Source organism: Dromiciops gliroides, chromosome 2 (genome assembly GCF_019393635.1).
Source record: "Dromiciops gliroides isolate mDroGli1 chromosome 2, mDroGli1.pri, whole genome shotgun sequence".
NCBI lineage: Eukaryota > Metazoa > Chordata > Mammalia > Microbiotheria > Microbiotheriidae > Dromiciops > Dromiciops gliroides.
The window spans coordinates 576,192,620-576,324,046 of record NC_057862.1 but is presented as its reverse complement, the minus strand read 5'-3'; the positions used below and the strand labels follow the sequence as shown (position 1 = coordinate 576,324,046).

The window sequence follows — 131,427 nt, the reverse complement described above, 5'->3', positions numbered from 1 at the left end:
AGTTCTTAACCAGGGGTCCATGAACTTGTGGAGTATTTTGATGACTATGTTTAAAGGTAATTGGTTTCCTTTGAAATTATATGCATTTTATGGGGCAGCTAGGTGGCACCCTGGATTCAGGAGGACCTGAGTTCAAATCCAGCCTCAGACACAACACTTACTAGCTGTGTGACCTTGGCCAATTCACTTAACCCTCATTGCCCCACCAAAAAAAAAAAAAAGGAAAGAAATTATATGCATTTTATTTTATGCTTTTAAAAAATATTCTGAGAAGGGGTTCATAGGCTTCATGAGACTACAAAAGTGGTCCATTATGCAAAAAAGGTTAGGAACCCCTGTGCTAGAGAGATAAAGTGATATAAACAGATAAGCAGGATGGAAAAGACAGAGAAGGCAAATATGAAAAGCCAAGACTGCACAAAATTTAAAAAAGCTAGAGCTGGGATTCCTATATTTCTGTATCATGGACCCCACTTTGGCAGTCTTGTGAAACCCATGGACTCCTTCTCAGAATGTTTTCATATAAATGAAATAAATGCTAAAATTTCAGGCAAAAGTTATGATTTGTTTTAAAAGATGTAATTCCCCCCTGTCCCATTTATATTCACAGACCCCTTGAAATCTATCCAGAGATTCCTTGGGGAGTCTGTAGACCTCAAGTCCTTGATCTGGATAAAGAAAGCAGCCCACATTTGAACCTCAGACTGAAAAGTTAGAAAGATCTGAAATAAGTATTTACTGACATTGACAAAACACCTACCTAAAAAGGTATTGAGGAAAAAAATGGTTTAAGGCAACTGAGATGGCATGAAAGGAAAAAATTGAAAGAAGGGTTTCCCTTTGCCTGTCAACTATGTATATCTGTATTAAATGGGGCTTTAACAAGACTTTCTTCCTTTTGACTACAATAAGATTACTTGATAACTATCTTGACTCTTGGTTTACATTAGTGGCATAATAATTTTGTCTATTTCCTCCTTAAATAAGTGATATTTTGACATGTGTCCGAAATATTAATGTTTCAAACAGTCCTAAAAAAAACACCTGGCATGGGACAGCTAGGTGGTACAGTAGATAAAGCACCAGCCCTGGATTAAGGAGGACCTGAGTTCAAATCCTGCCTCAAACACTTGACAGGTATTAACTGGGATTCCCTGGGCAAGTCACTTAACCCTCATTGCCCCACCCCCCAAAAAAAAACACACATAAAAAAACGCCTGACCCACTAAATTGCTTATTTTGGCTTCTTTCGGCCCTAACTCCCTCAGGAAACACAGTAAGAGAAGAAACACAACTATTGTCAATATCTATGGAGCATGAAAACAGAAGACATGTTATTAGACCAGAGATTCTTAAACTTTTCCCACTCGTGACCCCTTTTCACCTGGGAAAATTTTTACACTACCCTGGGTATATAGGTATACATAACATTTTATGGTTGCCAAATTTTTCACAACCCCTACATTGTTATACACCCCCACATGGGGTCAAAACCCACAGTTTAAGAAGTTTTGGTCTAGATACTTGAAGGCTTTACTGATGAGGTTTGGCTTATGTGAACCAGTTCTAGGTGGGAACTATCTTGCCCCCATCAGCTTGGGTGGGGTCTAGAATCTTTCTTTGATAGCATCTTGATCAAGAGTTGAGTGACTTAAATCATGTACCCCCAGACTTCATTTTTTTGGGGGGGTGAGGCAATTGGGGTTGTGACTTGCCCAAGGTCACACAGCTAATAAGTGTCAAGTATCTGAGGCCGGATTTGAACTCAGGTCCTCCTGACTCCAGGGCCAGTGCTTTATCCACTGTGCCACCTAGCTGCCCCCAGACTTCATTTTTTTTTTTTTTTGGTGAGGCAATTGGGGTTAAGTGACTTGCCCAGGGTCACACAGCTAGTAAGTGTCAAGTGTCTGAGGCCAGATTTGAACTCAGGTCCTCCTGAATCCAGGGCCAGTGCTGTATCCACTGAGCCACCTAGCTGCCCCCAGACTTCATTTTAATATAACACATTTCCAAATCATGTTAACCAATTAGATTTGATTGCTATGTGATGGCCCTCCTACAATTAGATGGGTATATAAACTGAGACCCCACCACCAGTAGGGGTCTTTGTCCTGAGAGATGTCCAAATGACCATCTTTTTATTAATAATCTGCCAGCTTATTAATAAAACTATTTAATTACCCAGAAACTATATCTCATACTTTTTAAAAGTCACAGAAACAATAAGAAAGTTGCTACATACACCGAATTCAGCAATTTTTGTTTTAGCAAAGAATTTGAAACAAAGTAGATGCCCATCAACTGGGAAGTGACTAACCAAGAGCATAATGGAACATTAAGTCTGCTGTAAGAAATGATGAATATGATGAATACAGAGAAGCATAAAAAGATCTATATAAATTGATGCAGTGAAGTTGCGCAGAGCCAAGAAAACAACATATACAATGACCACAACCATGTAAATGGAAAGAACCATGAAAAAATCAAATGTGAATGCTACAAAATTACAAACACCATTATATAAAATGGCTCTATAAGAAGGTAAGACAGAGAAACACTGCGTTAAATTGTTATGCAGTCATTTCAGTTGTGTCCTGTTCTTTGTAACCCCATTTGGGGTTTTCTTGGTAAAGGTATTAGAATGGTTTGCTATTTCCTTCTCCAGCTTATTTTACAGATGAGGAAACTGAGACAAACAGGATTAAGTTACTTGCCCAGGGTTACACAGCTGGTGTCTAAGGCTTGAACTCTGGTCTTCCAGACTCTATCCACTGTAATACCTAGCTGCCTAAAAGTAATTGCAGAGACCTCATGGAAGGATCTAACTCACACCCTTCAGATTATGAGACTAATGTTCTACTTACTGTGCCAACTAGGCTCCTTAGGGTGAAATTATGGTGAAGTTAAAAAAAAATACAAACTTTTTTTTAATGAACTTACAATGTGTGAAGCTCTGTGCTAAATGCTGAAAAGAGCATGTATATATGTGTATGTGTCTGTACACATATATACACATATAATGATGTAGGAGGCAAAAAAGGGTTAATAGAAAAATATAAGACCCAAGCTCTAGTACAGATTATTAGCTCTAAAAGGGAGTGAGATCGCAGTTAATGGATAACTTATGTTAGGTTCTCATACCCATAATGATCAACATCCATAATGGACCAGAATGGGTCAGGTCAAAATAACAATAAAGGAAAAAGACAACCTATAGAAATTCTAATAAAAAAATGGAGATGTTTTGAAAATAGGAATCAGAAAGAGACATGCACAGAAAAAGCCAAATTTGTCCCCAGATTCACCTCCACTGAAAAAGGTACCCACCTCAGGGGTTGGCTTAAGAACCCCAGGAACTCCCAATTAGGATAAACCCTCCCTTGTAACACCCGTAGGTGGAGAATATTATAATGAAACTGATAATTAATTTGTCCATACTATAAATATAACTGTCTTTTCTTTCACTATTCGAGAGATACCTTTCCAATATTCTGGTTCTCTCCCAGTGGTCACCCATAGTATTGCAATAAAATTTGGGAAACTGAGTCACTGAGTATTGTAATTCTTTTGGGATGACTCACAATCAGTTTGACCCCAAATTCTAGCCCACATCAATAATATATAGAGACTTCCAGATGAGGAAATTCCTTCTACCAATGTAGGAAGGCACCCTCTCTGCAACTTAGATTACTGAAACATTGAATGACTTGCCCAGGATCAGTCAGGGATGGCTCAGGATGGAACTATAATTTAGTTGTGTTTAAGGCCAGTTCTCTATCCCAAAGCTGTCTCGGGGTAGACAACAAGATAAAGGGGGAGGTGGAAGGTAAACTTAAGAGAGCTTAGCTGGGACAGGGAAAGGCCTGCAGGAGGTGACATTTGTGACAAGTCTTAAAGCCAGAGATTTTAAAGAGTGTCATGGGCAAAATGGGGTGGGGGAGTTTGGGGTCCTTAGGAATTCCTCTTTAAAGAATTACACCCTCTTGCACACAAAAGCAGTTAGAATAAGATAGTAATTTATTTCGGGCAGGAAGGGAAGGGAAACCATGAAAAATCCAAGGCATGGCACAGAGAGAGTGGCTCTGAGATACCAATCTCCTCGAGCAGGAGACAGGCAGGTACTTTTTATAGAGGACTGATGGGGGTGACCATCTGACTGTGGAAAGTTCCTTTAGTGAGGAAGGACCATCCCCCACTGGTGGTGCCTGGAGGAATTGGATGAGAGGTGGCTGCAGATCTCTCAAGTCACCACTTCAGGACACAAAGGAAGCAGCCACACCTAATCTTATCGCCCCAGGGTTGAGGGAGACTAGAATGAAGGGTGGGGGTCCCCGGAGGTAGCTCAGTCTGATTTGGTTCCACTTATCTCTCTAGGCATGTCTGTCCTTTGGTTTAGTTTCTCAAGTAGAAGGTTCTTTGATGTGCACTAGAGAACTTCTGGGATGCTATGGGCCCATAACAAGAGGATATAAAGAGACAGCATTGCAGATTTGGGGGACAGCCAGAACAGAAAGGCAAAGAGAGGAGAAATGGAGTATTGTAAGAAATCGCAAAAGAGTTTAAAAGGAAATGACTGTGCCCTTGCCCTCAAAGGAGTTTGTGATAAGAGGGGGGTTGAGAGAGAGTAGGGAAGAAATGAAACATGCAGAAATTAGAATATAAATACTATTTTGAGAGAGGTCAATGGTGGCATGAGAAATTTGAGGAGAGAAGGAATATGAAGAAAATAGCACAAACTAGGCCTTAAAAGATGAATATTTATTTCACAGGAAATGTGAGGAGGTCCATTCCAGCCCCGAGGGCTGGCTCATGCAAATGTATGGAAACCAAACATCGGTATGAGATAATGACGGACTGGTTCAGTCTGGCTGGAGCAAAGAGGATATGAATAATGCAAAATAGGCATAGCATAAAGAAAAATCCACTGGTTAAATAAGGTTCTTGGCAGTAGCAAAGAGTGGATAGATACAAGGATAAATCCTTGATTAAAGAAGTTGATTTGTGTTACCTGAGATTTTGAACCTAGTTAACTCAGAAAATAGTTATCATTAACACAAACAAGGAAGGGAGATCAAAGCTTCTTAAACTGGATTGAGACCCCATATGGGGTCAAGTAACTGAATTGGGGGGGGGTCATGAAAAATTTGGCAGTAAATGTTTGATTTGCATACCTATTTTATATACATATGTACCCAGGATTATGTAAATATCTCAGGCAAAAAGAGGTCACAAGTGGGAAAAGTTTATGCCCTGAGACAGGTGACTGTGGGAAAAACATCAGTACACTTTTTGATAGGTTCAGTTTTAGGTGTCAGATGTCATGTGGGCAATTGGAAGGTAAAGAGAGAAATTAAGACTTGAGATACAGATTTTTGGAATCATTACATGGAGGCAGTATTGAAATCTGGGAGCAGATATGAGGCAAAGCAATCAATCCCATTGTTTGGGGCAAACTGCCTCAGTTTACCCAAATAACTCGAGGAGACCACCAAGTCAAGCAGAGACAGATTTATTACATTCCTGCAGGAATGGGCAAACTCAATGCCTGAGTCGCGATAGCTAATACATGTCTTGACCTTTTATAGGAATGTTGGTCAGAAGGGAAGTTCCCACGCACACTAGGGCGAGCTCCCAATCTAACATCCAAGCCTGTCTCACCCAGGGTGCGTGTTTAGCTCCTGATCAATGTATGGAGACATGCATACGTGTTCCAAGAACAAGGGGGAAAGGGGGAGAGGGAACAAGGTCAAACCGAAGGAAGAGAGAACAGGGGAGTGACAGTCAGATGTTTCAGATCTCACAGTTCCCACTGACTCCCCTCTCCTGGCCCCTATCTCTAAAGATATTCAATTTGAATAACAGGAAGAGTCACTCAGGTGTTTCAGCATTGTTTTGTAGTCGTGTTAATTTTAGAAGGATGACAGGGTTAAAATTTATCTTCGGCTATGTTGGGAAATCAAAGAAATAGAATAAAGAATAAAAGAATAATCCATTATTGGGACCCTAGGGTCAAGGGGATTCTGCTCTGAGAAAAAGAGACATGTCACTTAACATCTGGTCTCAACTTAATTGCTGCATCCTGTGCCGAACCCTGTCCTTTCTTCTTCAGTCCCGAGTATTGAATTGGTGGGCAAACTCCCCGACCCACTCAACAGGGACTGGGGTTCTGACACATGATGGATTCCAGATAAAACTAATATGTAGCTGACAAATGGGGAGACTGAGCAGAAGTAAAAATACTGTTAATTGGCAATAAAACTTAAAGGAGACGGTGAGAATTTGACAAGCAATAAACTTTAAAACTAACTATACTGGGGCAGGGCTGGGTATATTCCAGACCCCATCCTCAGAGTTTAATCTGACTCAAATCCATAATTATCTCATAGGCCATTGAAAAGACTAAAAGATCGCAGCTAGGTAGTGCAGTGGATAAGCACTGGCCCCTGGATTCAGGAGAACCCGAATTCGAATCAGGCTTCAGACACTTGACACTTACTAGCTGTGTGATCCTGGGCAAGTCACTTAACCCTCATTGCCCTGCAAAAAAAGGGGGAAAAAAGACTAAAAGATCACAGAAACCACAGGAGATGCAAAACACCTGATCTCTTTACCAGCTAGAACCCAATCTAATTATTTTGCATGAAATTGTAAATCTTTTACTCAAAGTGCCAAAACTTAAAGTACTATGTAAATGCTAGCAAATAATGGACAGCTGGCTTCTCTTTTTAAGAATATAATTAACATGTTATTTTCAAAGCTGTCCTATTTATGTGATTTTTTTCTGGCCTTGTTTCCATCTATTTCAAAAAAACATGTTCAAATGACCCTTTTTGGATTCTTTTTGCAATCCTAGCTTCCTCCCCTTGTTCACTCTCTCCCCGATTGGGGGGGTGATGAGGGGGAATGGGGGGAAGAAATACATTTCTAATTTAACCTCTGCCTCAAAGCCGATCAATATGGGATTCTCCTTATTGGTGGAGATGAATGCCCAGCCCTCTCCAGAAGCAACAGAGCTTCTGTCTTCATTAGTATCCCCTCGGGAGTCATTGAGTTTTAGTCTTCAGAGTTGAGTCGCTTTGGGCATTTCTGGCTTCCAGCTTCAAGAGAAAAGATGGAAGAGACCAACCTTACTTCCAGTTACTGAAAGAAAAGATTCTGGGAAGGCACGAGTAGAGCTCGAAGTCTCCATCATATACCTATTCCCAACTTGTAAGACTCAGGGAGTTTCCCCATGGGTGAGATTATGACACTCTCTTGGTTGAGCAGAGTTATCATGCTCCCAATAGGAGAGATCCTTCACTGTATATTGTCTGGTATACATTCTCTTATGCATACCTTCTCTGATTTCTGTTTTGCTGTCATTTGGATAAATGAGATTCTTTGCTATTCACTGTGTGTGTGAACTGCGGAACTAGTATTTGGTAGTAGAGGTTAAAGCCTTGGATATAGAACTTGGGGAAGGAGTCCCTCTTCTCCTTAGAAATGACAAAGCTATCAGAAGTTAAGGTGAACTTAATCATATCCCCTAGATTAACAATATAGATAATACTTTTACCACCCCCCACCCCTCTCTGAGAAGAGCAGCCTCCAGCTTCTCAGGACAAGAATTAAAGTCTCCCTTGGAGAAGGGGGTAGGAGGAGGTCCCTTCTGGCTATACAAATAAGAGGCTTCACACATGTAGGCCTCAATACATATGGGGTTCTCCTTCCCATTACTAACAAATATGCAGTCAAGCAAAATAAATTAGGACAAAAACTATGTCCTAAAGAGACTAAAAAACACACTGAAGACATAGTTTGGGGCATGCTTAAAAGCTAAAGGAGAATAAATTATCAAGGACGGGGTGATTAGCAATGACAGTTCAAAGGATGTGGGTTGACAAAGGGCCACTGACTTTGGCAATTAGGAGATAAACAGTAATTTATGGAGAAAGCAGTTTTAATAAAATAGTGAAAGATGTCCTTTACAGCACCTTGTGGAGTAAGGAAGGAGAGGTATCATGGTATGTGATATACTTAACTAGAGAATAATATTCTGGTGTGACAAGTTTAGTGAAGGTATGTAAGGTCTAAGAGAATGCCTCTAAATTCTGAATCTCCATTAGTCGTTCACTTTAATGTCCTTGAAGATTTGACTGACTTTTGTCTTAGGTGGTATCTATTATATAAGAGGGCGATACCCTTAATTACAATAAGGCTATATTCCAAATTACTATCACCTTCTCAATCTTATACTGGTTCATTTTAAATTGAAGGATTTATTTTGTTGAATCACTTTTCGTCTAAGAAATTAATGTGCTACAGGATAAACTTTCAGATGGTTAATTCTACTTGAAACAGAACATATCTCTGATTGACTTGCCCAAGGTGATTGGAGCAGCAAAACAAGAATTCAAAACTGGCGCCAACCGTATTCACTGCCTAGTTTCCCCGCTGTTAACTGTTTTACTCTGCTCCCTATTTGTCGGTAGTTCTGGCATAAACAAGACAAATTCCTCCCCGTTATAATCGGATGCTGCCTAACGAGCCCGTTTCTGTTGCCAGTTTAATCTGATAAAGTCCTAACACCCAACACCAAAAGGGCTCCAAACAAGCCAACACGCATTTAATAAGCACCTACTATGTGGCTGGCACTGTGCTAAGCAAACATCCCCTTTCCCTACCTCTAGTCCCACAGTAGAAATAAGTCCGCCTTCACATCCTTCCCCTCAAATGAAGGGCATCTACTTTCTAATGCCTTCTCCTTCCTGAGCTCCATCTCATAGACCTGGCTCAAAGCTCCACGAGTCCCGAGCTGCGGGACGCTCCGCTTCTCTAGTCAATGAGGGGAGGCTGCAGCCTAATCCAGCCCACAACGTGGGACCTCGGGCCGCCTCCAACCGTTCTCACCAGGTGGGAGCTCCGTTCTGGTCCTGGGAGGACCGCTTGTTCCCACGGGAGGCAGCCAAGGAAGGGGCGTCCGTGACCGTCGGCGCTGCCCCGTGATGCCAAGACCAGGCAGCCTGCCCGCTCCGAAGAGGAAAAGCCCAGCAACGCAGCTGGGGGGCGAACTCTGTCGTCTCCCTTCCCAAGCCGTGGGTCCACACCGTGTCCCTCCCCCTGCTCCCCAGTGGGATGTGGTCACCCCTTGCCCCAACCACGGTCCCCTCTTCTCTCGTCTCTGGGGCTCCGCACGTGCCCCGGCTCCCGGTGTCAGGGGCCTCGCGCCCGCTCCTCGCCCCGCCCCTTCCCTCAGTGCCTCCGGAGTCCGCGCGGAGCGGTGGTTGGTAGCACTGTAACGGCCCCCGCGGCCCCAACTAACGGACCCGGTCGGGGTAAGTGGCAGGGAAGGCACCGGGCTGTCGTAAAAGTGTCGTGAAAGCGCCCGCCCCTGGCCACTGTCGGGGCCACCTGGACGGCGGCGGAGGCTGCTGGTCGTTCGAAGAAGAACATGCAGGTGTCCGCGCCCGGGGACGCGGCCATGCCGTGGGGTTAGTGGGTCCTGAGGGCGACCAAGGACTCGCCTTCATGGAGAGGCGACTCTCCTGCGTTTATTCCCGCTCCTGCTGCTGCTTCTCCTTCTCAGGCCGCTGAAGCGACTTCCGCGCTCTCTCCCCGGCCCGGTCGCTGTGGCTGCCGCGGCCGCCCGGACCATGCTGCCAGCCTGGCTGAGCCGGGGATCCCGGGGGGTGCTCCAGGGCGCCGGCCGCAGCCTCTCGCTGGCCCCCCGGGCCCGTAGCCCCGTGTCTTTGGAGCGGGGGGCCTCCCTGGGGGCGGGAGCGAAGTTCGAGCTGGAGCCCGCCGAGGAGCCGGGGGCGGCTGCCCGGCGGTGGTCTAGGGCGGGCGGACTCAAGGAGCTCCTGGCGGACGCTGGGAGGCGGCCCCGACCCACCTTGAACCCGGGCCCCGCCACCTCCTGCGGCTGCTGGGGCCTCCTGCCCACCCACTGGGGGCTGCTCCCGCCCGCGCCAGGCAGCCCTCGTCCCAGGACCGGGGTCGCGGCCGGCCTGCGCTTGGCAGGGTCCGGCCGAAGGGGACACAGCTCTGGAGGGGGGAAGGGGGCCCCGGAACAAACGCCAGAAGCCGCAGATGCGAAAGGAGTCTTGAACTCGGCGTGGAACCGGCACCCCTCCAGCCTGGTAGGTAACCCCCCCGGAGGGGCGCCACCTGCGCGCCTCGCCTCTTCTCACCTGATCTGGATCTACCTGCAGCTCCGCGTGGGTGGAGAGCGCGCAGACCGCGGACCGCGGGGACGGGCTCCCTCGGGCCGATGCGAGGCTGCCTCTGCCGCTGAACTGCTTCACATCTGCGCTGACGTGAGCCCACCTGCCACATGTGGAGTGGTCTTAAATTTCGGAGGTGACAGGCGTTCGGCCTCCAGCTTCGGCCATTTAGAGTGTCACCGGCAAAATAAGCCAACCACCTTTCCCCCTGAGGTTTCTGTGGAGACCTGTGCTTTTTGGGAACTGCCAGATTTGAAAAGTGGTTTGAGTCCTTGTCGTTAGATGAAAAATATTTTTAAGTGAACTCTCTTTGTTAAGGAATCAATAAAAGGAACCATAATTTTAGGGAGGAAACAAAGCTTAGTTTTAAGCATATGATTATTTGTTTTTCAGTTTTATCCCCAAAAGACTAATTGTTTTTAGTTCTAATTAAAGCATTTATATCTTTGATTTTTAGGATAAAAATGAAACTTATTTGTCAATATTTTGCAACTTTTTTTTTCATGTGTTACCTGGTATCTGTTAAATAATTGATCAAACATTAAGTCAGTCAACCGGGTTTTAAGTGTAGGAGAACTTCTGTCGTCATGATAGGAGTCTCTCTTCAATTGTTATGTCTTCAATGGCCCTCTATTAGGCCATTCCATCAGATGTGCAGCATGAGTTGAGGTAACCACATCAAGTCAGAAGTATCAGCTTCCTTAATAGCTAAAGCATGTTGGCATTTGCGTGCTGTATGGTTTGAGGTTGCCATATCCTGGCAGAAGTTCCTTCATAAACTTCACTCCTTTCTTGAGCATGACACAGGTTGAGTGTCATCTGGTTGGGTAATCTGAGATTAGCTTCTTTAACTTTTTGAGAGTTTTGCGAATTTAGCTTAATGATTGTGAATTAATTTGATAAAATATTCGAACTGACCTGAACTTTATGGCAGAAACAAACTAACTCCTTTCACCATTAACTTGGAATACAATGTAGCTTCTTCAGTCAGAATTATCAAATTAATTTACCTAGATGTACAAGATTGTTTATCCTTGTTTATTTTATCTCATTGGTTCCCCAAGAGTAATTCTTAATGTTTTCATTCTGTTTTGGTTTTTTGCTTTTTATTTCCTTCCCCTCAGCCATGAAGTGATTTATCACATTTTTCTTCATTATGTCATTGGATAGGTTTAGCTTGCTCTATACCAGACTGTGCCTGGAAATATATGTCTTTGTTCTTTGGACTGTGGCAATGGAAAAGAGAGTGTGACCTTTTAACTTTAATTTGAACACACTCCTAGTGGGGTTCAGTTAAATTATGTAGGGGGGCCCACTCAACAAAATCCATTCCACAGTTATTTATGAATGCATATCATGTGACAGGTGTATTATGCTAGATATTGTAGGGTAAGTAGCTGGAGGAGGGGAGGATACAGAAAGAACAATAATGTGGCCTAAGTAAATGTCTGGAGATTTGTATTCCAATTGGATTACTGAATGACACAATGTTATAACCTGTGAATTTCACTGTACTGTACTTTTCAGACATTGTGTTTAAAAAAAAAAACCACGTTAGGTTTTTTGGTTTTTGGTTTTTTTTTTTTTTTTAGTGAGGCAATTGGGGTTAAGCCCAGGGTCACACAGCTAGTAAGTGCTAAGTGTCTGAGGTCGGATTTGAATTCAGGGTACTCATCTGATTCCAAGGCTGGTGCTCTATCCACTGCGCCACCTAGCTGCCCTCATGTTAGGTTTAAAAACATTTGTTGCCAGATTCTGTTAGAAAAATGTAGTACCTTTTTCTTAGAATCTTTCAGTTAAGATTTGATTTTTCAAATGTATCTACCAAGTTTCTATCAGGCACTAAATAACAAGGCAATAATGGGTCTCTGGGTGAATGAGAAGAAAATCCCATTTAGGAAGTTGAGTAGCGATTCAGAACTGGATTTCAGGGAAAGCACATTATCAGAGGATTATTTCCGCTCTATCATTTACAACTGAAACTTTCAATAATTGAAATGCTGTCACTAGAAAAATTTCTTGTTGAAAATATGGGAGCTTCTTGAAGGTAGCTGTAAGTCAGCTATTGTCACCAACAAGTTCAAATAGCTGTTTGTAGCTTTCAAATCAGTTTCAAGATGAAGCCTAAATGCCAACATACTGCATAAAGATCTGCTAAGAGAAGAAATTAGTTTCCAGACCTGGTTTATAAATTCTTTAAAATTGTTCTGGATTCTCTTTAACTGTCAGCAGGGTATCTGGGTAGAGAGATTCCTTAGGCCAGCATAATGGTATCAAGGCTTTGCATAATGGTATCTACATTTGTAGCTTTATTTTATGTCCTTTCTTATACCATGTCTAAACTGGACTAATGATCGTTCCACAAACAAAAGCCATGCATTATTGCTTCTTGTACCATTTGCTCATGCTACTGAAATGCCCTCCTCTTGAAACCTTCACCTTTTAAAATCCCATCTTCAGCAAAAACTCAAAAAAACCTTCTGAAACCTCTGAAAGCAGAAACTATTTCTGTTTTGTGTTTTAGTCATTTGTGTTTGCATCTTTTTCTCTTTCTGCCATTCTCTAATTGACCCACTTGTACTTAGGAGGCTGCTTATAGAAGCAGCCAGATGCTCTTTTGTTTATATTTCCTGTTAACACTTATCATACTGTAACCCAATCGATATCTAGTAGGAGTTCAATAAATTTTGGTAGACACAAAACTAAATTAATAGCTCAGGTTAAAGCACTTAGTCTGTGTGATTCTGGTCATTGGTGGAAAGGGAAGATGCCACATTATTGGTTTTCCTGTTAAACCACTCCCTTAATCTTTTTAGGATGTGATGGTACTATTTTGAAGTTGCAAATAATCAAAGTATATATTAATTTTTAACTTAAGATCTTGTTTTTTCTGTTCCAGTATGAAAACCCATGGACAATCCCAAATTTATTGTCAATGACAAGAATTGCCTTGGCCCCAGTTTTGGGCTATTTGATTATTGAAGAAGATTTTAATGTTGCACTAGGAGTTTTTGCTTTAGCTGGGCTAACTGATTTGGTAAGTTGTAGTGTGTGTCTACAAAAATCATAAATGTATTGAACCACTGTAGTCATTTATTAAAAGGGCCAGTGAATGTTGCTGTAATCAGAAAAAAATTGATCAAATTTGAGGATAGTACTGTTAATAATCTCTTAGATGCATCTCTTCTCAGATGGTAGCAATTCTCAGGTATTCCTCTATATTTAAAAGTTTCAATAACAATACTCTACATTTGTACAGCTCTTGGGCATTTTTGAGGTGTTTTCCTGTCTAAATAGTTCATTTTACCTTTGCAAAATATTATCTATATTTTACAAATGAAGAAATTGAGGTACAAAAAAGTTAAGTAAATTACCTAAGATTGCATAGTTAGCAGCAGATATGGAACTAGAACTCAAGTCTTCCAGCGCTCACCCCTATGCTCTTTCTGTGAGACTACTGGTCCACTCATTGGCCAGATTGTTGTGGTGTGGTGGGGGTGGGGTGTTTATGAAGAAGTTGTCTTGGATTAGTTTGTCTTTCTACTTAACCTCATCATATATAACATTCTAGCCACTAAATAATTATTGACTAAATGAAACCATTTCTTTTAGTTTTGTGAAATATTTTTAAATTGACTAGCTTAATTTTGGGGGGCTAATCTGACTGGAGGACTAATCTGGGACTTGTGACTATTTGGCTATCTGACTGCGTTTAATTTAATGTAGGTCGTTGATAAAGTTCCACCACACTGCTCCCAAACTGATAGACTAAAGATTAAGAAGCCTCTAACTAAATAATCAAAGCAGAGTTTATTTATGAGATACTATTTCAAATTAGGAATACAGGGAAATAAAGTGTACAACCTGACTGCTTTCCTGGGGTCTCTTTCGAACCTGCTGCGCCTTGAACTTCTTGAATACAATAAGGGCCTTGGCCACCTCCGGCCTCAGGGCACGTTACACTTTCCCTGGTTTGTATTAAGGCCCATAACCTTGTCAGCCCGGTCTCTCCTTTTCTGAACCGAACTCTCTTCCGTCCTTGTCCGGGCTCCCCTCTAGTCAGCCTCTCTCCTAGTCCTTCCTCGAGTCTCCTTCCTCTAGTCTGTCTCTCCTAGTCAGCTTCCCTTGCTCTAGTCAGCCTTACTCCTCTTAATCTTGTCTCTCTATCTAGTCTGTCCTCGCTCCTTCTTTTTCTAGTCCATCTCCCCCTAGTCTGTCTCCGAGTCTCCCTCCTTCTTCTAGTCAGCCTTCCTCTAGTCTCCTTCCTCCTCTAGTCAGCCCAAACTCTCCAGCCCCCCCCCCCCCCAGGTCTATATATACCTTTTCTCTCCACTCAAATCTTGGGGCTTCCTTCGCCCCCACAGACCAAGCTAATCCGCCAGCCAGAGCTGCGGCTGGTGGGGGGGGGGGGTGCGCTCCAAGTTTCACGTGCCTTGGCACAAGCTATCCGGGATCTGCTCAGGTCAGAGGGAGCTGGGGGCTTTTTTTTTCCTCCCAGCTGTCTGACCTGGCATCTTGTATAGCCCACGGGGCTTTTTCACTCAGCTGAAGCTGAGGAGGAGGGGGGAGACCCTGAGGGCCTAAGGCTTTCTAATCTCAGCCTAAAGGTAGGGTCCCCAAATCAAAATAAATTTCCACAGTTTATAAGTGCATTTGAATACTCTTATACCTTTGTAGTTTACTGGATTTTTTTCCTAGTGGATGACCCATTATTCATTCATATATTTGTATATATCTGTCTCTATATATTTTTACATGTGTGTGTGTATATATATGTACACATACATATATACATATATTTCCACAGTGTACACTTTTTACTAAGGTGATGATAGTCTACTGTTACTTTGCTAACAGTCCAATAGTTAGTTAGCATGTTCAATGAAAATACAAAACATTAAAAGACCCCCAAAATAAAGATTCTAGTGGTTTAAAACCCCATAGTAATTTTATCATACACTGTTTAAAACATGTATTAAGATATCCTTTTTCTTTTCTTTCTTTTTTTTTTTTAGTGAGGCAATTGGTTAAGTGACTTGCCCAGGGTCACACAGCTAGTAAGTGTTAAGTATCTGAGGCTGGATTTGAACTCAGGTCCTCCTGAATCCAGGGCCGGTGTTCTATCCACTTCGCCACCTAGATACTAAGATACCCTAAGCTACCCTTTTTCTTAATGTGAATCTATACCACCAATCAAGTATTTGCTTCAAATTTTACTTTGCCTAACTTCTTTTACAATAGTAAACAAGGAAATAATTTTCAGTATCAAAGTTTTAAGTCAGAAAGCATTTATCTAGCAAATTTTTACCTAACGTGTTAAACAGAGATCAGATTGTCAGTCAGTACACTTTAAACATTATTAAGCAACCTACCCTATGCCAGGGCTTCTTAAACATTTTCCATTCATGACCCCTTTTCACCTGAGAAATTTTTATTCAATACCAGGTATATAGTTATATAAAATAGATATACAAATCAAACATTTACTACCATATTTTTCACAGCCCCCACGTTCAGTTACACAACCCCATGTGGGGTTGTGATCCACAGTTTAAGAAGCTTTGCTCTATACCAGGCAGTATGCTGAGCACTGAGGATATAAAAAGAGGCAAAAGACAGTCCTTTCCTCAAGGAGCTCATAATCTAAAGGGGGCAGGAGAACAACAATCTATTAAAAGAAGAAAGGATTAAAATTAAGAGAAGTTGGGGAAAGCTTCCTGTAGAAAATGAGATTTTAGTAGGGACTTAAAGGAAGGCAGGGATGCTAGCAGGCGGAGATGAGAACATTCCAGACATGGGGGACAGTAAGAGAAAATACTTGGTAGGGAGTAAGGTATGAGATTGGAAAGATTCAAGGGGATAAGGGCTTTGAACGCTGAGCAATGGATTTTGTTTTTAATCTTGGAGGTGATAGGGAACCACTGGAGTTTATTGATTAGAGGAGGTGGGATGGTTGGACCTTCGCCTTAGGAAAATCACTTTATTGACTCAGTGGAGCATGTATTGGAGTATAGAGAGACTTGAGGCAGGTAGACCCATCAGCAGACTATTTCATTAGTGCAGGCATGAAGTGATAAGGCCATGCACCAGAGTTGTGGCAGTGTCAGAGGACAAATGAAAACACATTTTATTTACAAGAAAAAAATCTGTACACTGTGCATACTTAAAATACACAAAACAAAAATAGAAAATATCACAGAGTTAAAATGTATACAAACACTGTTAAAATGTGACTCCTAGAAAACCTCAAGCTTTAGTTTGGAGAGTATACATTTCATTTAAAATATCATCATATAGGGGGCAGCTACGTGGCACAGTGGATAAAGCACTGGCTTTGGATTCAGGAGGACCTGAGTTCAAATACAGCCTCAGACATTTGACACTTACTAGTTGTGTGACCCCGGGCAAGTCACTTAACCCCCATTGCCCTGCCCCCCCTTCCCCCGCCAAATTCATCATACAAAAAACTCCTCAAAGATTTTTTTAAAAAGTACACTGGTGGGGCAGCTAGATGGTGCAGTGGTTAAAGTGCTGGCTCTGGATTCAGGAGGACCTGAGTTCAAATCCAGCCTCAGACACTTGACACTTACTAGCTGTGTGACCCTAGGCAAGTCACTTAACCCCCATTGCCCCGCCCCCCAAAAAATTAAAAAATAAAAAATAAATATTTAAAAAAAAAAGTACACTGGCTTCTATATGAAGAATTGAATAACTATGTGCCACCTAGAACAAAACAGGACATGAGATTAGGTTTTTACACAACTAACCTATCAGGAACTTTTTTTTTGGTTTGAAGTGACATCAGTAAAGATAACTATTTTTGTGTGTGTGTGTAACCGATATATATTCCCTCCTATAAGCCTACCAAAAGACATGGGTTACACATGGACACTTCTTCAAAAGATTAAAATAGGGTACCCTGATGTCTAACAAGGCATTTAAACACTAATTATACTGGTTAGCATTTAAACACTATATTTTAAAGCTGCTGTTGAAATGTTTCTATCAAGATGGCTCTACCATCACCAAAATTCATATTACTTGCCCCCCCCTCCAAAAAAAACCACCAACAACGTAACTTTGAAGGGGATTATTTCAGTGGAATGAAGAGGCTAGAAGCCTCAAGTCTTTTTTGGGGGGGGGGGGGGTGAGGCAATTGGTTAAGTGACTTGCCCAGGGTCACACAGCTAGTAAGTCTTAAGTGTCTGAGGCTGGATTTGAATTCAGGTCCTCCAGAATCCAGGGCTGGTGCTCTATCCACTGTGCCACCTAACTGCCCCTGCCTTAAGCCTTCTTGAAGGTTGTGCCTCAAAGACACAGGTTGTTGATGCCATAGAATATGGAAATTACCAAACAGGTACTAAAAATAGTATATATAAGTAATCAATGTATCACCAGTATTAATAAGCCAAGCTGCACATCTAGATTGTTGACATAGTAGGGAAGTGATGAAAATTGCAGGTTCATAATTGAGCAATTTTCAGAAGTGAAATTTATAATAATGAGTTGAAGAAGCATGGGAGGTATATAACATCAAATTTTTATAATACTTCAATTGATTGTATATGTTTTGTAAATAACTTTTCATTTGTTTAGCAATCCGGGAATATTGCTTTATTTTTCATATAGAATTAACAGATTGCCATTACTGATTTTTTTTTGTATATATACTGGATCTTGTAGCTATAAAGTATCTCTTATAGATTAACAATGACATTTGTTTAAAAAACAAACTCTTTTTATTTTCAGTTGGATGGATTTATTGCTAGAAACTGGGCCAACCAGAAATCAGCATTGGGAAGTGCTCTTGATCCACTTGCTGATAAAATACTCATCAGTGTCCTATATATTAGCTTGACATGTGCAGATCTTATTCCAGGTAAGAGGTCAAAAATAATATTCAGTATTTTGGTAAGTTTCTTACAAAATTACATAGTCATAATCATACATAATATTTTTTAACCGGACCTGTGATTTCTTGGGTTTAAGTGTGAGAAAATAATTATTGATAATTGATTTCTTGGGGGGGACCCAGAGATGAGTTCCTCAGTCCTTTCTACCTGTTTCCCTCCAGAAAGTCCTGTTCTCCTTGATCTGGGACAAACCCAAGGGAACAAAATAAATATATAATTCTGTGAAGTACTATTAAGATCAAGCCATACCTAGATAATGGACTTTGCCTCTGTGCTTCAGTGAGGGTCTTTTACATTCTTCTCCCTAATGTCATCTAGAGTTCATTTTAATGTAGACCACACTGCCAACATGGGCAGCTAGGTAGTGCAGTGGATAAAGCACCAGCCCTGGATTCAGGAGGACCTGAGTTCAAATCTGGCCTCAGATACTTAACACTAGCTGTGTGACACTGGGCAAGTCACTTAACCCTCATTGTCCTGCAAAAACAAAACAAAACCATAAGAAACTCAGTGACAGAAGATACCCACTACCAAAATATATCAGCAACTGGCCTGCAACTTAAAGTCTTAATAATTGTTTGGGGGGCAGCTAGGTGGCACAGTGGATAGAGCACCGGCCCTGGATTCAGAAGTATCTGAGTTCAAATCCGGCCTCAGACACTTAACATTTACTAGCTGTGTGACCCTGGGCAAGTCACTTAAACCCAATTGCCTCACTTAAAAGAAAAAAAATTGTTTGGGCTACAGAGGTTAAAACAATTTACCCAATCACATAGAACCCCTATGTGTCAGAAGCATGATTTAAACACAGATCTTGATTCAAAGACTCTTATCAGATGTTATGTTCTTTCTATCATAATATTGTAATAATTCTAATAATAAACCATGGATTTTCTTAGAAGCAAACATGGTAGCAATAAATAATAGCTGAAGACCTGAGAAATGAAGGGGAAGACATTTAAAAATTTTTAAATAGTAGCCTCTGGGGTCTTTTAATCCTGCACACATCACTTGTCCTTGACAGCATCATGATATTATAACACAGAGCTTCACAAGGAAGCCCTGAGTGGGGCAGCTAGATGGCCCAGTGGTTAAAGCACCGGCCCTGGAGTCAAGAGTACCTGAGTTCAAACCCGGCCTCAGACACTTAACACTTACTAGCTGTGTGACCCTGGGCAAGTCACTTAACCCCTATTGCCCCGCAAAAACAAAACAAAACAAAACAAAACAAAACAAGGAAGCCCTGAGGTCATCAAGAAAAAGTTATCTTTTGTGTACTCTATGAAGATGGAAGAATGGTTAATCCATTCTAGAAAGTTTTCCGTGCATGATGATTAGAATTTTAAAAATTCAGAAAAGTAAACTGCATTTAATTTGAAAATGTATGTGGAACACTTTCCCTGACAATACTGAGTAAATGGGGGTTTATAGATGTATTTATTAATATATATGTTAAAATGATTTCATTTTCACTTTTCAGTTTCACTTACTTACATGATTATTTCAAGAGATATAGTGTTGATTGCTGCTGTTTTTTATGTCAGATACAGAACTCTGCCATCACCAGTAAGTAAATAATACACTTTATTTTAAAGTAAGATTATTTGAAGCCTGTAAAGAGGAAAAAAATTCTGTAAAGGCTTGGAGTCTTGTAGTATTAGTTTGACATACAGTGAGGTCTAGTTATTGAGGTATCTTTGAGTGATAATTTTTCATCCCTCAACTGATTCAAATAGTGGTTTTTTGTTTTTGTTTTTTTAAGCATGCATCATCTTGCTTCATAAAAGAGATTAAAAGTAATTGCTTAATAACATGAAAATACAATTAAATTTAAAAGGCACAGGAACTTATTTTATAAGTGCAAATTTGTTTTTAGTTAATTGATTCATCTGTTTAATTGAATATCACAAGCTTTTTAAAAATTGTCTTTTAAAGGTAAGAGTCAGCATGGTGTTAATTTCTGCTTAGGACTACTCTAAAGCATTTTCCTGCTCTCTAAATCACCAGCTAGATTCTAACTAAATAGAATGGATTTTAAAAAAATGTCATTGACTTGAGGGCAGCTAGGTGGCTCAGTGGATAAAGCACTGGCCTTGGATTCAGGAGAACCTGAGTTCAAATGCAGCCTCAGACACTTGACACTTAATAGCTGTGTGACCCTGGGCAAGTCACTTAACCCCCATTTCCCCACAAACACCCCCCCTCCAAAAAAAAAACCAAAAAAATAAACCAAAAAAATGTCATTGACTTGACTATTTTTAATTCTCCAAACTAAAAGTAGTCATTCTAGTAAGAATTAAAGTACAGTGTTAAACAGATGTTTTGTTATGCATTCAGTTTGATTTATTTATTCAAATGATTCTATTAATCTTTTGATTGTATAAAGCAGGATCCTGGTGTGTAATTATTCTGTTGCAGATATTACTATTTATTTTTTATTCTGTAGATTATAAAAAGTATCAGTATAAAATGTGCAATTTTTTCTTTTCAAAAATAAATTAAGTATCCAAACTTTTGTTATCACTTTCACAGCGAACACTTGCTAGATATTTCAATCCTTGTTATGCCACTGCTAGATTAAAGCCAACATTCATCAGTAAGGTAAGCACAATATAAACTCTTTCAGTGTTTTACACCATTTTTTGTCTCCTTTATTATTATGTTATTCATTCCCGATGACTAAGATGCATTAAAAAAAAATTATACTCAAAGAAACAAAAATCTTTTATTGTAGCTTTTTGTTAAGTGTAGGTCCTTGGATCTGCTGGAACTACCATGAAACATAGCTCTCTTTTAATGAATTAGCTAGCAAATGATATATGTGCTTATGACACCTTATAAGAAAGTAATGTCACCCACATAACTTCTATCTTACCCTCTTTCCTTCTTAAATTCCTAGATCTTTATCAGTCTTGTTAGTTTTATTGGGAAATTAGAAAGTTTAAAGTACTTTCCAAAGTGATTGATATATTTGAATTGGGGAGGGTGAAGAGTGGAAGGGTAATTGCTGCTTAAACAAGCAAAAATCATTTCTGCTGCCTTCCTGCAATGTAAACATTACATATAATCTACTTTTATATGTTGGCAATTACATTCAAAGGAACCAGAGAAAACATTTATTTCTAGTAACCTCTACTTAGTAGTGTTAAGGGCTAAAATTCTAGCTAAACTGTCTAAAATATCTAATGAGTGGTTGCCAATAAATTATAAGCTTTAGCAAGAGTTAGACTTTTAAGCATTTATTAAGGAGAATAAGAATTTGGTAAAGAGAGAGAGAAAGGCCTAGATTCCTATCTATTAAAGGGAGAGCGCATTTCTAGCTCCCTTCTCCGCCAGAGTCCAGAGGAAAGAAAAACGAGCCTGAGCGCCAGTCTCTTCCTTCCTCCTCCCACTAGTCCGCGTCACTTCCTGAAGCCTGGTCTTGCCCTCAAAGACCTTTGCTTCATGGGCAGAACTCTTCTACAGTAAGTATCCAGCAGGTGGCATTATTCCAATCGTTACAGTCCCCCCTGTTGTTCCTCAAGAAACAAAATGTTTTCTTGACGGAACAGTAAAAACAATATAATAACTATTGCTAACTAATAATATGTGAACAACAATATAGAAAAGGAAGAGAGGAAAGTTTTGTCCAGAGGGGCGATTTTTTTTTTTTTTTCTCCTCATGAACCGACGCTTTGACATTGGTCTTGCAAAGGGAGGGCCTCTGCAGAGAATACATGTTACAGATGGTGTATATTATAACAGAAAGAGAAAAAAAAACAACAAAAACAAATCAAAACTGTTCATTTAAAGTCTCTGAAAGTCTTTTCTCAGATGTCCTCTAGGTGTAGTCGTGGAATGGAAGTCTTTTCAGGGGTTGAGGTATGGATGCTGGTAATCAGCCAGGAAATTTCCTACAAAATTGAGCTTAACACAACTTTAAAATAGCTTTGTCAATAATCAAATCAAACAATGAAAGTTCTCAAAAACATGTCTAAGGGAATTCAGAATCTTAGTTGTTACACATGAAACATATAATAAAACAAAAATTGAACCATTCTTTAAAATTATAATATTACTATAGTCCCCCCCTTATGGAGGGTAATTGAGAAGATAATTGCTGCGATATTAATTATTAAAAATAATTTTTTTATCTTTGTTTCATCACTTTTTGCATCATCTGCCTAATTATCCTCATGCCATTATGAGAAATTAAAAAATCTAATATAATTGGTAACAGGTGTCAAGGCCAAATTCAACACTGTATTTATCATGACACCTGAGATAATTATGGGGGTTACCATAAAAGAACAGAGAAATGATGGGATATGAGCATTCCCACACTTGAGCAATATGTACTGCTCATACAGTATGCCAGGCTTAAAATAGGTGGATGGAATATATGTCCAAGCCACCGAACATATTGGAAGAAACTGAGTCAGACTTAATCAGATGCATGGGATTGAGATGTCCATGGCATCAGGCATATAGGAGGGAGCATAGAAGCCAGGTGTAGAAGTGAGATGGGTGGGATGAATACTTCCAGCCATCTGTACAATATTGTGGGGAAAAATAAAATAAATATTAAACCAAGAGAATCCAACCTCAACATTTGTCAAAAGCCGTTCCCTCGGCCATACCTTAACTTCGTGCATGTCTCCCCTCATGTAACAGTTCAATGTCTGCTCTTTGCATGTATTCCTCTTGTGATTGGATGGCATCTTGGCCAACTGGCATCTGATAACTCAGAATAAAGGCAATTAATGTCTTAAATGATAAGTTCCCATAATCCAAGTCTCATATGGATTTAAAAATTGAGGATAATAAATGATTGCAAAAAATGTGAATACATCTTGACTCAGAATATAATATATAATTATGCAACAATTTCAAATAATACCTTTTTTTTACTTAGCATACAATTACTTTTTTGAAAAATCTGAACATATTTAAATACAAGTTAAAGCACAACACAATCTCAAAGACAACTTTTACAAATGTTCCCCTCTTTTTTTTTTTTTTTTTTGGAATATGCTTATCAAAAATAATACTTCTAGAATCAATTTACACTTGCCTTGGCAACCAATTTGCCAAGGAAATGCTTTAAAGAGTTTGATCAAATAATCAGTTGAGAAAAAATAGCAAAAACAAATAACTCAGAATATGGGAGCACAATACTCCTAGAATTAACATTGTATTATGAAATCAAAACCATGTTTCAAAATTAGATAGATGAATGAATAGAAGAAAATACACGTGGAATAATAAAAGACAATGAAATTCAAACTAGGGAAATCTAAATGAATATGAACTTAATATTAATAAGAGTATTATAAAATATAAACTTGATCACATGACTATAAAAAGCTTTTACAAATATTCTCCTTGTTTTAAAAACTAAGTATAAAACACAATCTCAAAAGCATGAAAATCTCTATGAAAATAAACCCATACCATTAATTTCAAAATGTATATATAATAGCATAGAAATCCTATGTAACCTCTGAACTGATACTATTACTCTGAGTGAATTCAAAACACTTTTGATTCCGGTATCTAAAATCCCCAATACTCATATCAATACCTTGCTGCTTACTTCTACATTTCTGTAAAATATATACCCTTCCATGGCAAAAGAAGCAGAGTCTTGAACTATGTTGATTGTCATTCTTATTCAGCTTAAGTTTTTCTTCTTTAACCCCTCTATATTGTCTGTCAGGCTTTTCACCATACAAATGCTTTATAAGATTACTAATTAAAGACAAAAGCAGGTTAGCAAAATTATGAACAAAACGAGCATATCTGGAATTTAAAGAGTTTTCTAAGATTGTCTCAAAAGCACAGCCAGGCTGGGAAAGGGCTGAGCCTGAAGCTGCAAATGTAGTTAGAGAAAGTTGAGCATGTGCATCAGATCTCTGGACTTCCCAGGCAGGGGAAGCTATGGGCTTGGCCATAGGAGTAGAGGGTGGGGTCTGGAGAGGAGGGGAGGGACCAGAGCAATTTGAATCAGACTTGATTTTGAACTCAGGCCTGGATTCCTCTTCCCCCACTTTGCCTCCAGGTGCTAGGGGATTAAAAGCTTCTAGAGGGTGGGTCATTGCCTCCAGGCATGCAAAATTAAAGCAACAATTACTGTTAGAACTGGGAAAAGCTGTGGGAATCTCTTCAGGTTTTTCTGAAAAAGCATGCTTGGGAGAGGGAGAGATATTTCCTTGTGTGAGTAAGTTGCTGGCTCTTTTAACAAAAATAAAAAGAAAAATAGAAAATCCACAAAAACAAAGCATTAACATGATCTTATCTCCCATTTGTCTGGTTAAACAGACTAAAATCAAAAATAGGGTAATTAGGGAGTTTAAAAGGTCCATTCGAAAAAATTTAAAGGGAAAACACAGTCAGTGCGCCAGTACTTAGCAGTTTAAAGGGTAGGAGAAATTTCTTACCCAACCGGAAGATCAGAAGTGAGGTTCAGCTTTCCTCTTCGTGGTCAGCCATCTGTTAAGGGCTAAAATTCTAGCTAAACTGTCTAAAATATCTAATGAGTGGTCGCCAATAAATTATAAGCTTTAGCAAGAGTTAGACTTTTAAGCATTTATTAAGGAGAATAAGAATTTGGTAAAGAGAGAGAGAAAGGCCTAGATTCCTATCTATTAAAGGGAGAGCGCATTTCTAGCTCCCTTCTCCGCCAGAGTCCAGAGGAAAGAAAAACGAGCCTGAGCGCCAGTCTCTTCCTTCCTCCTCCCACTAGTCCGCGTCACTTCCTGAAGCCTGGTCTTGCCCTCAAAGACCTTTGCTTCATGGGCAGAACTCTTCTACAGTAAGTATCCAGCAGGTGGCATTATTCCAATCGTTACAGTAGTAATAGGTTTGTTTGGTTTTTTAACATGAGAATGATATTTCCATAAAGGTATGTATGTGCTTGGAACTGCTTTTCTAATAGTAACAATTTACTTTGATCTATCAATATACTGTTGCCCCATCTCTAGCGGCTTCGATTGGAGTCTGGCCTTGGAACAACTAACTGGTCTACAGGGGGATGGAAACCATATCCTTGTTCTCATAAATACCATGTTGTAACTGACTTAGCTAACCTGCTCTAATGGTATTTTAATTTTATCTATATTGTTTTGGCTTCTAAGTGCTTTATATTCAGCAGCAATTGGAAGGGAGTACCACTAAATGGCAGGTGATTCAAGGAGGTATAAGGACAAATGTTTCAACATCTTATCCCTGTAGGTAGGCCTCCAGGTAATAATATTAATAATAAGAATAAAATAATTCATAGTGTTTGTTATATCTCTCTTTCATGATCACAGCAACCCTGTAAACTTCTTGAGGGCAGGAACCGTGGATTTTCTAAACTTGGTTCTTTCCTCCTCTCCCACTCACCTTTACTCCCATCACTTAGGACAGTGTTCTGCACCATGTACGTGTTGAATACAGTTTTGCTATTTTTAGTAAAAACATCTTTTTGAAGTGGTCCTCTTTTTTATTGTTACGTGGTTGGAAAAATAACATAACACAAATCATAAGGTGTTATGGTCTCCTAATAGTGTTTTTCCCTTGTCTATACCACTTCCTCTTCTTTCATTGTTGTCTTTTCTCTATATTCCAGTGATAGTCAGTATGTTCTTTGTTCCCTTTTCTTAGTCCCTTTTCCAAGCCCATATATCAGGGACATCCTGTCAACTCTAGAAAAGTTTGCTTTGATGAGGGTAAGCAATGAGATGAATGTTTAACACTGTTGGGCCAGGGAATGGGTGGTATAAAGAAAAGATCACTGAATTCAGAAGGCCTAAGTTCTAGTTTTGGTTCTGCAACTAACTTGATGTGTGACTTGAGATAAATTGTTTCATGTCTATTTTACCCCCATTAAAATAGTGGAGATAATAATGCTTGCCCAGTTCACTCCATAGGGCAGAAACTATTTTACTTTTGTTTTGGTATCCCTAGTACCTAGCATAATACATGATATATAGTACGTAGCTTGATAAATGCTTATTGATAGGGTTGTGCAAATAAATTAAGATCATGTGAAATCACTTTGTGATTTGAAATCAATGTGAAATCATTAAAGCAATATGCAATGAAAGATGTTTGTATTATTTCCAAACGAATGCTATTCTTCTCACATCTGTATACAGTAACCTTGCATTCATTTGTAAACCCTCTATAAAATTAAATAGCTAAAATTGCTTTAGAAGAAAAGTTGTACGCATTTGCTATCATTTTTATATCTAAATTTCTATATCAGGAATATATCAGTTCAACATCTGACATCTGGTGGATGCTCTATCTTAAAACAACCGGTTTCGCTGTCTACTTGTCCTTGTGCTACATAGTTGAGAATAGATCTAAGTGGCCTTGATTTATTTTTTCCTAAACATTTGTTTTTCTGTAGGTGAATACAGCAGTTCAGTTAATTTTAGTGGCAGCTTCTTTGGCAGCTCCAGTTTTCAATTATGTTGACAGCATTTATCTTCAAATACTTTGGTAAGGTAAAATTTAAATTCATCACTCAAAAAATATTAATGTGACTCTTGGTAGTTTTAAAAATTATTTCATCTGTAGTGCTACTGTTGGCTGTATCAACAGTATTGATACTAATCTGTAGCATTGAAAATGTACCAACTTAAGGGGCAGCTAGGTGGCGCAGTGGATAAAGCACCAGCCCTAGATTCAGGAGGACTTGAGTTCAAATGTGGCCTCAGACACTTGACACTTACTAGCTGTGTGATGCTGGGCAAGTCTCTTAACCCTCATTGCCCTTCAAAAAAAAACCCCCCAAAAACAGAAAATGTACCAACTTGGGGGCAGCTAGGTGGCACGGTGGATAAAGCACTGGCCCTGGATTCAGGAGGACCTGAGTTCAAATCCGGCCTCAGACACTTGACACTAGCTGTCACTGGGCAAGTCACTTAAAAAAGAAAGAAAGAAAATGTACTAACTTTATGAGTACTAAGTGTTATAGCAGATTATATTTATATATACTTTGCAATTGTGTGAAGTATTTTTAAATAAACACAGCTTGTTTCAACAGATCATTTGCTGCTTTGCAGCAAATAATCTCTATAGTACTTTCCTTGAAAAATAAAAGTTAATCAAAACTGCATGTAGACTGATTGCACATGCCTATTTTGCTTCCTACTATTTGTTTGTTTGTTTTTTTCGGGGTAGTGAGGGTTAAATGACTTGCAAGGCCACACAGCTAGTAAGTGTCTGAGGCTGGATTTGAATTCAGGTCCTCCTGAATCCAGGGCCGGTGCTTTATCCACTGCGCCACCTAGCTGCCCCATATTCTGCATCATTTGTACAAATGGGCAGTTACTATTGGGGCACCTGAGTGGTGTAGTGGATAGAATTCTCAGCCTGGAGTCAGGAAGACCCGAGTTCAAATTCAACCTCAGACACTTTGCTGTGTAATCCTGTTTGCTTCAGTTTTCACATCTGTAAAATGAGCTCAAGAAAGAAATGGCAAACCATTCTAGTATCTCTGCCAAGAAAACCCCAAAAAGGGGTCACAAAGAACTAGACATGACTGAAACCAACAAGAAGTTATTATTAACTGCTATTGAATTCTTAGTCATCTATTCCATCTTTCAAATGTTTGTTTGCTTTTGATATATACAGCACAAATCTTATTTTTTAAAATGCTTTAAAAATCCTTTGATTTCATTGTCTTTTGAAAATTATGCTTACTAAATTTTAGTTAAGAAATTTTCTGTAACTGATGGCAAATCCTAACATTTCATTACCTTATGTCTCATGTAATACTAAAAAGGAAGCTTGGTGTAAGGCAACTATTTTTTATAATTATTTTAACTTGTATTCCTTTTTTTTCCCCACTTCCCCTACAACAAAAGGTGTTTTACAGCTTTCACCACAACTGCATCAGCCTACAGTTATTATCATTATGGCCGGAAAACAGTCCAGGTGATAAAAGGCAAATGAATGTCATCCCTCATTATTAGCTGGGAAGCAGTTAAGACATCTACATCAGAACCAGCTGGTAATCTACAGGAGTCTCCCTTTTTTGTTAGTTTGAAAAAGACTTTATCAAAACATAAACCATGTCAGTGTCATCCCAATTGAAGTCAAGTGCATTGAAATTAAGCTTAAATCATGTACTGTACATATGTGGAATTTTCCAATGTATTTTTAAATAAAAATATAATTTGGAATTTTTTATCTTAGATTTCTTAAAGTAATTTACAATTCACCAATTATTGTTAGTCAATTTTGAATTTTTTAAAAGACATATTTCTTGAAAATGTAGTCTATATCCAGGTTCCCTTGTATATTAAATAGAATTTTCATTGTTAAGAAAACATTATATATTACCACGTCAGTGAAAGGGAGGGGAATTAGATTCAATATGAACTTAGGTAAATAGTTTTATTTTTCAATCTCTGCCCTGTAGCAGTTGATAAGGATGTCATTTGTTAGTTTAGACTGGTGATATGTATGACAAACTAAGTTATAAAGAGGGTTTTAGATGCAATGTGTTTTGAAAATAAAGTGAAACACATACTGGAGGACTGAGGTTCATGTTGAGTTGTCTTCCAAAATCGTTAATGCCTAATAGTTTATTTGTTATTTATGTCAGGATAATGACTAGTAGAATAGTCATAGCTTATTTTAGGGGAGGACATAGCTATTACTGTTTGCTACCCTAAGGATCAATGATTACTTTATGACTTTGCACTATGTTCCTAAAATAGATAAGTTTTAATAATATTAGAAATTGTATTCATGTGATATATAAATGATAATTTAAAGATGTGTATTTTTCCAAGGTTTTTTTTAAACTTAAGGAAATTTTGTTTTCATGAAGATAATAAAGGAATAAAATATTAGAAAATACTATTGTTTCATCAAAAGCCTGCTAATTTCCTTGATGCTGAATTACCAACAAACCAGTAAACTATTTCAAACACTAGGTTTGTTTGTTTTTTTCTTTATGGGGCAATGAAGGTTTAAGTCAAACACTAATTTTTAAAGGTGTGTGGATCACTGGTAAACCCAAACTGAAATCTTCATAAAAATGAACTGGGAAAGTAGAATTTGGCAAATTGTTTTAGTTATTGCTTTCATTGATGTATTAAGAGGCAGGTAGGTGGTATAGTGCCTAGCTTTGTAAAACTATGGGTCACGACCCCATTTGGGGTCACATAACTGAATGTTATAACAAAATAACATAACGAAAATTTTGGCAACAGTAAAAGGTTATGTATACCTATTTTATATACCTATATGTAAAATTTCTTGGATGAAAAGGGGTTGTGGGTGGAAAAGGTTTATTTAAGAAGCCCCAGTATAGTGCATAGAACACAAGACATGGAAGCAGGAAGACCTGAGTTGAAAAATCCAGCCTCAGACACTCATGAGCAAGTCGTTTAACTTCTGCCTTATCTTTAAATGAGTATAATTGCCCCCAAATGAGATAGAATTTGGAAGACATTTTACAAACCTTAAAGTACTATATAAATACTAGCTGTTATTATTATAGAAAGTGATGAACTAAGACATTGTTTAGCAATTAATAGCTTTTGGGGCAGCTGGGTGGCGAAGTGGATAGAGCACTGGCCCTGGGTTCAGAAGGACCTGAGTTCAAATTGTACCTCAGATACTTAACACTTACTAGTTGTGTGACCCTGGGCAAGTCACTTAACACCCATTTCCCCGCCAAAAAAAAAAACACCCCAACAACAACAATTAATAGCTTTCTGGATATTTCCTACATTTCCTTCCCTATACTGGGTTAAGTGGTGAGCTGCAAAATGTTGACCTTTTGACCTTTTTTTAAAGGTTTGTTCTTTATGTAGAGCCAAATTTTATTATTACCTTCTCTATAGTTCTTCCTTACCTTAAAAAACAAAACAAAAACTTACATAAATCCAGACTTCCAAAGGAAAAGAACATAAACTTGGACTTTTGACAGTAGAACTACATAGATGATCTCTCATCATTCTAGCTTCAGACTAGGAGTACTGAGTTTTTCTAACTAGGTTTACATACTGAAGAGGTCCTGAAAAAGTTGTAGTTATCCAGAAAAAGGAACAATTTGGAAGCACTGCAATAAGTTGACTTTAGATGGAAGGTATTAGGAAGGGGAACACTAACACAAATTATACAGTATTACAAGGTTATATATTGATATAAAAAAGATTTTATATACTCAATATGCTGCTTATTGCTGTAGGTAATGTTCACTTCTGATATTTATTAGCTCCTCACTTCCCAGAGTTTCTGACTGACCTTTAGCTGATCTGGCCCAACGTGGAACACAACTGAACCCTTAGACCATAAATATTAACATGACTTTGTGCTGTACTGCTAAATTTTGGTTGATTTTAAATCTAATTCAATTATAGAACTATAGAGCTAAAATGTAAGGTAGCAGAGGGTTAGGGTTAGGTTTGAGAGGCAGACCTTCTCTTGTTTTCATTCCCTCTGCTTATATACCATGTACATTACCTTGCCTGGGTATTTTTTTAAATAGGTGATCATCTACACAACGTGGGATGTGTGAGAGGACTATTTATTAGTCTAAGCACAGATGGTATATGTATATGTTTTGATTATATATTGGGGAGAGGGTTTGGACCAATTTGTAAAATATCTTAAGATCATTTACTGTATTGCCTATGTAACTTGAGTCCCAGTCTTCAGATTATCTTAGGTCTTCATTTAGCTCTTTAAAACTTTTATATCTATAAAAAGACCTTATAATTCAGCTGTTTGCTATGAAAGTGTATTATAGCATTGATTCTTTCATTTTACAAATGTGATTATAGCAGTTTGAAGAAAATTTTTTTTCTATGCAAATAAATCCTAAGGCAATAAACCAAACTCAGAAATTATGGCCACCATTAAGGCTTCATACAGTATTTACTTATTCCCATACTTTTGTGAAAATGAGAAACGTTAATAATAAATCAAAACCACGCGGTTTGTAAGACCAGAAGGGGAATTGTCTTTATCTACAGGTATACTTAAGAGTTCATTTTGTCCATGTTTAATACACTGAAACTCCAAAAGGTATTCTTGTTTCCTTTTTTCACTAGTAGGTTAGATCTTTTTAGAATCTTACAGGCTGAAGATTATAGGAGTAGTTGTTGCTTTTCCCAGTTATTTAAGAACAGAAGAGACAAGTTCCTTGTGTCTCGGGAAAGTGGTTGGTCCTGGTGTTTTGTTTTTTGAAAGTAGGATATTTTAGCTGTGGAAGTGAAACTTGATACACCAGGAATCCTGTTTACCCCCAGCTAATGTAGCCAGAAACTCTGTCTATACTGATATCCATACATTCCAACCTTCAGGGGAAGAATCCACTGAAATCCTTGGACAAATTCCTTGCCCAGTGTCATGTCATCAATTATATCTTACCTGGACTTGATGCTTAAAGAAGGCAAGGCTACAATGTGAAAATCTTTTGCTCACATTAGGACTTCATTTTACGTGTTTCTATTAAATGTTGAGGTGGCACCAGTCTTTGAAATATTCAGAGGCTTTACCAGATAGCACATCAAATTGCATATAGCAGATAGCCAATAAATGTTGAATTGAACTAAATTACTATACCTAGTACTCAAGACAGTATGGAAAGATTCAAGATGGAAACACAGTATGTTGTCTAAGAATGTAGCCGAGTTTGGAGAAGATCCATCAACCATTTGGCAATAGGGTAAAGATTATTTGCTATAACAAGCCTCAAAAACCTATCTACAAAAAGCTACAGTACTTAATTCACATGATTGTTGAGAGGCTTAAAGGAGATAATGCCTATAAAAGACCTTTCCAAGTACTATATGATTGTCAGTTCTTGTAATCTAGACATCATTGAAAGAAGTGCCTATAAACAATGAATTTATGGATTCTTGAAGTATAAGGTGACCTGCAAGTATTTGGGGAGCTCTGGAAGTGATCTAATGTTACACATAAAACTACTTCCCCCCATAGTCTACCTATTCCCTGGAGTGGAGTAGTCAGAAAGGAAGCTTTGGAAACATGCTCACATTCTTTAGCACTCTGGAAGCAGAAGTCAATAGTGTTCATAGTGACAAATCAGAGGATCACAAATTTATTACCAACAGGGACCTTAGAGGCCATCAATCTCCTCTGTTCTCCCTTGACCTAACTTGATCAAAGGTTGCCAGTTGCCTAGACTGAGCCTTTAGGCAAAGGCCTTCTTGTTATTTCTCTTAAAGACTAATTAAAAGTCTGAAGTTTTAATGGATAGTCAAATGCAGGGTTTTTGTAGGAGACAAGATGTGTGTCATATCGTTCTGCATGTCTTGTTTTGCACTTCTTATAAAGACATACAGACAGTACAAAGGTGCTAAGTAGAAGTAGTCCACTTGTGCTGCACAGACCTGCAAAAATGAAGAAGAAACTTGGCTTTGTTGTAAAGGTGGTACATGCTTTTCTCCATTCACTTGTTCTGGTTAGACTCACACCTGCTTTGTTAGATGCCAACACACACACGTTGTACGTTGTACTTGGTGAGAGGCCATGTAAGGGGTGCTCCCTGGCTATGGCATAGATCTCTTTCAGAACTGTCTGTTTCTCTTCCCTGTCTTGAGGGTGGTAGATTAACTGATACATGCGCACCACTGAATTGGGTGCACACCAGTGGATGAGTGTGGATGTATCAGTGGTCTCGGATACCTCCTGGAGTTTTGGTGGGTCTGGGATGGTGTCTTCTCCACTGAGGCCAGGGCATCGGCACCGTGATGATTTCTGTAGTATATCACATGGAGTTTGGAGATGCTTACAAGGGTGATAATCACAGAGGATATCTTGCTTAACCACATCCTTCCTATTCTCTGCCTCCTCCCCCTCCTCCTCACTGTAGTCGTCCAACATGTAGATTGGAATCCCTACAACTGAAGCACTTGACTGATGTCCCTCAGTGGTGATCCTTGCCCTTTGATTGGTCTGAGTTGTTACCATGTGTGGAAGAGAGGGAATCCTGGGATGCTTTCTAGGTGATGGGGTAGAGCCTGAAGTATTTACTGAGATACCTGGTCCAATAGTAGATCGATTAAAGAAGTTTTTCCTAATAGCATTTTCTTCCCTTAGTTTTGTCGGAACTGTTCTTCCAGCTCTGGGTGGAATGGTCAGGTCACCAGGACCTACCATAGGGATCGTGGTAGGGATGATTGTTAACCTTCCAATACTTTGGGTGGGCAGAGGAAGTTTCAGTGTATTTAAGGTAGCTTCCTTGCTCAGGAAGGAATTTTCCTTGGTAATGTTTGGTGTCTCTAAAGCAGGAAATGCTGTGGGTTCTGTTTTGTGGAAACTGGGAGAAGCCAGTGTTGTCACTGGTTGGTTTGATCCATTTAATAGTTTGTTAGAGGAATTAATAGCTTTGCTTTCCAGGGAAGGAGGGTTTGATATTAAGAAGGCTGTGTTTCTTTTAGAACGACACTTGCTGTATAGCTGGGAGAGGGAAAGAGAAGACAAAAACGATGTACTGTTGGGGTCTCCAGCTGGAATACAAATGGTGTCGTTGGACCTAGGAGGGTGAGGCAAACCAGTTAGAGAATACTTGACATCAGTGTTAGCTAGATATTTGGCTGATAGATGCACTAAACAGGTGGCTTTGGTATGGTGTAAGGAGCCCTAAAGGGGTCTCTACATACCCAATCCTGAGCCCTGCCAAAAGGTCTCAGATTCCTACATTAGTCATTCCTTTGGGTATAGGGCCACTGAAATCAAATGTTACTATGAAGAGAAACCTGTACTAAGCTATTATTGGCCATAAATACCTTAAATAAATTTGTTTATCCAATAAGCTTTGGAGCAATGGTAGATTATAGGAGCAGTAAACTTTGTTAGGGGAGTATGTAGTAAATGGAGGAAGGTCAAATAATGAGGTGCTGCCTGGGAGATAAGGCTATTCTGGGGATGGAAGTGGAGCAATAGTCCTTTGAGTATCCAGGAGCTAGTATGGATTCCTTGAAGGCTTAATAGGGGCTAATAAAGAGAAGGGAGTTGAAGGCCAATAAACTTCCCCTACTGCACAGTTATGGAGAGGGATAGTCCTGAGCAACATGCTTGAAAGACAACCAACACCTATAAACTTAACTTTTAACTTGCCTGGCAATTGTAGGAGTAAAGGCAAGATGAAGAAGCAAAAGTTCAACTTTATTACAAGAAATATCAACTTCCCTCACCTGACCTTTACAAGAACTATGAATTAGAACTTCTTAGTTTTGATTACTTTATCATCCATTTTCCAGGAGCTGATGAACAAATCATTAAGTGAACGTAACATCATGAGGGAGGGAATGTTATGAGCAGAGAGTTTCTAAGAGCCCTTTTTATTGTATGATTAAGTTCTGTCCTCCCCTGAAGTCCCACTCTTATGAATCATCATTGAGATATGGAAGTGACCCAGGTTTATAAAGGTTGTGCCATAAAGTGTAAGTCCTGGAAAGTCCTACAAAATTGGAGTGGCCTTCAGTGTGGGATAAGTGATGGGACTCTTGTTCAAAGTTCAGAAGGATTCATCACTGGGATGGCCACAAGGTGATAGATTTTTGGGGGTAACTCTTGAAGACCATCCATGAAATTATACTTTTCCCATTTACCAGATCATCAAGAAACCCTTCCTTTTTTACTTTGTACTTATTTTACATATATTGTGTATATACTTAGATTTGTACGTGTCTCACCTGATTGAATGTAAGCTACTTGAGAGAAGGGGCTTAGATTTTTGGTTTTGTATTTCCACCCTTTAATAGTGCCTCTCTTATGTAGTGCTTAATAAATGCTTGTGGATTGAGAGGTTGAAGAGCTATCAAAAAATTCCAGATCTTTCAAGTAGTGAATGAAGCCCTTTGTAAAATTATTCGTACTTAAATTAGGCTTTTTAGCTACTTTTTTATTCTAACCTTTGCATGCCTCTATCTCAGAATTTCTTGGCAAAACCCAATGGTGATTAAGCTTATTATGCAATTTGGGTGTCCTATATGTCAATTCAGTAATCTCAAATTGTTGCAAGAAATCATAGTATTTGTGTTTGTGGGTTAAGCAGTGCCAGGGTTTGGGACAGTTGAGAAATCATCCTAATAAAGGCATGTCCATCAGAACAAAATCATTTAACATAGACACTGAAGGATTATATGGGCTCTAAGTTTGATGAGGATATATTGATAATGCTGTGAGAAGTCGGAGAGTCCTACTTTCTCATCATAATGGGGCACTAATATCTGACCTTCTTGATGCCTTACTCTAGAGAAATAATCAAAATTCTTATATGCTGTTTATTAAACACTAAAATCCTAGGTGAAACAGCAAAAATAGAGCATAACGTAGCAATAACCATGGGAGAGAGAGATAATTTGTGTAAAGGGAGAGTCAGCCTTCCCTCTAAAACAAAGTCCTTTTTTCCAGTGAAATAGTGGAGCCGCTTACCTGCTTAGGACCATTTTCTCTGTGTTAGAGAGGAGCCAAGACAATTCACAGCTACAAGCTAAAGGGTTGCCATGGAGGTTGATGAAAATGACCTGGGAGGAATCCAGAGTCCATGGTTGGAAGGAACTCAAGTTGCAGCTGAAGTACAAAAAGTAAAGGATTATAGAGAGTCGGGCTAGGCATAAATTATGTCACATAGTTATATTATTGTGGGTATCATTACAATGGTAATAGCAGAAAATTAATTGTATTAGTAGCAAGAGACTTGGATCCTGGCCCACTTCCAACATCAACCAGCTATGATCCTCAAGCCACTTAGGCCCTTTTTGTCCTCCTTTTTACTTTTGCCAAATACCAGCACTTACCTCGGATGCTTCTGGGGAGAATCAAATGAGATCTTTGAAAAGCACTTTAAGAATAATAAAGTATGGGGTAGCTAGGTGGTGCAATGGATAAAGCACTGGTCCTGGAGGCAGGAGGACCTGAGTTTAAATCTGGCCTCAGACACTTGACACTTATTAGCTGTGTGACCCTGGAGAAGTCACTTAACCCTCATTGCTCTGTCTCCCTCCCCCCACCCCGCAAAAAAAAAAAGAATAATAAAGCACAATTTATTAAGGAATGAGCACTCAGAGTTGTGGTTAACAAAACTCATAATGAACGACTAAGAACCTAACACTATCCCAGGTGATAGCCTCCAATACTCTGACATTTCATTGTTATTTTGGAAATGTTACTCCAGACTAACAGTAGTTAGCCTTACTATCCTTTTCTTTTTTAACCCTTTCTTAGGGTCAGTCATCCTACCAATTGCACACACAGAGTGTGTGTGTGTGTGTGTGTGTGTGTGTGTGAGAGAGAGAGAGAGTGTGTGTGTGTGATGGCAAAAATGTAGAGTGGAGGAATTAGGTGTTCTGCCTTGCCTGATGTTAGGAGCTATCCCTAGTTGCATTAATTTTTACTTTGTAGAGTGACAAGCACATTTCCCAATTACTCCAGAGAAAACCTCAAGATCTGTAGTAATTTATTCAGCAAGTGGAAAAGAGAGAACTCTGCCCATGACTTAATCTTGGTCTAATTTTTGATGTTCTTTCACTCAAAATTAGCTTGTTACTATCAGTCTGCTATGAAAGTGGTTTCATATTGACTTCTCAAAGTATCCTTAGCCTCACTCACTTAGTCTCTGGGGTTTTGTTTTTATTGTTTAAATGCTCTAAAGGATCTTCCCCTCCACACACCTTGTAGAGCCCTTTGGAAATAGTATGCTTGCAGACAAGGAAATCCCCAGGTTGGTGTTAGACACAACTCCAGGGTAAATTACATCATCTCACTCCAACATTCTTGTATGTGCTAATCATATCAAATTGAGCTTATAGGACAGTGTTAAAAGGAAAAATGTTACAAAAATGCAACCTCCACCTTGGGGTGGGGGTGGGGGTGTAATATGAAACTAGAAGAGTTCACCTACTTTTCCTCTGACATTAATGGGATGATTGTCATCATTTGAACCTTAGGGTTTGTTTGTTTTTTAGTATCAACTGGAAAACTGCTGTAAGTTAGGATTAAAAGCAGGGTAATGCTTTATAAAGTACACTGGATTTGGAATCAAAGAACCTGATTTTAAATCTCAGCTTTGTCTAGGTCACCTATGACCTTGGACAAGTCTCTTTTTTGTTGGTTTTTTTTTTTTTTTGGTGAGGCAATTGGGGTTAAATGACTTGCCCAGGGTCACACAGCTAGTAAGTGTTAAGTGTCTGAGGCCGGATTTGAACTCAGGTCCTCCTGACTCCAAGGCCGGTGCTCTATCCACTGTGCCATCTAGCCGCCCCTTGGACGAGTCTCTTAACCTCTTCTCCGCCTCAATTTTCTCAGTGGCAAAGGGGTCAGATGAGTTGGGTGAGCTTTGAAATCCCTTTGAGCTCTAAATCCTATGATTATCTTGGAACAGAACATTCGTGAAAAATGAGTTCATTGTTCAAGTTGACAAGGCATCAATGGGAGCAGGCAGGATCTGGGTTAGAAGACCCAGGTTTAAATCCCAATTCTGCCACTCACTAGTACTTCTGTGATCTGAAGATCTCAGTTTTCTCATCTTTAATACGAGGAGGACCTTAAAGGTGTCTTTTAGATCCAAATCTGATCATAGAATACCCAGCCATACTCTTTCAACAAAATTCATTCCCAGGACAATTGCCCCAAAGAGCCATAGCCTTGTGATGACTGCTTATCAACTTGGAAGTTCCAACAGCGGTTTTCTCCTACATTTGGTGAAGCTGCTTAAAATAATGTGGATAAATGGGAACTCTGCTGATAGTCCAACCAATTCAATCCAGTTCATTTTAATAAGTCTTTATTTAGTGCTTCCTATGTACAAAATACCATACATTTTACTGACTAGCAACATGCATTTTTTTCTTTTTCTTTCTTTTTTTTTGGGGGGGGCAGGTCAATGAGGGTTAAGTGACTTGGCCAGGTTCACACAGCTAGTAAGTGTCAAGTGTCTAAGGCCACATTTGAACTCAGGTCCTCCTGAATCCAGGGCTGGTACCTTATCCACTGTGCTACCTAGCTATCCCGCATTTTTTTTTTCTTAAGGAAAAGAATCAATCATCTACTTGTTTTGACTCAAAGCATGCTCTTCCTACTGAAAATCCTTCTCATTTTCAGTAAGGAAGAATAAGTAAACAAGGTCTCTAATCTATTTATCAAATGTCTTGTCAATATATTTGGAGAAGAGGAGGAAAGGGAACAAGCATTTATTAGCGCCTACCAGGCACAAATATCTCATTTGATCCTTAGTCCTGTGAAGTAGGTGCTATTATTATTCCCACTTTAGAATTGAGGAAACTAAGCAGATAGAAGTTTAGTGACTTGCCCAGGGTTACATAGATAGTAAGTATTTGACGCAGGATTTTAACTCTGGTTTTCCTGATGCTAGGCCCAGCACTAACTCAGTTCTTCCTGACTCCAGGACCAGAACCACCCATCTGCCTCAGTTTCAAATTGATTCTCCCAACAGTCTCACAATTCTTAGCCAAGGTTTAGGGTATGTCTGGCCAAGACGAGACCTAAGCAAAATTATAAAATCTTTATTCAACACCTTCTTTTCAGAGTATTTCCCCCCTCCAGTTCCCTAAATGATGCCTCACTGCCTTTCTGCTTTTCTCTGGTTGATAACAAAACTAGTCTTGCTCCCTATGCAAAATATAACCAGTTCCATCCTTCCTACACATCAAAATGGAAACAACTGGTAGAAAGTACACTGAATTTAGTGTTAAAAACAAAGTGGATGAAAAAATGCTTATTGACCTGCATTAGGATAGGAAGCCCAATAAAATAATGCATTAATATGTACAACTATAAGAGGTGCTACAAATGGCCAATTAGGCCTGGAATTTATTAGAACTGGATCGGGCTAGGGGCAGCTAGGTGGCGCAGTGGATAAAGCACTGGCCTTGGATTCAGGAGGACCTGAGTTCAAATCCAGCCTCAGACACTTGACACTTACTAGCTGTGTGACCCTGGGCAAGTCACTTAACCCTCATTGCCCTGCAAAAAGAAAAGAAAAAAAAAAAGAACTGGATCAGGCTAGATCACATTTGGAAAAACTGTATGGTGCTTTCAGTTTTCACCAACTACTGTGTACAATGGAAGCCCTCCTTTTAACACCAATATTCTCCCTGGAATGAGAGATGACTCCCAATAACAGAATGCCTTATCTCAGGAGAAATAAAATTTCAAGCAGCCTACAAGTCAGTGGGAAAATGGTGTACATATGTAGGCTGAAGCAAGTTACTTACAATTATGTGTTTGAGAACAGGCATAAAAGATATTATTAAAGACATGTATGACCAGAAAATGAGGGATGGGGTAAATAATGTCACAAAAATATGTGACAAGAAATGGACAGCTTAAATGTTGCACAGGTTTGGAAGAATGGAGGGGTTGATCAAGGGCACTGTGGGGAATCACAAGTGTAGGAACTCCTTCCATCTACACATCTGTGATTTCATGGCTCAGTCCCAGTACATGGCCCGAGGCACATGAAGGTCAAGTGACTCTCTGGGGACCCTGGAGCTAAGAGTCAAAGGAGAAACTTGAATTTCGATAATCCTGACTTCAAGTCTATTCCTGCTGCCTCATGTACTGACACTCCTGAAATGGAAAAAGAACCAGGGAAAGGCCTGTAGTACATTGGGTTTCTTCCTTTGGAAACAGTGAACAGTCATACAGAGGCTGTGACCTGCATCAGTGGAGGGACTGCCTGTACTGTGAAATGCATCTCACCCATACAACAAAGTAGCAGAAAAACCGCAAGAATCTCTGTTCTTAGTTTTGAAGTTCCCTCAGGATTCTGGAACTGGCTGGTTAGCTAATGGCAGCATATGCTAACAGGTTACTGCGTTGCCCCTACCAAGTAATAGCTAATGAGCCTCCAGAAGACCATACATACCAACACACACAAACAAGTTACTATAATTACTATAATACTGGGCATTTTGACTGGGAAGCATGGGAGCCTTTTTTTTTTTTTTCAGAAGGGAAAGGAAAGTTTGGTTCAGTAGTCTCTTCCTCTATATACAATTATACAGCCCTGATCCTGGCCATTCCTTTTTACCCTTCCTCAGATTCATGGCCCCTTCCCCCCTTCTCTTCCCCGTTGGCATGTGTTCTGCTGCTAGTTTTTCATAGTTTCTGGCCTATGAATTTCCCATACTTTCATTTTCCCTCCCCAAACTACTCCTTACTTAGTCATCATGGATGTGGTGTTCTTAAGTGTGGTACCAGGCACTGCAAGGTTTTGCACCAATACTCCCACTCATTACACAGTAATTCCACCAAAACTATACAATCTCATCCAGAAAAACTGGAAACCTTACCCTGCCCTGCTATTTCTGACACACCAGTATCTCAGGTTATTGTGGCATTCACAAAAAGGAGAGAACTTGGAGTCAAAACCCAACAATGACCCTGAAAGCTTTGCTGTCAGAAGTTAAGATAAACCTCAAAAGAAATCTTTATGTAAGCCAAGGCTAAAGATTTGGGATTCAAGCTGTTGCACATGTATCTGTGCCTTTAGCCTGGTTGTGTTAACAACAAAGATCGATAGCTTGGATTGACTTTGATAGAATATTCCCAGTGTGGCCTGTCTGGATAAAGGGTTGTCACAGTGTGGGAGCTATTCTGGATTTGGTTAACTGCACACTGAGGCAACTGCCTATTTGGCATAATCCGTGGGACCTCTGAAGACTCTCCTGCCCACAAATAATCTCACCAATTCAGGTGTCTGATATTCCTCCCCCCAATAGTGATTTTGTCTTTTGAGTTAATGTCTCTCCAGGTTCTTTTAAAATGAAAAGGTCTCAAGAGTGGACAGGAGAAGTTAATTTTTTCACTCCTTTTTGCAGATGCCATGATAACCTGAGAAACTTATGTGTCCATAAAAATAACTTGGCATGAATCATTAGTGCAGGACTTCATGAGCGCAGATGCACAAACACTAAGTATATTGAGCTGAGAGCACTTCAGGAAACACTTACTTTTGGAGTAGGAGAGACTGCAATTGAGGAGTATCTTTAAATATTTCTGTTTTAACAAAACTCAGTGCTTGAGAGTCTTGACAATCCAGTACTCTCAGGTTAGGTGTGGCCTTAAATATTTCCCCATCAAGGCTTTTCAGTCTTGCCATCTTCTTAAGGTAGAGATACCTGAGGTTTGGTAAATCCCTGATCCATCCTAGCTGGACTGAAACACAGAGGGAAAACTTTTTTACTGACCATACGAAGGGAAACAAAAGGAAAAAGGTGCTAAAAGGGAGTTAGTTTCATCAAAAACAACAACAATACATTTACACATGGTATAATTTCGTGAATGTGGGAGCTAATCAGAACTTTAAAGCAAAAATCAAAAGACTACATTTTAGATTCACTAGTCAGTGATTAGTATAGAATCTCAACTGGAAAATATGGCATGTGAGAAGGACTACATTCCAGAAATTAAAGACTATCCCATCTCATTGATTCATAGAATTGGAATCTAATCCAATATCATTATCAAAATAATAGGCTCATCATAGACCTAAAGCTGAAAGGGATACAGAGGCTTTCCAGTCCAAACCCCTTCATTCTACAGATGAAATTGAGGTCAAGTGACTTGTCCAAAGTCTACCTACCATAAGTAGCAATGCGAGAATTCAAAGCCTTTCTCTCTGATTCCACCATCCAGCCCCATTTCACTTCAGATGAAACTGAGATTCAAAAAGGTTACTTGTTTAATGTAACTCTGCTAATAAAGAAAAGTCAGGACTAAAACTTAGACCTCCTGACCTCCTATACTTAACTTACCTCATCCATAAAGGACAAACTAAGGAAAAATCAAACTCCTCACAGTTCTCTCAAGTAGCTAATAATGTGCAGATATGAAATACAATGCGGTAACTCATGGGGATAAAGGAATGGGGAAGAGCAAAGATTCTGGTTAGGCGAGTTGCTTTTCCTTACCTTTTGATTGATTTTATTTCCTGTTTTCCCTACAAAACCAAAAGCTTTGCTTTCTGAGTCCTAACTCCATTTTCTAAATTATTTTGCTCATCCTAAGTGGGAATTATTGTGGAAAAAAAATCTGCTCTCCTTGAGATGAATTTGTGTCAAAAATGGAAACAACAAGAATGGCCACTTAGGTCATGCCTTAGGGTTTGCAAAATATTTTATGTTATTTCTTTTAGCACTCATAAGAGCCCTGTGTTGTTATTGTTGTGTCCAGCTCTCCGTGACCCCATTTGGGGTTTTCTTGGCAAAGACACTAAAGTAGTTTATCATTTTCTTCTCTAGCTCATTTTATAGATGAGGAAACTGAGGCAAACAGGATTAAATGATTTGCCCAGCACCCAGCTAGGAAGTGTCTGAGGCGCTGAACTCAGGTCTTCCTGACTCCAGGCCTGGTGCTCTATGCACTGCACTACCTTGTAGCCCCAAGGACCCTGCAGGGCACAATTACCTCCATTTAACAGATGAGAAAATCTGAGGCAGAGAAAAGTTAAGTGATTTATCGTCAGACAGTTCGTAAATGTCTAGGGAGATATTTGAGCCCGAGTCTTCCTGATTCCAAGTCCAGCATTCTGCCTTCACTAGACCTACTAAACAAGGAAGTACAGAAAAGCACTGGCACCCCCTCCCCCAGTGGTTGTTCTCCCAGGGACCAACCTAGAATATACAAACCTAGTACTGAGTCTATCCAAGTCCATCACTGAATAATTATTTCCTGAGTACCTACTAAATTTCAAGCAATGACTATGTATATTCCCAGGACTACATCGGGTGCTATTATTCAGCAAAGAATCAATTTTGTCCTAGGCTTTCCTCTTCATCCCCTTGTGACAGCCCCTCCCCAAATATACTTTTATGTTCACATATCCATGTATCCATGTGTGTATGTATATGTATATGTGTGTGTGCACACACACACACACATATGGAATCTTCCTGACTCCTAGGCCAGCCCTCTCCCCATGATGCCACTCTGACCTTGCCGGCTCTCAAGCAGGGAAGATATGAATAGAAAAGTGTGTGTGTGTGTGTGTGTGTGTGTATACATATTCATGTGTATGCATATATGTGTGAGTATATATAAACATATAACCAATATAATTATAAATATATAAATATGTGTATACTTATATATGTACTATAGATACATATATTTGTGTATATGTATAATATGCACATATACTATATAGAAATATATATTTATATATAGCATATATCTATACACTCACATATATACATATAACCAAACACATGATCTATCTATCTCTAGTGTGTGTGTGAGCGTGTGTGTGTATACATATTCATGTGTATGCATATATGTGTGAGTATATATAAACATATAACAAATATAATTATAAATATATAAATATGTGTATACTTATATATGTACTATATATACATATATTTGTGTATATGTATAATATGCACATATACTATATAGAAATATATATTTATATATATAGCATATATCTATACACTTACATATATACATATAACCAAACACATGATATATCTATCTCTAGTGTGTATGTGAGCGTGTGTGTGTGTGTGTGTGTGTGTGTGTATACTTCTGTATTTACATCTTCCTTGACTGAGCATCACAGTGTCATGATGGGAAAAGTGCTGGCCTTGGAGTCTAAAAGACTCCAAGTTAAAGTTCTTCCTTGGACATACACTAGCCATTTGGACATGGACAAAGTCATTTCACTTCTCAATGCTCCCCAAATTTACCCAAGTTGCAGATGAGTAGCATCAGTAAAAAGGGTTTTCATATACCAGAAATTCCCCACAATGATGATTATTATTTAAATCCCAGTCCCAGTCCCATTCCCATAAAAGTCCTCAGACTTACTTTCTGGAAGAAAAGTTCCGCTCAGATCCAATATTTCCATGGTATACATAGGTGTCTTTTTTCCAACGTGGTTTATTATTCTTTGAGCAAAGGCTGACTCTTTAATTCCTTCTTGGTCATTTTTCCCCAACAGGGTAGCAGACAGGTTAAGGAAACGCAGGGATGGAAAGCAGGAGAATGTCCCAGGTTGGATTTCCAGAATAGGATTTCCCACAAGTGAGAGCCATGTCAGGTTCTGCAACATCATAGTTTGGCAGCTGGGCATGGATGAGAGCTTGTTGTAGCTAAGGTCCAGAGTTTCAAGGCTCTCAAAGACTCCTGGAGTTTCCCCCCAGTGAAACTCTTGGATCAGGTTGTTCCTCAGGATAAGAACTTGAAGACTGGAGAGGTCCCTCAGGTCCTGATCTCTCAGTTCCTTGAGCTGGTTGCTGCTCAGGTCTAAGCTCTGTAGTGTCCTTGGCAGACAGGGAGGGAAACTTTCAAGGCTTCTGTTCACTAGAAACAAGGTGGCTGCTGTTGTCTTATTCAACTCCTCACAAGATAAGCTAGAAAAACTGACGTTGTCCTCCCAGGGACCAAGCTGGGCAACTTGTAAAACAGTTGCCATTGCCTTTGGTGCTGCCCAGCCCAGCTCCAGCATGGAAAGCAGCAGCAAGAACATCTTGTGGTTTCCGTAGCCTCCAAATATGAACCTTTTGGGGAGGGGGGAGCAAAGACCATCAGAAAATACGGCAACTGCAACTGCTGTACAGTGTCCAGAAGCAGTTTCTGAATAAAAGACTGGGGTGGTTTTTCCTATTATACCTGGTATGGGTACCTCAAAGCAGGGGATGTCATAGGATTTTTACTAGAATGAAAACCAACTCTTCTAAAAAGCTATTGCTATAACCTTAGGAAAGCTGGGCATATTTTGACATATGGAATGTTAGACCTTAAAGACCACCCCACCCCACCCCACACCAGGTCAACACCCTCACTTTCTAGGTGGAGACCACTTAATAACCCTTATGGACCCAATATATCAAGCTAGAACATTAAGCTGGCTTTCTTGGGTTTGAAAAGTGAGTCTTGAAAACTTGATGAATTCCAGCTGACATCCTTTGGGGGGGGGGGGAAGGAAGGGGAGAAAGGGGTAAGGGGAAAGGAAGGAGGGGAGGGGGAAGAAAGGGAGGGGGGAATCATGAGCTAAATTCCAAGGTTTCTGGGAACAATCTATTATTTAAAATATTTGTTTAAAAATTATAAGCTTGACCAAAATCAACAAACACAAAACATATCCTTATACAAAACAAAACAAAAAGAGGATTCAATATGAAACTGTGAGTTACTATTATGTACAGCTTGTTTTCTGGTTTTTTAAGGTACATAAAACATTTAACATCGTGGCACCAACTCTATCCTGCTTATCTCTGTCTGCTGAGTGTCCTTCTGCTCTCTTCTGGGTGTTTTTTAAAATGTTACACTGCTGTCCTTTTTCGGCATCACCATCTCTCCTCTCTTGTCTCCCCTCCCCCCTTAGGCCCCCTCCCCCCAAAGCTCTTCTTTGTAGAAGTCCACCTATTTTATTGTGGTGCGATTTAATGAGAGCCTTTGGGTCATATTTTAACACAGGGGTTCCTTCCTGCATTATATGTGTCAGGTTTCACTTCTGTAAGGTGAGGAAAGGATCCCAGAATCAACTGACCCCAACACTCCCAGAGAACACAGACACCCCAAGGAAAGTCTTGACTTCCCTGTCTCAGTCTCTGATGGATGGTTTTAGAGCTTCTATGAGAGGAAATCAACACACCAATGTCACAAGTTATCATCACTATAATAATTAACGTGCACAGAACACTCTAGGGTTTGGGAAGGACCTAATAATATGTGTTACTTCATTTGAGTCTCAGAACGCTGGGAGGATAGGTGCTACTATCCCCATTTTGAAGATGAGGTTAAGTGACTAGCTCAGAGTCACACTGGCAAGATTTGAACTCAAGTCTTCCTGACTCCAAGGCTAACACTCCACCATTTAGTTGTCTAACCACGGACAGACCTGGAAATTCACTGACATGCTGAATGCTGGAGAGACAGCAAGATCCAGTCAGGAAGATGGGGGTTCCATTCCTGCCTCCAACACTTCAATCAATGAATCAGTAAACATTTATTAAGCACCTACTATGTGTCAGGGACTATGCTAAGCCCTGGCACTTGAAAGGTAGGTGACCAAGGGCAAACCCCTTAATCTCTGTGAGCTTCTGTTTGCTCTTCTGTTTTTTTTTTTGGGGGGGGGGTTGCAAGGCAATGAGAGTTAAGTGACTTGCCCAGGGTCACAGATCTAGTAAGGTATCTGAGACCAGATTTGAACTCAGGTCCTCCTGAATCCAGGGCCAGTGCCTTATCCACTATGCCACCTAGCTGCCCCCCTGCTCCTCTGTTAAATGGGCATGGACCTCACAAGGTCAATCCAATGAGACAATGCCTCTAAGATGCTTTCCAAATCGTACTGCCCTATACAAACTTGAATAATTATTATTAAGGTGGGGAAGCAAAGAAACCTCTGGCATATGGGGTCTCAAAGTCACTCCTGCCATCAATATCTGCACTGACTTACAATGAATGCTATTAATTGTGCCCCCAGCCATTTTCTTTGTTGCTCACTGGGAATCTTGAGGTGGGAGCTCTCCTAGTCATACTTCTTAACTATGTCTGTCTCTAGGAAAGCCAGTTCCACCATCTGTGCCTCAGTTTCCTCCTCCATAAAATGAAGAAGCTGGGCTGGATGATTTCTAAGGCCCCTTCCAGTTTCTACATAATACAGCCATGATTCTGAGAATCTCTGCTCTTGATAGTAGGGTGAGAAGAGGGGTGGAGGTGAGCTTCAAGAAAGAATTCACTTGGTACTCACCCAGCAGGCACTTTTGGAAGTATGTAGCCCTCCAGTCCTCTTCAGATTCCCTCAGTTCCTTTTTTTTTTTTTAAACAGATTTTAACAAAGGGCTTGTGAGTCAGCCAGCAGCTCGGTGCACAATTCCAGTGGCAGCTCTTCTCTACTCCCCCCCATCCACGTCCTTTCTGCCCCTCCACCCATGGTTACTGGCAGAGTTTACTCCAACCCTCCTGAGCCCCTCCTCCTCCTGCTTCGGGTCCTCCTCCCTCACGGAGCTTTTCTAGTTAATAGCTCCTTTCTCCTTTACCCACTGGCCCCTCCCCACCCTCCTTATGGACAGCTCCTTTCTGAGCCTGTTACAGCTTCCCACTCTCTTTTGCTTTTTACACTGTCTCAACTCTCTGGGAGTGAACTAGGAACGGGCCCTCCTCTCTCAGGATCAGGGTTAACAAGGGTTAATGGAGCTGGGTGGTCAGGCAAGAGTGGCTTCATCATCATTTCTCAGGAATCTGCTCCACCTAGACTTGCCAGGTGGTTGTTATTTCCTTGGGAGAAGTAGAAGTTGAATGGTGAAGAGAGAGAAAACCCTCTCCTTTTTTACCCAAGGCAGGACATCCAAATGTCAATCCTGAATTAATTCTGTGAACATTTATGTTCAGTAGAGTCTGGTGACCAGTGCAGGCCTGAAACAGATACCAAGAAGATAATGAGAGTCCTCCTGGAAGTGTCTTCTTCAAAGTCAGTTCTGGGCATAAAGTTGACACCTCAAAACCTTGTCGATTGATCTGGTTATGTGCAAAGAGGGAGGAAGAAACAGGAAGAAGGAAATATGAAGAGAGTTCTGCTCAGAATGGCCTACTCTCAAAAGCAGAGATAATGAAGAGAGTTGTCAACCAATTGTGTCCTGTTTTCAGCATACATGTTCAGATGTTTTGTATTCATTTTGAAGTGGAAATCTCTTTCTATGTGATATAGCCAAATTTCCTTTGTGTAGATTAATAATTTCATTGTTAATCTACAAGAAATAGAATAAATTTGTGGAATTCCTAAAATCTGAGTCAATAGTGAATAAATATTCATTAAGCACCTACTGTGTGTCAGGCAGTGTACCAAACACTGGAGAGATAAATATGAAAAAAAGAAAGACAGTCTCTGCCCTCAAAGAGTTTACAATCTGATGGATCATGCCTGTCACCCCAACAACAACAAAAAAGCACATTAACTTAAACTGGACTAGATTACATGGGAGATGTTTAACAATGGCATTTGCACACTCTAAGTGTCAAGGAGATGAAACTGATTATTTTTTAAATTTATTGTTTTTTATAACCTATATCAGATTACCTGCTGTCTAGGGAAGGGGAAGGGAGGGGAAGGAGAGAGAAAAATCTGAAATTGGAAAGCTTGTATAAACAAATGTTGAGAACTATTTTTACATGTAACTGGAAAAAATAAAATGCTTTTATCAGAAAAAAATTATTGTTTTTGTTGTTAATTTGTTTTTAAAAACATCAAAATAAATGCTGTTGGTTTTCTGATTTGAGGTTTTTCCTTTGTGCTCTGATCCTTCTCCTATAGCATGACTAATGCAGAAATATGTTTAATGTTATTATATATATATAACCTATATCAGATTGCCGCTGTCTAGGGGAGGGGTGGAGGGAGGGTAGGGAGGGAGAAAAATTTGAAATTGGAAATCTTATATAAACAAATGTTAAAAATTATTTCTACATGTAACTGGAAAATAATAAAATAATTTTATTAAAAAAAAATTTTAAAAATAAAAACATCAAAAAAGAGAGAAGAGTTCAATATAAAAAGCAGAGAAAAGGAGGACTATATGTGAAACTGCTAATCTCTATTATATACAAGTTACTTTTAAAAAGTATAATAGGGGGCAGCCAGGTGGTGCAGTGGATAAAGCACTGGCCCTGGATTCAGGAGGACCTGACTTCAAATCAAGCCTCAGACACTTGACACTTAATATTTGTGTGACCCTGGGCAAGTCACTTAACCCTCATTGCCCCCACCCAAAAGTATAATAGATTCAGTCACTTTGTAATTTTTGCAAGTATTAATCATGCCTCCCTCCCACTGCTCCTCAAATTGAACAATAAAAACTTCTATTAAAGAAATAATAATAGAAAGAAATAATTTATTTATAAAAAATAAAAACAATTATGCAAAGCTGTCTTGCTCATCTGTGTTTCTCTCCATTCTTCCTTTTGTTCACGTCTGTGCACTCTTTTTAAAAAATGCTTTGATGACCCTCTTTTGTTTCTTTTCTTTTTTGTTTTTAGCAACAATATTTCTAGCTTTAAAGGGAGCTGGCTAAACATTAATTATAACTAATTTGAAATGCAATTTAGTGAAATTATCAAGAAAAATCTTGGCCCCACAGATACCTCTCTTGGCTTCTCTGAAGAGGTTGGTGTTTGATGGATATGGAGCATTGCATGTATTGTCAGATTATTTTGATATGTTGATTGGTTTGGGGTGAAGGTTTTCTTTTAGTAATCTTTTAAAAAATTTTTGTTAGAAGAATTAAACAATTCTGGGAAGAAGAGGAGGAGGAATAGAGAGGCAAATGTAAATAATTAAAAACAAAAGATATTAATAAAATATATTTTAAAATAATAAATTGGGGGTAGCTAGGTGGTGCAGTGGATAAAGCACCAGCCCTGGATTCAGGAGGACCTGAATTCAAATCCAGCCTCAGACACTTGACAGTTACTAGCTGTGTGACCCTGGGCAAGTCACTTAACCCTCATTGCTCCACAAAAATAAATAAATTAAATCAATAATAATAGTAGTAGTAGTAGTAATAATAAAATTTTTCTCTGAGTTCTGCTCACTTAACTCTGTATCAGTTCATTCCAGTTTTTCCATGTTTGACTGAAGTCATCTATTTTATTATTTCTTATAGTGCTAAAATATTCCACTACATTCATATACCATTATTTATTCAGTTGTTCCCCAATTAATGAGCAACCCCTTAGCTTCCCATATTTTGCCACAACAAAGAGAGGTGGTATAAATATTTTTTATACATATAGGACATTTTCCCCTCTTTGAGATAGTCTTAGTAGTGGAATCATTAGATCAAAGGATATATACAGTTTAGTGACTTTGGGGGTATGGTTTCCAATTGTTTTTTCTAGAATGGCTGGATCAATTCACAGATCCGCCAACAGTGTAACCAGCTTGCCTGATTTCCCTAAGCCCTTCCGCCAATGAATATTTTCCATTTTTATCATCTACGCCATTGTAATGTGTGCGAGACAGAAGGTCTGGGTTTTCTCTAATTATTACTGATTTGAGGCATTTGAAAAATATTTCTGTTGATAGCTTTGATCTCTTCTTTTCAGAATTACTTTTTCATATCCTTTGCCTACTTATCTATTGGGGAAAGACTGCCATTCCTATATTTGAATCAGTTGCTTATGTATCTTGGAAATGAGACCCTTATCAGAGGAACTTGCTGCAAACCTTTTCCCCTTAGTTAACTGTTTCTCTTCTAATTTTAACTACATTGATTTGTTAGTGCAAAAACTTCGATTTTATGTGATCAAAATTGTCTCTTTTATCTTCCATGATCCTTTCTATCCCTTTTTGGGTCGTGCCTTCCCCTCCCCGCTAACTCCCCTCATAGTTGTGACAGATATTTTCTTCTTCGCTCCCCTAATTTTTAAATGATATGATTCTTTTTTTTTTTTTGGGTGAGGCAATTGGGGTTAAGTGACTTGCCCAGGGTCACACAGCTAGTAAGTGTCTGAGGCCAGATTTGAACTCAGATCCTCCAGACTCCAAGGCCAGTGCTCTATCCACTGTGCCACCTAGCTGCCCCAATGATATGATTCTTTACATCTAGGTCATGAATATCCATTTGGAGCTTACTGTGGTAAAGAAGACTGATTCTTGTGACAACCTCATTAGAATGTTCCCTTGATTTTCTTTTTCCCTCCTTTGATTAAAATCATAGTATTTGAAGGTTGAAAAACTCAGCAGCCATCTAGTCCAATTCATTCCCAAAAGGGGCTCCCGCATCATATATCTGATAAGTGATCATCCTCTGCCTGACAGCCTCCAAGAAAAGGAAATCCACCATATCTCTAAGCAGTTCATCCCATTTTTGGATGGTCTTTTAGAGTACTGAGCTATTTTTTAAAGGCTCCTAACCAGAGACTGATAACTGAGTAGAAGAAATGATATGCCAACAATTACATTTTGTCATCTAATTAGTTCTTTAAAAGTTTTATTAGTGCAGAAAAATGTAATGATCTTGGTCCGTAAATTAACTCATCTTTTGCTTTGCTACTTAGTGGCTGTGTAACCATAAGTTAGTTACTTGACTTCTCTGGACCTGTTTCTTCATCTTCAAAAGGAGGAAACTGGACTAGATGATCTTGAATGAACCTTCTAGCTTCGACTGTTATAACTCTATGGATATAATTTTATGAATATGAATGAATTCTGTATCTCAGATTTGCGAGCGTAAAGCAAAGCCGAGACTGGTGTTTCTTCCTAGCCTTTGATCAAACAGACAGCTTTTTCCTTCCTCCAGTCCCATGAGAACTTGAGACAGTCTGGGGGCAGAAGGTGAGAAGGGGTTAATCATGGAAGATTTCACCAGATTCTCAGATCAGACCAAAACTTATCTCTCTTCCTGTCATTCCTTATCTAGGTGGTGTTGAAAAACACCAGATTGTCTAGGAAAAACCATAGCATTTATCTTAATGGGACATAATCTCCTCCCTCACTCTAAAATCTCAAAAATCTACTGAGAATCAAAATGCCAGATACCAAAAAAAAAAAAAGAAAAAGTTCTTGGGAACCCAAAGATATCTCCCAACTTGCCAAAAGGAAGAGATTTTTGGTTTTCTGATTCTACCAACAACTGGGTCCTGGCAACAAAATCAAGAGCTAAAGTAATAGGCCTTTTCCAGTTCAAAGTCTATGTGCATTTACCAGGCCCTCCAATCCTGAGCCCCAGTCCCTGGTTTACAGGAGTAATAGGAGCCAGCCACTGGTTACACAAACTAGGATCAGACAGTATTTATTGTTTTTTTTTTTGGTTTTGTGGGATAATAAGGGTTAAGTGACTTGCCCAGGGTCACACAGCTAGTAAGTGTTAAGTGTCTGAGGCCAGATTTGAACTCAGGTCCTCCTGAATCCAAGGCCAGTGCTTTATCCACTGTGCCACCTAGCTTCCCCTTAGACAGCATTTATTGTTGTGGGGGCCCATTGTCTGTAATCAAGCTGGGAGAAGGCCTGTAGGAAGTATGTATTTAGAAGAAAGAGGTAGCAAAGGGTAACAAAAAAACCAATGATGTGCATTCAGAAGAGTTGAGTGTGAATCCTATGTCCATCATTTCTGTGTGATTCAGGCCTTAGTTTCTTCATCTGTAAAATAAATATATGTATATTTATAAGAGTATGTGTATACACACATGTATACATGCATGTGTGTGCAGGCAGCTAGGTGGCACAGTGTATAGAGCACTGGGCTTGGAATCATCTTTCTGAGTTCAAATCTGGCCTCATACTTATTAGCTATTTGACATTGGGAAAGTCACTTACCCCTGTTTTTCTCAGTTTCCTCATCTGTAAAATGAGTTGGAGAAGGAAGTGGGGAACTACTCTAGCATCTTTGCCAGGAAAACCCTAAATGGGGTCTTAGAGGGTCAGACACAACTGAAATGATTTAAGAACAAGAACAATGTGCACATAGGTATAAATGTGTGTGTATTTAGAATTTACCTCATAGCATCACTGTGAAAATCACACAGGATAATACATTCAAGATATAATAAACAGGGGCAGCTAGGTGGTGTAGTGGATAGAGCACCGGCCCTGGAGTCAGGAGGACCTGAGTTCAAATCCAGCCTCAGACACTTAACACTTACTAGCTGTGTGACCCTGGGCAAGTCACTTAACCCCAATGGCCTCACAAAAAAAGATATAATAAACCTAAAATGCAGTATAGATATAATGTAACAGAGTCTTGATGTAAGGTAAAATTTCCTAATAAACTAAACTACCCCAAAGTGGATGCATTGCTTCAATGGGTGGTAGATTTCCCTCCCTAAAGGTCTTTGAGCAAGGCCGTCAGTTACTCTTCTCCATAGCTTCACCAAACAATCTTACTACATAAATCCGAAACTATACCCTGGAAGTTTTAAATCTTTCATCCCTAGAATTTCTATCGGAGGGCACCATAAAAGTCTTAATCCCCCCCTCCAACTCTTCCTAAAACCTGGGAATGAGGGTGGAGGCAATTTTGATTACATACAATTAAATTTTTTATTTTTGTGCATACAGAACCCATGAAACTGTAATGAAAAGGGAAACAGGTAATTAGGAAAAAATCTTTGTAGCAAGTTTCTCTGATAATTGTCTTATTCTCAAGATACATAAGGAAATGATTCAAATTTATATGACTACGAGCCATTTCCCAATTGATCAGAGGAATAATTAGAGAAATGCTCTATACACACTCTTTTTATGGTTGCAAAGATTTCCCCTATAAATTGAGGAATGAACAAAATTTATATACTATAAAATTATAGATATGGATATTCTAATATATATATGGAATACTAACAAAAATAGAATACTGTTTTACCATAAAAAATAATAGAGATGGTTTCACAGAAACCTTGGAAAACTCACACAAACTGAAACAGAATGAAATGAGCAGAGCCAGGGGAACACCTTATGAAGTAATAGCAACGTAAAGAAAAACAACTTTGACATACTTAAGAACACTGGTCAATGGAATGGCCAGTCATGATTCAGGAAGACACACAATGATAAAGCATTCTACTGATCTATTGACAGAAGTGATGGACTTACAGAGCCAATTGAGATGTGTGTGTATACATATGCAAATACACACATATATGTATATACATACACACACATGCATATACATATACACACATATGTATATACATATACACACATGTATATACATATACACACATGCATGTATATACACATATACATACACATACACACAATACATGTATATACACATACATACACATATGTATATACATATATACACACATGTATATACACATATACATACACATATGTATATACATATATACATACACACATATGTATATACATATATACCCCTTTTGGACATAATATGGATTTTGTTTTGTTGATTATTTATAATTCTTGTAAGGGTGTTTTTCTTTCTTTTTTTTTTTTTCCAGTGAGAAGGATGAGGGAAAGAGAGAAAATAGATTTTTGTTAATTTTGGGATATGGGGTGAGAGGAAAATGTAAACAGACCACAAGGCAAAAAAAAAAAAATTAAAAAAAATGCACCACCAGGAGAATGACCCAGTGCACTGCAGGAATATGCTCTCTACCTTTCCTTGTTCAGGTTGTCTGACTAAAGTGCTCTGCTAGGGTAGGCTGGGGGCAGGTAAGGCTATTTGTCATTCTTTTCCAGAAAGCTAAATTTAACTTTCTTTGAGTTTTTATGAAGTGGTGCTTTGGGTTTGTGGTTGTTCTAATCCCTGTGACTGCAAGAATTGGAATGTGAAAGATTGAAAGCAGCATACTTCTCTGACACCACATTAGATAAGGAGAAGCAATAGGAGGACGATTATGGGAGGAGATGGTACCAGGTTGTAAAGTCTCCAAGCTGAATCCATTACAGAGGAATTTCAAATGATTGGAATGAAAACATAAAAACATCAAAGTGACATACAGATTAACAAGAAAAGCTAAGTGAAGAAATAAACTTGACGTAATTTAAAATGGTATCAAGTTGAGACACTCATTACTCAGTCAGAATGTTGCTAAAGTTAGGATTTCATCAGGTAAATTGGCAAAAATACCCAGTGTTGGCATAAAAAAGGTTTAGATTTAAAATGTGAAAAAAAAGTAGAATCTAATTTGCATTTTATTTTAAATTTGTGATTATATGAAGTAATAAGGTTAATTTTAAATAAATTTATTTTTAATAAAATAAATTTAAATAAAATAATTTCAAATCAAATCAATAAATAGATGAATTAATAAATTTTATTTTAAAATAAACATATAGGCTGTCTATGTCCAAAAGCAATCTATGCCTCTATTCACACCCCAGTGAGAAGGAATTAGTTTAATCTATTGTTAATCCCCCTTCCCCACTCTTCAGAAAGTAGAAAGAGCTGTTTACTCCACTGACCGCTGAAAAGAAGGAGAACTAGACTAAAATCTAGGCTTTTGTTTCAGCTTTGCTATGAACTAGTTGTATGACGTCACATATTTCTATCTCTGGGCTTTCACTAATGACTTCTCTGGACCTCGCATGAAGAAGCTGCACTGGATGACCTGTAGGGTTCCTTCCCATTCTAACATTCTATGACTCTATGAAATGTGCCATCCTCTTCAAAGCCATTACCTTCGAGTAGAGGCTCTTAACCTCTTGGATCATGAACATTTTTGAAAATTTGGTGAAGCCTATGAACCACTTCTCAGGGGCATCTCGGTGGATGAGTTCAAATTTGGCCTCAGTCGCTTACTAGCTGTTTGACCCTGGGCAAGTCATTTAACCCTGTTTCCTCATCTGTAAAATGATTTGGAGAAGGAAGTGGCAAACCACTCCAGTATCTTTGCTAAGAAAACCCCAGATGGGGTCACAAAGAGTCAGATATGACTGAAATGACTGAAAATAACACGGACCACTTCTCAGATGTCTTTAAATGCATATCATAAAACACATAGGATTACAAGGGAAGTAAATATATTAAAATACAATGCTCAAAACTAAGAAAACAACCCTGTGAGTTCACAGGCCCCAGGTTAAGAGCCCCTTCTTTTGAGATATATATTCTTTTGCATATTATTATTTTTTTCTGTAGGTCTGTCAAATGGCAGCACTATTTATAAAGAAGTTCAGGCAACAAAACTTCACCTTGGGGGGCAGCTAGGTGGCACAGTGGATAAAGCACCAGCCCTGGATTCAAGAGGACCTGAGTTCAAATCCGACTCAGACATTTGACACGAGCTGTGTGACCCTGGGCAAGTCACTTAACCCCCGTTGCCCTGCCCCCCCTCCCAAATAACAACAACAAAAAAACCTTCACCTTGCCTAGGAGGGCAAAAGAGTCAAGTCCAAGAGGAGGAGGTTCTTCATGGAGGAATTTTCTTTGTCATTAAGAGTCTTTCTCTTTAAGTGACCATACGTGAAATTGTCCTCTGGCATCTAAAGTCCTTCCTACCTTTCCAGGATCACACTTCCCTCTATGATCTAGCTACACTGGTCTATCTGCCTTTCCTCTAATGCTACTTTCCATCTCTCCACCCTGCACCATTGCTTTAGCTGGCCCCTACATCTGCAGTGCTCTGCTCCTTCCCCTCCAAGAAATCCTCTCTACAGCCCAACTCAACTGCCAGGGCCAATGTCCCTTGCTAACTGGCTCTCTTCCCCGCTGACAGAAGTCATACTTCTTGAAGCTGTTTCTGGCTTTGAGAGACATACCTGATTGGAATGTGTCTCCTCACCAGTGCCTTTAAGCTTTTTCAATCTGACTCTCCAATGGTTGGATGGAGCATCTCCCTCTGGGGGAACAACTCCATTACTAAAAGTCTCGGTTTATATGGGGGAAAGAAAAGAGGAAAATCTCCTCCTTCCCCTACTCCAAGAGGTGAAAAGTTGCACCCTCCCCAACTACTGGTTTTCTCTTTGATTCACCTCATCTAGTGGAACTCTTGAACTGTTGAATTCTCTAGGCCTTAGCTATTTAAAGTCCCACTGGGAAGGGGCAGCTAGGTGGTGCAGTGGATGGAGCACCGGCCCTGGAGTCAGGAGTACCTGAGTTAAAATCTGGCCTCAGATACTTACTAGCTGTGTGACCCTGGGCAAGTCACTTGATCCCAATTGCCTCACTTGAAAAAAAAAGGCCCACTGGGGTGATGATCATTTTTCTGCATATCCAAAAGCATTGCTGCCTTTGGACTCAGAGAGGTATTCATACTTTGTAACAGGGTTTTTAACACCTCAAAACATCAGAATTTATAATCTGTGGGTATATCCTGTGACTATATTGACTGATCTAGGGGAAATCAAATCTCCTGCTCCCCTTAAACTGGTAAAAGACAAATAGATCTAAAGTCAGAGAGCCACATCCTCTCTGCAAAAGTATTAGTTGGCTATCGAGGCAAATTAAGCAGTGTGATTACTTTAAAACTGCCTTGGTGCAACCACCCTGTAAAATTTGTTTAACCTGTCTTAATGGAATGGGACTGCCAACCCTTCCTGAAACTGCAGTGATGAAAGAGAGAAAAGTAAATGACACTTGATGAGATGGTGTTGTTGACAGAATTCTGGCAGAGTTTTAAAAGGCAAGTGCAGGCACAGAAAAATATGAAACAGACAGTATTGTATTGGGCAGCTAGGTGGCCTGGGCCTGGAGTCAGGAAGACCTGAATTCAAATCTGGCCTCAGACACTTAATAGCTGTGTGACCCTAGGCAAGTCACTTAAACTTCTTTGCCTCAGTTTCCTGATTTGTCAAATGATCTGGAGAAGGAAGTGGCAAACCATTTCAGTATCTGCCAAGAAAATCCCAAATGTGGTCAGGAAGAGTCAGACACAACTGAAATGATTTAGCAACATTGTGGTATAATGGTTAGAATGTTAGGCTTGGATTAAGGAAGACCTAGATTCAAATCCCATTCTGATACTAGTGGACCATAGGTGAGCCACATAATTTCTCTTGCTTTGTTTCCTCATTTGTAAGATGGAGATAATACCTATAGCACTTACCTCTTACTGTGAGGATCAAATTAAATAATATACATAAAATGCTTTGCAAAACTTAAAAATGTGAGCTATTATTATCATCATCAACCTCTCTGGTTACATAACAGAACACTGAAAGAATAGTCATTAGAAGAATGATATATCAATAATAAAGAAAAAAATTTTTTTTTTTTTTGCAGGGCAATGAGGGTTAAGTGACTTGCCCAGGGTCACACAGCTAGTAAGTGTCAAGTGTCTGAGGCCAGATTTGAACTCAGGTCCTCCTGAATCCAGGGCCAGTGCTTTATCCACTATGCTACCAAGCTGCTCCCAAGGCAAATCTTTGAAAAGAAGTTACATATAAACATGATTACTATTCTAATAATTAACATGCATAGAATTCTTCCTTGGTGCTCACAGAAGGGGAAGAATGGCTGGCATACAGGTTAATTAAGGATATACATATATGTGTGTATGTGTACACAAGTTAATTAAGGATACATTTATATATATATATATAATATCTACATACATGCACATATATATTTTCTTTTTACCCCATTTCCATTTTATAAGCTAGAGTTGGCAAATTCTTTATTGAAATAAGTGATAATTTGTGATTTTTGCGAGTGTAAGTAGATCTCAGTTATATACTTTGTGGATTTCTTGGTGAATTTTCTATTATGATTTTGGACCTCCTTCTGAATGACCATTTTGCCAGGTCCTAGGCTTCTAAAGTATAACAGAACTGAGAGCTATCCATGTGTATGCCTATGTCTCTGACTATTCAAGACTCCAAGAAAAAAAAAGGTTCCAAATGTAATATGGATAGGCATCAGCTCTTCATTTAGTGGAAGCTCTCTACTGCGGTTTTAGTTTGCCCTAAATTATGAGGCTCTGAGGAACCTGTTTTGTTAAAGAAGAATGAAGATTAAAGAAGATTCAGGACCTCAGAATCCTGGAAGATTTGCACTGGGATGAGAGCTCGAGTCACAGGTGCAAACTTGGAAAAGGAGGAGATGAAAATCATGGAGAGGAGAGATTGCCAGGCAGCTGGGCTCAGCATTCAGGAAGGCACTGAGCATTTCTGAGCATGGAATAAGACTTGGTCAGGGGAACATGTACCTATTTGTGTATAGGACAGAGGATCACAAACACTTTCTTTCCTGTTAATTGCATTCTTTTTTGGGGGGGTCCTAATGAAATGTTTTTGCTATAGAGTGTGTGGGCCTTATATATTTTGGAAATAGAATAGTGTAAGGAGGGAAGGGGCAGATGTTATTTGAATAACTGATTATCTTTAAAAAGCCAGATGGATCAATGCCAGTCATTATGAACTATTTTGTGGCTTGGATTAAGAATTTCATAGATTTAGCACTAGACTGGATGTTAGAGGCCATTAAGTCTAGCCCCCTCATTTTACAGGTGAGGAAACTGAGGCTGAGAGATGTCAAGTGACTCACCCAAGGTCACACAGCTAGTACATTTCTGAAGTGATATTTGAACCCAGGACTTCCTGACTCCAAGTTCTGTGTCAGTGTAATATGTAATAGTATAATGTCAGTGTAATATATAATAGCATATTATATCTCTACTGATAACATAATGTCCATTTTATATTTTTGTATAGCCACCTCTAGTACTGTCTCAGCCCACAATATGATGCCAACTAGACCTTTATATAAGATGTACTGCTGGGCACAGTGGATAGAACACTGGGCAAGGACTCAAGAAGACCTGACTTCAAATTTTGCCTCAGATATTTAGTAATGTGACCTTGGGTAAATTCTCTTAACCTCTCTTTACCTTAGTTTTCCCAACTATAAAATAGACACATAATATCCCCTACATCCCTGGGTTGTTGTAAGAATCAAATGATATAATATAAGCTCTTAGCACAGGGGCAGCTAGATGGTGCAGTGGATAGAGCACCGGCCCTGGAGTCAGGAGTACTTGAGTTCAAATCCGGCCTCAGACACTTAACACTTACTAGCTGTGTGACCCTGGGCAAGTCACAACCCCAATTGCCTCACTAAAATAAAATAAAATAAAATAATAATAAGCTCTTAGCACAGAGCCCAGTACATATTAGGCACTAAATAAACAAATAGATGATGATGATGATGAAATTGGCTGTTTATAAGTCATGGAATAAAGGTGTATTCTTATTCCCTTATAGTCAAGGAAAACTGAGAAACAGAGATTGAATTTTCAAGGGTCATACAGTAAATGAGAGTCAGAATTGCCAAGACACTACTAGCAATAGTTTACTAATTGTTTGACTTTTTTGGACAGAGCCTGTGATTTCACTGCTTATAGGAAACTCCCTTTGAAGACATTTTCTCTATTAAAGTATTTCAACAACTTTCCTGCAATTTATATTCTTAGAAAGTTGGATGAGCCTTAAATAACTCAACTAGGGTCACATAAGGAGTGTGTTGGAGGAGGCCCAAAATTCCAAGTCTTCATGACTCCGAGTTTGACTCTTTAGCCACTATATTATGGTGCTTCATGATAGGTACATATTTGTTTTCCCTTCAATTCATTCATTCATTCATTCATTCATTCATTCATTCATTCATTCATTCATTCATTCATTCATCCATCCATTTATCTGCTTATTTAATTGATTTAGTTATCTATCTATCTATCTATCTATCTATCTATCTATCTATCTATCTATCTATCTATCTATCTATCTATCTATCTATCTATCTATCATCTATTTATTTAGAACTTCCCCCAAGTTACATGTAAAAAACCACAAATTTTTTCATATTGATTTTTTTAAACTTTGTGCTCTAAATTTTCTTCCTCCCTCCTCACCCTTCCCTAAGAAATCAAGCAATTCAATTTAAGTTATACATGTGCAGTCATGCAAAACATCTCCACATTAGTCAAGTTGTGAAAGAAAACAGACAAAATAACTTTAGAAAGAGGAACAAACAAAAAATTATACTTCAATCTGTATTCATATAACATCAGTTCTTTCTCTGTAGATGGATTGCATTTTTCATATGTCCTTCTGATAGCACTCTGCTCATTATGTCTTTCATAATTACTATTGATAACTGTATTACCCTCCATCTTATTCCCTCCTCTTGATAGTTACTCTATTTTCTATCTTCTTTCACCCTATCCCTCCTCAATTGTTTTGCTTTTTACTGCCCCCTCCCCCAATCTGCCCTCCCTTCCTTCATCCCTCCCCCCTTACCCCCTTCCCTCCTACTTTCCTGCAGGGCAAGATATATTACTATACCTACTTGAGTATGTATGTTATTTCCTCTTTGAGCCAATTCTGATGAGAGTAAGGCTCACTCACTCCCCTGTACCTCCCCCATCTTCCCCTCCATTCCATAAGCTTTTTCTTGTTTCTTTTATGTGAGCCACTTTACCCCATTCCACCTCTCCCTTTCCCTTTCTTCCAGTGCATTCCTTTTACCCCTTAACTTTATTTTAAAGATGTCATCATGGGGCAGCTAGGTGACACAGTAGATAAAACAGATAGGTGCATATTTTTAAAATAAAAATGGATACTACGCTTTGCCATCATCTGTTTTCCTGGTAGACTGGAACAACCTTTCAAATTTCAGGTTAGACAGTTCATATTGAATATGAAGGGTTATTCTGTAAGCAGTGGTTATTTTTAATGTTGTTTTTTAGTTGTGTCTGACTCTTTGGGACTCCATTTGGGATTTTCTTGGCAAAGATACTGAAGTGTATGCCATTTCCTTCTCTAGCTCATTTTGCAGATGAAGAAACTGAGGAAACAGGGTTAAATGGCTTACCCAGGGTCACAGAGCTAGTGTCTGAGGCTGGATTTGAACTCACAAATGGGAGTCTTCCTGACTCCATACCCAGTGCTCTATCCACAGTATCACCTAGCTGCCCATAACATTGGTACACTACTAAGTCATCTAGATAGGTAGAGCTAAAGATTAGCTGACTCAGCAAATATTACAATCCTCCAAACTGTCTTGCCTGGTATGAAGAAAACTTTTGTTTTACCTAACATGAGGTTGCCATTCTTCACCTAGAATGATAGGATCCTACATCTAGAGCTGGGAAGGGACTTCAGCACTGTCAGGGGGAAATAGGTGGTGGGGTCTTTGGGAATTCTTTTGTAAAGAATTACGCTTTTGCACAAAGTCCAATTAGAACAAAATGATCTTTAATTTGGGTGCTGAAGAAAGTGACCAAGAAGGAAATGAAAAACTTTGCCTCAAGGGGAGGATATGGCTTAGAGACATCTTTCTCCTTGAATGGAAGGGAGGCCAAAGCTTTTATAGAGGATAGATGGGGTGACCACCTGACAATGGAAAGTTCCTTTTGTGGGTGGGGTGGGGAAAGATTCCTGAGAGTCCCAGGGATTTTTCCTCTGGCATGATAGTCCTGACCTCTGTAGTTATCTTTGTGTCCTAGCTCAGATAGGAGCTAAGCCTAACTGACTTTTCTGCTATAGAATTCAATCTCCCCCTACTTCTCCCTCCTGATATCTAGTTGGCCAGTTTAAACTTTAATAGTCCCTTAATTCCTCCATAAGTCCCAAACCCTATGTCAGCACCATCTACTCCAAAGGCTTCATTTTACAGATTAGTTAACAGGAGACCAGAAAGATTCAGTGATTTACCCAAGGGAGTGCAGAATGGCAATGGCAGAAGCAGGATTTGAATGGAAATCTGGAAATCTAGAACTCTTTCCCCTGTGTAGCAAACAGTGATGCCTGTTTAAATCTCTGGCTAGCGAGCAATGCTTTGAAGTATATCTTTGCTTCCCATCTACCACCCACTGAACAGAGGGGAAGTGGAGGTGTTTGGTTCATGGGCTCACAGAAAATTTCACTCTGCAGGGTTGAAAAGAGCCTGCACCAGCTCCTTGTTAATAGTGTGTGCATGTCAGCGTGGAGGAGGGCTGTTAAGCAGCCAAATTAGGGCATCGACAACAGTCTTTGGACTCTGGGATCATTGTAACTTCCCCAACTTGCTTTTGGGGTGGCTGCACAGAATTTATTGCATGAAATACGAGATTATTAGTTTGATACAAAGCTATCTTTCCCATTAGTAGAAAATTTAAGACAATTTAAGAATTTTTATCATGTAAAGCTGTGCATACCCTTTGACCCAGCAATACCACTTTTGGGTCTTTTTCCCAAAGAGATCATGGAAGGGGGAAAGGGACCCACATGTACAAAAATATTTATAGCTGCTCTTTACGTGGTGGCAAAGAATTGGAAGTTGAGGGGGTGCCCATCAGTTGGGGAATGGCTGGACAAGTTGTGGTATATGAATACAATGGAATACTATTGTGCTATAAGAAACGATGAGCAGGAGGAGTTCAGAGAAACCTGGAGGGTCTTGCGTGGGCTGATGATGAGTGAGATGAGCAGAACTAGAAGAACATTGTACACAGTAACATCAACATTGAGTGTTGATCTACTGTGATGGACTATATTCTTCTCACCAATGCAATGGCACAGAAGAGTTCCAGGGAACTCGTGATGGAAGAGGATCTCCAAATCCAGGGAAAAAAAAAAGAACTGCGGAGTATAGATGCTAAATGAACCATACTATTTCTTTTGTTTTTGATGCTGTTGTTTTTTTTTTCTATTTTGAAGTTTTCCATCATTGCTCTGATTTTTTTTCTCTTATAACATGACTAATGCAGAAATAGGATTAATGTTATTATGTGTGTGTATATATATATGTATCTATATGTATATATGTGTGTATATATTTATATGTATATATGTATATATATGTATATATATATGTATATATATATATATATATATATATATAAAACCTATATCAGATTACCTGCTGTCTAGGGGAGGGGGGAGGGAGGGGAGGGAGGGAGAAAAATTGTAAAGCTTGTATAAACAAAGGTTGAGAGCTATCTTTACATGTAATGGAAAAAAAATAAAATACTTTATTAATTAAAAAAAAAAGAATTTTTATCATGATTGAGGTAGGGTAAATATATATTGGCACACTTTGACTTCTTTGCATTTTGTGAATTCCAAAGAACTTTGCTCACCAGAGAGAGTCCAAAAACAAGTTGATTGTCCAAAAAATTCTGCTTTGCTTAGTACTCTTGAAAGGATTTGTATTTTAATTCCATAGAATTCTTCATGTTTGAATTTTCTATACCCAGTTAAAAGCCTAGAAGTTAGGTTACCCTATTAACTCTAAACTATTTCTTCCTCTCCACATAACTGTATACAAACCCCAACATGGATGCTCAATGCTCAATGCTTTCCTTCATCTTCAGAGGGGAACTATAGAAATAGATAAAGGTAGATGATAAAAGGCTAAGGATAAGAGAAAACAGCCCAGATAAGGTTCCTTTAAAAAGAGAGATTTTCTTCCAGTGCCTGGACTGGCTTTAAAGACTTTGGAAATCAACCCTTCTCTTGCTCTTAACTTCTCCAGAGAATTGATTATCACAGAATTTCTGAGTTGGAAAGAACATCACTGGCTATTTGGTCTAAACCACACCTTTTTAAAAAAAAAATCCCTGGGGGCAGCTAGGTGGTGCAGTGGATAAAACACTGGCTCTGGATTCAGGAGGACCTGAGTTCAAATCCAGCCTCAGATGCTTGACACATACTAGCTGTGTGACCCTGGGCAAGTCACTTAATCTTCATTGCCCCATCAAAAAAAAAAAATCCCCCCTGCAACATACCAGACAAGTAATTCATCCCACTCATCACTTGAAGACCACTAATACTTGTTCCATTTTTGGATGATTCTATTTTTTTGGGGGAAATCTGTCCTTATATTTAGCCTAAATTCAGTCATTCCTATGACTCAGCCTTCTGCATCAAAGCAGAAGAGTAGAATATCTCTTCCAGATCACAGCTTTAAAATTCTTAAAGACAGCTACCACGTTCCCCCTCTTCCCTACTCCATCTTTTCTTTTTTATAGTAAGCCATTTCCTTTCATTCAAGTAATCCTTAAAGGCCTTAATCTTGGTAGCTCCCCTTTGGATGTTCTCCAGTTTATCAATATCCTTCCTAAATATTACAGATGTGGTTATAGTTGTTGAGGATTTCTTCTCCAAAAAGTGCTAATACCTCTGTTCTGGTTGTGACTCTTACCAGGTAAATCTGCCTTATCCCAGTGTGAGAAAATAATTATTAATAATGCATTTCTTGAGGGGACCCAGAGATCAGCTTCTTAGTGCTTTCTCCTACCCCTCAAAAAAGTTCAGATATCTCTAGGACAAACCCAAAGGAAGAAAAAGAGATAGTTTTGTTTAGTTCAGTGAAAGACTGATGGGATCAAACCACACCTAGATAATGGACTTTGCCTTAGGCACCTTCAGTGGGGGTCTTTTACATTCTTCTCCCAGAAGTCATCTGTAGAGTTCATTTTAATGTAGACCACCCACAAATCATGTCAACCAATGGGAATTGAATGATGCCAACCAATTAGCTTTGATCAACGTATAATGACCCGCCTCTATCAAAAGAGGACAAAAACTCCTGGAAAAGGTCATGAGCTCTCTCCCTCTTGGCACTCTAGCTAGTAGGTCAAGTGAACTCTCTTGGGTCTCCTTGAGAGCACTTACTGTCTCTCTGAGAGGATGGCATTAGTCTTCTTCAGCTTTTTTCCTGCTTGTGCTGTCATGATGAAGCTCTCTATCTGCTTTCATGTGACATGAAACCATGTTAGGGAGACACAAAGTCAATCCTTTACTGGTATATAACATTAATAAAATATGCTTTGAGGCAGCTAGTGGTGCAGTGGAGAGAGCACCGACCCTGAATTCAGGAGAACCTGAGTTCAAATCCGGCCTCAGACACTTAACACTTACTAGCTGTGTGACCCTGGGCAAATCACTTAACCCCAATTGCCTCACCAAAAGGGAAAAAAAAAAACCCAAAATAACAAAACAAAATAAAATATGCTTACCAAAACTGGTACCAATAGCAAAAGTGGTAGCAATAGCCATAGCAATTAATTTAAAAACAGTTTTAGCTTAATTAAAAAACACACTAGAATCCCAAGGGCTGAACTTGGGATGTGTCAAACCACATGCTTAAGTTCCAGTAGGAGGGGGAAGAAAAGCTACTAATGTAAAGTACTGACTGATGTGTGTTGGAAGTACTGACCAAAGATATTCTTTTGCTCCAGTTTAAGCAGGAAAATGGAGCCTTGGATTTTATACCACTTTCCTTCTAGGTTTCTTGAAGACCACGTTAAAAATTGTCTATATATCTGAATAATCAATGGAAGCTGTTTCAACTTTCACACAGATAACAACTGATGTCTAGATAAGATTAGTCAGTTGGGTAGCAGATTAGGTGACTGACTGGACCTTAAACAATAGCAACAGTTTCTTAACCAGTTTTTCCACTACCATGAAATCACAAGTCCCCATAAAAACTTTTTTTTTTTGTGGGGCAATGATGGTTAAGTGACTTGCCCAGAGTCACACAACTAGTAAGTGTCAAGTGTTTGAGGCTGGATTTGAACTCAGGTCTTCCTGAATCCAGGGCCAGTGCTTTATTCATTGTGCCACCTACCTGCCCCCAAATGAGATATTTCTAAAGCGCTTAGTACAGTGCCCGGAACATAGTAAGCACTCAATAAATACCTACTTCCTTCTACCCAAGGAACAAGTATAAAGTCCTCTGGCTTTTAAAGTTCTTCATAAATGGTTCTGTCTTACCTTTCCAGTCTTCTAACAATTTATTCCTTGCCATATACTCTGAAATCTAGCAACATTGGCCTGCCCGCTGTTTCTGGCACAAGACACTCCATTTCTTGACTCTTGGCATTTTCACTGGCTGTCTCCTAAGCTTGGAATGTTCTCCCTCATCTCCACCTCCTCAATTGTTCTGACTAGGGCAGTGTGCAGAAGCATGGTGACCTTATTTATGAAAGCTTGTAGTTTATGATCCCATTGATTTTTTGGGGGGCTGGTTCCACATCAAACTGCTGACTCATATTGAGCCTATAGTTCATTATGAAATTCCTAATTCCAGGCTTTTGGTGTCTATCCTGGTCATATGTATTTTTCCTGGTGGAAAAGAACTGGAGTGCTATTTCATGTTTCATTGAAATTTTTTACATCATAAACAATTTGAAATTTGTGGTTGAAGTAATGTTTTCAGATCATCCTTGACTGCCCAGATTATCAGTGTATCTTTCTAGATGATGGATGATAGATAGATGAGAACTGGCTGTCAATCTGGAGCTGTGGGGAAGGAGGAGAGAATATGGAAGCTGTGTTTGTTCTCTTTGTAACAAAGAAAGCAAGGGTATAACTTACGTTTGCATACAGACAGCTATATGGCAAAGGGCCAATTAGGCCGGAATGATAAGGACCAAAAGAATACCATATAAACTTTGTGTATTTTATTACTGTAGTTAAAAAGTAGAGAGGCAGTATTAGAGAGCCAACCTTGATGCCAGGTTGACCTGAGTTCCAGATCTGCCTCTGAGGCTTAACGGGCTATGACTCAATACCTCCAGTCAACACAAAGGTTTCAAGTGTACAATTGTTATTAGATATTTTAAAAGAAAAGCATACTCTATGTAACATATTGAAGTCTAAAATCTTTTCTCTGATCTACTATATATAAGGAAATGCACATTTTATTTGGTATTTGTTAAATTCAGAATTAGAAAAGACTTTGTTGAAGAGAAGGTACAAGGTCAGTCTCCACTGGCAGAGGCTTTCCTCATTAGTTCTCTCTAGCAAAGAAATCACAGTTCCTATATCTAGTCCATGTACACATACACATGAAAGAAATTAAATGTATATTTTCCCATCTAATGTAGACAGAAAAGCAAGTAATTTTAAATTGTTTGCATTAGTGTAAAGTTTTACAGGACAAAGAATGAGTTGCATATATCATTAAGTACAGTGCTTGGTCTACAGTAAGTGATTAATAAATGCTTGTTGACCTGTTGCCTTGATGTGGCTATTTAGAAATCTAATAATACCCTAAGAGGATAATGAGCTAGTCTAAATTTAAACTAATGCTTTTGTAAAGTGCATCTTTACTGAGTACAAATAACTCATTTGGAAGATTTCATTTGACTGCCATTGTCTCCTTGGTGATAGCCAAGTACCCACAAATGGAACTTGAAGTTTACGTGACACTTTCTGTGGCAGACAAAATTTGGTTAAAATCAGTGAACCCTTGTAAAAGGTTATTATGGAAATGACAGACAAATGGGAAATATAGAATACTCCAGTTGAAACCAAGGCCTCATTTTGCTAAGTTATGTACTACTTTGTTCTTTGTGACAAACAGACTAGTTATATGTAATTTCAATATTATAATTCTAATCCATAAACTGAAATATTAGGTTTCATATGTAAATTGTACTTATTGAAGTTTGATGGTGTCAGGGTTATGCTCAAATTATCAATTTGTGTCAAAAGAAAATGTTTCTAATGTGTTTGTTACTAAGTGAACCACATGTCCTAGGGCCCAAGTATCAAGTTAGGCCTTGGAGTGGCCTTCAATCTTGAGGCTTGTATCTAGAGGCTGAAAGATGTTTTCAGATTTGCTTTATCTGGGTTTGGAGTCAGGGAGAATTAGGCTTGATAGAAGCTGGTTCTCTATGTATTATTGCTCTTGAGTTCTAAGTTTTCTTCTCATTTTCTGCCTTCAGAAAATGAAAACATTTCTCAAAATCTATAGGCATGTTCTAGTTCATTGGGGAATCTGATAGAATCCTTGATGGAATCTTCTCAGAACATCCCACAGGAATGAATGAAAGCAAAGCATTTGCTTCTCAGTCTGTATAAGAAAGGCTTTGCTTTATCTGTATCTTCTTTCTCCATGATTCTGCTGTCACCTTAGGGCTGAAATCAAACTTTGTGGTCAAAATATTCACATTCAAGTAATTCCACCAGAGAAAATGCTTCAAGGAGGAAGGGAATGTGCTTGGGCTTCTGCATCAAACAAGATGTGGATTCTAGGGAATAGTAATAAAAGAGGGAGGGAGAGATATCCATTGGGATTTAGCTCTGGAAGTCCCAAAATTTACACTGTATTTGTTATATTATTCTTTCAGGAAGCTTCAAAGGATTAAAAAAAAACAACACAAAAGACAAATATGATGGTTTTGTTTGCAAACGTCAATCAAGTCATCTGTCTCACTCCTGACCTCCTGTTAATTTGTGGAAGAGCTCTTCATCAAGTGTTTCATTTTGGTCTTTGGAGCGAGTGGATAAGAAGATATAGCCACCAATATATTCATGTACTACCTTGCAATCTGCACTTAGGCAAGTGAAGGCAATAGATACATTTTGGTCAAACTCTATGGCAACCTGGAAAGAAAATGCAGAGAACAAGTAAGAACACACACACACACAGATGGGCAATCATATAATTCAACCTGCTGTTAATGATTATTTAGACTCCGGTTTCTTGTGAAGTAGTCTACAAACAATTTAAGAATTGGTTTACTTACCTTAAAAAAATAAATAAATGGACAAGGGAATTACCGCTCATTTGCTGCCCTCTTGTGGCAATAACTTTTAGAGAAGGTAATTCTGAAAGTCAACTGGAACAGACAATTCTAAAGTTGGCCTTTAATCAATACTTGTTGATTGAATAATACAAGATGCAAATATTGTCCAAGTGGTCCCTATATTACAGGGCAAACCATGAATGAAGGATACCTCTTACCTATTCACAGGAGGTAAGTCTATATCACAATTAATAAAGGGCAAGAGAGGCATTTTTAACATTTTAATGATGATAGAAAACACTTAAGAGACCTCTTAGTCTAAGTTCCTCATTTTTGCAGCTATTATAATGGAGATCTGCAGAGGTTATGTGGCTGGCTTAGCACTGTGCCTGGCATAGAATAGGTGCTTAATAAATGTTCTTTGACTGACTCTCCAAAATCACATAGTAACACAATTGGAATTAGAACCTAGGACTTGATGCTTTTAGTCCAGTTTTCCCACCATACTATACTTACAGATTTCTGCTGGAAGAATGAAAATGCTTTTTACAGAATTCTTAAAGGACACAGGGAGATCAGAATAGGAAATGTTGGGCACATATGGTACTTAAAAAAATCACTGCCCAGAAACTTTTAAGGAAGAAAATCCAACAAAATGGAAGTAATAAAGATCATGGTCTCAGATGTAAATGCACATATACAGATACACAAAGTATAGGGGTATCAAGCAAATGTGAGCTATAGTACCTAATGCAAAAAGACATATCTGAACTCCTAAGTATAAGGGGTAAGACCCATGACAGAATAAGACTGTGAAGAGGTATACTTCATTTATTTATTTATTTATTTTGGTGAGGCAATTGGGGTTAAGTGACTTGCCTAGGGTCACACAGCTAGTAAGTGTCAAGTGTCTGAGACTGGATTTGAACTCAGATCCTCCTGAATCCAGGGCCAGTGCTCTACCCACTGCGCCACCTAGCTGCCCCTGAAGAGGTATACTTTAAAGAGAAAGGACAGGATAGGTAGCACTGTATATTAAGAATATGTACTTATAAGAGGAAAATCAAAACTTGGTGAAAAAGAGTTAGGGGAAGAGCCACTGAGGCAAAAATAGAATCAATGTGGTCACTGACATATGCCACAGACTATGTAAAAAGAAAAGGGAAATCACAGAGGAATGTTTGGGAAATGAGACACAAGCTTAGCTCAGCCATATGATACAGTGGTGACGATGGGAAACTTCAATTATTTGCTCAAGCTCTGTCAAAATCAGAGCAGCTAATAATGGGTAGGAAACCTAGTGCTTAGAATTCTATAAGGGACAGTCAGTCTGGGAGGGAGAAGTTCTCAAGAATATACAAAGAAAAGTGATTCTGAAAAGGAGAAAAAAAAAGTAGGAAGAGTTATAAAGAGGAAATGGAATGTGAAAGTCTAGGTAACTCCTTCAATCAACTTAACTTAGCTTTTAAAAAGACATGTACAACAAAAGGAAAAAAGATGTTAAAAAAATGGAAAAAAAGAAATAGGACATCCACCTTTTTATTGTTATTTGAATTACATGAGAAAGGGAAAGCTAAAAATTCATTCCTTTAAATTGTAGCCTTCTTTCATGCTAGTACAGTACAAATCTCTAAATAAAAATTCCTATCAAGGGTAGCTATGTAGTATAATGGATAGAGTGCCTGGCTTAGAGTCAGATGACATAAGTATGAATTCTGTCTCAGACACATACTAGCTCTGTGACCCTGGGGAAGTCACTTATTTCTCAGTCTTACCTTCCTCATCTGTAAAATGGGGATAATAATAGTACTGGAACTTGTATGGATCAAATGAGATATTATATGTATAAGACTTTACAAATCTTAAAGAGCTACATAAATACTAAAGGAAAGATGGACAGTAGAAATAAGTTCATAGCAAGAAAAACCCATATTAAGTGAAACTGGAGCCTAACCTTCCTATATACTGCAACAGTTTTAAAAAAATTCTTACCATTTTGTATGATAACATTTCTAGAACATATACTGCCTCACCTGGAGGAATACAAAAGTGTTGTATAGTGCTATAAAATAATGTCAGAAGTCTTACAGTTTAGGAACAGCTGAAATTAGCAAAGGAAAGCAAAGTTGGTTTTTTGTTTGTTCGTTTGTTTTTTTAAAGTTAATTGGTGGGAAGAAGAACCTCAAGAAAAGGAATAAGTAAGATTGCTCAGGGTGGATGAGATGATGACAATTCATGAAAAAGAGAAGGCAGAGCTGTTCATTTCTTATCTGTTTTCTCTGCCAAGGAGAATGAGCTTTAAAAATTACTGATAAAGGGACAGCTAGGTGGCGCTGTGGATAAAGTACAGGTCCTGGATTCAGGAGGAGCTGAGTTCAAATCTGGCTGCAGACACTTACTAGCTGTGTGACCCTGGGCAAGTCACTTAACTCTCATTGCCTCAAGAGAAAAAAAAAAGTACTGAACAAAAATGGCCCTGGGGGTAAAACCAGGAGTAATGGGTGGAAAATGCAAAGAAGACTTAAGGCTTGATGGCAAACTTAAGTCCTAGCAAATAGAGCTATCCCAGACTATACTGAGTAATCTGAAGAGCAGGTGGAGTTTTTCTCTTTGTATATCTTCAAATAGAAGTTGGAAAGCTGCTTGTCCAGTAAGTGATGGTGGGGTTTCCTCAGGGTTTAGGTTGAACTAGATGACTACATAGGTCCCTTCCAACTCAAATTCTTTAATTCTGTGAATTGAAATCCAACATATTTAGGGAACTACACTTAATGAATTCAATGAATGAATGAAAAAAGCATCTATTAATTAATCTATTATTACGTGCTAGGGATTCAAGTCACCAGTCCTAAATGAACCAGGATAGTGAATGAACTGCAGGATGTCATTCTAAGCAAGTGTCATTGATTTCTGAAAGAATATGGGTAATGGCAAAGTAACACAGTGATTTGTTTTTTCTGACAAGGAGAATGATCCTTGAATTGAAAAGTACTTAATAAAAATGTCCCTAGAGGGGCAGCTAGGTGGCACAGTGGATAGAGCACTGGCCTTGGAGTCAGGAGTACCTGAGTTCAAATCCGGCCTCAGACACTTAACACTTACTAGCTGTGTGACCCTGGGCAAGTCACTTAACCCCAATTGCCTCACTAAATTAAAAAAAAAATGTCCCTAGAGCATACAATCAGAAGTAGTAGAAAAACTAGTATTCCAATTTTCAAAGAAAGAAAAGAGACTAGAGCCTATAAAGTATAAGTCAATGAGCTTGACTTCAAAATTTTTGGCAAGATATAGGTATGTGTTATTAAAGGATTGGTTAATGACATAAAGAAAAGGAAGTAATAATCCCAGAGAGGAAGAACAGCTTCAAAAAGATGTCATTCTAGACTAAATTAACTTCCTTTTTTTTTTTTGATAGGTTACTATATTGCTAGGTCAAGGGAATGTTGTGGATATAATTGATTTAGACTCTAACAAAACTTTTAACAAAGTTTCTTACACTATTCTCATGGAAAAAGAGAAAATTAGGATATATGATGGTATGTTTAGGTACATTTACAACTGGTTGAATGGCTAGATCTAAAGAATAAATGATTTAATGGAAAGGGGGAGACAATGGAATGTTCCAGTAATCTGTAATTGGTCCTGTGCTATTTAACATGTTATTATGGGGTCATGAAGAGTTAGCCATGACAGAACAACTGAAAAATATATAAAGTCTTATTCTTGGTTTTGAAAAAATAAAATATTTGATATATATTTCACCTGAAAAAGATCTGGGGATTTTAGAGGACTCCAAGCTTAACATGAGTCAACAATGTGATGCGGCATCCAAGAGAGCTAATTTGAACTGAGAATTTGAATATTAAGAAAGGCAAAGTGTCCCAGAAGACAGAGGTGATAGTCCTTCTGCCCTGATCAGACCACACGTAAAGTATCCTGTTTAATACTGGGCTCCATATGTTATTAAGGATATCGATAAATCAAAAAGTATATAGAGGTATATAGGTGAAAGCAACCAAGATGGTTATGTCATATTGGGATCAGTCAATGGAACTGGGGAAGTGAAGTGAAGTCTGGAGAAGAGAAGACAGGGAGAACATGATGGCTGCAATCAAATATCTAAGAGCTGTCATATGAACACACTTAGATTTGTTCTGCTTGGTTCTGATGGGAGAACAAGAAACAAAAGGTAGAAGTTGGAAAGGGGCAAATTTAAGTTTGAGGAATAAAAACAAAGCTTTCTTTAACATTTAGAGTTGTTTCAAAGTAGTGAGCCTCCAAAAGTGGTAGGTTCCTTTGTACTAGAAATCTTCATATGATGGATGGATGATCACTTGAATGTGTGATAGATCAGATTCATGATCAAATACGTCTTCCCTTCCAACTGTTAGATTCTGTGATTCTTTTTGAAATGCACTGATTCTGTATTAAGGCCTAAAGATTATGGGTGCTTGGTGTTAACAGGTTATCTTGTCCAATCTATGTAAATGAGTCACTTAACTGATTTTTTCTTTCATAACTAAAATTATTTTTAGGTAGACAATTGTGGCTTAAGGCTCAAGACAGAAGAATCTGTTGGCAGCTATTCAAGAATGTGTGCTCTAAGATTGGTTTAATGTCAGTTACATACATTATATTTATTTTTGTGAAATGATGAATCTAAGCCTTCCCACAAGCTCATACTGAATGAATTACACGTACATGTACAGCTCAGCAATTTTAAGGAGCTGGAGATTCTATATGTTCAAAATATGAATCAAACAATTTTGCCATGTCAGTTCAGTTATTTTTTGGTCTCTACATGTTTAAAAAATTGCCCAGAATGAAATGTGATTATTTTATATACAATTATAAAACCTTTGTGGTTTGTTAGCTTTTGAAACAAAAGTTCCTTCTTTTAAAACCATCTACAGTTCTCTGGAATAACACATATGCACAGGACCTACATCTGTTTAGGAGGGGAAAAAAGGAATCATTTTTACCTGACGGATTTCCCAGTTTACATTCCACTGTTTCATATTTGCAAATCTCCATGTTGTAATTGGATCCCCTGTGGCTGTATCTATCCTAATTAACCTATTATATGAGACTCCAAGAAGATCATCTTTCTTGCTTCCTTTAAACCTGGAAAAATAATGATTTGTATTTATTTATTTTCCATCTTAATAGTATTTTATTTTTTTCCAGTTACATGTAAAGATAGTTTTCAACATTGTTTTTATAAGATTTTGATTTACAATTTTTTCTCCTTCCTTCCTTTCCCTCCCCCTCCCCAAGACAGAAAGCCATCAGATATAGCTTATATTGAGATTGTATTTATTAAGACAGCAAGATCCAACCGGAAGCCATTTTATAACAGGGCACTTTAAATAAATGGCTTTCATTTAAGTTTCTCTCTTCTTTGGAAAAGACACACGAGATACACACATTTCTATAAAGCATTCCATCATAATTACAAGAGACTCAGACAGTCAGCTCTTCAACAAGTCCTAGTGAAACGTGCCTTTTTATTGTGGTACGAACTATATCAGAAAGAATGACACCGAAGTATCCATTTACCCCTCGAAGGCACATAGGAACAGATGTCGAACACCATTCCCCCCCAATCTTGAAATAAAATTCATATCAGAGGAAAGCAGGGCGGTGGAAAATCGAGTACCAATAAGAAAATATGGCATTAAAAGAAAGTGTAATTCTTCTTATGCTATCTGCCAGAACATCTCTTCAGTCTCACCCTTTTGTATGTCTACATTTCTAGGACATGCACTGTCTTACTCTCCTAGGCTTCCGCTTTCCTTTTATTGGCAAAAATGAAAACTATACAGGTAGAATACAGGCTAGTGCTCAGTGGCTGCAGGGCTGTTTTGTGTCTGAATACCATGGTGGCGAAACACGGTGAATGTTCATGGTTCACCTATTTTGGAAAGTTTGATAATCATAAAACCACTGTACTTAAGAGTCTGTCAGGGGGTGTTATTATGAATTACCCAAACAGAGGCAAACCATGTGTGGTGGGAGAACAACAGTGAATGGGTAGAGAAGATGAAAGGAAGGATGAAGGAAACAGTACTAGCTGGAGGAACAGAAAGTCATGGGATACTTTCCTTTGGCTAGAAGGAGAACCCTGCATCAGGGGGATTAACTCTAAAAGAACTTTGTGGAATAACAGAACAGCTGCAGGCTCACTGTTAGTTTACTGGGATAAGTCAAGAATGGGTTGGTTATTTATTTCTTTTCCAAATGTAACCAAGGGGCAAGGGAAAAGAAAAGAAGAAATGCACTTTAGATGGGTCTTTTCAGAAAACAGGACAGGCATGGATCCCGTCCAGCTATCCCTGCTAGGACAGAGTTGTTACAGATAAGGCAAAGGATGAAGTCAAGTTTTTAGGAAGACCCACAAACATATGTAGACTACGCTTTTTTGCAAAGCCAGGACCTAAACATCCAGATTTATCATTGAATAATAGGATTTTGGACCTGAAGTAGATATGAATGATAATCTAGCCAAACTTCATCATTTATATGAGAGGAAACTCATATATATGAGAGGTAGATTGACTTGCTCAAGATGATGTAACAAGTTAGGTAGGGCCAATACTAGAATCTAGTTTCTTTTAAATTCCAATCTAGTGATTTTTCCAGTATATGACAAAAAAGATAAATGATAGGACAACTACTTTGTTTACCATAGTAATCACAGGATTTCTTTAAATATATGATTCAACTTCCACGAGGTTTTATTAACACATACTTTTTTCAGCAAAATAATCTATTTTATAAAGTTAGGCATTCCTACAGGACCTAGTTGACTTTTTTTTTTTTAACTTAGGAAGGTGATATTAGTCAAATGTAAAGAACAATAAACTGTGAATTGAGATTTAGGTTCTGTTTTAATCTTACTTGTGCTATTATCTTGTTGACCTTGGCCAAATAATTTAGTAACTCTGGGCTGCAATTTTCTCATCTCTTAGATAAGGGGATTGGACACATTTGGAGCCAGGGTGAAAATGATGTAAAACCAAGGAGATTGGGGGTGGGGGAATTAAGATTACCTCATATACTTAAGAATTTGTGATTATGAGGCTAGGACATCTGGACATGATCTGACATCCAGCCTAGATTTTGGGAAAGCAAATCTCAAAGGGTTCAGAGAAAGAATAGTTTCACGTTGATAAATCTGTACAGGGAATGTCAGCACAAGATGGATGGGATATTCAAAAATTAAATTTGAAGTCATAAAAACAAACAACTCCAACAAGCAGGAAAAATGGGATTTGGCCAAAAAGACCAATGTGGATCAAAAGAGACCTTACCAAACAACTTAGTTTTAAAATATGGAAAAGTACAGAAGACAGAAGCAGGTTCAGTTAACAGAGGGGAAATATAAGAAGCTCAGAGTGTACTGAAGCTGTGAGAAGCTGAAAATAATTTTTATTTTTGGAGAAAAAAATGAGGATCAAAGATAGGAAAGTACTTCTGCTTGGGATGGATCAGATAATAATAACTGGTAGCAGAGAGAAGGCAGAGTTGGTCAACTTTCAATTTGCTTTTCTTATCTCTGTCAAGGAGAACGACTTTTGTATTTAAAAGGACAACAATGGTTAATAGGGAGTTGATAACCAAGATAAGTAATGAGTTAGTAAGAATGTTCTTAATGAATTCAAGTCCTCTGGCCCACATGAACTACATCCTTGGTTTCTGAAAGAGCTGGCAGATATGACTTCTGGGCCACTGTTGGGAAGAACTGAAACATGGTGGAAAATGGGAGAGGTGCCACTAGACTTGAAAAGATCAGGTGTTGTCCTTATTTTCTTCCTTTCTTTCTTTTTTTTGTGAGGCAATTGGGGTTAAATGACTTGTCTAGGGTCACACAGCTAGTAAGTGTAAAGTGCCTGAGGCCGAATTTGAACTCAGGTCCTCCTGAATCCAGGGCTGGTGCTCTATCCATTGCACCACCTAGATGCTCCGTTGTCCTTATTTTCAAAACAGGGAAGAGAACAAAGTCTACAAAATATGGTCCAGTAAGCTTAACTTCAATTCCTTGAAAAATTCTAGTTTAATTCATTAAAGAGATGGTTTACGAAAGGCTAGAAAAGGAAGCTGTGACTACAAGGAGCCAGTGTACCTTCATCAAGAACAATTCATGCCAGATTAACCTCATTTCTTTTTTTTTTTTGACAGGATTATTAAACTGGTAGAAGAGGGGAATGCAAATAGAAAAAAAAATATGTCTAGATTTTAGAAAACACTTCATAAAGTACTATATACTATTCTTGTGGAGAAGATAAAAATATGGAATAGATGATTATATAATTGTATAGATTGAGAACTGGATGGCCAACCAAAGAGAAGATATTAATGGCTGACTGTCAACAAAGCAGGTTTCCAGTAGTACCCCAGAGATCTGTTCATTGTTCTATGCTATTTAAGATTTTTATTGATTAGTCTGAATAATGGCATAAGTAGCATACTTATTAAACTTGCGAATGAAAAAATTTGGACAGCTAGCATAATTGATTACAAAGTCAGAATCCTAAGAGATTTTGATATTGGATTGAATCCAATAAAATGAAATTAAATAGTTATAAATGTAAAGTCTTACATCAGGATTCAAAAACCAACTTCACAGGTACAGGATGACTAGGTGTTTTTGTTTTTGTAATTTTTTTTTTTGGCGCGCGCGCGCGTGTGTGTGTGTGTGTGTGTGTGTGTGTGTGGCAATTGGGGTTAAGTGACTTGCCTAGGGTCACACAGCTAGTAAGCGTTAAGTGTCTGAGGCCGGATTTGAACTCAGGTCCTCCTGACTCCAGGGCTGGTGCTCTATCCACTGTGCCACCTAGATGCCCCCTAGGTATTTTATTGGACTGGTAGTGTCACTTGGCAGTGTGATGTGACTGACAAAAACAAACAAACCCCAAAGCACCCCCCCAAAAAAAACCTTACAAAATCTTGAGCTATTAAGAGAAGCATTTCTTCAAGAAATAAGGTAATTATCCCACTGAATTGTGCCCTGATCAAACCTCATCTGGACTATTCTGTTTCAATCTGAGGTATCATATCAGTTTAAGAAGGATAAAGATAAGGTACAGAGGGAGTGTCCATAGTAACAAACCAGGGTGGTGAAGAGTTTGGAGTCCATATGAGGATCAATAAAAGGAACTGGGGCCATTTAGGTGTTGTTTTTTTTTTTGGTTTTGTTTTTGGAGGGGCAATGAGGGTCAAGTGACTTGCCCAGGGTCACACAGCTAGTGTCAAGTGTCTAAGGTTGGATTTGAACTCAGATCCTTCTGAATCCAGGGCCTGTGCTTTATCCACTGCGCCACCTAGCTGCCCCCGGCCATTTAGTTTTTAAGAGAGAAGACTGCAGATTATAACATTTTCAAAATATTTGAAGGGCTGTCATCATGGGGAAGATCCACTGGACTTATTCTCTTTGGTCACAAAGGCCAGAACCAAGGGAAAAGGTTTGCAAAGAGGCAATGTCAGGAAAAAACTTCCCAACAATGAGAGCTGATCAACAGTGGAGTGAACTTCTGTGGAAGCTAGTGGTTTATTCCACCTTGGAGGCAGAGGCTGGAAATAATTTTTGCTTAAGTTATAGTGGGAGTTCCTTATGGGCATGATTAGACCAGATTAGAGGTTCTTTACTTTTTTTGTGTCATAGACCCTTTGGCAGTGTTGTGAAGCTTATGGACCCCTTCTCAGAGTAATGCTTTTAAATGTATAAAATAAAATAAAATACATTACGAATAAAATATAAATTACAAATAAATAAAATAATAAAATAATAAATAAATTACAAATAAATAGAATTACAAAGGAAACCAATGGTACTGAAATGAAATTAACACAATTTATTTTTTAAAAACACAACTTCACAGACCCCAGGTTAAGAAACTTTGGCCTACTTGTTTCCTGGGGCCCCTTCCAACTCTCAAATTCTGTTGTTCTGTAGTTGCATAATCCCTCTTGGCTCCAAAGCCCATTTCTAAGACCATGGGCAATAAGTTTTCTATTGCTCTAAGGTAGTACATATGTTTACAAATAGTGACTTTGTTACTCTCTTGTTAAATAATATATGTATTTCTTTTTTCTTTTCTTTTTTTTTTTGGTGGGGCAATGGGGGTTAAGTGACTTGCCCAAGGTCACACAACTAGTAAGTGTCAAGTGTCTGAGGCCGGATTTGAACTCAGGTACTCCTGAATCCAGGGCCGGTGCTTTATCCACTGCGCCACCTAGCCACCCCCTGTATGTATTTCCTAAAGCCTCTAGGTGGCACCACAGTAGATAGAGTGCCTGGCCTCAAGTCAGGAAGATTCAACTTCCCAAATTCAAATCTGGTTTCAGATACTTGGTAGCTATGCGACCTTGAGCAAGTCACTTAACCCTCTTTGCCTCTGTTTTCTTATCTGTAAAATAAGCTGGAGAATGAAATGACAAACCATTCCAGTACCTTTGCCAAGAAAATCCCCAAATTGGGTCACAAAGAGTTGGACATGACTGAAAATGACTAAACAACAATTTCTTAAAAAGCAAATTACCTATAACAGTACTCACAGGCACAATTCTTATTTGTTGTACCTTGTACCTTTAAAATTTTTGTCAAAGACAGATAAGCTTACTAATAAAAAGTATGTTTTAAATAGCATTGTTTTTCAGGAGAACATTGTACATAGTATCAACAACATTGTGTGTTGATCAACTGTGATAGACCTGATTCTTCTCAGCAATACAATGGTACAAGATAGTTCCAAAGGACTCATGATGGAAAAGACTCTCCAAATCCAGAAAAAAAAAAGAACTGTGGAATATGGGTACAGATATATAGTATATGGATATACTATTTCTTTTGTTTTTGGTGCTGTTGTTTTTCTTTTTTGAAGTTTTTCCTTTTTGCTCTGATTCTTCTCTTATAATATGACTAATGCAGAAATATGTTTAATGTTATTGTATATATATAACCTATATCAGATTACTTGCTGTCTTGGGGAAGTGAGCAGGGAGGGAGAAAAATTTGAAACTAGAAATCTTATAAAAACAAATGTTGAAAACTATCTCTACATGTAACTGGAAAATAATAAAACACTTTTATAATGAAAAAAAAGCATTTTTAAAAATTGATACTCCACATGAGTATCTACAATGGAAATAAAGTACCTAGAATACTGTGTAAAGTCATACCATGAAATAAGGATGCCCTGCCTACTCTACAGCGTCTTCTCTGCCATGTTTAAAAGATCAAATTCAATTCTATGAGCTAATGAGGAGCTACCATTTGCTTTTAGGAAACTAAGGGACTGGACTCTCCTTCTTGCAATGACACCTTCTGGGTATTAGGTTCCTTTAAAAAATTAGACCATTTCTAACTTTTAACTGCATTTCACTGTTCTGATACTTTGGGTGCATTATTTTATCACACAGAAGAGTTTTGTGAATTGCCAAAAAAGTTATGATTCAGTGAAAGGGTAGAATAGAAAATTATCCCAATGGATAATGAACCAGATTCCCATTAAGTCATTTAAAATCAAACTATATAAGGAAAAAAGAAAATAAACAATATCATTACCTGACAATGTAGTACGTGAGCCCAAATTCTGGTAAGGACTGCCATGCATGGATGAAACGGAGCTTTGCTTCAACCAGAGACATTTGTGCCACATTCTGGTGGGCTTCCAGTATTCGAGCTGCCAACTAGGAACAATAAGAATGGTCTGATAACTCTTGAAGGCCAGTCAACTGGTGTCATTATTATCATTAGTTCTAGGATACTCTTCAAAGAAGATCACAAGAATCCCACAAATGACTCTAAAAACCACTTGGTCATTCTTAATTGTTTTAAGACATTGAAATCAGAATTCAAACTTGAAGTTATCAACTAATACAAGTATTATCAGATATTATCTACTGACAATATAGGTAAGTCCCGATGATGTCTCACTATGGGTTTTCATAGTCTACTGCTCTTACTTTCTTTTACATAGCTGATGACCTGCTCAGATTGAATTGTCATCTGTTAGGCCATTTATTTAGCCACATTCTCTTCTGCATCCTGGGATAGTTCTTGGCTGAAGTCCTAGGCGTTAGTGTGGCACACTGGAAAAAGCCTTGGATTTGGGAGTTAGAATCCTTGGGTTCTAGTCCTAATTATGCAATCTGGTAATTGCACAGAGATATGATGATTCTGGGACTTCGAGTTTCCAGATCAGATATGTGATCTAACACTTGGAGCAAGGGGATACACCTTGGATTCCAGAAAGTCCTGTGAAGTAGTCATTCATGTTTTGGAATTGGAACCATATATTTTTTTGGGGGCAGGGCAATGAGGGTTAAATGACTTGCCCTGGGTCACACAGCTAGTAAGTGTCAAGTGTCTGAGGCCGGATTTGAATTCAGGTCCTCCTGCATCCAGGGCTGGTGCTTTATCCACTGAGTCACCTAGCTGCCCCTGGAACCATATTTAAGAGGATTTTGAAATACTGAAAATATAGAAAGGATTTTGGAAATTGCCTTCTTTTTTCTCGTCTTAAAAATATTTCATAAAATATGTGGGTTAGAAGAGATTTTCCTTGAGGGCCTTTCATTTTTGAGGAACTCTTGTTTTTGTCTTTGTATCACCAAGACCTTGAACATGGCAGGTGCTTCAATAAATATTTACTGGGATACTTAGTAATTATGACTTACTATTTATGGGACCTTTGCCAAGTAAGCCACCTGCACAACAGTTTCCAGTTTCTGGTGTACAAGGATAATAATACCTATGCTGCTTACCTTATAAGAAGGTTGTTTTGAGAACCAAATGTATGTGAAAGTGTTTTACAAATTGTAAATTCCTATACAAATATCACTGTTATTTTCCTCATGTTAAAAGGTTGCTGTGGAAAGACTAATGATGTAAAACAATTTTCACTGAAATGTTGAGAGTTTTGTTGAGAGTTCTAACTGATAATGAGATGAGTAGCACTGGGCATATGACCTCGAAAGAACAATAAGATTTCAATGGGACAAGATCAAGGGATGGGCCAGAGAAGTTGAGGAAAAGCATTCCAGACATGCATGCTCAAGCAAGAAGATGGAAAAGGGGAGGATAAATTTGGGGAACAGGGAGTACTCTTATTGATAGACATATCACAAGTGACATGGAGTGTTGTGAAGTAAGATGATATGATGGGGTTAGGCTGTGGAATACTAGGCTCATGAGTTTGGACTATATTTAGCAGTCAATAGTATGAATGTTTGGACTTCAAGTCAAAATGGGACAAGGGTAGAATTAAAATTATTGATAAGAAAGGATCATTTTTTAACAGAATAGGATTATCCTCAGAAGATAATGCAGGCTGGGGTAGGGGGGCAGCTAGGTGGCGCAGTGGATAAAGCACCGGCCCTGGATTCAGGAGGACCTGAGTTCAAATCTGACCTCAGACACTTAACACTTACTAGCTGTGTGACCCTGGGAAAGTCACTTAACCCTCATTGCCTCCCCCCTCCCCAAAAGAAGATAATCAAGGACTTGTCCATTAGTTGGTGGAGCAATTTGAATCTTTTGTTCCCATTTAGAGGCTTTTGATCATTCTATCTACACTGGCTATAATGAATTCTTCTTTCATCTTCTTTGACTGAAGTCTCTTAATTCATTTAAGTCCAACTCAGGCACTAGTTTTCCATGAGGCCTTCCCCAATCTTATTCTTCTCTTCTCCCTTTCCATCCCCTTCTTCCAGGGGCTTATATCTTTTTTAGGACCTGCCCTGTCCCTATCCAGCAGCCTGTCTATTCCTTCTCAGAATAATGTTTTAAGTTCATTAAATAAAATACATAGGACTGCGAAGAAAATCAATTACATTGAAATAAAGTTATCAAAATACTTTAAAAAGAAGTAAGCTCATATAAACAAATGTTGAAAACTATCTCTGCATGTAACTGGAAAATAATAAAATATTTTTATTTAAAAAAAAAAAAGAAGTAAACTCATGGAATCAGGTTAAGAATTCCTGACTTACAAGACAAAAGTGATTTCTCTTTCCTTAAATTGTCATGGTACTTTGTCTAGGCCTCTCCCTTGTATCTATCATGTCATCTCTTTCTTGATTCACAGTCAATTGTGTGTTTGTTTTTCCTTCTATTCTGAAAGAATCCTGGAGAGTAGGATCCTTGAGAAAAGGATCCATTTCCCATCCTTGTACTCAGAGTGCCTAGCATAGTGCCTTTTATATAATAGGCACTTAACAAATATATTGGGTTTTTAAGATTGAATCTGAAAACAGCCTAATGTTCCAGTGTCACAGGATTTTCTTGGACTGTTTTTCAGAAGGCATCAGATTTGTTTCTTGATACTAGTTCCTGAGACTGTGCAGGTGCCCACAAAAAACAACACAAAAAGAAAAACAAAAAACCAAAACCCAAACCCCTCTCTCCCCAAAACCCCAAACACACCCTATTATGTACTGCCAAAAACAAAACAGACCCTGTCTTCAAGAAGCTTATATCTTACAAGGTGAGGGGGGAGAGGGGAGTCTCTGACACATACTTACAGAAGCAAATATAAAGCAATAAAATGTAATTTCAAGAGAAGGGGGAGAGAATTAACATCTGATGAAATCAAGGATGACTTCATGTAACAATCAGAGTTCTGCTTTGAATATCTGCTCCAATTCTTCTAGCCACTGTCACTTTGCTATTCCTGTTCCCTCTATATCATGTTTTATTTGTTACTTGCTTAAGATGTCTTATTAAGCGAGATGTGAATATTTTAATTGTGCATTCTTGGTGTATGATGTCAAGGTAGGTGGGTGGTGCAGTGGATAGAAAACTGTATCTGGAGTCAGGGTGACCTGAGTTCAAATTCTCCCTGGGACACTTACTAGTTGTGCGACCCTGGGGAAGTCACTTAACCTCTGTTTACCCTCAGTTTCCTCAGTTGTAATATGGAGATAACAACACTATCTACCTCTCATGGTTGTTATGAAGATAAAATGAGATATTTATAAAGTGCTTTGCAAACTGTGAAGCACCACACAGATGCTAGCTATTATTATTGTTGCTATTGTTTTTATTGTTATCATTAATATGCATCCTTTTTATCTCCATTGTCCAGAACAGTGCCTTTAGTAGTGGTTGCTCAATAAATGTTCATTTATTAATCATTTTAATTTGTAATCACAAATTACTTTTTCTTTTCTTTTTTGATCCATGACTTGATTTGAGAATTAGTATAAAGCACACTAATAATGAGAGCCATAACTAGTCACCTCAGTGCCATAATCCATTGTCTAGAGCAAGTAACTGGATAAAAAGTACAAAAGGGGCCTTCAAATGAACTATAATTCAAAATGTATAAATAATACAATAAGTAATTAATATAAATTCAAGGGCAGCTAGGTGGTGCAGTGGATAGAGCACCGGCCCTGGAGTCAGGAGGACCTGAGTTCAAATCCGGCCTCAGACACTTAACAATTACTAGCTGTGTGACCCTGGGCAAGTCACTTAACCCCAATTGCCTCACCAAAAAAAAAAAAAAAGATAAATTCAGTTTCGTGGGAGATAAGAATTAGTCACTCTGGTGGCTCAGGGTATTCTCTAAGGGTATCTAAGAGCTGAAAGGCATCTTGGAGGTCATTTGATCCAGCCTACAGAGTTTGAGGTCCCATGCCTACTACACCTGAGAAGCTTCAGCAAAGTAGTCACCCTTACCTGGGGAGGAAATGTCACTGCTTATGGAAAGAACTTGGGAGAGAAGCTGGTCTTCTTGGAATGGAAAGAGGGAAAGGAAAGTCCCAGGGAGAGGCATGTCAGAGAAGGGAAATTCCTTAGAGGATGTCAGGAGAAAAAGATAAAAGTGAACAGCCTTCATTCCACCCCAAACTCATTTCTCCTTCTCCTTGGCTAACGTCTGAGTTAAAATTCCCCTCATTTCCTTCTATTTTACTTAGGGACAGCAGATGTTAAATTTTTGAATCCTCTAAGTTTTCTGGGCTGAAGACCCAGGAGTCTTACGCTCTGCCAACAATGTTATACCTCTGCCAACAATGGAATTACCTGTTTAGACTTGTATTTTTTTGCACACCGAGGCGACACAAAACATTCTGGTTTCATATCCATGCATTCAGGATCAGAAGGTGCCTGTGAAGTTGTATTTCTGTTTTTCATCTTCAGAAATGAAAGAATGTTGTTTACTTCAGACCCATAGGAGCTATCTGCCATAGTTTTGCCCTTTGAAGCTAAGATGCAGGCAGCCATCCATCTGGCATACTGATTCTCCTGGAACATAAACGTGACAGGACCCTAAAATACCATCCTATAAAATGGACTTTAGTAGCACTTGTGTTTTTTTCCCCAAAGAATATGTTCTCATCACTGACTATACTTTCTACATATCATAAAGATATGCCCATATTGCCTTGTGCCAACATCTCTGACACAATAAAAAGTTGATATTAAAAGTAGGTTATAGGAGCAGCTAGATGGCACAGTGGATAGAGATCCAGCCCTGGAGTCAGGAGTGCCCGTGGAAATGTGGTAAAATATGAAAGTTTTAACAGTTGGTTAGGATAACTGAAAAACTGGTGTCTTTCAGTTATCCTAACCGACTGTTAAAACTTTCATATTTTACCACACCCGAGTTCAAATCTAGTCTCAGACACTTACTAGCTGTGGGACCCTGGGCAAGTCACTTAGCCCTGATTGTCTCAAAAAAAAAAAAAAAAAAGAGAGATCTTTATAAAAGAGTGGCTACAGAGCCAGTCTTTGAATCAGCATTCCTGGGTTTGCTTCTGAAACCTAATGGCTGTGTGATAGAGGAAGTCACTTAACTTCTCAGTGATGCCTGCAACTTTGTAGGACTAGAAGTTGTAGAGCAGGTGCTAACCTGTACTGGCAAAGGGATTTTCCTCATCATGATCTCCCTATACCAATAAAATCACTGGTATGATTTCCTTCCTCCCTCCAAAAATCCAGTTATAATTTCCTCCTTTAAATTACCAACTAAAACTCTGTAATGTTTATAGAATTTTAAAGTGATAAGTTGCTAGTGTGCAAGTAGCTAGTGTCTTAGTAGCAAGTGTCTAGCACTTAAAAAATTAATGACTGAACAGCAACATTGTGTGATGATCAACTGTGATAGACTTGGCTCTTCTCAGCAGTGTAATGATCCAAGACAATTCCAAAGAACTCCAGGATGGAAAATGTTCTCCACGTCCAGAAAAAAGAACTGTGAATTCTGAATGCAGATTGAACCATACTGTTTCTACTTTTTGGTGTTTTTTTTTTCTTTTTTGAGGTTTTTACCTTGTGTTCCAATTCTTCTTTCACAGCACGACCAATGCAGAAGTATGTTTAATGTGATTGTACATATATAACCTATATCAGATTGCTTTCTGTCTTGGGGAAGGGGTAGGGAAAAGAGGGAGGGATAAAAATTTGGAACTAAAAATCTTATAAAACAAATCTTGAAAACTATCTTTACATATAACTGGAAAATAATAAAATACTTTTATGACAATAATAAAAAACATAGAAAAAAATTAAGGACTGAGTATGGATATGTAAAAACAGCAGATGTTCAAAAGTATCACTCTACACATCTGCTTCCTTTTCTTTACTCTGTCTGCTCTTTTTAGGAGAAATAAATAAAACTAATTAATTAGCTTATTTGATATTTGCCACCTTCTAGTTCCACTGACTACTCCCTTGCCAGGATCTTACTATAGGGGAAGGCAACCCTATAGTAGGGAATCACTGGTGGACTCTACTACTGCTCAATGTTTATACACCCCTATTTTCTTTCTCATCTAAACTTTGAACGTATAAGGGTGAGAGGAATGGTGATTAAAGGCCAGAGGGACCTGAACCAAGAATTTCTCCAAACATTAGCACATATGTGCCATATGTGAGAAAATCCTTCATTTGTTATGACATATTAGTCCTTATTAACACTAAGCATTCATTCAGTTTCGCCTTTTTTACTCACATTGTCACATCTCAAATATACTTCATTCATACCATCAGCAACAGGGATTAGCAACTTGATTCCAAACTTTCTCCCTGATACGTTTACATCAGGTACAACTTCACAGCCTAATGAGAAAGGGCAGGGAAAGCAGGTGATTTTTGAGGATTCACTTCTATACATTAAAAAAGGATATCAATGATTATGAAGTTACTCATCAGCTTAGCCATGCCTTAGATCCTAATATTACCCAAATTTACTTTACCTCCCAGATCCTCTATGACTGCAATATATTGGTCTTGAAATTATCCTACCTTTTTACTCCTCTCATATCTGCTCTTTTCCAAGATGCTGACCCCTCTTGGAAGAAACCATGAAATGCTGACTAAGCCTACTACAAATTTCTGCTATACAATTTTTTTTTTTTTGGCAGGGCAATGAGGGTTAAGTGACAGGGTCACACAGCTAGTGAGTGTCCTCCTGAATCCAAGGCCACTGGGCCACCTAGCTGCCCCCTCTCTGCTATTTAATTTTAACTGAGATCCATTTATTCATCAATTTATTTATTTATCCATTTATTCATTTACTCCCTCCTTAAATCCCTAACTTTTACTTAAAAAGACCAGTCACATCAGTAAGCTCCTCCCTTCCTCCAAGGAAGGTGTATATTTTAGGCATGTTTTTAAGGCAGGTGTTTTAGGCATGTGTATAAGGTGTGTGTCTTAGGTGTGTGTTTAAGGCATGTGTTTTAGGTGTGTGTTTAAGGTGTGTGTTTTAGGTGTGTATTTTAGGCGTGTGGTCTTTTACAAGTTTCTTCTTTATTTTTGTACCTAAGCACATAGGAAATCAAATATTAGGTCTTTCCTCAGGTTTTTCTCTTGAAAAATGGAGCAGAGAAAACAGATTTTCAAAGATTTTTAAAATCAGAAGTCACTAGATCTGCTTCAGATATATTAGATATTTTAAATCTTAGTTTGAGGTTTTTGACCTTAAATCACAGACTCTTAAATACAAACTCTAAAATAAATCAAATAAATCCAGTATGGCAAGGAAATGGAGTCAAAACAAATCATTTTGTTAGTTTTTGTTATTCATTTAAAAACCTAGTAGGGAGGAAACAATGCTAAAACTATCCTGAATTAGTCAAAAGGCACTTCAAGATTCAGGATAGTTTTAGCAATTATTTTTCTCTAGTTATGAAAATACTGACTAATAGAGAGTTTTTAATAAACAGTTTATAGTGGCCTAATCTATATGTGGAATGAGAACTTGAAGCAAATTATACTTGGGGTAGGGGATGGAACATATACCTCAAACTCATGCAAAATAATTTTACCACTGGACTAAATGCTCTAGTTTCCAAGACAATTCAATTCACCATTGAATATTCTTACCTCTAAGATTTAGTCTTTCAACTGGTTCCCCATGTTCAAGGTGCTCATTTTTAAAGTAGGCTATTGAAGTGTCTTTAAAGACAAACCAATATTGTTTGAAAGTTTTTAATGTTAGTTTTTTGGCCCTGAAAAAGAAAGAATAATAGCTTAATAATTTTGAACAAGATAAAAAAAGATTAAAAAAAGTTACTCTGCTCTAGTGCTTCTTTCATACAGCTGATAATATATTACATCATTTTGAAATTTGAGGATTATAGAATTTAGCGATGGAATATGGCCATTTAATCTAACACCTCATTTTATGGATGAAGAAACTGAGGGCCAGAGGGACAGGCAGTTAGTATAAGACCTGGGATTGAGGATTTGAATCCAAATCTTCTGACTCCAGATAGTGTTCTTTTTCAATTATAGCCAGCTGCTGACTAATTTAATCAAAAGGCCCTTCAAATAAGGTTTTTGTATGAAAATACATATGCCTGGTGACTTCTAGAACAGTTCTTAGATAGAAAATAACATTCATATGAACAGTAAAAAGTTCAATTATGAGTTAAAAGTATGACATGTAGGGGCAGCTAGGTGGCGCAGTGGATAGAGCACTGGCCCTGGAGTCAGTCACGAGGACCTGAGTTCAAATCCGGCCTCAGACACTTGACACTTACTAGCTGTGTGACCCTGGGCAAGTCATTTAACCCCAACTGCCTCACCAAAAAAAAAAGTATGATATGTCAGCCCAAAGATAAAACTAATATGGTATTAGGCCGGAGTAAGAGAAGTAGAAATAGGGAGTTTATAGTGCTATGCTCTAGTCAAGCTACCTCTGTCAAATGGTGTTAGCTCTGGTCCATTTTAGAAAAGACAGCAGGTGCAGAACAGTACTTGGTGCCAGAACACCTGGGTTTGAATTCTCTACCTCTGTGACCTGGCTTTTAAAAAATCTTAATTAAAATCCTCCCTTTTATGAAGCCTTTACCAAACCCTCTTAATTCCAGTTCCTTCCCTCTGTTAATTATTTCCTGTTAAACTGGTTTATAGCTTACTTTGAATATATTTGTTTGTCTCTCCATTCCATTGTAAGATCCTTGAGGGCAGGGATTATCTTTTGCCCTTTTTTGTATCCCCAGCACTTAGCACAGTGTCTGACACACAGCAGACACTTTTTTTCCTTTTTTTTTTGGTGAGGTAGTTGGGATTAAGTGACTTGCCCAAGGTCACACAGCTAGTAAGTGTTAAGTGTCTGAGGCCAGATTTGAACCCAGGTCCTCTTGAATCCAGTGCTGGTGCTCTATCCACTGTACCACCTAGCTGCCCCCCACAGTGGACACTTAATAATTGTTTACTTAACTTCTTTCCATCAGTTTCTTCTTTAAAATTAGAGAGGTAGTGTCTGAGGTCTCTTTTAGCTCTAAAACTATGATCCTGTGATTCTATGATACTAATGTGAGGTGGGTCCACAGGAAAGTTCCCAGTTGGGGAAGAGCCTGAAGAACATGCCATATGAAGATCTACTAAAGCATGTGGGGAAGCAGGTTAGCCTGAAGAAGAAAAGACTTGGTGTGGACATGATAATTCTCGTCTAATATTTGAACAGCTACCACTTACAAGGCAAATTAGACTTATTCAGCTTGGGCCTAAGGGCCAGAAGAAGGATGGATTTGGCAGATACTTCCATGCATACAGGCAGTATTCTGCCAATAGAATCTGAGCTCTTCAAAGGCAGGAATGGTTGTATTGTGTGTGTGCACACATGCACACATGTGCTATAGTAAGTCCTTAGCATGTACTCATTAAATTGAAGTTGAAATGAAGCAAATTTAAATTTAATGTAAGGAGAAACTTCCTAACAATTATGGTTCCACAGAAGTAGATTGTTAAATAAAGGGTAACCACCTTCACTGGAACTCTTCAAGAAAATGTTCAATGGGTATGTTATTGCTGAGATTCTTGTTTAGGTATGGGATAGACTTCTGGCTTCTGGGACTTTGAAATTTGGTGATACTGTGACTTGTTTTCTTTTGCCTTTTTTAGTCTAGAGCCATGATTTTATCAATATGGGAAAGTCAGGCTGAGAAATTTCCTTCTACTAAAGGAGATCAGCACCTGTTCTCTCTAACTGGTCCTCCTCTAGACACTAGTTTTCATAATTCTGTAACTACTTATAAAATAATAGGTAAATATTTTGGTTTATGATAATTTAGGCAAATAACATGGATAAGGAATGTAGCAAAGTAATCTCTATAGAACTGAATTTTCAATCATAACTTTGTTTTTTAGCATATTTGTGAAAAGGGGGGAAATTTAGGATTATGCCTATATAAATCCATGTTCAGAATCACAAAATAGTGTGCGTGACTGATTCAATATCAGAAATACATTGTAACAAAACATCCTTGAACACCTGTGTTACATTTCTATGTCATCATTCAGTGAACATTTTTTGAAAGTCTTTCCTTTGCCCTTTGACTTGGTTATAAACAAAGTTGCCAGAGTTGCGGTGGCTTTTTTTTTTTTTTGAAGTTAAGCACTCTAAGTCTGTTTGCTGAGAAAAATCAACAAATCATAATATGGCATAAGTAACTGATACAACTTCAAAGAAGTTTCATTTCTTTCATCTTAACACACCTTTAGTACATTATCAGAGACTTGACAATCATTTATTTTATAGGAAAAACTCCCTGACAACCTAGCAAGTCTTTAAGTAGGGTGACAGTGAAAGCTATCTGAATTCAGAGACAGGTAAAATCATACAACTCTCTGAAGTACAAGTCTCACCCCTTTCCACAGGAGCCATTGTTCCTCAAAATTAAGGCAAAACCTTTTAATTAATGAATTAAATTAATTTTTTTGCAGGGCAATGGGGGTTAAGTGACTTGCCCAGGGTCACACAGCTAGTAAGTGTCAAGTGCCTGAGGCCGGATTTGAACTCAGGTACTCCTGAATCCAGGGCTGGTGGCCAGGGCTGCGCTACCTAGCCACCCCCAAAACCTTTTATGTAACTAATTTTGATCCCTTAATTATTATAGTAGGACTACCACTTATTAAATATTATTCTGATTGTATCAAGTTGAAAAATACCTAAAAGAATGGCATGAAAATCCAAAGTACCCCTAATTGTGGTGTATAACCCCTAGTTCCCGTTTTGGGGCTTTGTTTGGTGCTCAGGGGAAGGGAGGGATGATGATTCATCTTTGTTAATATGAAGCTAGGTTTGGACATTGATATTTATCAAAGAATTCCTTATCCATAAACCTTGATTACCAGTGATTTATCAGTTCTTTTATGTTGCTATTTTAGTTACTCACCTAAATAATCTGAGATAATCTGCAAGCTTTGGTATGTCTGTAATGTCCTCCTATGGAGAAGAGCACAGCTTTTTACCCATAGTAATTGTATAAGAGGCAGGATTTTTCACATAAGTTAAAAAACATTCAATATAGTAAGCAAGGTTAAGGAAAAATAGTAAATTCTAGAAATATTTTTCAAAATGACTCAATTGCTCAGACATTACCTAGAAAAACACTCTGATTGATTCTTACTATAGTGATTATTTTTAGGATTTTATTTTTAAATAACCTCTAAATTATGTAGGAAATCAACATCAGTGGACCACATTAAGACCATGAAACAAACTTTTCAAAGTTCATTTCACAATCCAAGTACATCTTTTAAAACTAAAAGATCTATTGTTTAACTTCATAGAACACTATCCATAGACCAATTTACTAAAAAGAGCACTACTTTTTCATGTGTTATTTTTTTCCCCAATATAGGAAATTATGTGAGAAGCAAATGCTAGTTATGGGACCACAGATCCAAAACTCTAGGGTCAAACAGAAGTTTCTCTGACATTTAAAAGCTTTTCTTAGCTTGCCCCTTTTTACCTTTCCAGTCTTTTTAAACATTACTATCTTCTACACACTTATGGTCCAGCCAGCCTTGCTCTTCTTCATACAAGATACTCAACCTCCCATCTCTTTGACTTTTTATGGGCTATTGCCCATGCATAGAATATATTCCCTTTTCACCTCTACCTCTTGGAATTCCTAGTCTCTTTCAGGACTCAAATCAGACAAACACTTTCTACATCAAGGGTTTTTAACTTGAACTTGGTTTATTTTTATTCTCAAACATATTTTGATAACTGTACTTCAATATAGATGCAGTTAAGTAGCTCAGTGGATAGAGTGCCTGGAGTTAGGAAGACTCATCTTCATGAGTTCAAGTCTAGTCTCAGACAGGGAAAGTCACTTCATCCACTTTGCCTCATTTTCCTCATCTGTAAAATGAGCTGGAGAAGGAAATGGCCAACCGCTCCAGTATCTTTGCCAAGAAAACCCCAAAGGGGTCATGAAAGATTGAACATGAGTAAAATGACTAAACAACTTCAGTATCATCCTCTGTATTTTATGTATTTAAAACATTATTATGATTTCACTGGATTGCCAACAGAGTTTATAAAACAAAAAAGGTTAAGGACCCTTATTCTATAAAGCCTTTCTTAGTCCCCCTCAAGTAGCATATATTTATTTTGTATATACTTATATGGATGTGAAGCAGTATCCCAAGTTCCGTCCTACCTCTTACCTCTGTGATTCTGGGTCAATTCACTTAATGTCCCCGATGCTTAGTTTCTTCATGTGTAAAATGAGGGTGTTGTACTAGATGACCCATGGGGCTCCTTTTAGCTCCATATCTATGATCCTATGATAAATGATGTTTCATAGAACGTGATCTACTTGAGGGTAATGTTTCACTCACAGTTTTTGTACCCATGGCATTTTGTGCAAATACATTAAAAATGTATCAGTTAGGGGCAGCTAGATGGCTCAGTGGATAGAGCACCGGCCCTGGAGCCAGGAGGACCTGAGTTCAAATCAGGCCTCAGACACGTAACACTTACTAGCTGTGTGACCCTGGGCAAGTCACTTAACCCCAATTACCTCCCCCAAAAAATGTATCAATGAGAAGGGAAATCAGGTTATTTGATCCAACCTACTCATTTCATAAGACCCTGAGGACAGAGAATGTGGCTGGGATGAGGGGAGGAAGGTGCTGGTGACTTGCCCTTGTCCAAGGTCACATAGAGAAAAAATGTCAGAGGCAGGATTTAAACCCTGGTCCTCCGATGGCAGGGTCTGCGCCCCTTCTACCTTGTTGTTCAGTTGTGTCCAACTCTTCGTGACCCCATTTGGGGTTTTCTTGGCAAAGACACTGAAGTAGTTTGCCATTTCCTTCTCCAGCTCATTTTTACCTATGAGAAAACTGAGGCAGAGTTAAGTGACTTGCCCAGGGTCACACAGCCAGTAAGTGTCTGAGGCCACATTTGAACTCGTGAAGACAAATCTTCTTGATTCCAAGCCCAGGGCTCTATCCACTGTGCCACCTAGCTGTCCTCCTACTACCCTACCATGATTTAAGTCTAATATAGAGTGCCACATTGATGCACACAGCACTGTGGCTTCCATTTCAAATAAACTAAATTCCCAATTAACTATCAGTACTCCTCAGCATGGTACCTCTCCCTCCCTCCCTCCTTCCTTCCTTCCTTCCTTCCTTCCTTCCTTCCTTCCTGGTGAGGCAATTGGGGTTAACTGACTTGCCCAGGGTCACACAGCCAGTAAGTGTTAAGTGTCTGAGGCTGGATTTGAACTCAGGTCCTCCTGAATCCAGGGCTGGTGCTCTATCCACTGCACCTAGCTGCCCCGGTACCTCTACTTTCAATGTTAACGTTTTCATATTAATTTCTGAAGTCGATATAATAGAAGTTTTCTAAATTCATTTATTTGGCATATACTTTTTCTCAGGTATTTGTTTTTCTATGACACTAATTTAGAGAGAGTACAGTCACTAACTTGTACAAGAATGGGTCCAGAACTGGACTTAGAGGTGAGGAAAGACCTGGGTTAAATCATAGCTCTAATGCTTATTAGCTGTGTGGCAACAGGTAAGTCAGGGAGCCTTCCTGATTCCATTTCCTCTTTGTAAAATGGGTATAACAGTGCCTGCCAGACCTCCTTCATGGGATTCTTTTGAGGTTCAAGTGAGATCATATGTGTAAAAAGTGCTTTGCAAACTTTAAAACTGCTAGATAAATGCCAATTATTATTCTCCTCTATCTTATACACAGCAGGCACTTAATACATGCTTGTTGAACTGAACTTTCTGTTTGAAGTTTTTTGATTAGGAAAGCACACAGACACTAAATGTATAATTCTGGATCACCTCACAGTTATGAGCTTTTACTTTTTCCTTCTTACTATTTATAGGTCAGTGATTGTGTGCAAACAACCTACTTCCTCTGCCATCATGTGTCAATACCATTAAGGTCATAATTATTTCTAAGATAAAGAAGGCAAACAAAAGGTAGTAGAAAGTCAATGACTGAATCAAACTGGAGTGGTGATCCCATTGTCGGCTGAAGTGTTGCTACATTTCTCCATAGATGAACCATCCAGATATTTAAAAAGCACGGAATGGAATGAAATTTTACTAGAGGTCTTTTATTTGTCTATTTTATGTGTTTTAAACTTCCAACTCTTTCTGTTTCAAAATAGTTTTGAAACATTTTATAATATGCCAGTCCACTGTTTCAATTAATCATTGAAGTAGGTAGGGCAAATGTTCCCAAATTAGTCTTATATTGCAGAAAAGATCTCAGACACAGATTAAGTGACTAGCCACAGGTCACACACATAGTTACAGGACCCCGTCTCCTAAGTCCTTGTTAATTAATTGGTCCTTAGAGGCAGTTAGGCAGCACTGTGGTTAGACTACAGGACCTGGATTCAGGAGTTCAGATCCCACCTCATATACTTACTAGCCGTGTGACTCTCGACTTAATATGTCTGCCTTAGTTTTCTCATTTGTAAATGGGAATAATAATAGTAACCACCTCACAGGGTTGTTGTGAGGATCAAATGAGTTGCTATTTGTAAAGCATTTAGCCTGATGCCTGGCACACAATGGGACCTTAATAAATACATGCTTCCTTCCCCTTCCTTAACAAGAGATGTGTAACTTTGAGAATTCTGCAATAGTAAAACATAATCAGTTGCCAATTCTTGTCGATTCTTTCTTTCTTTCTTTTTTTTGCATGGCAATGAGGGCTAAGTGACTTGCCCAGGATCACACAGCTAGTGTCAAGTGTCTGAGGCCAAATTTGAACTCAGGTCCTCCTGAATCCAGGGCTCGTCCTTTATCCACTGTGCCACCTACCTGCCCCAAAGTTTTGTCAATTCTATCTGATATCTCTGACATCTACCACTTTCTCTCCAATCATAGAGCTGTGACCCTAATTCAGACATTATTAATAGCCTCTAATGTGGTCTTCCCATTTCAAGCCTCTCCTTTTTCCAATCTATGCTCTAACTCAGCTATCAAAATATTCTTCCAAATGGACAGATCTAATCACATCCCTCTCTCATTCCAAACTTCCAGTGCTTTCTTATTGCCTCTAGGATAAAACGGAAACTCCTCAGTCTGCCATATAAAGCCTTACAAATCTATCTCCAACCTACCTTTAAAATTAGTCATTCAAATCAACGTAGTATTTTAAGGTTGACAGAGTTATCCTGACAACAACCCTATGAATTAACTGATAGGAGGACTGTAAATTTCATTTCACAAAGACACTGAGACTGTGAGAAGTCAAGTCACTTCCCCTATTCACATAGCTAGTATAATCTGAGGCAAGATTTGCACTCAGGCCTCCAGATTCTAGATCCAGTATTTTTGGAACTACTCTAGGCTGCCTCTTTATTACTTCCCTTCTGTAACTCTATGATCCACCTATACTAGACTACTAAGTGTGCCTGAGATATGACAATCCACTTCTCATACGTGGGCCTTTGCAAAAGTGATTACCTTATCCCTGTAATCTACTCTGTTATCTTTGCCTGTTATGATACTTCAAGGCTCTATTCCAATGCCACTTCCTTCACGATCCCTTCTCTGAGCTCCCTGTTAGTCTCAGTCCCTCTTTCACTTAAGTAACATTTATCTGTGCACACACTGTGCTCTTCCCTAACACCTAGCTCCTCCAGTAGAAGAACCCTTTGAGGTTTCATCTTTTTTTGTCTTTATATTCCCAGTGCCTGACATTGTTATAGCTTAGTGTTTGTTGTTGCTATCATCTCTCTAAATGTCTAAATGTATATATCTGATATCTGAGAAGCTGCATTCAGGTCTTAGTAAAGCATTTACACCCAAAATTGAGAATCTTTATCTTCTAAGAAACTAGGTTAAATGTTCTTAAAAAAAAAAAAACAAAAAGGAAAAATCAATTTGTTTTTATAGGCATAAAAACACAGTCATTGTTTTGAGATCATTTCACAAAAAGGAAACTCATACCAAAATGTTTTCTGTTTTTCCACCTTCTAATGTGACTTCCAGGTTAGACAGGGCGGCTTCTACTTCGTCTACTTCAGACTCATTTGTGAAGTCCAGAGTTTCTGCTGACAATGACAACTTGCTTATGTGATACTTTTTTAAAAAAAGAGGAAATTTTGTAAATGCCATAAACACAAACATTATTTTAGCATACAACATTTTTATTGCTAATCCCTACCTCATTTAAATATCCAAAGCACCAGCAGTGAATATTCTTGGAAATGTGCTGGGAGTTTAAATAATCCTTTTATATAGGTCATTCTGAGATTTTGGGAAGTTATTACATAAAAGCTATTAAATCAAAATTGACCTGCCCCCTCTAATCCACTTTCCTATTGCTATGGGAAGAATTCCTTTAGATTCTAGCATGCAAAGAAGAATGCCTCCATATACGCACTTCCTGAAAAGGGTACTCAGAACCTGATACGTGCCTGTAAAGCAGCAAAGATCAGCATCTCCTCCTCAGTACAGTCAATTTCTTCTAATAGAATGGACCACCGGGCTTGTTCATAAAGTTGGTTTATTCTAACAGCATCATACTGTGGTTAAAAGAGGAAAGAGTATGGAGAGGGAAAAAATTATATCTTTTTTTTTTTTTTTTTGGCATGGGGCAATGAGGGTTAAGTGACTTGCCCAGGGTCACACAGCTAGTATCAAGTGTCTGAGGCTGGAATTGAACTCAGGTCCTCCTGAATCTAGGGCCAGTGCTTTATCCACTGCGCCACCTAGCTGCCCCAAAAAATTATATCTCTTAACCTGGAAATCTTGGATTAAACCCATTCATTCAATTCATTGGTTCAAACATTTATTAAGAGTATCTAAATTGTCAGCTAACATGCAACACACTAATATGTGAACTACTGTCAACCATCTCTGCTAATTTGGAAGAGAACTAATACAAAGACACAGAAACTAAGATACTTGTCACTTCAATTTATTTTAGCTCTTAACTTGGATCTCATTCTCATGAAAAAGTTTTTGAGAGCCAGCAATAAGAAGTCGAATGTATTAATCTATTTCATCTTTTTTCCCTTGTTCTCTTAACTTTCTGGTGAATAATAATAATAAGAATAAATAATGAAAATGGTGAAAAGTAGGCAGGGGGAGGAAGAAGGAACAGAAAATAAGGGGCTTAGACAATTCACAAATGGAATTATCATTAGCTTTTTTTTTCTGTTTTGTCCTTAATGGGAGAATTAAGAACAAAAGGTGGAAGTTACAGGAAAGTAGATTTTAGTTCAACATAAAGAAAAACTTTGTAACAATCAGTGCTTTCCAAAAATGGAATGGATTCCCTCTGGGTGTAGGGAGTTTTCCTTCTCTGGAGTCTTCAGTCAAGAGGCAAGATGACTATTTGTTTGGGATACTCTTGGTGGGATCCATGATTCAGACTGGGGATGTACTAAGTAACCTCTGAAGTCCTTTCCAACTCTAAAGTTCTATGTGATTCTATCATTTTCTGTGTTTTACCTGTCATTTACACATGATCATAGTTTCTTGGAGACAAGGTTATGAACATCAGATAAACATTTTAGTTATGCCAAAGTCAGCAAATCAAACTGCCAGATAAGTAGGTAATGTGAAAAATTGTTCAGACATGTCTGTTACTGGTGGTGTGAAGAGATAAAGGTAAAATTAGATATGAAGCTTTCATTTCAGTAAGTCAAAGGATGGCTAGAAAACTAAGAAAGGAGACTTTCGATTATTGTTTTGAGAACATCAGGGAGTATCACACAATTCTTAAAAACAAGATCAAAATGAAATTATATTAATCACGATCTCAGAGTTGGACAGGCTCTCTAATGCCATCTAATGTACAATCTGTACATGAACAAGAATCCCCTACTTCAAGAACTTCCCTAAGAAGCAAACATTTATCCTTTACTTGAAGACTTGCAGCAAGAAAGGACCCACTTGCTCCATTCTAAAATATCCATTTTGCTTTGGGACAGCTCCAGTTGTTAGGAAGTTTTCCCTTATATCAAGCCTAAGGTCACTTCTTTGTGGCTTCCATCTACTGCCCCTCCACATTCTGGGACCATGCAGAACAATTCCTCTATTACTTGGTAGCCTTCCAAATATTGGAGGATAGCTATCACCTCTTATTTCTTATTCCAGAAGGCTTTTCTTCTCTAGCAGAAACATTTCAAGTTCCTCCTGCCAATCCTTGACCTTGGGCCACTTTATCCTCCTGGTTGCCTTTCTCTGGATTCTTAGCTTATCCCTGTGCTTCCTAAAATATGACACCAGAAACTGAAAACCATTCTCTGGGATGGTCTGACTAAGGCAGTCCTCAGTAGGACTCTTATTTGCCTAATCCTCGATATTATTTCTCTCAAGGAAGCCCAATATATCAGCTCTTTGGGGTGTCCCATCATACAATTGGCTCATATTCTACTTGCAGTACACTAAAACCTTCAAATATATATTTGCAGGGCAATGAGGGTTAAGTGACTTGCCCAGGGTCACACAGCTAGTAAGTGTCAAGTGTCTGAGGCTGGATTTGAACTCAAGTCCTCCTGAATCCAGGGCCAGTGCCCTATCCATTGTGCCACCTAGCTGCCCCTCAAACACTTTTTAAACTGCCATCTAGATAGCTTCCCTCGTTTTATACTTGTGAAATTTTTTTCAAGTCAAATTGTACTATGAAATTTTTTATGAAATTCCATCTGATTAGAATAAATCATTGTTCTAGCCTATCAACATCTTTGGGTTTTTTTGTATCCTATGTCATCCAGTTTGTTATGCTTTCCAGCTTTTAAGGATAGTAGTACCATAGGCTCAGAGCTGGAAGGGAGCTTAGATGCTATGTAGACTAACTCTCTCATTTTATAGATGTGGAACCTGAAGCCCAGAGAAGTAAGGAGATTTGTCCAGGGTCACACAGGATAAGTGGTAGAACTGGGATTCAAATCCAGGTCCTCCAATTCCACATATGGTGTTCTTTCCTCTACTCCAATTCCCCAAGGTTCCTGTAAGTTCTAAATTTATGATCCTTTTTTTGTTCAGTCCAGTCATTTATAAAGCATCAAAGACATTTGATTATACTGTCATTTATCTAGCTGATATCACTCCATTTTTTTCTGCAAGAATAGCAGGCAATGGGGGGCAGCTAGGTGGCGCAGTGGATAAAGCACCGGCCCTAGATTAAGGAGGACCGGGGTTAAAATCTGCCCTCAGACACTTGACATTTAAAAGCGGCATGACCCTGGGCAAGTCACTTAACCCTCATTGCCCCCTCCCCCCAAAAAAGAATAGCAGGCAACTGAAGTCACTTTAACTTAAAGAACAAATGTCATTGTTATATTTACAATACACAAATCCAGAGTTAAATATGCAACGTACTCTGCCAATTACCTCACTGTTTATTCATAATAATAACAGATGATTCTGATCCTGACATTGAACTTTCCACTACACCACACTGTTTTTCCAAAACTGGTACATTATTCCTGACAGTCATCTTTTCTCTTAGAAAAATATTAGGTACAATGATAAGAAATTTAATCATCACCATTTCTCAACAATTGTTCAACACCTGAAATATATATGACACCTGTTAAATTCTAGTCAAGGGCTGGTTATGATGGTCAAACAAAATATAATGTGGAAATGTAAAACACTAAATACATTTTATCATTCTAAAGATACCATCACTGAATAGATAACAGACTATCAGTTTATTTTGACTGCAGTTTTTTTTAATGCTTGGAATTTAAACTGACATTTGAATGTGACAAAAAAATAAGATCTTACTTTGGGATTCAAGTCAAAAAATGTGTAGTATTTAAAGCGTAACAATAGTTTTTCATCTTCCTGAATGCCTTGTTCCATAAGGGAGCGGGATGAGTCTAGCCAACTGAAAAAAAAAATTTTAAATTGAGTTACAAAGGAAATTAATTTCATGGGATCATAAAAAAAAGCTAGAAAAGATCTTAGGAAGACATTTACCCCACATTCCTACCCCTCTTTGTACGGATGAGGATACTAATGACCAGAGGTATAAGCAATTTGCCCAAGGAAACAAAGGTAGTAGAAAGAAAAGGCTAGATTTGAACTCAAGTTCTTGGACTTCAAATCCAGTCTTCTTTCCACTGTACCATGGCTCCTTCTTACACTTAGACCCTTTCTTGAAATAAAGTCACTGGGCAAGAATGATTGCGATAAACAGGTAACTGATGAGGAAGACTACTTATTGGTAATAATTTACAGCTGTATGTATAATCCTTTAAGTTTTAAAACAAGTTTCTATATAAACCAGTTCACTGATCTTCACAAAAGTCCTGTAAGGTAGGCTGGACAGAAATCTTCATCTCCATTTGATGACTGAGGAAATAGCAGTTTTGAGAGCCTAAATGATCAGTGAATGACTTTTCCAAGATCCTAGGTTAGTCAAATGGGGTCTAGAATTTCGGTCTTCACTGCCCCTATCCTGCTCAACTCACACATTGTTTACTATTGGTTAAAGCAAAAAATAAAACCTAAAGTTTAAGAGAAAGGATTGTAGGTTTCCAGAAATAGTGGAATGCTTATTATATAATCAATAGGGGCAGATAGGTGGTATGGTAGATAAAGCACTGGAAGAGATAAGTTCAAAACCTGCCTTGGACACTTACTAGCTATGTTACCCTGCGAAAGTCACTTAACCTTTATTTGCTTCAGTTTCCTCATTTGTAAAATGGGGATAATGATAGCACCTGCCTCTCAGGGTTGTTGTGGGGATAAAACAAAATAATATTTGTAAAGCACTCTGTAAACCTAAAAGTGCTATATGTGTTGTTATTATTACTAAATAGTTTACTTAGATTCTCAAATGTATTTGTGATCCCATTTATGTAAATGTCCCTTCCAATGATGAAACATGGCTGCTCATTCTGTACAACCCTTGTCCATGTCCTTCCATAAGTTCACCACAGTGAGACCTCTCAATTCCTCACTTTTACTTGACATTTTGAGGATATCAGTGGAGCATCTGGGCTGTCTAGGTATTATTCCTTGTTCTGCCCATATTAGGAGCCAACCCCTCCCCCCTTGCTTTTTTGTTCAACTATTTTCCTGATGGCATCCAGTTCTTCCAGGTTCCTTATCTGTTATCTATTACAGGCTGCTCATATCATTCAATCCATGAAAAAAAAATAGTGTAAGAAAGTATCCATAAAGAATTAGCTTTGGCGATAGCCCTTCAGGAACAATAGGAGCTTAGAAGTCCTGCTGGGCTCTCCTTCCACTTTGTGAGAAAATAATGGGGTTTGGGAGACTCAGACATCCCCCCCCCCGCCCCCCCCCCCCCAGGAACTCTGGCTGGTTTTGCAGAGCCAGCCCAGAGTCAGGAGAATTTCAAAGGAAATGTAGATCAACCTTCCTAACTAGCTAAAGGAAGTTAACTAATTTAAGACCACCTTCAAGTCATGTCAATCAGTGGACTTGAATGCTACCAGCCAATTAGCTTGGAACAGTGTAAGGACCACCTCTCTTCTGGACCTGCAGGTAGCTTCCACTCTCACAGGCCCAGGAACTTCCTCTTTTTGGCCTGAAACTGGTAGGTGAAGGCATCTCTTTTTCTCTTCTCTCTCCTTTAGATCCTAGCTAGGCGTTCCTATCTTTCAGAGCCATGAATGCTCTCTTTACTAATATTTAATATACTTAAATAAATGCTTAATGCCCCCAAACTGGAGCTAATTTATAAGTATCAACTATATTAGGAACCCCAGCTAATTTTCCCTACACTAGGGACAGTAATAGGCGACCACATTTAATTTTACATGTCACAACTTCAACCACAGAGATACAGTAGAAAGCAAAATACAAATTGGGTACGTTAAGTTCATTAATTTTTAAATTTACTTAAATTTCTAAATACCATTTTTAATTTCAAAAACAGCAATGTTTTTTAAAAAAATCACACAGCACCCCAACGTAAGCACTTAGCTTACCATTCAAATAGCAGTTTACAATGATGCAACGAGGAGAGGTACCCTTACCCTGCATTAAGTTTGGCTTTATCAACTAGTGATCGTGGCTGGAACATTTCAGCAAGTGTTTCTGGTGAACGGCTGGGTTGACTGAAAGCAAGCATGTTACAGCTTTGTTCTGTCAGAGGACTATCACTGAACCAAGTAATAGTGGAAGAAACAGGCGTTCCATTGACAGGATCATATATAGGAGTCATTGTTTTACTGTATAAGCCAGGACTTGCTGTAAAGCAAAAAGGAACACAAATTGTAATATAGGACTTAGAGGTAACAACGATCTGAAGATGTATCTCATTAAAAACAACATCAAATCACTAATGCTACAGTTTGGAGGGAAGCTACACCTTTGGTGTTATTTTTGTAAGAAACTTCTAAAGAGAATATTCTTTCTATTGCTGTGAATCTTCAATTCTTTTGCCATCTACAGTCTGAGAGAGAGCCTGGGAGGCATTGAGAAGGTCAAGGTCACACAGCCAATATGCTTCAGAGACTGGACTAGAAGCCAGATCTTGAGACCAACTCTATTATGTCACCCTATTTCACCAAAACACAGTTCATATTTTAAGCCATAAAAAATTCACACAATCTATTTTAGGAATCATGGTTCCCAAGCATCTATAGATAAAAAGCATTTATAGCTACTTCTTAGATAACTTTTTTGGGGGGGCAGGACAATGAGGGTTAAGTGACTTGCCCAGGGTCACACAGCTTTATCCACTGTGCCACCTAGCTGCCCCTTAGCTAACTCTTTTTTTTTTTTTGCAGGGCAGTGAGAGTTAAGTGACTTGCCCAGGGTCACACAGCTAGTGTCAAGTGTCTGAGGCTGGATTTGAACTCAGGTCCTCCTGAATCCAAGGCCAGTGCTTTATCCACTGCGCCACCTAGCTGCCCCCTTAGATAACTCTTGAAAAGGTTTCTAACCCAGAAGCTGAAAAGTTCCCAAATTAACACACCCAGATTTCACAGTAGGGCGAATACTTCCTACCTACTAATTTAAAAAGGAGAATTTACAATGTTGGTAGAGACTTTCAAGTCTCTCTTCCAGTTATATAACATAATCATTCCAGATTAATTATTTAAATACCCCCTTCCTGAAGATTAGTACTCAACTTGTGTTAATAACTCACTTGGCTTTGGTTTTCATGGGGGAACTACACATCTCCTCCCCTCCCTTTTCTTTAGGAGTAAATACTGCCCAAGGAGCCAGTCCCTATATTGTAAGGGAAATAGGGGTGTGTTCATTTTATAATTATTAAATGGTAAACAAGACCTCTTTGAAATTTTTGATTGGTGCCTCTCCAGTTTATAGTTATACCACTGGATTTATTTATAGATTGTTAGCAAAATAAAAGTGCTTTAATAAGTTGTCAAGAATGCTTTTAAAAACTTAGAGAAAATTACAATTAGTGTATTTCAAAGATACTGGAATATTTTCTAATTGCAGCAATTTTTTTGCATGTAGGAAAAAACAAGAACTATTTTTTTTCCCATTGATTTTAATAAATGCTGTAAACACAAACACAGATCTACTTTGTAGTCTTACCTGGAGAACCTGGAATAGTTAGAGAGTTGTCTAAATTTAGAATGTCTTCAATTATAGGCTCTCTGTTATTCTTTTCTTTTTTCTTTTTCTTTTTAAAATAATCATCTGATGGTTTTAACAAAGAAAGCTCTTCTGATCTCCTAATATCTTAAGAACAAAGAAAAAAAATCAGTATCATCTTTAAGACTTTAAGGCAATAATAAATGTGAAATTTTGTTCCTTCTACGTCTAGCACCACCCAACCTGACTAACCTTATTTCATAAGTAGTTCCCTCCAAATAACCAATGTTCCAACCAAACTAGACTCTATCATCTAACACACTGTGAATTTTCTTGTCACTATGGTTTCATTTACACTCTTTTCTACCTCTCTACTGCCCCGGTAACTTTTAAAATTACTATCTAGCCCAATTTAAATGTTTGCCCTTCCATGAAACCTCTGACAGTGAATAGTAATCTTTTTTCCCTCAACTTTACATATTGGCATTAATACTTCTCTAATGTATTTATGTATAATTTCATACTATTTATTTGTATTCGTGTCACCTTTTACTAGACTGGAATATGTATGAGGCAGAGACATATCTTGTTTAATAATGTTTAATACAGCCAATGCATACTCTATTCTGCACACAACAAAAAAAAATTTTTTTTTGGTGGGGCAATGAGGGTTAAGTGACTTGCCCAAGGTCATGTAGCTAGTTAACTGTCAAGTGTCTGAGGTCGAATTTGAACTCAGGTCCACCTGAATCCAGGGCTGGTACTTTATCCACTGCGCCACCTAGTGGCCCCTACAACAAAACTTTTAATAAAAACTTACTGACTCAAAATCATCACTTCTCAGAATGTTCTTAAGAAGCAAATGGATTTTTTTTGTTTATTTTGGTAGGGGAAAGTGGAATAAGGATGAATAAAGAGATTTACATGAGGCTACCTTATGATATGAATCTGAGTGAAGATTAGGCAATTATCTACTCAACTAACTGAGCTGCATAATTCAAAGCACAAATAATTGGGTTGAATATTAAATTTCCATTGTTAGTTTTTTAAAGGAATGGCCAAAAAAATAATGACCTAGAAATAGAAGTGAAACCTTTTGATTTGCTCTAACAATCTAGAATGCATTGACTCCTCAATTAAGTAAGGGCAGCATTCTATCCCACATTTTACATTCTTCCCTTCCCACCTTCCCCCCACAATAAAGATTCATAAAGCTTAGTGGGTCCTTGAGAGGTCACTCAGTATTTCTTTTTCTTTTTTCTTTTTGGGCAGGGCAATGAGAGTTAAGTGACTTGCCCAGGGTCGCACAGCTATACTAAGTGTCAAGTGTCTGAGGCCAGATTTGAACTCAGGTCCTCCTGAATCCAGGGCCAGTGTTTTATCCACTGTGCCACCTAGCTGCCCCCTGTCCTTTTATTTTTAATTGGGGTGTGCTTAAAACATCTAATATAAATGAAAATCCACATGCTGCCTTTTAAGGCTAATTCCTCAGTAGGTATTGGGAATAGTTGAGTTTCATCCTTTGTAATGAACAAGGAATTCAGAATTGTATGTACCTCTCTGCTATGTTTTCTTGTTCACTATAAGTTTAAAAAATAGAGATAGTATGTATATTTTCATTTCCCCCTCTCAATGATAGGAAAAATCAATCTCTTGGTACCCTGAACCAAACTTATCCTAATTCAACTGCATGTCTGTATTGATTTGGCATCAATCATATTTTGATGGAAAGACAGTTAAAGTCAATACGAAATCCAATCCTTAAGAACCACCACAGATAATTTTAGGAAAGACTTTCAAATGGTCTCCTCATTTACTGACCCTGCTCTTTTCTGTAAGGTTTTCACTTCTTTAGAGGAGATGGAATGTGCAGTTTATTCATTAGTCTTTTCAAATATAGAGTCTGAGTCATTTGTATGATACTGAAAACTAAAGTATATTTTGCACATCTTTTCTTTGTTCCTAGGTGTTGCAAAGAATTTTAGCACTTCAGTTTTTATTATTGAAATGAACGGTATAAACTAAGCTAGACTTTTTTTTTCCTTTGGGGCTCACATTTGTAATTCTCCTACATTCTTTGTTAAATGCAAAATATGGAGATGTCTGTAGGAGAGGATTCCTCATCTTCTGTGGAGCTCCTTTATAATGAAAGAGCATTTGTGTAAAATTTACACCTTTTGGAAAGACTGTGGTTTAGCCTTTTTAAAATTGTATCCTTTGCACTTAGAAAAGTACCTGGCACATAATATATATGCTTAATAAATGATTGTTGACTCCAGCATCAGTCAACAAGACTGATATATGAACTTATACAAAATTCATCCACCTCAAAGCCTTTTGGTATGATTTAATAAAAATTCCACATATGACTTCTGTGGATAAAGCTATTTAATGGAACCAAGTGTTGATGAAGCAATTGTATTACAACATATCAAACACAATAAAACTCTTATCTACCATATCAACAGTGATGAGTGATTAAACAGAATATAATTGCATTAAATGTGATAGTGATGTTAATATGGCCTAGGGAAAAGTTTTTTACCTGGTGGATGTCTCATACCTTTGTCTTTTTAGATTTGGAAATCTGCCATTAAACAGATATAAAGCTTCATGGAAATTAAGCCTAATTTATATTCACTCTGGCTGTGTTTATTCTGAACACAAACCATCCCCTGGCTGCTATATTTTAATGTAATTGACAGTTTCTAGTAAAAGTGCATTTAACACTAAATTAACAATTCAACTAAAAAACCATTTATTATTACAACCTACCAAAGACTGGCAAAACAAACACCAAAAACAAACAAACAAAAAAATCAAACAAACCAGTTCCATTCCTCAAAAAGTATACTATTAAGTAGAGGAGGCACTTAACACATATACAAATTAGTATGACACAAGGAAGAATATGATAGAAGCTTAGGTGAGTCAGCCAGTTATGAGAAAACTAAGAAAGAAAAGAACATTTTAATTGAAATGTATAAGAGATATGGTGTCATTTATGTTGGGCGTTGAAGGAAAAAACTTAAACAAAGATGTGTAGGGGAGAGTGCTATATGCAAGGAAAAGTAAGAAGAATAATGTTATCGTATCAAAGAATAGGTGGAGGGGAATAAATCATAAGAAGACTGGAAAGATAGGAAGGGGCCAGATTGTGAAGGGCTTTAAGTAACAAACAGAAAACTTTTATTTGATCCAAGAAGGAACAGGGAACTATTAGAATTTATTGAATGGGGGTGAGATGGGAGGGACATTGTTAGGAAATTGATTTTGACAACTGAGAAGAGGATGGATTGAGGAGGAGAAAGACTCTAGGCTGGGAGACCAATGAGAAGACTATTGCAGTAGTTCTGGCATAAGGGAATAAGGACCTGTATTACACCAGGGTAACAGCTATGTAAGAAAGGGGACGCATATGAAAGATGTTTGGAGGGTAAAAACATGAAGACATGGCGATAGATTGGACATGTTGGGTGAATGTGAATAGGGTTTTGCCTTAACAGTAACAGGAAAGTACAGTTTGTGGGGAAATACAGGTTCCATTTTAAATATGTTGAGATTGGGATGCCAACGGGACATCCAGTCTCATATTTGCAAAAGGCAGTTAGCGATATGATGCTGGAGTTCAGAAGGGAAATTAAGGCTGGATTTAGAGAGTTGGGAATCATTTGTATTGGGATAATAATTGAATCTGTGGGAACTGATAAGATCTCCAAGAGAGATGGTATAGAGCAGGTGTTGACAAACTAACGACTAAGGGCCAAATAAGGCTCATTACCTGTTTTAATAGAGTTTGTGAGTGAAGAAGAGTTTTTATACTTTAAAATACAATAAAACTTTATTTAAATGTGTAAAAACCATTCTTAGCTGTGGATTTGATCCCAGAGGTCATAGTTTGCTAATCCCTGATATAGAGGTATAAGAGAAAAGAATTAGAACAGAGCCTTGGGGAACATCCACAGTTATTGGGCATGAACCTGGATGAAGATGTAGCACAACAGATTAAGAAGGCATGGTCAGTCAGGCAGAAGGAGAATCAGGAGAGAATAATGTCACAAAAACCTAGAGAGGAGCAAATATCCAGGGGAAAAGTGTTACAGACGGTATCAAAGTCTACAAAGTAATGAAGAAGGATCAGGACTGAGAAAAAGTCATTAGATTTGGCAATTAAGATACCTTTGGAAAGTGGAGTTTCATTTGAATGATGAGGTCAAAGGAGGTTAGAACAGAGTGAGAGGAGAGGAACTGAAGGACCTAATTGTAGATGGCTCTCTCAAGGAGTTTTGTCACAAAGGAGAGGAGAATTATAGGATGACATCTAGTGGGGATGGTTGGATAAAGTGACAGTTTAAGGATGGGGGTGAAATATGCCTTTTGAAGGCGCTAGAGAAGCAAAGTGAAGATGACCAAGGGAGAAGGAATGTAGAAGGCTTAGGACAGAAGCTTAGAAAAAACTCACGTTTAAGGGATGGGAAGATAAGGAATTAGCAAAGAAAGCAGGAAAGGAACATAGTGGTTGGAGGTGAACCATAAGAATCCTGTGCTATAAAGTCAAAGGAGTAGAAAGCATCCAGGAGGAAATGGCCCAAAGCGTCAAATGCTAGAGAGGTCAAAGGCAAGGAGAAGAGGAAATAAAAGCCATTAACTCTGGCGATAAGGATGTTATTAATGTTCTTGGTGAGAGTTGTTTCAGTAGAGAGGGGAGGACAGGAATTGGCAAGTGGTAGAAGAGTGGGAAGCTAGCGAGGGAGTAGATGCAATGAGACTGGAATACTCTTTCTGGGTGTTTGGCAATGGAATGGAAGAGGATAATAGGATGATAGATTGAGACAACAGAAAAAACACAAGTCTTTTTAAGGGAGCAGAGGAGAGGAACTAGTAGAGGAGAAGCTGAAAATCAGGGAAGAGACTTGAAAAGGTAGATACCAATACCCTACTGATGGCAGCATTTTTCTCTGGCTGTTTGTAAAAGTATAGAGCAGATCACCTATTCTTGTCCTCTTTCGGTAAGAGATTTTCAAACGGTTAGATTCATTCCAAATATACTTACTAAGGGTTTTGCAGATATCACTAACAGCTTTAAAGACAACAGATGAGAAGCTGACTCTTAGTCTCACAGTTTTCATGTTTGGCAAACGGAGGCGTAACATTTTATGCTGAGGTGTGAAAAGCAGCCTAGCATCTGCCTGGACACCACATTTGTCCAGAGTCCAGTGTGTTTTTAGAAGCCAGCAATGTTTTTGTTCCCACCAAAGAGCAAAATCTGACCAATCTTGAGCTATATCTGCAAGAACAAAAACATGATGAAACAAAATGGCAGGTAATTAAAGAACATTGGAGTAGGAGAATTTAAAAATCAATTTTATTATATGAGAAAGTCAACAAGAGAGTGACAAACTTCAAGTTATATGTATGTATATATATTTATCACAAAAATGACAATAAAACTGATGCTTTCATTTGCTTTTCCAGTAGAAATGATGAATTTGTTCTAAACCATTCCTATATACTTGCTCACTAGGTCCTAGTCCTAGTATACATGACATAGCATTGTCATCATAGATTTCACCGTGAAAAGGATCTTAGAGGTCATCAAGTCCAACCCCCTCATTTTACAGTTGAGGACATTGAAGCTCCAAAACAATGACTTGCCCAGGGTCACTGCTATCATACATACAGGCAATAAACAAAGCTGAGATGTGCATTTTGTGAAATGGTTACCCAGAGTAAAGATTGCAAGGCAAGCTTAGTTGGCAAAGTAATGAAGATCACTAGCCCACAAAGGTTTCAAAGACCTGTGACTTTGGCCTCATTAGCATTGTTTTCCAATCAACTTATCTAATGAGTTACTGATTAGTAAACTTAAAACAAAAATCACATATGCAGACATTTTGACAGAAGTAAGTATTTCTGTAAGAAATTGCAAAATGGTATTTCAGTCAAAGATACAGAGATAATTAAGGAATTTATGAGCCACAGATACTGAGGCACTATCTAGTTTAATGCATTAACTATTCTGTTGCAAAGCAAACTTGAAGAGGTATGTGAACAAAACTAGGTAAATTCACCTTGAAAACTCTTCCAAGTGGAAAACCACATTGCCTCTTACTTCAATGATTCAAGGACCAGTGCTACCAGTTACTGTGGGTATTTCCTTCACAGAATTGTTCTATGTTTTAAGAACCTCGATAACTTGTCGTAAATGAAGCATGCATTACTTTGTGAACAACCTAGTTATAAGGCTCATGTGCACTGTAGGATGATCCTTGGATGACAGACACAAGTCACTAGGCCCAAACTCAGTTTTTTTCAGTTTGACAGAACTTTCCAGACTCTGCGTCTCCCCATCAGCTTCTTTAAGGACTCTACTTCCATAACACTAAAAGTAGTCACAGTAGGAATTCTCTTTATTCTTTAGATATTATAGTATTCCTCCCCTCTCCCACTCTAGCTTATCATGAATGGAGCATAATGCATTTGATATCTTCCATTTTTCAGCCCAAAAGAATGGAAACAAATGGGGACAAACATGGTTCTAGGGCCTCATTATTTGTAACCATTATGGATATAGTATTTTCTGAATGAGGCTTGAACTAGGGTGGTTGGCTATGTTAGTGAAGAAGAGACCTATATGAGAGATGTTGTAAAGGTAGTAGTAACTAGATTTGGCAATGGATTAGATATATGAGATGAGTTAGAGTAAAAATTCAAGGATGACACTGAAGGTGGGAACCAATATTAATCCTCCTTAACACTCCCTTCTTATCATGTGACCATCAAGACTTAGATTGCTTTAAAGGCATAAGCATACAGCAGGTTCCAGGGTAGATAAAGGATCATCCCTCTTCAAGGGGGATCAGATCTGTCCCCAAAGGCCTGGTTCTTACTAAATTTAGAGCGGTCTGCCGAGAGGCCTGAACTGCCAGGGATAAAGGAGCAGCCTGTTTCAAACATTTATCACAGCACTGAGTTCAATAGCAGTTTTCCCTAGTGCTGCTCAAGCTTGATTTTTGTTTGATCCTGTTTTGATTCCTGCTTCCCTGAACAAGACTGTAACCAAAGTGCCATCTGTAAACATAACCTGTTTTGATTCTGGCTTGCCCCAGGAAGTCTCTGGGATAGGGTTTTAGCTAGTGATTTTGGGGCCCAGGGCAAAATACACTTAGCATCAAGTAACAAAAGTCCCTCCAACTTTTTTTTTGTTTTGGTGAAGCAATTGGGGTTAAGTGACTTGCCCAGGGTCACACAGCTAGTAATTGTCAAGGGTCTGAGGCCAGATTTGAACTAAGGTCCTCCTGAATCCAGGGCTGGTGCTCTATCCACTGCGCCACCCAGCTGCCCCTCCCTCCAACTTTTAAAGAAGAATTCCATTGAGGGGAGGGCCAGAATCCTTGTGAGTATAGACACAAGGACATTTTAAAGGTCACTATTTGAAGCCTATGACAGAAGGAGGAACTGATTATTCTTATTAATTATCTTTGCTAACTAGGTGCTAAGCTTATTTGTCTTTATGCTCCAGAAAGAGCCATGGTGCTATTGTTGGTGTTCAGTCCATTAGTCTATCCTGTGCTTTCTGACCCTGAAAACTATAATGCCCATAGTTTTCTTGGCAAAAATTCTTTAGCAGTTTGCCATTTCCTTTTCCAGTTGCCATTTCCTTCTTCAGAGCTTTTTGCTGTTGTTCAGTCGTTTTTCAATTGGGTCCTACTCTTTGAAACCCCCTTTGAGGTTTTCTTTCTTTCTTTCTTTCTTTCTTTCTTTCTTTTTTTTTTTTAGTGAGGCAACTGGGGTTAAGTGACTTGCCCAGGGTCACACAGCTAGTAAGTATTAAGTGTCTGAGGCCGGATTTGAACTCAGGTCCTCCTGACTCCAGGGCTGGTGCTCTATCCACTGCGCCATCTAGCTGCCCCACCCCTTTGAGGTTTTATTGACAAAGATACTTGAATGGTTTGCCATTTCTTTCTCTAGCTCATTTTACAGATGAAGTAACTGAGGCAAACAGGGTTAAGTGACTTGCCCAGGGTCACACAGCTGGTAAGTTTCTGAGGACAGATTTGAACTCATGAAGATGAGTCTTCCTGAGTCCAGGCCCAGCACCCTATCTATTGTGTCATCCAATTGCCCCCATTAGCTATTAGCATCTTCTATATTTTAGTGACTTCTGGTAAAGCCCAGGCTCTCCTCTACTGTTTAGGATTCTGCTCCTGGGTGAAGCTGAACAACAATCTAACCAGTCACCCCTGCTTCTGGCTACTGGCCTTGATTTAGGATTATACTGAACTAAGGAGCCAGGTCACTCTTGCCCCATCCAAGACAGAATAAGTAGCTGGGAGGTAGTTAGGGATATAATAATTACATCTGAATTCTTCCTTTGACATGTCTCTCACTTTCAGTCCTTTCTTTTCCATCCTCACTGCCAGCACATTACTCTAAACTTCCATCACTTCATAATTAGATTATTGCAGCAACAACCTCATAGCTGATAACCCTTCTTCCAACCTTATCCTGCTCTTCAATTGCTAGAACCTTTATGTTTTTATCAGATTTTCATAAAACACTTTTACCATGTTACTCCCCCCTCCTTAAGAATCTCTTGTGCTCAGAGGAGAAAATGAAAGGTCTTCAAGGCCATCTATAATTTGTCTTCTCCCTATATATTAAAGTTTCTCTCCCTCTGCTCTGTAACATGAATCCTGTGACTTTAATGAAGTGAGGCATCTAGTGAACTTCAAGAGGAACAGTCCCCGAAGGAATCATCATGACTCCTGACTCTTGGCAGGTTTGCTCCTACTGAGTTCCCTCACCTAGAACAACCTCCCAGATGCTCTGTGCCTATCCAAACCCTACCTTTCCTTCAAGGACATCCTTCTAGTTTTGCCTTCTCCATGACTCCTTCCTGGATCACTAACATATTTATTTCTCCCCTCTTCAAAATCTCATAGCACATATCATCTCCACCCTTCAAGCTGTCTTTAAATCACATGCTTCCTTGTATTGTTATTTATCTGTTTAACAGATGTCATATTCCCAACTGAATTGTTAACTTTTAGAGAGCAGTCACCATGTGTTACATTTTTTCGTATTCCCCCATGCTTGAATTACAAAGAAAATACAAATAGGGGCCATCCATTGTAAGCTCTCTTTGCTCAAATCTACATCTTAAATCCCTTCAAGATCCCCCATTCTCTCCTCATTTGCTTTAGCCTCAGAAGAAGAGGTGGTTCTTCTCTTGGTTAATGCAAACTCCTCCACTTCTGCCCTTGATGCCATCCCCCTTCCAGACTTTTCTTTTTGATGATTCCCCCTCCCTGCCTTTTTTTCTAGGACAGCTAGGGAGTGCACTGGATAGAATGCTGGGCCTAGAGTCAGGAAGATCCACTCTTCTTGAGTTCAAATCTGGCCCCAGACACTTACTAGCTGTGTGACCCTGAGCAAGTCACTTAATCCTGTTTGCCTCAGTTTCCTCATCAAATGATCTGGAGAAGGAAATGGCAAACCACTTCAGAATCTTTTCCAAGAAAACCCCAAATGGGCACATGAAGCATCAGACATGATTGAAATGACCAAACAATGTATAAATAAAGGTCTTTACATATCAAAGTTTATATGACTGTACAAATCTTCTGTATTCAATTTAAATCTCACCACAGGCTTTCCCATGTCTACAAAAATATCCAAATCTTCTCCATCCTTAAATATCTTCACTTGATTCTCAGTATACCCTCAAACTATCTATTTTTCTCTTCCCTTTCACAAACGCCTAGAAAAACCCCTCAATTTCCTCACTTTTGAGCCTCTTGCCATCTCATCTATCTTCTGATCCCACTACTAAACTGAAACTGCTCCCTCCAAAGTTACCAACGACTGACAAATTAATTGGCCTTTTCTCTGTCCTCATCTTTTTTGATCTCTTGTTAGCACCCAGCATTAGCTGGGTTTTTTTTTAACCTTTTTTTTAACCTCTCTTCCTCCCTGATTGCCCCTTCTCAGTCATCTTTGCTGGATCATCACATCAGTCTCACTCACTATGTGTGGATGTAATAAGGGTTCTGTCCTGCACCCCTTCTCTTCTCTTTCCACAGTCTCGATGATTTCATCAGGTATTGGTTCAGTTACCATCTCAATGTCGATGACTTTCTGTTGAGCTCTTTTTCTGTAGCATTATTAAATAAATGCCTGCCTCCGTTTTCTCCTCAATGTCCCACAGGTATTTAAAATTCAACATGTCAAAATGAGAACACTTTTTGTCCCCAAACCCATCACTCCTTCTAACCTTCCTCTTTCTGCCAGGTGGACCACAATCTTTCTAGTCACCTTGATTCACATCCTTTAGGCCCCTCACTCTCTTCACACTCCATAACCCCAAATAGTTGCCAAGTTTGGTTGATTCTCTCCACAAAATCTCTTATATCAAGTTATCTTTTTCCACTTATACCACAATCGACCTGGTCTGTGTCCTTATCATCTTTTTCTTTTCTTTTTCTTTTTTGTGGGGCAATGGGGGTTAAGTGACTTGCCCAGGGTCACACAGCTAGTAAGTGTCAAGTGTCCGAGGCTAGATTTGAACTCAAGTACTTCTGAATCCAGGGCCGTTGCTTTATCCACTGTGCTATTTAGTCGCCCCCTTCATCATCTTTTTCTTGAATCACTCTAGTAACCTGTGAACTGACTGCCCTTATTCCACTCTAACAGCTCTAATCCATCTTCCACAAGCTAGCTGTCATATTGGTTTTCCTAAAGCACAGATTCGACTCTCCTACTCAAGAAGCTCCCTATTATCTCTAGGATAAAATACATATTGTTTGGCATTTAAAGTCTTTCATAATTAATTTTTGTAGTAACTAGATTTTGTTTTCTTTCTTTGAGGGGAGGCAATTGGGGTTAAGTTACTTGCCCAAGGTCACACAGATAATAAGTGTCTGAGGCTGGATTTGAACCTAGGTCCTCTGGACTGTAGGTCTGGTGCTCTACCCACTGCACCACCTAGCTGCCCCCAACTAGATGTTAAGAATGGTTATAAGTGGAGATGATTAAACTAATCCAAATAAAAAAAGACAGTGGGTCTAATTCAAGAGAAGTAGAAAAGGATCTACTTCAACAGAAGAGAGAAATCAACATGCTTAAATGTTGTATGACTAGTCAGAACAAGTAGGTCCTAGTTGTGTAGCTATTTAGTAAGTAGAACATCATTATTTTTTTGTGAATAATATTGGGCTTTGTCTTGAAAAGTGACTCATTATGCTAGTTTAAAATTTTTGTTGCTATATTTTGCTTTTACATCACTTTATTTCCAAACATTTCGCCCTCCACTCCCTTCCCCAGAGAGCTATGCTCTGTAACAGATAATTTGAAAAGGAGAAAAATAAGTTTAGCAAAACTAACAAGTCAACCATATCTTGCAGTATTTAATTTAATTTAATGCGATTAAAAAAAACCTCCAATTAGATATATTCCTTCTTGACCTGGTATCCAAAGTCTTCTACTTAACACTACACTTCAGATCCTGTAAAATACTTCCATCACTTTTTCTGTTCTGCCTTTATTCATACCATCTCATTGTTCTGTATATCTGGAAAGACTTACCTTATTCCCTGCTCTCTATCTTGAGATCTTATCCATCAATCTAGGTCCAGCTCAAGCATCACATTCTTTAAGAAACTTTTCTTGGTGACACTCTTCCCTAGTTGGAAATTACTTTCCCTTCCTCTGACTTTACATAGTGTTGTTGTTGTTGTTGTTGTTATTGTTTTTTGCAGGGCAGTGAGGATTAAGTGACTTGCCTAGGATCACACAGGTAGTAAATGTCAGGTGTCTGAGGTTGGATTTGAACTCAGGTCCTCCTGAATCCAGGGCCTGTGCTTTATCCACTGCACCACCCAGCTGCCCCCTACATAGTGTTTTGTTAAGAGGACTCATGCTAAGATATTCTTTGTGAAACTCCTATTATATCATGATGCATAGTTATGCATATTTGTGACTTCTTCCTAGACTGTAAAATCCATGAGGACTGGGACTCTTTCTTAATAATGCTCCAGTATCTACCACAGTGTTTTATACATAGAAGGTGCTTAATAAATGAATTATGGATTTGGAACAAAGAAATTCCTCTTGCACCTTCTCTAAATTCAACTAAAGCTTTTGAGATGGAAGAGTTTCTCCAGGAAATAGGAAGTATAAGACAATTTTCAGTTTGCCTTTCAAAGCCTTATGGAACAGATGTGAATATGGATTAAATAAAAATGGTCCTGTTATATAGCCAGCTCTCTACAATGGGTGGCAAAGGGAATACTGAAAGGACTCAATAATGTCATTTAAAACCAAGTCTTAAGATTTCATTAAGGGGGGTGGCTAGGTGACGCAGTGGATAAAGTACCCGCCCTGGATTCCAGAGGACCTGATTCAAATCCGGCCTCCAACACTTGACACTTACTAGTGTGTGACTTGGGCAGGGTACTTAACCCTCATTGCCCGACCCTCCCCCCAAAAGAAGATTTCATTAAGACTTTCTGAATCTACTCATTGAACTAAAGAAATCACAGTGAAAAAAAAAAACCCCAACATATTTGTTCAGCAACTTGATTCTCCTTATTATATTGTGAGCTCCTTAAAGGCCTTTTTTGTATGCCCATAGCTTAACACAGGGCCTGGAGAATAGCAGGCACTTAATAAATGTTCATTGGCTGACAGACCGTTGATGTCACCAGAAGAATGAAGGCACAGGTGGAGAGGAGAAAAAAGAGAGGTGAATATGGCAGGGAGTGGAGTCAGTGCAACCAGCAATTACCAAGGATACTACTTAATGTATTCAGTACCAGAAACTAAACAACACGGCCTGAGGTTTGGAGGCCATCCAGTTGTCTTTATCTAAATCCACTACATAGATTGGAATAGTATCAGCCTCATTATTTCAAAAAGCATAAGCAGATATAAAGCTATTATTATAGTATAAGTTTTAACTTTCCGTAAATCTGCAACTTATTGAGACGACTTGCCAACTTTGTAAATGAATAAGCCAACATTTTTCTCTAACATTTTAAAAAAGAGCTTTGTAATTGAATGATCAGATTCTCCATGAAATGTATAATGCTTGTGTTTGAATCAAATCAAAAGAACTTGCTTTAAACTTTGTTTACAGTGAACTGTCCTGAAACTATTTTAAAGGACATGCACTGTTGCTAATTTAGAACATCCCCAGAATGGGGGTGGGAGGAACGACTAAAATCCTTTATTTTGTTTTTACAACTGGTTTGTTCATCAGAGATTAAACCAAATGAGCAGTGCCCATCACTGTGTTGTACTATCAGCTATCTTTTATAAGTTTGCTTTCTAATTCTTTGGGCTGCATTTCCTGTATGACTATTTTAAAAAATGCTAGAATTACTTGGCAGATAAAACAGGATAGAACACACTTTGCTTAGTGTTTAGATTTTCTGGCTTCATTACATTCCCAAATCTCTGCTTTTTGGCTTATTCACAAAATTCATGATGAAATCACTGGCAGTAGAAACAATATGTTTGCTGCTCTCCCACATACCTGTGGCCCAATTTTCTCCCCTGTATGCATGTGAGCAATTCCTATTAAACTTCAACAGGCACAGACGGGTGGTTTGGGGCATTGTTGAATACATAAGTAGCTGAGGCAGCTCAGAGCTGATATTCTACTTGAAGAGAAATCTTTCTTAATGTTGGCAAAATTACAGGTCATCATGAATCAAATCAGACAACACCTGGTTATCAGACCTTATCACTGTATGACTAATGCAAGTGATATTACTAACACTGTCTGGAGCTAACTAGTGTAAGAGAAATATACTATCTGGGGACCCTATACAGACTGTGATTTCTACAGGTTTAAGGACAAAGCTGGTTTACAAATATTTGCCACTGACTGATCTATACCAACAGTGAGTACCCACATTGATGAAATAAGAAATCTGTTAAAATATTGAGCAAAGGGTGATGAATACAACATAGCCTGCTCATTTGTCTGGTTATATTTATGAGAAATAAAATCACATGATGAAGCGAGAAGTGAAAAACATACTTTGTTCACCAAGACCTCTAATCTGTGCATTTGGAGAAAGAGAGAAATTTTAGCAAACATTAAATTAACTCACTGATTTGCTCCACCAGCTTGAGCATGACTCCCCCAATATGTAAGTCTCCAGATACTCTAAGTGTAAATTCTTTTTGTTCCTTTTCATACTGGTGATCAACGCGGATAATAAGCTCCCAGGAGTTGGTTCCATAGTCATTGGAAGAAAACATCTTTGCAATACAAAAACCTACCAAATAAAAATAAAAATCAAGCTGATGTATTTTAAAAAGTGGAAGAGAATTTAGCCTATTTGTTATGAGGAAAGTCATTGTTTCAAATTCCTCCCTTCAAACTTGTTAATCCCTCATCAAACTTTCCAATGCTCCCAGGATATTCAATTTGGAATCCTAATGTAAGGCTATCTACAACCATCTTTCACTATTCCTCCTCCCCCCTTCCAAATAACTGCTGGCTATCTCATTTGCATTCATTTCTGACATACCTCCATGCTTCCCCCTTTCATTCTCAACTCTAGTATATGCCATGCATATAGCACAGTCACATGCTATTTTGCTAGTTGTTTCAGGTATATTTTGACTACCCCACCCACCCACCCAGTATAAAGCACCTTGAGAGCAGGGATCATGTGTTAGGCCTGGCTTAATCAATACTTATTAGTTGGCTAGTTGATCTCCAGTAACAGATATCTAAACTAATTTGGTGGGTACTGGTCAACCCAATCCTGGTCTGAAGTATCCCAGATAATCATGAAGCTAGTTTTCATGTGGCATGGCCCTTATAGTTATAAATCAATTACATTCCTTTATTTCTTTACTACCTCTATTCAAAGTATCTCTTGTTAGGTTAAAACTGGATATGAGGTAAATAATCTCTAACTTTTTCTTTTTTGGTTGGGGCAATGAGGGTTAAGTGACTTGCCCAAGGTCAGACAGCTAGTTAAGTGTCAAGTGTCTGAGGCCAGACTTGAACTCAGGTCCTCCTGAATCCAGGGCTGGTGCTTTATCCACTGGACCACCTAGCTGCCCCCATTTCTAACTTTTAAAATCTATTATTGTCCTACACCTCATTTCAGAATTGGAGACAGCTTTGCTCTCTTCCAACCCTCCCACCTTACCTTCTAGTGGAGATCACCTTCCCTTTACTCTCGGTTTATTTTGAATGTATATAACTGACTGCATGTTGTCTTCCTTATTAGATTATGTACTTTTTGAAGGCAGTTAATGTGTTTTCTTTCTTTCTTTTTATGCCTAATGCTTAGCACAGTGCCTAGTTCATAGTAAGCACTTAAATGTTTGCTGATGAGTGACCAGCCTTGTAGATTGTCACTTAGATTGTTATGTTCTGTCTTTTTTATATTGGACTATACATCTCTCTCCCCTCTCCATATATGGCATTTTTTTTCTGGCTATAATTTAGTACTAACAATCTTTTAGGTTTATACAGTACCAATAGCCTCACAGGTACTCAAAAGATTAAACAAATTAAATGATCTTGTAAAGCCAAAAAACCAGACCTGAGTAAGTTATGAATGGCTCTGCATATACATATAAACTACACAAAGCTGGCCTCATATAAGTACACACATCTTAAAAAATTAAGATGCTTCAGAAAAGCACATTACATTTAACTGATTTTTGAAAATGAGAACTTTTCTTATTTTACTTTTTTTCTGTGGGGCAATGAGGGTTAAGTGACTTGCTAAGGGTCACATCAAGGTCACACAGCTAGTAAGTGTCAAGTGTCTGAGGCTGGATTTGAACTCAGGTCCTCCTGAATCCAGGGCCAGAGCTTTATCTACTGCACCACCTAGCTGTCCCCAACATGCTTTTTCTACTAAAAAAAAAATTCTAATGGCAATAAGCACTTACTATGTGCCAGGCACTATTATAAACACTGAGGATAAAAATAAAGCCAAAAGACAAGCCCTGCCCTCCAGGAGCTTACAATCTAGATATTTAAGGCAGTTTTAAAATACGTTTGATTTTAAAACACTATGCATATAACCATATTTCATTGAATATGGCATTTTCCACAAGCCTTTCCCCACAAGAATCAGAACTTCATTCAAAACAACAAAAGTGTTTCAGTTCAATATGAATTTAGTAAACACCTTCTGTGAGCAAAGCCTGGGGAATAGAAGAACAAAACCAGACAATTCCGGTCTTCTACTCAGAGATAAAGCATGCAGTCTGCAAAGTAAATACAAAGTATAGACAAAGTAACATGAAGTATTACCAGGTCATTTCAAGGGAGGGCTCTAACAAGTGAGTTTGGAGGGTGGGGGCAGGAAGGGCTGGTGGAATTAAAAAGGCCTCTTGAAGGAGGTCGTCCATGAGCTGTGCTTTGAAGGAAGCTAAGGATTCAATAAGGAAGATTTTTTTTTCTTTAAGGACATGTAGTCTCTTAAAAAAAAAAAGAAAAGAAAGAAAAAAGCAACACCTCAAAGTACACAGTCATGAAATGAAAAATCATGACTAGCACTCTGTTCTCCTTGAGAACCCCTTCCTTAATCCTACCATGAAATCAGGAGGACTTAAAAACAAAACAAGCTGTAGTCATACTGGTTCACAGACGCAGATATGCACAAAGAAAATTGTAAGGAAGCTCACCTATTTAGAGCAGACAAAAAAAAAGTCTGTCAGAATCTAAGTAGCTTGTGTAACTCCTTCAGTGAAGAGTCCCCATCTTAGAGAAAGCCCTAATAGGTAACATATATTTATATACACACACCCTAATGAACATACAACTTATTTATTCCATTGAATTCTGTGCATTGAACATAATTTTGTTGGTGGAGGAAAAGCTCATGGAAAAGATCTTCCACTTCAGTCAGGTCTGACTTTGCCTGGACTGATTACAGCTTTATATGGTAGGAGTCTTCAATACACTATTTTTTTTTTTTGGTCAACATAAATGCTCCTCCTAGCCAATCCAGAATGTTATATCTCTAAGTAGGGCATTTAAAGAAACAAATACAATTCTGCAAAGTGGTTTGGTGACCTTTTAATTTGTCCCAAGGGAGACGAGACCTAACTTTCCCCTATGACCTCCCTTTCTCAGTCTAGGGGATCCAAACCATGTTCGATTTATGCAAGGGATGATTATTTTATTGAAACAAAATTTCAATTTAAAATGAGAAAATCTGGTTCCCCCACATTCCTTTTCTAGCCTTTCCTCTCAAGCCTTCATTTTTGAGTGAACTTTGAACATAATTTCTTCGGTGCAAGTTGTTACTTGTTGTGGCAAACACTTTTGAGATTACTGACCCGAGGACTGTAGGGACTGAAAATAAACAAAAAATAGGAGACTGTGGCATATGTGGAGAGTGCTGCATCTGGAATCAGAGCACCTGGGTTCAAATCTTGACTCTTCTTGCTACCTGCGTGACCATGGTAAAGTCATTTACCTTTTCTCTATCTCCCTTTCCTCGTCTTTAAAAGAAAGGGGTTGGTTCAAATCCTCTCTAAATTTGTTTATTACATGTATTTAAATTTAAGTCTATGACATCTATGTCCTGTGTATAAGTGCTTCTTAAAGGAGTGCATTACCTTTTTCCACCTGTGATCACTGGAAAACTGAGAAAAATAGGGCCCCAATACCCCCAAGTATTACTTGATTCCCATGTTGGGGAGGAGACACCCCAAACCAGAAGGCACACATAAATAGAGGACACGTTGGTGATACCAGCAAGCTCCATTGACTGGGGCTACTATCTTGGGAAAGGTCTAAGGAGGGCAGCAAGGAGATCTCTACAGCTTCTTAAACTGTGGGTCGCGAAAAATTTGGCAACAGTAAAAGGTCATGTATTATTTTACATACCTATATACCCGGGATCGCGTAAAAATTGCTCCGGCGAAAACTTATTTGCGGGGCAAGGGCTGACGATAGCATAGTCTGGCACCAAAATTAATAAGGCAAGAAAAGTTAGGAAAGGGCTGTATAAGATAGTGGCTAGAGCTGGACGGGACCGTCAAATCCAAACCCCCGCTCTCCAATTTAACAGGTGAGAAAACCGAGGTTCTACAAAGAGAAGAGACTTGCCCAAGGTCATACGGGCAGAGAGCTTTCCTTCTTCTGATAGACCACGCAGCAGTCCTGGGAAACGGCATCTCTTCCCCTCACCCCAGCCCCACTGAAGCCTCCTGACCCCCAAAGGAGTCTCTTGTCCCCTTGAGCGCTCACCTCCTTTCCTGTGGGCTTGTTCTCTCTTGCCTCCCAGCCTCAGCCGCAGCTCCTGGAGAGCGGAGGGGAAGACACCTTCCCAAGTTTGGCACAGTCCCCCGGGGCTCGGGAGGAGGCTGGGAGGGTGGGAACAAGCGGAGCTCAGTAGTCCCGAGCACTGCCCCCGCGTCCCCGCCCCCTGGTCCTGGGGAGGGGGGAGGGGTGGGCCAGCGTCCCTGGAAGGCTGTCAGTCTCAGCACCCCAGCGGAGTGGAAGCCGCAGAGCAGCCGCTGCTCGGAGGAGCGGGGCCCGCCCAGTCTGGCGGGGGCCGGGCGGCTTGTCCCAGATTGTTGCGCGACAGGTAACAACAGGTCAGCTTGGAGAGCGGCCGCACTACCGCCCCCGGGACCTCCCTCCGCGCGATACCCCGCCCCAACGCGAGCCGGGCTGCAGCCCTTTTCTCTCCCCAGTCCTCCTAGCAAAAAGTTAGCCTGCAGGCTTGGGGGAGCAGGGGTGGTTCAGGAGAGAACCCACCCCGCCCAGCCCAGCCCAGCCCCAGACGTGCCAAGTCTCATTCCTCTGAGGGAGGAGGCGCCTTCCCCAGACTCCTTTCTGGGCACGGGGTGGGCAAATGACAATCCTCAAGAACTCGATTTCCAGCGGAGGATGGAAAGGCTGGTTGGACGTGATCGTCCCAGGTGCTCGCTTCCTCTTGGCAGTCCTCTCCGCTTGGCCCCTCTAGATTTCCCCCCAGACCTTGGGGAGTGGGGGTTGGATTTCTGAAATCCTGCCAAAGATGCACCCTGGTGATTCAAGTTTGCCTGCTTTGCTCACCCTCCAGCCACAGGTTTCCTCTGGATTCTTTCTAGAGGGCTCAAAAGCCTGTTTTGTGTTGTTGTTTTTGTTTTTCTGGTGGCTGGTTCCACTCTTGCTCAAAAACAATTATCTTCCTCAAGTCAATAACAGGTTGAAAGAGCAAATAACCATTTTCATATCCAGGAGGCTGTTATGAGGGAATTGGGGAAGGAAAGCTGAAATCAAGCTGAGTAACAAAATGACAAAATCCCCCCTCCCCCAGTTCCAACCCAAGGGTAGGGTGTAGTCCTTTTCAGACGGGAGGGGAGCAACAAAGGAGGGAAACGTTTGTCAACTCACCCTCTGTCACCTCCCTTCCCTCCCCCCTCCTCCAAAAAAAAAATCCAATGAAGTAATGACTCCGGATTTCCTGTGGTGGCTCATCCAGTGAATTTGCAAAGTCTGGACATCCCAGTTCTATCTTTGTCATTAACCACTCCTTCACTCCCTTCTGCAGGATTAGTCGTTGGTCTGTCAAATCCTAGAAATCTCCTAGTCATGTGATCTAGTTCCAAATGGAGTTTCCCCTCACTTTGGGGTTTGTACTGGGGATGTCAAGTCAATCTGGCTTGATAGATCATTTTAATGCAAGGTTTCCTGTTCCCACCAATATTATAAGATGTAGTGATTTAGCATCAAAGATATACTACGCAAATAGCTAGGTCTGGGTTACTGTTAGAATAATGAGAAATTCGATTTAGTCCAAACTATAAAATAATACTAGGTTGCATTTAATGAGAGGCTGAAACATGTCTTCTTTTTTTTTAGTGAGGCAATTGGGGTTAAGTGACTTACCCAGGGTCACACAGCTAGTAAGTGTTAAGTGTCTGAGGCCAGATTTGAACTCAGGTACTCCTGACTCCAGCCACCTAGCTGCCCCTGAAACATGTCTTCTTAATTTTCACTGTGCACTCATTGGTTGAAGATATCCTGTCCTGTTTTGTACCATATTATCAAATGTTTTGCTTACATTAGAATAAAAATTTTGTGTAGAACAGTATAAATGTGGTCATAGTAACTTTAAAATGGTACAAAATGTAGGAATGGCTGGATCTAAAATGCAAAGTATTATAAAACATGTTGAAATAAAAGAAAAAGCTAAACTACTTCAGCCTTTTGTGCTTTGTAAATAACTACAAGAAACACCAGTGTTACAATGACAGTCAATAGCCAATGACAATAAACATGTATTAAATGCCAACTGCGTGCTAAATTCTGGGGATTAAAAAATAAATTTTGGAAAGCAATGTGGAATTAGGCAAATAAAATGACTGAGATTTCCATACCCTTTGATCTAGAGCATCCATTATTGAATTTCTATCCCAAAGAAGCTATCTATAAGTTGTCCTCATGTGCACTGAAATATTTATAGCAGCATTTTTGTGTGTGTGTGCTAGCAAAGAATGAGAAATTGAGTGGAAACCCATTAATTGGGGGGAATGGATAAACAAATTGTGATATACAAATGTGATGAAATATTACAGGGCTCTAAGAAATGATGAATACAGAGAAGCATGGAAAGATCTACATGAACTGATGCAGAGTCAAGTAAGCAGAGGCAAGAAAACAATTTACACAATAACTATAAAAATGCAAATGGGAAGAACAACCATATTGAAAAATCAAAAGTGACTATAACAAAATTAAAGACCAAGCATGACTCAAATGAAGAGATATAAGAAGATACCCTCAACCTTCCAATTTATGGAGGTTGAGGTCCACAGGTGTTCTACATTGTACATATTTTCAGACATTTTCAGTGTATCGATCAGTTGTGCTGGGGGTTTTTTCCTCTTTAAAATATTCTATTTGTCACATGGGATGACTTTTCAGGAGGGAGACTAGGAAAGATACTGTGGTTAACTATGCTGATAGAAGAAACAGAAGACATCAATAAAAACTTATTACAAAAAATGGTGGGGGAAAAGAAAGGTATAGCCCCTGCTCTCAAGGAGCTCACAGTCTAATTTGGGGAGACAGCATGCAAATAACTATGTAAGTATACGCTATATTGAGGATAAATTGAAAATAATCAACAGAGGTATGAGAAAATGGGTAGTTGTCTCCTCTGAATGAGGATATAACAGTCAATCATACTCCTTCTGACCTGTTTTTAGGACAAAGGTCTCAGATCTACTCCTCCCCCTCTGGCTAACAAAATCACACGGTTCAAGGAGCCCTGGTCTCAATAAGGTCCACTCCTGAGTTGTGTCCATATAAGGAAGAATAAGGTCCATGCCTGAGTTATGCCCCTATAAGGAAGAGGGATGGGAATATTGCGTTCTGATTAGCTAGTTTTTGCGCATAGGTTGTAACCCTTGAGTAATCAGAGCAATGATGAAAAAGGGGAAGGTCCATTCGAGTTAAGGACTAGGGTTTAAAGCTGGGCCTTCAAGCCACCATTCTTTGTACCCACTAGCTGCACACTAGGGTGCCTCCTTCTCATGAGAAGGAAATAAATGAGCCTTTTGTCACATCACTGCTGAATTCCCAAGAATTATTGAGAAGAGGATTGTTTTTCCTTACAATTGGAGGTCCCACCAAGATTTAAGGAGCTGAGGGGGACCCTCCGTGTTCTAGCACTCTTTGACAGGATCAGTGGTTGAACAATTGTCTGAGCCCAGAGGCACCCCCCCAATTCCTGAGCCTGAGGAACTCAGCAGAGATGTCACAAACACAGGGTGGAGCACGGTTACCAAGGGGGTAAGAATTGATCAGAACAGGGGAGGAAAGGACTGTTGAGTACTCCTGGGGAATAAGGCATTGGGTGTGCCAAGCAGTATGCCAGGCAATTTGAGCCCATAGGCATCAGGCATGCCAATTGGTGTACCAGGCGGTTTGAATCTGTGGGCATCAGGCATGCCAAGTGGTGTGCCAGGTGGGGGTGGTTCCAAAGAATTCAAAGGGTTCATTAGAGACTGTGTTGAAGAACTAAGTAAGATGGGGAATACCACCTCTAGTGATACAGAAAAAGAAGAAAATACATCTCCTGAAATTCCCAAAGACAGCCCTTTGGGAAACAAATTAGAAAGCTGGGATAAACTTGAGAAGTGTATAGGAAAATGTAAATAGACAATGACAAAATATTGTTGCCTAATATGGGCTGGGGTTCCCCTTGAGGGAGGTTCAGTCCTTTGGCCTAAATCTGGGTCTAATGAAAATTGGGTATGTCAAGCTTTAAATGTATATGTGAGGGGCAGCTAGATGGCACAGTGGATAGAGCACCGGCCCTGGAGTCAGGAGTACCTGAGTTCAAATCCGGCCTCAGACACTTAACACTTACTAGCTGTGAGACCCTAGGCAAGTCACTTAACCCCAATTGCCTCACTAAAAAAAAAAAATGTATATGTGAATAGTAAAACCCCCCATAATCAAGAAGAAGGGGAATTTGCTAAATTACGGCTGTCTGACACTAGCCTGTTTCCCCTATGGAATAAAGAAAGTAAAGACATGGAGAATAGCTCAAAGTGGAATCCATTAGAGTACTTGCTCCCTGAGTGAACTCTCAAACTCATGACAGGATCGCTCCAAAAAACATTGAAATAATGCCATAGGACAGTGCCTGGAGCAGCAAAACCCAGAGAAGAATGTGCTGAAATCATCTTCTAACCAAGAATGGCTTGGAAGGTCGGAAGGAGGGAGCTGCTGTGCTGAGACAGGAGTGGAGCCCAACCCCACAGTCACCCTGACACAGATCCAGTCCCAGGAAGGCCTCACCAGAGAAGGAGACCCCCAGAACCTCTGAATCAGCTGAAGCGCCAGTGTCGTCTGGAACCAAGCTCACAGTCTGGTGAGAGGGCTGTTTGGTAAGGATGTAGAAAAGATGCTATGAGAGTTCAGAGGAAGGCGAGATTTTCTTTAGTCAAGAATCAAGGAAAACTTCATGGAAGATTTAGAACCTATCTTGGGCATTCAAGAATGGGAAAAGTCGGGGAAAGTATTTCCCTGAATAGGTAATAAGTGTTGTCATAGAAAGAGAGGGGGGAAAAGTGAATGGTACAGTTTCTAGGCTGGAGCATAGAATATATAAAGAAGAGATACATGGAAAAAAAAAGTTGGAAAAGGAGATTGGTGCCAATTTGTAGAGGGCGGAGCTTTAACTAGGTGTTTTTTTCACTTGGGGAAAAATAGTTGAAGGGAGTGGCATGAAAAGGAATTTCATTTCTGAGGGTGCAGCCATGCTAGGAGAAGGGACTGCCCTTTCCCCCAGGGTCTCCTCCTCATCCCCTAGGGGTAGGTTGTAGGGGCCAAGGGGAGTTGAAGCATGACCCAAAGCAAAGGGACCTTGGAGATGATGGGGGAATGGGATGGAGAACCATAAGATGAGATGTTGGAATAGTGGAGGGAGGAAGCCTTCCTCCTCAAATGTACACAGACAAAGCCCTATTCACTTAGTGCTAGTTTTTGCTCTTGAAGTAGGACCTTTGAAGGCTTTTGAATGGGATAGCAGCATGATCAGAGTTGGGCTATAGGATGATTATGCTGGTAGGGGTTTGTAGGGTGGCCTTGAGTTAAGGCAAGACTGATCATGAGGCTATTATAACATTTTAGATAAAAAGCAATAAGGGTGGGGCAGCTAGGTGGCATAATAATAAAACACCAGCCCTGGATTCAGGAGGACCTGAGTTAAAATCCTTCCTCAGACACTTGACACTTACTAGCTATGTGACCCTGGGCAAGTCACTTAACCCTCATTTCCTGGAAAAACAAAACAAAACAAAACAATAAGGACCAGAACTAGGGTAGGGGTAGTAAAAATGGAAGAGCTAAGTGTCTTATTTTGTCAGTAGGTCTAGTCTGAAAATCCTTCATATTTGAAATTTAAGGTTATATGACATTAGTTTTCTACATCAGAAATATTATATACATCACACTTTACATATTGAGTTTATGTAATATAAACCCAAGTTGTTCCCAGAAGGCAAGAACTCTTATTTTTGTCTTTGTATCTTCAGTGCCTAGCACAGTGCCCATGGAAGATGGTTGATAAATGATCGTTGACTTGAACTTAGAAGGTGTTTAATGAATATTAGTTGATTTGAATTAATTGAGTAATGAGTCCTTGTCAGGGTTATGGTTTAATAAAGATGTTGAAAATATTTGAAAATCAAATCCAAAAGATAATTTGTCTATAAGATGTAAACATAGGATTTGATTTTTAACCAAGAGCTCTGAAACAGTACTTCTTAACTGAGTAGTGCTTGCTAGCTTCACAATAGTGGCACATGAGAATAAGGCCAATTGTAAATCTCACCCCACCTTTTTAACATACCTAACACCACCCTAATAGAATATCCTGCAGGTGCAGAGAGCTGTGAAACAAGCTTTTTGCAAATTACAAAATGGAACGTTGAATACAGCCTGAATTCAATATTTTGTTTGCGTTTTGAGAGATGCTAATATCTGTTTTTCCAAGTCTAGACTTTCTCATTTTAGTTGAAAAGATATGAATTTCTGGAGAGCAATTTGGAACTATGCCCAAAGGGCTATAAAACTGTGCATGCCCTTTGACCCAGCTATACCACTATTAGGTCTTTGTCCCAAAAAGATCACAAAAAAGGCAAAAGGATCCACATGTACAAAAATATTTGTAGCTGCTCTTTTTGTGGTGGCAAAGAATTGGAAATTGAGGGGATGTCCATCAATTGGGGAATGGCTAAACAAGCTGTGGTACATGAATGTAATGGAATACTATTGTGCTGTAAGAAATGATGAGCAGGTGGATTTCAGAAAAACCTGGACTTATATGAACTGATGTTGAGTGAAATAAGCAGAACCAGAAGAACATTGTACACAGTATGAACAACATTGTGTGAAGATCAACTGTGATAGACTTAACTTTTCTCAGTAATAGAATGATCCAAGATAATTCCAAAGTACTTTTGATGGAAAATGCTCTCCACATCCAGAAAAAAGAACTGTGGAATCTGGATACAGATTGAACCATACTGTTTCTACGTTTTTTTGTTTTGTTTTTTTGAGGTTTTCTCCTTTTGTTCTGATTCTTCTTTTACAACATTACTAATGAAGAAATATGTTTAATGTGATTGATTGCTTGCTGTCTTGGGGAAGGTGGAGGTAAGGGAGGGAGAGAGAAAAATTTGGAACTAGAAATCTTCTAAAAACAAATGTTGAAAACTATCTCTACATGTAACTAGAAAATAATAAAATACTTTTATAATAAAGAAAAGATATGAATTGAGCTAAAGATTCAATTTAGTATACATTTTGATTCCCAGAATATCTTTTAGCTTTATTATTCATTATCCAATTCTCATCACTCTCCTTTCATTAGTTTTCATGGGATGATAGGTCAGTGCAATAAGGGACATTAGGGAAAATTTAATTTTCCTCATATTCATTAATTTCCCTCTTATTATAGTAGATGAAATCAAGACCCAGAAGGGTTAAGTAAACAAGTATTTAAAATAAAATAACAGGCAGAACAAAAAATGAGCTTTCCAGATGCCCCAATTTTAAAGTATATTGTTGTTGCTCTTGCTTGTCTTCTGGAAGAGGTCCATGGCAGAGGGAGGTGATGTAATGACATGCACTGAATTGGATTTAAATGAGGGAGGGCTGTGTAAGGTCATCAATCTCACTCTCTCCTCAAGAACCATCTGGGTCTAGTGGTAAGATATATATCAGGACAACTGGAGATGGCCCAGTATGTTTAAGGCAATTGGGGTTAAGGGACTTGCCCAGGGCCACATAGCTAGTAAGTGCCTGAGGTGAGAGTTGAACTCAGGTCCTCCCAACTTCAGGACCAGTGCTCTATCCACTGTGCCACCTAGCTACCACCTACTCCTCCATACATCAATTAATACGTATTTACTACGCACACAGAACAGTTTTGTATATTGAAAAAAATTGGAGTCAGAAGATTTGAATGTGAATCCCAGATATGCTACTTACTACATGGGTCACTCTGAGCCAGTCACTTAACCTCTCAGTGTTCCAGGTAGCTTTCTATGACTATAAGTTTCAGAGAAGGTGCTTGAGAAAGTTTGCTTAACTAAGAGTTCTCTATAGTAATACCAGTGAACTCACAGGTTAAGACTATTTCAATGATCCTAAATGTACCAAGTGTGGGGGACTCTGCATATCAAAGGGTGAAATTATCTCCATATCTCACAAAACCCCTAAATATGAAAATGTAAATAGTACCTGTAATCAGTTACATATAACTTCATAAACTTATCTTTCAGAGAGGTGAAGTCCTTCTGGAGAGTGTGTTGTGTAAGGATATGGCTATACTAGAATAAAATTATCTGAATTCATTAGCTTGTATCTCCCTCTCTTAACTTCACTTAAAATTAATGCATCTAACTCCCAAGTCTGAAATAAAATAGTATTGTGACTGCAAGAGGCTTAGTCAATTTAATCCCTAGCAACTCAATTCCTATTGATCCAGCAGATGAAAGTACAGCAGAGCTTTTGAAGGAGAAAGATTTTGTTTGAACTTTTGTTTAGTCAAGACAAATTCTTAGCATGTTAATTAATATTTATTCAGCAAACCTTAAAATGATAGATATAGATATATGTATATATATGCTAGCTATTGTTATCATTAAATATTATTATCAAAAAATAACATAAAGGACAATAGAAGTAAAAATATTTTTTGAGATCTTAGGAATTATTGAGTTGGAGAAACTTCTTCATGAATTGTACAGTGGAAAATACACTGGTTCAAAGGACTTGGGTAGAAATAGTGTCTCTGCTCCTTGCTGCTTGTTGTGTGACCTTGGATAAGTCATTTAACCTCTTTGAGTCTCATCTTTCTCATTTGTAAAACATGGGGATAGATTGGCTCAAAGATCCTGTCCTGCTGTGATCCTTTGATACAATGCAACATGTTATTCTGTTTTTACCCTGTTCTGGGATATTCAAATAGAATGTTGGCTCCAACAGTTCACTGTATAAACAAGGGTTGTACTAGAAATCCAGGAGAGCCCATTGTTAAATTTTCAATGTAAACGTTTACACCTTATAAATCTGCAATCAATTACAAATCAGAGATTGATTTATTGTTTTGCTGATTATCTTAAGAAAGTGTTAATAACACAGAATAAATTTAAAAGTCCCCCCTCTCTCCTCAGCCCAGTTGTTAAACATTTACAGGCACACCTTGTATTGCTCTAT

General features: G+C 38.7%; 3 protein-coding genes across 3 annotated transcripts; 1 reads left to right on the top strand and 2 right to left on the bottom strand.

The window, feature by feature from the left end:
• Window positions 1-9,386: 9,386 nt before the first annotated feature.
• On the top strand, window positions 9,387-29,027 carry CRLS1 (cardiolipin synthase 1). The gene is made up of 7 exons (XM_043988225.1): window positions 9,387-10,118; window positions 13,102-13,239; window positions 17,952-18,081; window positions 19,596-19,681; window positions 20,648-20,716; window positions 26,493-26,584; window positions 27,955-29,027. The coding sequence occupies exons 1-7, from the start codon at window positions 9,633-9,635 to the stop codon at window positions 28,040-28,042; spliced, it is 1,089 nt and encodes a 362-aa protein (XP_043844160.1). The 5' UTR covers window positions 9,387-9,632; the 3' UTR covers window positions 28,043-29,027.
• A 2,039-nt stretch (window positions 29,028-31,066) lies between these two features.
• On the bottom strand, window positions 31,067-46,930 carry LRRN4 (leucine rich repeat neuronal 4). The gene is made up of 5 exons (XM_043987983.1): window positions 46,797-46,930; window positions 43,910-44,601; window positions 41,053-41,257; window positions 35,513-35,650; window positions 31,067-33,608 (listed from the first exon to the last, which is right to left on the bottom strand). Exons 2-5 carry the CDS (start codon window positions 44,568-44,570, stop codon window positions 32,300-32,302), a joined length of 2,313 nt encoding a protein of 770 aa, XP_043843918.1. The 5' UTR covers window positions 44,571-44,601; window positions 46,797-46,930; the 3' UTR covers window positions 31,067-32,299.
• Window positions 46,931-66,897: 19,967 nt separating this feature from the next.
• On the bottom strand, window positions 66,898-122,513 carry FERMT1 (FERM domain containing kindlin 1). The gene is made up of 15 exons (XM_043986076.1): window positions 122,449-122,513; window positions 118,325-118,492; window positions 109,258-109,491; window positions 104,205-104,351; window positions 102,671-102,884; window positions 100,446-100,548; window positions 97,121-97,228; window positions 96,651-96,782; window positions 91,604-91,653; window positions 88,305-88,429; window positions 86,932-87,038; window positions 85,002-85,223; window positions 80,538-80,662; window positions 73,954-74,095; window positions 66,898-68,828 (listed from the first exon to the last, which is right to left on the bottom strand). Exons 2-15 carry the CDS (start codon window positions 118,473-118,475, stop codon window positions 68,655-68,657), a joined length of 2,034 nt encoding a protein of 677 aa, XP_043842011.1. The 5' UTR covers window positions 118,476-118,492; window positions 122,449-122,513; the 3' UTR covers window positions 66,898-68,654.
• Window positions 122,514-131,427: the final 8,914 nt, after the last annotated feature.

Bases quoted from the DNA above. Each gene is read 5' to 3' on its own strand.
- CRLS1 (XM_043988225.1), top strand. From the start codon at position 9,633: ATGCTGCCAGCCTGGCTGAGCCGGGGATCCCGGGGGGTGCTCCAGGGC. The intron at 18,082-19,595 runs GTAAGAGGTCAA...TTCACTTTTCAG, and splicing joins ATGTGCAGATCTTATTCCAG to TTTCACTTACTTACATGATT. The intron at 20,717-26,492 runs GTAAGCACAATA...GTTTTTCTGTAG, and splicing joins AGCCAACATTCATCAGTAAG to GTGAATACAGCAGTTCAGTT.
- LRRN4 (XM_043987983.1), bottom strand. From the start codon at position 44,570: ATGTTCTTGCTGCTGCTTTCCATGCTGGAGCTGGGCTGGGCAGCACCA. The intron at 35,651-41,052 runs GTAAGTGTTTCC...TTTGTACTTCAG, and splicing joins CAGTCTCTCCTACTCCAAAA to CTGCAACTTGAGTTCCTTCC. The intron at 33,609-35,512 runs GTAAGCGGCTCC...TCACCCTCCTAG, and splicing joins GAGAAAATGGTCCTAAGCAG to GTCCAACGACACCATTTGTA.
- FERMT1 (XM_043986076.1), bottom strand. From the start codon at position 118,475: ATGTTTTCTTCCAATGACTATGGAACCAACTCCTGGGAGCTTATTATC. The intron at 104,352-109,257 runs GTAAGTATATTT...TTTGTTCTTAAG, and splicing joins TGATATCTGCAAAACCCTTA to ATATTAGGAGATCAGAAGAG. The intron at 100,549-102,670 runs GTAAGGGTACCT...TTTTTTTTTCAG, and splicing joins AAAGCCAAACTTAATGCAGG to TTGGCTAGACTCATCCCGCT.